This window comes from Cupressus sempervirens, chromosome 10, assembly GCF_028749045.1.
Source record: "Cupressus sempervirens isolate cs-2001-9-10 chromosome 10, ASM2874904v1, whole genome shotgun sequence".
In the NCBI taxonomy this organism is placed as follows: domain Eukaryota; kingdom Viridiplantae; phylum Streptophyta; class Pinopsida; order Cupressales; family Cupressaceae; genus Cupressus; species Cupressus sempervirens.
This window is the reverse complement of record NC_143127.1, coordinates 946,720,727-946,864,905: the sequence shown is the minus strand read 5'-3', so window position 1 is coordinate 946,864,905 and position 144,179 is coordinate 946,720,727. Positions and strand designations below refer to the sequence as shown.

General features: G+C 35.0%; 1 protein-coding gene and 2 pseudogenes across 1 annotated transcript; all 3 read right to left on the bottom strand.

Annotated features, from left to right (window-relative positions):
* Positions 1-64,794: 64,794 nt before the first annotated feature.
* Positions 64,795-65,488, bottom strand: LOC149537105 (uncharacterized; annotated as a pseudogene).
* Positions 65,489-65,496: 8 nt separating this feature from the next.
* On the bottom strand, positions 65,497-117,854 carry LOC149537104 (U-box domain-containing protein 15-like; annotated as a pseudogene).
* Positions 117,855-140,667: 22,813 nt separating this feature from the next.
* On the bottom strand, positions 140,668-141,415 carry LOC149537103 (large ribosomal subunit protein uL15x). Its single transcript, XM_089807113.1, has one exon. It carries the CDS (start codon positions 141,280-141,282, stop codon positions 140,845-140,847), a length of 438 nt encoding a protein of 145 aa, XP_089663239.1. The 5' UTR covers positions 141,283-141,415; the 3' UTR covers positions 140,668-140,844.
* Between the last annotated feature and the right edge of the window lie 2,764 nt (positions 141,416-144,179).

Genomic DNA, 144,179 nt, shown 5'->3' with positions numbered 1-144,179 from the left:
GCACATAATTTTACAATAGGAACTTTTCCAGTAATTACTACAAACTCTAGAGAGCCTTTTAAGAAGAGTCTTTTCACTTCCCGAGCTGTAGAGATATATAGGACCTTATGCTGAGTTTTTGGTGAAGATGAGCAAGAATTTATGCCCATTGGTTTCATGTATATGATGGTTTAGATTGCTTCCTTCGGTGTAGATGTTATTTTTTATTTTGCTTTCTTTTTGGCTGAAGAAATTCACATTGGTTTAGTTGGGATTGCAAAGGGCAAGGTGGAAAAAACTTTTGGTCACTACTCTCTGTTAATGCATATGTTTTTGTTCAAAGGAGTGACATATTTTGGTAATGAGATGGAACCAAACAGAGAGGAGAATGGGGAAATACTACCAGTCTAGTTGTGGAGTGCAGATATGACCTAGGATGCAAGTAATGCTAGTTTTGTCAGATTTGATAGATATTTTGTTGCTAAATTGAGATACCTCATATTGAGTGACAATCCTAGAATCCCTAGGGTACTAATGAGTCTCATCAGGCCTATGGATAACCCCCATGACTTGAAAGTTTCATGTAATTGGGGAGATATCATCCCCTACCCTGTTTCTACTATTTTTAGAAGCTATGGTTTCAAGGGCAACCCTCATGTTTTGCCTTACCAAGTTCCTTTGAAGGTGGGAATGGCTGAAGTTGTATGGCAGTTAGGGGGAGTGGAAGAAATTTTTTTGTTGAAAAGGCAATTAGGGTCAATTTTCCCTACCTGCACAGTGGAACATCAGTTTGTGATTACAAAAGGGGGATGGATCTTTTTGCATAAAATTTTGGAGCAGTATATGATGGTTGTCTCTCATCCCCATTTTTGTGATTCTGAGGGATTTTTCAATCAGATGTTGAGGTATAGAATCAAGTTGGGACTGGTCAAGCACGATTCTTATTATTCAGAGGATATTATAAGGAATGAATTCTTATTGTAGGAGCAGGAAACTAAAAAGGAAAAATGGAGAGTTTATTCCTAGGTCTTAGAATTCATTCATTGTTTTGATAATAAATATGACCCTTTGGATAATGCTATTACAGAGGCTGACAAAATAAGTAAGCTAATGAATACCTTCCCTGAAATAATGGAGGTTGTGAATGAAAAGAAACAATTTTTTATTGATTCATATCCTGATAAGGCCAGAGAGGTCATGAGGAGGTTGGCTTTCACTCCAAATGTGAGAACTGATAAAATAATTGTACAAAAGAGGCCTGGATATACTATAATTCAGAATAAAAGGGTTCCTATAGACAAGGGCAAACAAATAGTAGGATCTACCAGTATAGCCCAAGAGGAGAGACCTGAAGAGCCTATTCCTAAGAGGCAAAAGGTAATGACAGAAGAAAGGCCTCAAGATGAGGAATATTCACCCACCCAGTCCCCTTTGAGGATTGGAGAAGAGCAGCTCATTGGTGAACAGGTTGAACAAATGGGATCACAGGGAGATATTTTTATTAGTCAAGAAAAATTAGATGAGGGTAACCCTCCAGAACTTCCTCTCCCAAGTTTGGATCTAACAATAGCTGATTATAGAGGCAGGGAGTTGGACCCTGTATTAGAGTAGGCAAGTCATCAATTTTTGACTAATGACAATTTTGTGAAATCAAGGGCTTTTCAACAGTTTGCATGGAGGACAAACATGAACGTTTTCGAGGAGAAATGTAAAAAGATGAAAACAGAGCATCCAAAAATGGATGAAACTTCCATGCAAAACCAAATTAAAGAAGAAATGATGAAGGAATTTTAGAATATAAGTCCTGAGGAGGGGAGTAAAATGATAAAGGCATCTAACATTTTACTATTTCCCAATTGGGATATTGCAGATGCATTAATTTTCAATTCTGTTTGAAGTAGATTGGAGTTGCAAGACCCAAATAGAAGAGACTTCCAAGGCACTTCATTCATTGAAGATCAAGTTGCATTGGTCAATTGGTCATTGAGAAAGGGATCTAGAGCCACACCATCACAATCAGATGAGTCTGGGTTGATGGGAAATATAATTGTAAGAAGGGTTGTTGACACTTCACATGTACAGGCAGCATATTGGAATGTGGATTCTTCTAAGTTTTTGTTGGCCATTGCTAAGAAGGAGGAACAGGTTATGTCTGAGTTACAGAATAAATATGAAACACTTCTTGAGGCCTATAATAGGGAGGTAAAAAGGAGAATTGAACTTGAAAACAAGGCAATGGGAAAATCCACAAGGCCAAGAATAACATACCCCCGTCCTCAAGTGGAACCTTTTAAATCCACCCCTATTGTAGAGATACCAGACACACCTCAAAGGCTTGAATATTATACAGCCGAGGAATTTGAAGAAGAGAAGAGCAAACTATGGGCCTTACATGTAGAGTTAAATACACAGTATGAGGATAAGCTTAGAAAGGCTCTAATGTATTTAGCGGACAAAATTGAGTGGCCCTTATTCTTTGATCAGTTGGTAAAAGTAATAGATATATGGGAGGAATTGAAAACTCATGATGATACCTTGAAGCCTATTGTTAATAAATGGGGAATAAGGGAAAAGTAAATCACCCTTCTATGTTATTCAGTTATAAAGTCTTCCCATGACCATGTTGAAAAATTGTATGATATTGCTAATGACCTGTCAGATTTTGATAATAGGAGAGTTGCTCTACAACTAAAAATTGTTTCTTATTTGAATAAGTACAAGAATCAAAAATTTGATCTATTTCCTTGTGCCTTGGATAGAAAGAAGAAATTGAAAAATAAGGAAGAGTGGAGTAAAGAATTGGATGACCTTTTCTGCACAAGGATAAATAAAGTTATTAATGAAAAAGGGCATGCTTGGTGGGCCACCATGATAGAGGAATTGGTTAAAGTCCAATTATTTTTTGATTCTTTGAAGCAAGAATTTTTTGGTTTTGAAAAGGAGGCTGGTTATATTTTTAAAAAGAAAAATGATATCCTATAGTTCAGCTAGCCGGATGATATACAATTTGACACTTGGATGGCAGATCTTCTGTTGGACAAGCAGTTAGAGGAGGACAATTCAAATGATGATGAGAAACTAGAAGGCGAGGTGCAGGTTATTGACACCTCTACACCAAAACTAAAAAAAGAAGAAGGGGAAAAGGTAATAATGCATGCTCAGGGTGAAAGCAGTGAGAACCCGTGGGAGAAAACCAATTTGGAGGTATCACAAGATCATCCTTCTTTGGCCAGCTTGGTAGCCACGTATTCTAAGGAGTCAAAATAATGAGAGACAAATCAGAAGTTGATGATTCACAATAGAAACTGGAATGGGCCTACCTAAAGGAATATTTGATATTCCTAGCATTCTTTTGTGATTGTTTTTGTCTTTTGTATGATGCTTTATTCCTTGGACACTTGTTAGATCACAATTTCCCTTTGCTTGTTGCAACTCATGCTATATAAATGAGTTTTCAAGGCATTGTGATGGTCCGAGACTTGTGCAATTTTTTGTTTCTTTCAAGAAGAGTACATATTCAGTCAGTCCAATAGTATGCAGAGGTTTTGAGTTTGCTTCCATTGTACTTTCTAATAAGCAAATTGAAATGACAGAAATGGCAATCTATTCTGGGCATTCAATTGGTTTTCTATTGGTTATTGTATTAGTCATATGAAAAGGATAATACAAAGGAGTATTTACACTATATCTGTGGATCATCAATTTTTGTCTCTAGTTTATGGGTTTGTTTACTTTAAAGTCATTTAAATAAGGTTTATTTGGCTGAATGCAATCTGGATGGGTTGTATGTTGGTTTTATTATTGCTTTTAATTCAAGCAATTATATAAATGCTTCAGTAAATTAGTAGGGTTTATGAGTTCATAAAAGGGATATTGCATAAGAATGGAGATGGGTGATTGCAGTTGATTAATTCTCATACAAGTTATTTGAATTAGATCTCCCACCAATAGTCAATTTCTTGCCCAATGGATAAGGCACTGATCCTATAAATCAGAAGTAAACAAGGATGAATTATGCTACTGCATATCAAATCATCTTACAAAATCAAAATTATTTTCAATCCTATTCAAGAATTATAAATGCTGGTCTCAACTCATTTATATCTAATTCCTGAGTCTTAGGTAGCTGCTATTTCCAGGAATATTTGAAAATTTTAGGAGAATTATGACCAAATCTGCTGATAAGGGATGTGTATAAGTTTAAGAGCATTGAAGAATTGAAGTGAGTTGTGTATGTATGTGAGGGTAACAGAGGAGAATCAGAATGAAACTAAGTTAATTTCATTTTTGAATTCTAGCTTCACTTGGTTTCAAGAATACTATAATATTCTCTACTTAACAAGGCCAACCACGTGAAGGTGGAAGCTCATCTGGCCTCACCCCCCCCTCCCCCTAACATCAATCTAAAGTACCCATTATCATCTAATTACATACTTCATTCATTAATTCATCCATTTATGAACTATAACATTCAATCAATACAATCACATAACATTCATTAATATGATATAAAAATCATTAATACACAATACTAATCAAAACTTCATTAACACATAACAATATTCATTAACATAAAATAAAAATCTGTATTAATACACATCATTCATACATAATTACTTAAAACAAAGTTCTTTCATTATCCAACAAGGTTTATCAAAGAAGATTTTTAAAACATCATTTTTTTTTTTGTTTTTCTGAGCTCTCTTAAGAAAAGCGCTCATAGGGACATCCATATCTACTTCATTATCCTCCTCTTTTGGCACATGTAATGGAAAATTATGATGGCTCCTTCTCTTTGGAGGAGTAGGAGGTTGTTACACTAAAGGGGGCTCTGTTGCAAGAACAAGTGAATGCGATAAATTGGCATACTCTTTTTCTTTTTCTAACTGTTACAAGTTTGTAATTAAGTACGAGTGCAACATAAAATGCATTTTTCTTACCTGAAAATGCCACATCGTGTACATTAACATTTTGATCTTCCACCACGTCAACATGTTGAACACTTGGAACATGGTCCAGTCCTTCAGCATGTTATTCAACATGCTCTAAAATATTCAAAAAAAGGATACATGTCAAATTCCAATTGAAGATGTTAAATTGTATTCATAATTGCATAATTAATTTCCAATAGCAAATTAATACCTCCACCACTATAATGCACATCATGGCCTTCATCAGGAATAGGTTCTGTGGTAGGATATGAAGGCTGTAGTAAAATGTTATGCATATTGTTATGTAGTCAATTTACGTTTAAAACTAATACCAAAAAAGAATATTCTCAACTATTTAATTTCATTTACTTTACATCTGACCAATTTACCTATAAGATATCATTTGGTGCACTGGATTCTTGGGCAAGGCTTACAGATTCTTCACGTAGGCGTGCAACCACAACTTTATAGTCTTCCTTCAAGGCAATTTTTTTATCTTCATCTGTGACCTCCACATTGAAATCTATGCCCTATGGTTTTTGCTTGATAACATTAGTTTTTAATGTATGGTTTCATTAAACAAAACTGTTTGCAACATTATATTTTTAAAAAAAACAAAATTCATTGCTCTACTTACAAGTCGAGACTGCAGATTCATATAGCCACCAGAGCCAAGTTTGTGTTGGCCAACCTTTTCTATTCTCACTTTTGTAGCCACGGATGTTTCCTGCAATCTATGAACAATTTCAAACATCTTAGATTATATATTTACAAATATCAATAATTAATGCATGATTACAATGTACTTAATACTATAATGACATGCCTCTTTTTGCCCTGTGTTGCTTCATTATCTCTATCTTCACATAGCCTTTTGTCCTTTGCATCTTCTATTATTTCATTCCACTCCATTAGTGGAATCATAGGAGGATGGTCATACTTTGGGTTATCCTTAAGACCCCTTCTATATTGATCCCTCACAGTCTTTATATACTTTGCTGCTCTTTTTAGAAGTAGGCCAGTGTCAAAAATGTTTTTCCCAAATTTCTCCTCAATGGATGCAATCAGCTGATTTTTTAATTCCCCAACTTGTAAATTCCACCTTTTAAAAAACAAATAGATTGTTAGATCAATAACTTTAATATATTGCAATAAATAGAAGAAAATAAAAATTATGTAGCAATGATATGAAACTATGTACCTTTTGCGTATGGTGGGTCCAAACAGTCTCAATGTCATGTGAAAAAGATGTTCAAAGAAAGAATTATTACCTACAAAAACATAAAGGATTTATTAGTCCAAAATGAGTAATGTAAAAGTAAACTAAATTTACACTTTAAAAAATATCAATTTTAAAGCACCTAGAAGCTTTCGCTCTCTTAATGGAAACATAGTTTTCTTATTCAGCAACAATGTCCCTTCATACAAACTAGTACTAATCACACGAACTGCTCCAAGAAATGGATCAGCTTTAGTAGTACTGCTCTCTGTTGCTCTATCAACTGAAACATCATAACAATTAAATGACAATTTTAGTACTGCTCTCTGTTGGTCTACCTCCCTGCCTATGTCCATGTATATATATATATGTATGTATGTATGTATGTATGTATGTATGTATGTATGTATGTATGTACGTATGCGTGGTGTGTGTATGCATGTGTTTGTGTGTATGCAAGCTTCTGTAGACATCATTTAAGCACTAATGTGCTACTTTGTTGTTCATCAACTTGTAGAAAGACATTACAAAAATATAGCAAAACAAGGTTTTACCAGTTCTACTGGGCATAGACGATATGTTTGCATGGTCCTTGTTGCCGACAATGCAGCAGACAATAGTGGACCGCCAACCAAAGGAGGAGTCCGCACTTCATCATGAGCTGAAGAATAGAATATTGTTAGCAAAGACATTTGCAATGGATAAAGATCAAATGGGATACTAGCGAGAAACGTTGACAAAAAAAAAGGTAAGTGTTACAATGTTGATCAAAAAAAACAAAGTGTTACTTACATGAAGGTACTGTAAAACAACCCTGACCATGTTCAGCATGTGATGTCGCAACTGGCACATATGTCTATACAAGAACACATAAAATTAGAGATCATGATCCATAAGATACTATAAAATATTAATATCTATTGAACTTCTATTACTGGTTTAGTCAAATTACTGCTTACTTTCAAAGATTGGATTCTACGGTCCAATTCTATTCTCAGTGCCTCTTTCTCCTCACTTCTATCACCCTTGATGATAATTTGAAGAAGCTCATCAGTGTATCTTTGTGTAATTTGTTGGGTGATGAATACAGGGTCAGTACTAAGTCCAATTTCATGTACATATGACACCCATATTTTAGATTGCATTTGATCAGCAATCATTGTAACTTTTTCTTATCAGTTGTGACATCAAATATTCGTATACTTTCATCAAAATAACTCCAAATACATAAAGAAAAGAACATAATAATAGGACATTTGTTTCTATATTAACATTAAAATTTACAATAATTAATTTTTACCTCTACTGAAGGTGTCTGACATGGTGCATCCATATCGCCCTGTGAAAAAAATTAGTAAGTCTTAGAAATCAGCAAAAAAATTAAAGTAATAGACTTACCAAAAAAAATATTAATAATAAATTAGATTGTATATTTAAATCATTTGTCTTAAGTTAAAAATTTAGCGTAACTAATGTTTATATCTAAAACAATATTTGGCATGTTCTACTTAATGTTTATATGTGCACATATGGTTTGGAAAGAAATATTTGGTCATACAAGACCCCATCATAGTTGACATTGATCGTACTTGAAGATTTCATTGATCATCATGATCATCATCCATGTCATCATCATCATCATCATCATCATCACCATCATCGTACTTTTCACTTTGATCGTCGTCGTCACCACCACCATCTTCATCACCATCATCATCCTCTTCATCACTATCATCATCATGACCATCATCGCCATGATTATCACCATCTTCATCACCATGATCATGATCGTCATCAACATCATCATCATCATTATCACCATTACCATTAGCATGACCAAAATCATCACCATCTTCTTCTTCTTCATCACTGGGTAACTGTTGTTCCTGATAATCATTTACTTCCTCTTGTGCTTCTTCAATATCTTCTTCTTCGATCACATTATACTTTATCGGCCTTCCTCTTGGGTCATGTCTAACAAAAAATGACCAACTTGGTTTGTTTGGAATACCAAAGTAAAACACTTGCTTGCATTGACTTGGAAGAACATAGGGCTCATCTTCGACTGGCTCAAATAACCTTGTATTAATCATAGTAAATCCACTATCGTGTTCAATAACAATCCTATCGGGATCATTTCAATTCAGTCGTAACCTAAACCATTTGATGAAAAATAGAACTATTTTGAATGAATTAAAGTTGCACTCAAGTATATCATCCAAAATGCCATAGTATCAATTTTTAGATTGTTGAGGATGTATGTCAGTTCTAGATGAAATATTGGTGACCGCGAAGACAGCACTTATCCCGGAATCACACATTTTCTTCATTTCATCTAACTTTTTTGTACGAAATTTATAGCCATGGTAGTACATAGCTTTGTGCTATTTGACCTGAAATTATTCAAACATGTCAAGAATCTTCTCATTGATTTGTGAGTTGATATTGAACTTATGTCTCATGATTAGTAATCTTATGCATACCTTTGTATCTCTTAAGCCATATATTAGATCAAGTACAATTGGCATAACATTGGGATCTCCATTACGATGAGCTTCTTTAACCAACGATGCAACACCATCCCATGTTAATGAGCAACCATTTTCTTGAGACTGTTCAATCCACACTGTCATCCAATCAACATTGTTTGCAATATACAAGTGTAGTGCATCGCACTCACGACCAATTATAAAGAAGACAATTACACGAGTTAGAAAAAACTTATATATATTGATGATGGATAAGAATTGTTAAATTACAAAAAAAAACTTATAATTACCTCTCACCCTCCTCAATCTACCTTTCCTCGTCAGGTACTCCCCTTTGAATTTGTCATTACAGTTGGGATCCCAAATGCGAACTAGATGGACATGTGCTGCAAACTTTGGAAGATATTCACTAATATACACCATGGTCTGGTATATCATATATCCCTCTATCATAGAACCCTTAGGACGTGCTCTTTTTCGAACCAAGCCCTTCATAAATTTCAAATGCCTCTCAACCATCCACATTGATCTAGCTTATACAGGTCCACACAATTAAATCTCCTCAACGTGATGTATGAGGTAGTGTTCTTGAGCATTGAAAAATGTTGGAGGTAAACACTTTTGCATTTCACCCATAAGCTGTGGAATTTTTCTCTTCCAATATTTTATATCTTTTTTATCAATTTCTTTAGATGATAACCACCTAAATGAGATTCAACATGCAAAAACACATAGAGGAGATTTCAAATAAAATTATACAATAGATTTCAGATAAAAAGCTACAAATCTAAGAAAAAAACACTCTTCTAACCTCATGTATTTTCCAAGATCATATATAACTTATTTAATAATGTTGTCAAACTGTTGTGGAAGGGATAGAGGTAGGACAAACTGCAATCATTAAAAAATGATCATTTCAATATATTATTAAATAATGCAACCGGTACTACATTCAATCTTACAAATATATTGTAAATAGAAAACATGACTTACCTTGAGGAAGGTATGCCAATCATGTGTCTTTAACCCTGGCCCAAAATCACCTTTCTTTGATAGAAGAGTGCTTATGTTTGCAGCAAATCCTATTGGAAATTTTTTTTTTTTATGACTTCTTTTAATGCATCACTTTGTTGCTCTGTTAATAACCAAGGAAGGGCACTTGTATTTATGCAATCTCCATTCCTATTTGATTCAATGAAAACTTTTAGTGCATGATTAGATTCATGAATTTCAGTACAAATTTTAGCAATTTGTTCTCTATCATGCCTTCCATCCAACATTTTCCATAATGTCTCTATTACATTCTTTCCAATATGCATAGCATCAAACAAATGCACGATTGGAGATCCGTGTAGTATGGTAACCTACTAAATTGAGTAGGATAACTTTTCATTCCTCTAGGAAGTTGGTCATTGATGCCTTTACGACTTTCACGAGCATCAGTTACAGCATTAGTAAATATAAGACAATATCGAAATACAAAATGTAAACTTTGGATGACAAATTGGACATTACCTCGACGATTTAGTCGATCGTATTCAAACTTCCATAAATGAGGTGTCATTCTTCGTGGCCTTGATGATCTCTCTTCTTTCCCATTGAAAAGATTTTTTTCGACAATTCAACACCTATGATTATTGTGGAGAAAGTGTCTAAACTCATCAAACACCTACTTTCCTAAACTTCTCGAATGATGACATTTCATCTTCGGACCACAAACTAGACATGCAAATTTTCCCTTTGTCTGAAGACCTAAAAGATCATGTATAATTGGATCATGTACAATTATCATGTGCAACTTAAGCATTTGATAGTAATGTTTAAGCACTATAACAGACCAAAAATATGTGATCTTAACAATATAACATACCGTAAAAATGAGTTAGCCCAGGGGCATCATGTATTGTCCATACAAGCATTGCATGGAATTGAAATTGTCGATGTCCTATCGGTCTAGAGATGTCATACATAGTGATGCCATTCCATAACTTCAACAACTCATCAATTAGGGGCTCAATATACATGTTCATATCTTTGACTTGGTATTTACCTAGCAATTGAATGAACATAAACATTACGTAATTATTATAACCATTTTCATGCACTATTTATAAATTAATTTAGATAACTATTAAAAAAAAAATACATGGCACAATCATTGACAACATTATGTGCTCCCTCTTTATCGACATCCAAGGAGGAATGTTATTGTTAATAAAAAAAATAGGCCATACTGAGTAAACAGATCTCATATCTCCATATGGATTGACACCATCTGCTGCCAATGAAAGTTTCAGATTACGAGGTTCTTCTTTAAAGTGTGACCATGTTTCTTCTATCTCTTTAAATGTAGAACCATTGGTAGAAATTCGCATAATGTCATCCTGACTTCTATTGTGTGCATGGTAATCCATAAATTGTGCCAAGCTAGCGCACCTAAATAACCGTTCCAGACATGGAATAATGGGAATGTACCGAAGAACCTTGTGAGGCACTTTTTTTATTATTTGATCTGACCGATATCTACTAACATGACAATCAAGACATTATGTTGCAAATTCATGTTGTTTATGATATAGAATGTGACCATTGGGACATGCATGTATTGTCTGATACTTCATTCCAATCTGATCCATAATGTTAGATAATTTTTGGTATGAACAAGGCAAAATGTTTGATGGTGGTAACAAAAACTCACTAATCAACCTACAACAAAAAATATGCATTGTTAATATAATGAATATTAATTGTATGCTAACCTTGAAGATGACAAAAATGAGATACCTTAGCATATGTGACATTGCTACATTGGATATGCTATTCATAACCTTTAAGTTCACCAACAACACTATAGCCGATAGTAGAGTTGTTTGGGAGCCTGGGTATAAGGGCTCATGTGCCTTCTCAAGTAAAGGTATATCAAGACCCTCTTCATCATTATTATCAAATTTTCTATTACCATCATTGTGAGCCTCTTCATCACTTTCCCCAATACCATCTTCTTCAATCATGTCCTCTGGCACATTATCATCTTCTTCCATGGGAGTGTTATCCTCAACTTGGATATTCACACCTCCATGTTCCTCCAGTAGGAAATCCACATTCAGCAATGGACAAAAATCATGGCCCCCTTCAACATGACCATATTTCCTATAATGACTCTGGGCTATTGTGATTAGAATTATTCAATTCTTTAAACCCTTACACTTTTTGCAAGGACAATAACATTTATCAGGTTTTCTTCAGAATTGAGCCCAAAATGCAGCCATTGTCTCATTATTTTCTTCTAGATTCATATTGTTAGGCATGGTCTTTCTTCACAAGAAAATATACCTACAAATAAATTGGACATGTTGTGATTAATGTTTATATCTGCACATATGGTTTTTGTTAATTAATGTTTTCAAATGTAACTAAAATGATTACAAACATATCAAAAAGGACCTTCACAAGGTCTTATTGCATCATCTATTCTAACATGGTCATGTTGGTTATCTTGAGACCTTAATTTCTTCTCATGCCTTCAACCTTGACCTTGATGCTCCTGCATCATTCTCCCAAGGATCAAGGAAAGTTGGATCATCATGGAATTGAGTAGGCAAACCTTCTAGGAAGCTGCAATACTTCAACCTTGTAAGTGTCACGTCAATGTAATGGGTACTAAACAAACAATTTAAGTTTATGAGAAATGGTTGTTATGAATTCAAATCATAAGCATCACCTCAATGCATTGGATATTAAACAAACAATTCAAGCTGGTGAGTATGGGATTTTATGAACCACAACTCATGAAATATGCATTAAGTCCATACTTGTTGTTTACAATGAGTATGGGTTTTTTTTCTAAGAACATACTTGTTGTTTACAGTCAGTAAGTTTCTACATCCTCTAACAAATTTGAAGCAATGAGCCAAAGTCGCATGGTTGAAGATGATCATTGTCCCCTCAAAGCACCATCATTTGATAAATTGTTGCATTGAAATATGATCTAGAACGGACCTTTCCACATAGTATGTTGGCACTATTTGGCAATCATCAATCATGTGGTTATTGCAAAGAGGCTAAGGACAAAACATGGAATCATGGAGATAGTGCATGGATGTACAAGGAAAATTTGTTGCTCTTTAGCTACTAATCTTGCTTTGTGCTTGTCAATTAAAACATTATTTTTAAACTTGATCTTAATACTTTTTATAATCAATGGCTTTCTTTCCAATGTCTATCTCTCGGCTCAACACATTTTTTCATTTTTTTTTTCCTTCTTACTTCATCATAAATACTTGGTTTACAAGCACTTATGGTGTTCTTCTTGCTAAGATTATGAAGTGGACAATGACTTTCAATCTAGATAATCAAATATTTGGCTCAACTTTTTTGGGTAAGTGTGATGATATGTAGTGCACTATAAATTTTATCTTCAATGAAAGGATTAGCACCTCTAATTTTCAAATGGCGATCAACCAGAACTAGCTGACAATCTAACCTAAAAAATACATTTTATGCCGAATTCCAATCACAGTTAAAGACATTTAGCTATTAGAAAATGGCAAGATTATGTCTTATTTCAGATATGCAATAAAATGGGCAAGAAATATGGAAGAACGTTAAGTTTTTATCCACCAAAACATGAGTAAAATTGTATAAACTGAATGTATTTTTAAAATAATTTCAATTCCCTTCAAAAGAAATATTTTGCATGCAACTTACTTGCTGAAGATATTTCAAGTTCAGCAACTCTTTAATCACAGGATCCACAATAGTTGGAAGCTTTGACCTATCTGTCAGTTGTGGCTTGGCCTGCAACAATAAAAAATTCTTAGTATATGCATCTTAACATTTGAAAAATACATCAAGCAATTTAGGTCATTTACAGTCTGTAAATTAACTGGCATTTGTTTCTTCTTTAACATATTCGACAATCAAGTACAATTAATAGGAATATAAGAGCAAAACTTGGAATTCTACTAATGTCATCAATGTTAATCTTGGGTACTAGTACAAAGCCAGTAGGAAATCTGCAGTTGTACCAACCAAGATATTTACAAGACTTGATCACAAAAGGTTCATTTAGCACAAAACAACTTCAAAAATATTGTATATATACACTCTTTGACACTGTTAAAGGGAACAATTATTTTAATGATGTTTTATGTAAGAATTGCTAGAGGAAATGATAAGCATGAAATATATTCAAGTTTTGACACTAAGGAATTGAAACATCCGCACTCAGGAATTGCCTAGAATATTTAAAGAGTGTGTATCCCACAAATGAAATTGGTATAAATGTTACAACCACCAAATTTGGAGGGCATGGAAATTCAGTCATCACTATCCTATGTAGTACACTTAATTTCATATGTTGGAATCATTTTGTGACTTGTACACATGATAGTCCAATAGTTTTTAATGTCATCTTCATCAAAAAATTTCTATGATAGTCTAATAGTTGCAGGTGGCATCTTCGTCACAATTTTTCCATGATAGATTTGTTGGTCTGAATTTTTGCATAATTGAATTCCTTTGTCCAAGGTATAGAAGAATTCAGATTGGGATCCACCTATGGTGAATAGGGTTTCTAGCCAAGTCATATTTTGTAGGTCTTTGAAGCAAATTTTTATCGAAACCCTAGGTCTTGTTTTCTTTTAAATTTTTTGAGTGCAAAACTAAAAATATGCGAAGATTCCCATCCTTTTCAAACTTTTGGTGTTGTGAGTCACATCTTTTCTTTTGTGTTTTTTACTGCCCGATCCCTAAAAGATCTACGACAATCGCTATCTCGCTGAAAAGATACAAGTATTTTACCCTTAGCGACATAGCGACCACTGCTAAGTTGAAAAGCGGTACCATCAAGTGGAAATACGATGGCCGGAGATTGTATTGTTTTAGAGATATTTCATCACATTTACAACAGACATGTCAGAACCTGAAAAGGAATTACAACATTGAGGTACAAAAGGCGTCAATAGAAATCTTAGCTTTTCTGACTAGTCGCTTTGTCACTATCGGAGAAATTGGGCACTTTGCCATTAGCAACATGACACCTTCACCAAAAATAATGGCCGGCAATCACTTTTAAATTTTTTGATGATCGTAAGTTTTTTCAGGCTGTGTGGTGTACATGTGGTTTTATTATGTGTTAGATGCATTAACGACAGTAGTTATGAATTTACTCGCCTTTATCTTTCTGACCCTAAATTTTGATGAGTCACCAAAAATCGCTATGTCACTATCGAAGAATTGGTGTCTCTTGCCATTAGCAACATAGCACCCAGACAGAAAGTAGTACTGCTGCAACTTTTTAAAGTACGTGGGTCCTAGAAAGTACTCCATCAGATATCAATTATAAAGCTTTGGAACATGTTGGCATCTAATGGGCTACACGTATATGTCGAGAAAAGCAAAGACATTGGGATTCGCTATGTCACTATTAGGAACTTGTTCTTCTCGCAGTTAGTGACATAGCGCCCGATCGAGAAATAAACAAATATGGGCCCCAAGAAGCAGGTAATATAGCTAGGATTTCATCACGTCATCAATGATTGGACCCATGCCCTGTTCACAAAATATATGAAAGACTGATCGTCAGATCTATCTCAGATCCATGATCGTCACTATCTCGCTATGGCGAGTTGCACGAAGGTTACGAATAGCGACATGGCGATAAGGGGCCCACCATATTTCTTTTGAGCAATGCATCAAATGTCATCTCCATGATCAAATTAGGATCAATGATGGGTGCTATCTTGCTATGGCAAGGTGCTCACTCTTTATGTATAGTGAGATAGTGCCTAAGTGACACGTGTCCTCAGAGTTTTGTGGGTCCAGTTCAGAGGTGCCAATAATGAAGGAAAGGTACACATGGAAAATTTTCATTGGGTTGACTGCCAGCTTGTCAAGAGGAACATGAGTCATCTTTGCTTGCATCCCTGGATCATAGGATTTTTCATAAATCCACAGTGTAAATTTGAATATAGAAGGTGATGCCACCCTGTGCATTTATGAGAGATGAAAGCTTCGCGTGTGAAGAAAAATAGAGTATAACACAGAAGATTTTCTTAATTCCACCATACTCAAACAAAGATTCAGAGCATTTCTAAGTAGAAATAGTTGTTGAGAAGACCGTGTTGGATTTGGTAAGATTGTGAAGTAGTTTGTTCGCAGAAAGATTGCAGTAACACTGAGAAGAACTAGAGCAAAATTCAAAGTAAGTGCTTGCATTATAATCCTCCTACTGTTTCAATTCCTTTGAGATTTAATTAAAATGGCTCCAAAATAGAAAGCATTTTTTGGTCAAGAGAACTATTTGGATAGGAATGTCCATGATGATTTGCTTGAACTGCTCCCTTCTTCCACTATTGAAACTATAGAAGTTAAAAGGCTAACTTCATTAAACCCTAGGCTGAAAATAGCAGATGGGCTATATGACAAAGGAAACTGGGTTAGGGATGCAACAACTTCACAGACTGGTCTTGTTTTATTCAAAAAATGGTTTTCAGAGAGGAACCTTTTTGCCCCACATGCCAACATCTGGAATTTTGGTCTAGGGAAAATGGTGGTTCCCAGTGTTTTCATGGATTATGATCTTTTGGAAGCTGTAGCTAAGAATTACGACCAAGCCCTTAGGGTAATGAGGAGAACTGATGGTGAAATCTCGATTACAATCAGCACAGAGGAGATTAGGGAAGTTTTCAGTTTAGGGCCCGTCACTGATTATCATGTGCCCATTGATTTGAAAGGGTTAGAAAATGAGTATATGTCTAAGAGAGATATAGTTAGGCAAGGAGTGCTAAGCACACACATAGGTAGAATTGGAACACTGCCAGCAATAACAGCATCCTCTAGGGAGCCTTTCAAAAGGGCATACTTCAATTCTAGGGCTATAGAAATATATAGGTCCTTGTGTAAATTTTTTGGGAGAGATGAAGAAGAGTTCATGCCTGTGGATTTTATGTATATGATTACTCAGATTTCCTCTTTTGGTGTGGATATAATTTTTGATTTTTCTTCTTACTTAGCTGAGGAGATTCACATTAGACTGATTGGAATTGCTAAGGGTAAGGTGGAAAAAACTTTTGGCCATTATTCGTTGTTAATTCACATGTTCTTATTCAAGGGAGTAACATATTTTAGTAAAGAAATGGAATTAGATAGAGAAGAGAGTGGGGAAGCATTACTAGTTCAATTGTGGAGTGCAAATATGACTTGGGATGCAGAGAATGCTAGTTTTGTCAAGTTTGATAGGTATTTCACTTCAAAGCTGAGATGCCTCCTATTAAGGGACAATCCTAGAATCCCCAAAGCATTAATGAATCTCATTAGGCCTATAGACAACCCAAGTGGTTTGAAAGTTTCACATAATTGGGGAGATGTCATTCCATATTCTGTTTCTACTGTATTTAGAATATATGGTTTTAAAGGAAGCCCTCACATACTACCCTACCAAGTGCCTTTGAAGGTAGGAGTTGCTAAGATATTGTGGCAGTTGGGAGGAGTGGAGGAAGCCCTTCTATTGAAAAGACAAAAGGGGTCAATTTTTCCTACTTGCATAGTGGCTCATCGTTTTGTAATCACAAAACGAGGTTGGCTTTCTCTGTACAAGATTTTGAATCCTTATATGATGGCCACTTCCCATCCTCGTTTTTGTGATTCTGAAGGATTTTATCATTTGGCTTTGAGGCAGAGAATTAAGCTTGGTAAAATTGAGCATGAATTTTATTTTCCTAAAGACTTAATAAGGAATGAGTACTCCTTGCAGGAGCAAGAGACTAGGAAAGAAAAGTGGAAAGTCTTTTCTAAAATTTTGGATTTCATTCATTGTTTTTATCCAGATTATAGTCCTTTGGACGATGTAGTTACAAATGTAGATAAGATAAGAAAACTTATGAATAATTTTCCTGAAATAATAGAGGCAATGAATGAAAAGAAGCAATTCTTTATTAGGTTCTGCCCGGATAAGGCCAGGGAAGTAATGGGAAGATTGGGTTTTACTCCCAATATAAGGGCAGGTCAATTAACTGTCCAAAAAAGGTCAGGATATACTATTGTTCAAAATAAAAAGAATACAGTGGACAAAGGAAAACAAATAATTGAGTCCACTAGTAGGGTTTTGGAAGAGAGGCCTACTGAGCCCTCCCCTAAGAGGAGGAAAATAATAAGAGTGGAGGATTCTCATGTTGAGGGGTATTCACCTTCATAGACCCCTTTGAGAACCGGGGAGGAGCAGCTCACTATTAAGAAAATTAAACAAATTGGATCACAAGAGGGAGTTTTTGTCACTCCAGCAGAGATCGATGAAGGGAACCCCCAGGAACCTCCTATTCCAAGCCTCGAGCTGACTGTAGCTGATTTTAAGGGAAGGGAATAGGACCCTATTTTGGAACAAGCAAGCCAGCAATTTTTTTCAAATGACAGTTTTGTAAGGTCTAGGGCTTTCCATCAATTTGCTTGGAGGGAAAACATCCACAATTTTGAGAAAAGATGTAAGAACATGAAAACAGAGCATCCAGAAATGGATGAAGCCTCCATCCAAAACCAAATAAAGGAGCAAATGATGCAAGAATTCTAGAACATTACCCCTGAGGAGGGAAGGCAAATGGTAAAAACTTCTAACATACTATTGTTGCCTAATTGGGATATTGAAAATGCATTGATTTTCAACTCTATTTCTAATAGACTAGAGTTACAAGACCCAAATAAAAAGGAATTTGTAGGGACTACTTTTAGTGATGATCAAGCTGCTCTTGTTATGTGGTCATTAAGAAGAGGATCCAGGATTGTATCAGAACAACCTGATGGTTCAGGACTGATAGGGAATATTATTGTGAGGAGAGTTGTTGATACCTCACACGTACAGGCAGCCCACATGAATGTGGATTATTCTCAGTTTGCCTTGGCTACTGTTAAAAGGGAGGAAAAGGAAATGTTTGAATTACAAAGTAAATATGAGGCAGTTGTGGATGCCCACAATAAAGAGGTAAAAAGGAGAGTTGAGCTTGAGAACAAGCTACTAGGAAAATCCACCGGGCCTAAAATAAAATACCCTCGCCCCCCTGTTGAATCTTTCAAATCTACCCCCCTCATTGAAATACCAGACACACCCCAAGGGCCACAGTATTACACTGCTGAGGATTTTGAACAAGAAAAGAGTAAACTGTGGGCCTTACATGTAGAGCTAGAATCTAAATATGAAGATAAACTAAGAACAGCTCTTACATATCTAGGAGACAAGGTTGAATGGCCACTAATCCATGATCAATTAGATAGGGTGATTAACATCTGGGAGGAATTAAAAGTAGATGATGACGCTCTAAAGCCTATTGTGAACAAATGGGTGAGAAGGGAGAAAGCAATAACCTTATTGTGTCTATCTGTTATAAATAATTCTTGTGATCAGATTGATAAAACCTTTGACATTGTTTCTAATCTTGCTGATTTTGATAGCAAAAGGATACATTTACAGAAGATAATAATAGGCTACTTAGACAAATATAAGAGCCAAAAATTCAATTTATTTTCTGATGCCCTAGATAAGAAAAATAGTTTGAAAAGTAAAGAGGAATGGGTGAAGGAACTTGATGATTTATTCTATTTAAGAATGAATCAAGTCATAAATGAAACAGGGCATGCACGGTGGGCCACCACAAAAAAAGAAATGGTGAAAGCCAAAATATTATTTGATTCTTTAAAACATGAATTTGTTGATATTGATAATGAGGCTGATTATATAATAAAGAAATAGAAGGATATTTTGGAATTCAATTGGCCAGATGACACATTATTTGATAGGTGGGTGACAGAAATGCCTTCTAGTGAACAGTTTGATGTAGATGAAACTGACAGTGATGAGGTGCAGGGTGAGGAAGTCCAAATCATTGATACCATCACTACTCAAACCCAATCAGAAGAAGAAGACAAGAAAAACCTGTCACTTTCAATTGCAAAATCGGGACCACAAGATGCCAATACAATTAAAGAAAAGGAAAAGGTAGAAGTTGTCCTTACCATGTAGAATGAAGCTAGTGGAAGCCTAGAGGTGGAGGTTAATGTGCCCTCATCAGAACAAGCTTCATCTTTGGCTAATTTAGCAGTTACATATGAAGATGAATCAGATCAATAGCCAACTCAACAACATCAGAACATGTAATAGAAGCTGACCCACCGAAAGGAATGATTTGATTTCGATATCTTCTGTTACCCATAGTTTTGTCATTTTGTGATAGGTGTATGTAGATATTCCTTGTAAAAGACACCTGTTAGTTTCTCTTAGCCTGAAGCTTGTTGCATTTCACACTATATAAGTGAAATTCCATGGCAAGAGAAAAGGTTCGAATTCTATTTGCTAAGTGATACACTTAGTCTATTTTTGCTCCACCATTTTTGAGCAAAAATTCGTGATGTATTTTCTCTGTCAAATCTTGAGAATACATGAACATAGAATGATATGTGTTTCTTTCTGAAGGTCATTCTGATTCTATTGTAAATTGTATACATTTTTCAAGGAAAATGAATACAAATTATGAATTGTCCCCATATCAATTCTTTCTGAACTTTGTCTCCTTTTGATTACTTGGTTATCTCGATGTTGTATAAGTAAAGGCTTGTGTAATTGAATGCAGTTCAATTAGGTTGTATATCTGTTTATCATGGCTGTTAATTCAATGGATTAAGTAAAAGCTTTGATGAATTTGATAAGGTTGCTGCAGTAGTGGAAACGATTTTGAATGACAATTTCTGATAAGAATTGTTGATAAAATTTGTTTTAAGGCAACAAATTAGATCTAGAGATTTGTAGTAGACTCTGAACCCCAATGGATTAGGCACTGATCAAATTTAATCCAGCTGAAAGAGAAATGTGTCACACATGATTTTCAAAATGCAAAATTATAATCAACTTTACTTTTATTTCCCATAGATCTTCAAAGTTGGCCTCTACTTGTTTGCATGGAATGTTTTAGCTTTAGTTAGCCATTATTGCTGAGAACATTTGCAGACCTATAGAAGATTTTTGGCCATATCTGTTATATGGGATGTGTTTATTAAAGTATCAAGAATTGTACATGTATTGGAGAATTTGAGATGAGAATCAGAATGAAACTAAGATAATTCTCATATAGTTTTCCCAGTCTTGTATCATCCCAGGGTATACCCACCCTGGTTTTGCAGAGCCAAAAGAGTAGAAAACCACCCTTGGTTTTGTAGAAGTTTGGCCCAAATGGTGTGCACATACAATTGATAATAAGAATTGGCTAGTCTTTAGACTGTGTGAGTATTGTCATCTTGGTATTAAGCATTTTGTTGCTTAGTAGTTTTAAAACACCAACAAGTTTGTTATTCATCCAAATGGAAACCTTGTAGGAAGACCTAATTGCAATGAAACAATTAAATGTAATGTTGAAATATAGGAGAGAGATTCTTTTCATTGAACTAGAAGATAAACAATCTTCTAACAAAATGATAGAGACTTTCGGTAAAGGATCCAAAATACATCAATTCAATTATAGTCTAGTAAATTTAGGTGTCATCTTCATCATAAGTTTTTGAAGATAGTCCAATATTTGTAGGTGTCATCTTCATCAAAAAAATTCCATGATAGTCTATTAGTTTGAGGAGTCATCTCCATCACAAGTTTTCCATGGCATACTTGTAGTTAGAGGTGCATTGAAGACCTTTTATCACTACATGAGCTAGTAGTAGATGGTGATTATTCATTATCATCATCATCATCTAACATAGAATCACATGAATATCATGTTTTATAGCCCACATGGCCTAGGTATTGAGGGTACAACTCCAAGCACTAAACACACCAGATTTCAAATTATTATCTTGATGTGTTGATGTTTAAGTTGAATGTTCTAGAGTTGAAGAGAGAAACACGCTCAATTTTTTTTTCTTTTTGTTCTTTTTTTGAATATGAAACTGTTGTCTAAATGATACAATATAATTATGTATTATTAAAACAAAAATACAAGAAAAATATGATACCAACACAACTATATTTATAAAACAAAAAATTTGTCATTATTATTTCTTCTAAGCTTTTACAACTACAGCTTCTGTATATAGATTTCCTTTCTTTTCTTTCATTACTATAACAAAAAGTATAATAGTTGTTACAATAGACCAACATTCCAAATGATAAATCTGCATCTACACACTTTCAATAAAATCAAAAAACAAGTACATTACATTCTTTTTGCAACTAGACTCTTTTTAACACTTATCATCAAAACATCACTAAGAAAAAACACTTGAGCGGAGACTCTCCCATTTATATTACACAACAATGGCTGAACTTTGGCATAAAAAATAATAATGATAGTAATATTATTCACTTCCATCTTCAATATTATCATAAAAACCTACAACAAAAATACACATGTACCTATGGAAATATGCTCGAAGAGAAATCCCTCTCCTCGACCACCAGAGATGCAGGTGTGATTGGAGGTCGTGAATGGAACAGCTTTTGAAGTCAAGCACATCAGGAAGAATGAAAGAAAGACAATATCGAGAGTTTCAAACTACTATTCTGCCCCCCCTATATTGATGCAAATGCAGGGCCCCCTTTCATATTATTCCCAGGGCTAGCAAGCATCATTAATCAAGTGGGTGGAGAAAACTTGAAATGAAATTGGGCTCAGAGAAAACCATGTGAAAATGAAGATAACCATGCGAAAATGCTCCAAAAATGTCAAATGAAATCGGGCGCGAAAAACATAATTGGACAAATGTTTTTTGAACTTTACGGATGTATAAGCCCTGTGTTGGTCAAAATTTTGACCAACATGGGTCTTATATGTAAAAAAATGAAATTTTTGCCTTTACATTTTGACCACCCTAAATTTATTTAGTTGATGGTCGAAAAATGATGTTAAATGTAATAGTGACCTCAACTCTCGCTTTCTAGCAGAGTATAAATATCGAGAGGTGAATCAAAAGACACCTCTCTTGGAAGCATAATCTTGTCACTCTTGGCTAAGCCCCAAAGAACTTTATACCTTTGGGAAGTGAAGGTGGAGATTTGGGTTACCGTCTCCTCCTAGTTGAGTGACATTATTTTCTTTCATCTACAAATTTGGGCCTCACATATCTTGCGTATATTGAGGACACCTCTAGCTAATATTGTATATCCTAGCAAACATCTTATAGGGTTTTTGGTGTGTTTGACATGTTTGCATGTTCAAAACCCTCCCCATATTCCAAAATAAATCAAACCTTTTTGCTAAAGAGATTACTTATCTATCCTTTGAAACGGTTGTTAGCAAGTCCATTCGCAACAACCCAACCATTGGTAAATCCTTCAACCCAAATGAAAGGCATACTTAGCATAGTCACTGCCTCATCCAAGATTCATTCAAGCTTCCAAGCTTTCCTCTAGTACCATCATTCCTAAGGTCTTCCATAAAGTCTTCCTTTTCTCTCCATGTCTTTAATAGTAACATTTCATCCCCACCTAACTCATCATCACAACATGATGTCACAATCCTATTCCGATGAGTTTGGCCATCCCACCATTTCTCCTACTCCATCTTATTCCAATGATGATGAATATCTTGTTGACTATGATGGATATATTGAAAGCCTTGGAGATATTACTCCCAACATCCAACAAAATCGAATCATTCCTCCAAATTGCTCTATCATTCCTCCGTGCATACCCACTAGTACTCCTTACCATTCCTTTGACAAGGGAAATCCATTATTATCCTCATCCTTACCACCTTCCTATATTGTGCCTACATATTTCTCTTATACATTAGTCATATCTCCATCTTCCTCTACCTTCATCTCCCAGTCTCCACCATTCTAGAACAATTCTAGTAGCTACATCCCTAGTCCAAATCCACCATCCCAATCTCTTCCAAACCCCTATCCAAATCCTCCAACTAATCCTATTTATACAACACATCACCCCAATCCTCTTACTCCCAGTCCAACACACTTGTCTCCAAGGAATTTTACAAGGAAGCCCAAAGCAACTCCATTTCCCACACCCATCACTCCTCTTAGCTCATCATGTCGCTACCATCCCTATCTCATCCACCCCACTTATCAAACCCCTTCCATCCCTTACTTCCCATCCATTGAATCACTCCAAATCCCATCAACATCTTGTCCTCCTAGAATTACCAAAATCCCATGTACTAAACCTCATGAGCCCATCCCCCATCAACCCATCCCCATTGTAGAAAATCCTACCCATCCATCTACCTCACTTAAAGAAACCATCCATACTTCTCCTATCACACCATCCACTCCCATCCATTCCTATCATGATCTTGTCCAAAAGCATGTTGAAATATCCCCTTACACAAAAGAAGATCCTACCATCCCACTTATTCCCCTACATGATCCACTTTTACGATCCCCTCCATATCTTAATCCTACCACCTTACCTACTCCATCTCAAGATCCCTTTCCATCAACCCATCCCTATCAAGATCCTATCCTTCCATCTCCTCTGCTTCATGCTCATACCTACCCTATTATCCATGATGATAGATCCATCAAAGAAAAACTATCATATCTGAAGATTTGACCCCTTCAACTAGTAATGGACTCACATCTTGTGTCCCAAATAATGAACATCATATTGAAAAAATAAATAAAAGTATATCTCTCAATGTTGGTATCCCTCCTACCCCTTCAAGGTCCCAAGTCCTTCCATCTTCAACCCAAAGTTCCCATCCATCTTATTGATGAACCTATAAAATGTCATATCTATATCCATTTTTTATAACACTTTACCCCATGGTTTTAATATATTTCCAATCCATTTCCATACATTAACTTGGTTTATGAAGCATTAACTATGATTAATGATTTATTGATTAACAATTGCATGTGTAGCTAGTTGGTGCTAGATTATCACGATTTATTGTGATAAATGGTTAACATTGAATAATAATATTTTTGAGGTGGTTAAAATGTTTTTTTTGAGTTATTTGAGTTATTCATGTAGCTAGAAAGGAGGAGAAGCAAGTTGACACTTCTCAATATTCAGCAAGTGCAAGAAATGAAGATAAAGTTAAAAGTTAGTTTCAGAAAAATAATCATATCTCACTCAATTCTTAATGAAATTAAGAATGGCTTATGGTTTTAGAAAGCTTAAAAAAAGGAGCATAAAATTTTTGAGCGTTTGAGTTGGTTCAAAACAATTAATGAGCACCAAAGATCAAAAGTTGGTTGAGGAAAAACTGACACGTTTTCAGGCAGCATAAAACCACCTTCAACAAAATGACCATAACTTTCACATTTATTAATGAAATTTAGATTTTCAAAATGATATAGAAATTTGAAAAGGAGGAGCATAACATGGTAAAGTGGTTTGATCCAATTCGCAATAATGAAGGAGAGCCATGTGTTTGAGTGGACTGCTAAAAATGTGGAACTGAAATTCAGCACACTTTGTCATTACTTTTGTAATAAGATTATTCCTTGTTTAAAGGAATGATGGAAAATTTGTTACATTTTTGTTAGGGAGTCAGTAATATTATATATTTGAAATTGTAATCAAGCATTAGAGATATAGATGCAGACATATATGAAAAGTTGTAGTTTGTAGTATACAGTTCCTGCAACCATTACTGTGTAGTTTCTTGCAACCATTACTGTGTACTTAAATTTATTTTCAGCACTATTATAGTTCATGTTTTGCAATGATAGAATAACTTAGAGTGTTTCATGGTGCATATATTTTTCAGACTCATTTCAAGTATACGTCCTTGGGTTGACAATTTAAATGAACCTTCTCTATTAGAAATATAACTGCTCATTTTGGATGTCTAATCCATGAGTTGTGTTTGTAAACCAAGTTATTGATCTAATTGGGAGGCTGACATTTATTCTCCATCTGTTTTGGCCCCTTATCCTATTACTTCTTTTCAACCATCCATTTTGGGTCCATATATCTCTTATCTAAATCCCACACCCTTTCCATCCATTTTGGGTCCGTATATACCTAATATGAATCCTTTATCTCCTCCATCTATCTTGGGACCTACTCCTTCCTCGTTTCCATCTGTTTTAGGCCTATACCCTTCATTGCCTCCATCCATTTTGGGCAATTATATGCCTTTGTATCTTGTATTCCAATCCATCCTTCCATCCCCTCAAATCCATAAGCTAGATCATCAAAGGTGCTCATCCTTGAATCCCTTCCAACCTTTAGACCCTATCACTCCATCCATAATCCCTCCATATCTCCCATGCTTTTGTTCCCATACCATGGCTAATAAAAGCATATTGGATGTCAAAATTAAAAAACACAAATCCAAAAATCCACAACAATCCAAGTTTTGACATGTCCCTTCTAAAATACATGTTCCCAAAGAAAATCATTTGATCCAAATCAAAGAAAAAGTCAAGAGGCCAGAAAGGCCCAAGCTGAAAAAGTCAAAAATCATGTAGATACCCAAGATGCTCATAACAGAAATGCATCTCAAAGAAAAATCTCACTTGGCATCCATTCATGCTACTCAAAAAGCCTTATCCACTCATCCTCTATCCAAATCTCCATACATACATCCTTCATACCCCCAATCCCCTCTTAGTCCATATGCTTCTTATCCTAAATTTTCCATCCACCATCTTCCAACTTTACTTGTAGTCCTTATTTTTGTCTTCCTCCATTTTCTCCTTAACCTCATTCAATACCATCTATCCTATTGCTTTATCACCTCTCAAGGTTTGTGCCAATGATGATCTTTCTAAATTCCTCATCCATTTACCCACCTATCTTATGTCTTCCCATCCCTTATCTTCTACCTCCCACCCACCATACCACTCATTTAATCTAATATTTTTCTCCCCATCCTACCAACGTCTATGAGTAAAAATGCATCAAAAAAATCAAATAAAAATAAAAATAAAATATTGTCCAATGGTGAAAACTTGGCAATTCAGGTGCCTTGGACAAAGTACCATGATGAAAACTTGGCAAGAAAGTGTCATGCATAATCCCTCCATCCAAATGCTCTGCACACTAGGGGGCACTTTCCATCACCCACCATACCCATCTCATCCCACCTTTCCCACCACATCTTATCCCTTTCACCCACCCTCCTCCTTCGAATCTTGAGCCTAATAAAGCCCACCAATCAATCCATGATTTTGGTCATCGTTTTGACCTCCATTTCCCATCCTAGTTTGTATCCACCTATCCTTTATCCACCCTTTCTTTCATCCATATAAGCCCTCCATCATCCTCATTTGTCGAACGTAATTATCCCCTATCTTCCCTACTCATCCACCCTTCTTATATTAGCTTCCCTCTACCTCATTTTCCTATTATCCTTCAAACCTCTATCCTATCCCACCTCCTCTTGAATAATACATCACTGGAGGAACTATATTCCTTAGAGACCGTATTGTGTCCATCTTCCCCCCCTCCCCCCATCCTCGCCCTATTTTCATCTTGTCATCTCCAAACTGGTCATATCTTTTTCTCCTATCCTTTCACTTCTAACTATCTCTCCATCTTTCCATCACCTTGTACATCCCTTTTCATTGGTATCTAACACTAGGCTATCCCCATATACCCCAATGTCATCCATTCATATCCTAACACTCCTAAAAATCTACCATCCACTGCACCCTTCCATTGCACATCCAATCACCATCTTCTGACCACCCTTGTCGCAAGCTTTGGTCACACCCCCACCATCATCATTGGGATCCATCCTTCCCACCCATTATCTTTAGGTATATCATTCCCTTATCCATATCACCCTACCTACCATCAATCCATTTTCTCTTGTTGTCTCCTCATATCGAGCTTCTTACTCCCACTATCTTAAGCTTTTCACAAACCATCTTCTCCTCTTGAGCTTTTCATCCCCTTTATCTCCTCATCTTGAGGTTTTCCTCTATCTCCTTATCCCACAATTTTCCTGTATCTTCTCATCCTAACCTTTTTTATCCACTAATCTCCTTATCTCAATCCTTTTATCCATTATCTCTTTATCTTTATCTTTCCTGTCACTCTCTTATCATGCTGAGCTTTTGTATGGTAATCCCTTGTACATCCTTGGATCTTTCAGTTGTATATTCCTTGCATTTTAGTCCTTAGCTTGGTCCCATTGTATATCTCTCATCTCTTTGTTTCAGTTCATGCTTCATCATAGATTGTAATTCTCTTAGATAGGTGCTTTCATGTACTGTCATCAAAATGTTGTCGTAAAGAGTTCTAATTGCCTAGCTCATCCTAGTCCTCAATATTACTAATATATCCTTGTAGGATGCATCCTTCCTCTCATCTGATCTTGGTCCCATTGTATACCTCTCATCTCTTTACGTTAGTTCCTGCTTGATCACAAATTGTAGTTCTCTTGCTTAGGTGCTTTAGCGAATCCTCGTATGAGATCCTTTGTCATCAAAATGTTGTCCTAAATGGTTCTAATTTCCTAGCTCATCCTAGTCCTCCATATTATTGATAGATCCTTGTAGGATGCATCCTTCCTCTCATCTAATCTTGGTCTGTCAATATCCAATCCTATCGATCTCTTTGGAAAAAGGTTAACTTTTTTATCGATTTACATTTTCTTTCGATTTATTTTCCTTTCAGGATTTCAAGCTTTATTCTTAAAGGCATCTCTTCCATGTGATTTGGGTTGTTCCCTCTTCAAGTTCACCATGATCTTTTATATCATGGTGTTCTACGAATGGGGCAACTCGAGAGCAAGGTCTTGATTAGGTCTTTCATCTTTTCTTTTATTCTTGTGAGTCAGTTAGATATGACCCTTGCATAGTCCAAACATGTGATCACTTCTCGTTACATAGTGCACTTGGGAAATATCATTTTCTTGTGGGTTACCTAGTATCATTTCCACTCTAATTCTTCCAGGATTCATGTGTGATGTTGGGGCAATCCTTACATGTTTTTTTTGTATCAGTCCCATGTAATAGGTACAAAGGCCTTGATGTTCTTAGTAACCTTGGCATATCTCCAATATTCCTATATCAAAGTAACTACTCAAATACATGGTGGTGCTCCACTATGGAACACCCCCATGCTCAAGTTTCAATGGATTACTTCAAAACATCCCATCCTATCCAAGCATCTCACCTTATCCAAGCATACCATCTAATCAGCTATACAATCCTAATCCTATAGTTCTATCCATATCATCATCCTATCTCCTATCAATGCCATAGTCTCCAATCTTGAATCAATCATAATCATATCTCTTGAATCAATCAGACATCATATATCCTAAATCAATCATAATCATAGCTTCTTCATCCATCATAATATTAGTCATCACGAATCCTAATCCTATAAACATAGTTCTCCCCAACCCTATCATCTTCCCAATCACTTCCCTAGGTTCAATTTAAACAAACAATCACCCTCCCCCTCCCTCTTAACCCATGTTCTTAAACATCACTTATCCTTGTGCACAAGGTTTTCCTCTGTATCATTCTTCTCTAGTGAGAGTATGAGATTCCTCAAACCCCCTCTCTTAGCCACTCTCAGTCCTCCTTCTCACCCTAGATTCTTGTACTTTTCAAGAAGCTATCAGGCCTCACCTTCTCTCTCCACCACCTTCTTAAGGGCATCATGCAATCCATTCTCTCCTCTTCTACCTAAGATTGGGGCAAATATGTTGCTTCAAAAAGTCTTCTTTGCATCACTTATATTCAAACTTCTTTGAAATAGTGTTGTTTCAACACTATGTCAAAGAGGGGAAAAATGTAGACACCTAAATCTGATTACATTAATAAGTAATCATATTTAGTCATCTCCTAAGACATTATTGATTAAATATTTACTATTTAATTAATTAATCATCATCCCATAGTTTATTTATTTATTTAATTAACTATAGTCCAATTGATAAAATCAAATGATCACCCAAAATCAGTTTATCAATTAAATCCCAATTCCTCTATTAAATTGAATAAATCATCAAATCTATTCAATTTAATTCCATACTCTCATTTTATTGAATAAAACATTTAATAAAATATCTAAAATACTAAAAGCTTTCCTAACCACTAATCCAACCCATTCACCCATACTAACCTCACATAACCTCCTAACTAACCCACCCCATCAAAGCCAAATCACTCATCCCCTAACCCCCTTTCTAAGCTAATCCTAATCCTCCTTCTAAGCATGTGCACAACTTTAAACATGGGTTAATACTTGCTAACCCAAACCAAAGTCAACAAATATCTTCTCCCCTCACCCTCCAACATTTATTACTCTTACACCTATCTTATCCTCTCTTACATCTCTTTCATGACTCTTACATACTCAACCACCCTCATCAAGCCTTTCACCAACCCATTTCCTATCCTCTCACATGCATTCTCCTTGTGACACTTGTCACCTCCCCATTGGTGCTAAACAAGCACAATCCTTGTGCTCCCTTTTGAGTGCATCCTGACCCTCCCTCACCATCTCATCATCTTGACATCTTGACCATCCATTCCTCCAACACTTGGCCTATAAATTGAACCTCCTCCCTTCACAAAATCATCCACCTTCCATGCAAATTTTTAAATTGCTATTTTGAGAGCTCATAAACTACCAAATTAGCATTATAATATTGGAATCACTCCATGAATCCATTGTTGAAACATTGCTTCATTCACTCCACCCATCCATCTAAAGCTTGAGCATATCTTGTGAGCATACACATCTTAAATTAGGGACAAATCCATTGCATCATGATGTTACACCATTAGGATCCTACCATTCTTGGTTTGCTTCCTTTTGTAGTGATAACAATCAGTCCTATCTTAAGTGTTAACTGCTTTAGTTGTGTTAATGCTTTCTTTATTAGTTAGTATTCAATTTTCACTACTAAAACTAGGTGATACACCATGCACTTCTCCACATACTTGGTTACATCTCTTTCTATCTTTGGGCAATAATAGAATCTTTGCACTAGTTCTATGGTTTTGCTAACATCAAAAAGTCCAATTAGGATGCCATTATTCTTCTCCTAGATTAGGTTCTATCTCATGGAACCCCTTGGTATACATAAATGGTTACCCTTGAATAGCAACCCATTTTGCAAATTATATTCTAAAAATTTCTATGAAAATGATTCTTAAAATCATTGCATACCTTGTAGGTATCAGCAAATTCCTCATCTTCTTTGTAAAGATTCTAAAAACTCTCTATTCCAATGCTTTGGATATGAATCTCCTAGAATGTCATGATCCTTCTACTTAGTGCATCTTTTGAATCAAACCTTGATCCATCAATTCTTGGACTTGTGTTGCAACTTCTAAGTTCTGATCTGGAGTGAACTTATATGTTGTTTTATCAAGCAAGGAAGCATCTAGAAGAAAATCAATTTAATGACTTATAACTCTCGTAGGAGGTAGAGTAGTTGGAGTACCATTATTCACTATGTCCTTGTAATTTTCAAGAAAAGTTTGGACTTCAATTGGTAAGGGTTCCTTGGTTTTATTTTCTTTTGCTTCAGACTTTAATATTACTACAAAAATTTGACATTCCTCATCCTTAAGAACTTTGACAAATTATTTTCCACTACTAAATAGCACACTAGGTACTTTGGCTTGTGTTTCCTCCCCTTCTAACAATGACTGAATTTTAAAGGTCTTACTTCCCATTTCGAAGGTTATGGCATTATCTTTTCCATCATACACAACCTCTCTATCAAATTTCCAAGGCCTACCTAGCAAAAGATGGCAAGAATCCATAGGCAAAACATCACACAACAATCTATCTTTGTATCCTACTATGGAAAAATCCACCCAAGCTTGGTCATTCACCAAGATGCTTTGTCCTTGTTAAGCCAAGTAACCTTGTAAGGGTTGTCATGAGGAATCTTCTACAATTTCAATTTTGTAACAGCCTCCTTTGGTATCACATTATCAGTAGAACATGAATATACCATCACTTTGTACACTTTTCCTAGGATTTTGTATTTTATCCTAAACAATGCCCTTCTATGTTTAGGTTCATCAGGAGTTGGTTGTTTGTTCAGCACTCTCCTAAACATGAGATTATCACCTTTTTCAAATTCAATGTGATCCACATCTAATTCTTTTTTGCAATCCTCTTGCACATATGCCATTCTTTTGTCTTGGTTTGAGGAAGAAGGCTTGTCTCCTCTCAATCCTCTCTTAAGCTCTTTTACTGATCTATGATCCCTAACCAAACATGTATGGCTTGCCTAGGGCATCACTCTAAAACTCAATGTTGTGCATTCCAAGGGCCTTCCATTTATGTGCATAAAGTACATGGATCCTAGGTCCAAATTCCAAGAGTTCGTACAATTCATAGGGTGGGAAATGGCCCTAGCACTCCATTTTTTACTCACACCCTTGTTCAGACCAGCAGACTACTGGAACACCAAAAAAATTATTTAAACACACAAAACTCTATGAAGTGAACAAAAAACTAATTACAAAACCTTGAATCCACTAACACTAACTTTTTCGACACCAAAATATGTAGAGCTAATCCATTTACATGCCAATAACTTCGAAAACACCAAACTAGTATTTAAGCTATTGTAGCACAATTCGTACAATAGCAAATCCAAATCCTCCAATGGAGTGAAAAGGTTGGAAATGATATTATAAAGGATTTCCCCTTGTATTCATAACTATTTCAGATAGTTAGAACTTTGCCAAAGCAAAAATGCAAGAAAAAGTTGTTAATGATAACTTTTCAAATGTGAGCAATTTTTGCAAATTTGAACATTCTCTTCCCAAACTTGCTCTACTTGCTATCAAACTATGCAGAAGGCCTTAAATGGTTCCTAAGCACCTAATAAGGACCTTAAAACACTTACTTTCCCTATTTAGCCTTGAAAACCAAAAAATGCTCAATAGAGCCAAATGAACAATTTTTGAGCAATTTTAGCAACATTGCCATTTTGGACTCTTCCAACCTATCTATCCACACTCTAGGACCAATTTGGTCTCCTTATTGATCTAGTGATGTGGCTAGCATCACTACAAGCCAAAAACACCAAAGAAGCCCTAGGTATACCCTTTGCCTACCTAGGTGCTCCTACACCATTGATTTTCATTCATAGATGTTTTTGTAACAAAGAACGGTAATTACTCAAACGAGGGTTTCAAACAAAGTCATTTCTACAACAAGATTCTCACACAAGCACAAAGAAGACAAAGGAAAGATTTGAAAATAGCTATTATGATAATCTCAAGCAACATTCCTACCTCGATCTGATGCTAACCAAATGACTAGTTGGAGATTGCAAGAATTCTTGTCTTCTCGAAAACCCTTTTCTCAAAATTTGCTCCTCCAAACCTGTGTGTGTAAAAATGAGCTCTAATTTCTTAATAAAGAGCTTTCTCCTTTAGGTTTTTACTTTTAGAAACACACAAACCCTTTTTCTTTATTATTTTAATTTCATGTGCAAACTTTTTGCATTTTAATTAATATAAATTTTATTTAATTTATTCTCTCTCTTATTAAATCAAAAGATGTATTTAATAGTATATTTATTAATTCAAATAATAATATTATTTAAAATTCATTAATTAAAATGAAACTCCTAAATTAATTATTATTAAATTAAATAAATATTATTACACCAAATTTGAAACTTTAATTAAATCTTTTAAATTTAATTATTCTATTTAATTAATTTCATAATTAATTAAATATTATTAAAATTTGATTTTTGTTTATAAAATTTGTGTTAAATTAAATCATTTTAAATTCTCTTAATTTGATCTAATTATAACTGAAAATCAGAACGAATCCACTAACCTAAATAAGAAAACCTAACTAAAAGTCAAAGCACAATTTCAAACTCAACGGTCAAAATCTTGAATTCAAGTCACTTGATGAACTTGGAAGAGTAAATAACTCAGATACTTGTCCTATTTTTTAGGACAATTGGCTTAGGGTTAGAATTTGGACTCAATAACTATCTCCACTCTTTACCATTGAGATATAGGGCATGCTCATCCTGGCAATTCAAGGAAGTCAATGCCCGATACCTACAATCGACATAAAATCTGAACATGTGCACATACATATAAATATAAACTAAATAGGCAATGGTGGGAATTTGTACATCATGTAGATCTCGACTAGTAGGTGACTACGACTCCCTCCTTTAACTACATTAGAAATGTAAAACATACATGTACACCATACACATGCAAGTATTGGGTAAGTAACCACAGAAACTGAATATAAATCATCCATCTAACTATCATCATGAAATAACTAAAATCACTATATGAGCATAGGAAGCATCATCATTGAAAGAATAACATGAACACGTGAAATAACCGAGCACCACTAATCATAAAACATAATTATAAAGGTGGCCTAAAAGAATTTGACAATATAACATGAAAAGTAAACTAGGGGTAAGCACTACAAAAAAGATGAAATGCATATTGAAAATATTGGTGATGTCCTTAATATAGCTTGGGGTCAAGCTTATACTACATTTTGAGTCATGCTCCTTCTATAACTCTTGTTGCTTCCCCTAATTCTATTGGAGAGGCTCCCTTTGGCCATGAGGATATTTTTTCTCCCTTTATTTCTACTTCTTCTCTACACCAAGATTTTGTTGATGTTTCTCAACTTGTACAGCACTCTAGCCACTATGGTGACAGCTACCTTGATGAAGTCTTCCTCACTAGGGAGCCTAAGGATAGTGTCATTTGGATAGTTGTTTGACTACATAGAAAGAACTCCACCCTTCTTCTCATGTAGTGTGAGTTTATTCCTTTTTTTTGAGTTAAAAACCTTTGTGGTTTGTTTTGTCTTTGTTATTCTTGCTAGAGGACCTTTTTGCTCCCTCTATTTCTACTCTTTCATTGCACCAAGCTTATGTTGATGTTTCTCATCTTCTATAGTACTCTAGCCACTATGTTGGCAAATGGCCTAGAAAAGTCTCCTTCTTTAAGGATTCTAAGGATACTATTACCAAAATAGTTGTTCAATGTTGTAGAAAAGACTCTCATCTGTCTTCTCTTGCGGTGTGAGTTTGATCGTTTCTTTTTGGGCTAAAGCCTTTGTGCTTTATGTTATGTCTTTGTTCTTTTTGCTATGGAGTATTTGATGGTCTGAATTTCCACCTTCAGACCTCGAACTTGTAAGGGTCAACCCCTTATTAGGCTACTTAATTAATCAAAAAATAAAACAAATCAAAATATGAAAAGATGAAATAATGAACTTTTTTCGTTGGTAAAATAGTTCAAACTAACAATCAAAATAACAATCTTATATTCATTATTACTGAAATAATTCATCTATAATATTAGCATTAAAAATTAGTTAAACGTATTAATTAAATATATTTTAAAATTAAAAATTAAAAATACTCTTTAAAAAAATGATTCGTAATGATTGTAAAAAAAATGAATTATCAAAAATGAAAAAAATCCTCAACTTACAATAATTTAAAATATCATACTGAAAATATTCTGAAAACTAATATTAATTAATACAAGCAATAAAATAAATAAACAAAAATGCTTGCAACAATAAAGAAGAAAATGGTAACTTTGATAATCTCATCAACCGGCACATCTAAATAGTGAAGGTGAAAGAACGAGACGCCTAAATCAAATTAAGTACAGATTAATAGTTGATTGGGAAGAAAATAAAGTATTCATGAAATGGAATAACACAAATAATATCTACAACTCAAAGATCAAGAACTTATGGCACTATTTTTGAAACGGCTGTCAAGTATCAATTGATTTCTTAGTTTTCAAAGAATTAAGACTGCAACTCGGATGTACAAGAGTATGAGTGGACTACAGATAACCTAATTATGTATGAGTGTAGTTCAGAGATAATCATTTATGGTGACCACTTACAAAAGTAATCATTTTCATGTGGGTACCTCCAAATTAATGTTGTTTCAATACCATTCTAATAAATGGCTGTGGTTGTCATCCTTTTGCAGATGGCCTTTCTCTTTCAGACGGTAACAGGAATTATGATATGTTTTCTGTTTGAAAGGCAATGGAGTAAGAAAGCTTATGCTCAACGCCATGTGATATAGTAGAAGAAAGCAAAGATCAAGAATGTATTCAGAAGCAAACAGATCTAAGAATATTACAATAGTTGTATGACTTTTGTGAGAGATGGTTATCTTTCCTTTTCTAGTGTTTGCTATTGAATACTCCTTCAATTCATTGCCTGTCAAACTACAAACACTCTATGGAAAACTCTCATTTCATGGTAGAGGAAAAAATGAAAAGTAAATGGAGAGAACAACCATAGATTACTCTCATATGGGAGTTACTTGAATATTTTGTTCAATGTGAATTAGTTTTTTAAATATTTTAAATTATACAAGAGTTGTTTTCAATTAGATTGTATAATCACCTATCTATTATTAGAATTTTATTTCTCTACAATTTAATCTAAAAATGTCTCTTCCAAATCTTTACAAATAGTGTCTTTAATTATTTTAAATCAGTTTTTATAATATTATTAAATGTAGAAATCTAGGTTTTAAATATTTAAATTCAACTTAGTGTTTTTTTATTGAATTCAATTCTATATAGATTATGAAGGTGTGTATGGATTTGATTTCTTTATAATTAAAAAAAAAATTAAATTAAATTGGATTTGGCTCTATATGATTTGAAGATATGTCTTTTAATCAAGCATTTTTTCCTTACAAATAGTGTTTTACTATCTTAGAACAATAATAAAGTTCTAATTCATAATAATAATAAAATTATTTTTTACAATTTGACATTGGGTGCTTTATTTAATGAGACAAGATAAAAATATAATAATAGTGGATCTATGGAAGCACTTGTCCTTGTTATGAAAGACTTACATACATTTTTGAGATGTAATAGTAGTAAATCTATAGGAGCCATCATCCTTGTTATTAAAAGACTTACATGCATTTTAATTCAAACAAATTAGAGGTAGATAAAAATCAAGCTATTGTTGGTAAGGATGCAATTTCAATCAAATAAAACTAGCAATACAAAGAACCAATGTAAAAATAAAAGCCTAGAACCAATAGAATCTCAAATAAATATCAACCCAAGTTATAGATGGAGAGGATACATTTTCAATCAAACAAAATTATCTAAACAAAGGATCAAATGTAAAATAAAAGCCTAGAACTTATAGAAACTTTGAGAACCATCAAGATTCCAAATATAATATCAAGCAAACCCCCAATACTTACTAGAGATTAGTGGTACTTGTAATAAATCTACACCTTTCACCATTGAAAACACTTTAAATGCAATAACGTGTCTCTAGATTACCAACAAGAGAAAGGAATCATAGTCCAAAGAAAATTGCCATTTAGTGCCAAAGACATCTACATAGATGGACAACAAATATTAAAATTATAAAATGATCACTTAGTTCTAAATATCTAAACTACCAATACACGTGTAAACCAACACTTTTTCTACATCACCATAAAATGTTCACATAACACTTCCTTCTCTCCATAGCCTTTTTGTTCATATCAACATTCCCCATATGCAAGTTTGGTGTTGCAAAGGCTTCTTTGTTGACATCTAGTCATATCTCTTAGATCTAAACTTGGGCCAAAAAATACCTCATAATTGATCAACCAAAACATTTTTAGGAGTGGTAGTCATATACCCACATTTGAAAGAAAGAACATAATTTTAGATAAGTATGAAAAAGGGCTACATAATAAATTGTTCATAAGGTACAACACTTGTTGAAGGATTCACAAATGGGGTAGAAAGCTAAGTGGGTTTAACCTTAGAGGAACTCCATGGATAATCGTGCTTTAGTTAGAGTAGTACTAGACTGGATGACCTCCTGAAAAGGTTCAATGTTTCACCTATATGACATTCACCTAGATGAAATTGTTAGCTATATGATATGTTTTTTCATTGGTGTCAACCTTATGATTTCATTGATATCAACTAACTGTGATGGAGAAGTTTTCGAAATTTAGAATGAGTAAAGATTTCAATTGATGAAGAGTTATATTATGCAATAAAGAGTAACTAATAATTTGATTTGCATAATAAAATAGTACTTGAAAAATAATAGTTTATTGGCATATGTGCTCTGACAATAACACTAAGAAAGTTATAGGTATGTTTGGAAGATGGAAAGAATGACAAGCAAGAATTTGTAGAAGAGTATTTAACGAGCATTCATTTGTATAGGATGATGACAGCTTCTTGTTTTAGTTATAATGAAGCATATGTACTGTGAGTATTGCACTATCATGTTTTTAGGTCCCTAATTATTCTTTTGAAGAAGTTTTGATGTTTAGTTGTCTAACAATAAGGTTGGTTATCAGGAATGGATTAAAAAGGCTCAGAGAATGCTCTGCATTGGTATTTTAGGTTGTGCAATTTGGTGGACATGGTCATATGGTTTGTGCAGTTTATTTAATTTAGTTATCTTTTGGTGAACTACTCCACTAGAGAAAAAAAAAATTCACAAGTGTGATATTGCTGTTTGTGTTGGATTTTAGCTAACCCATCTATTTTTGTTGAGGAGATTGGAGACTTATTGGACTAGATATGAGATGAGCAAAGAATTAAGAGATTAAAAGTGATCATATGATAGCACATTATGCTTTGCATGGTATGTGCTCCAAGGAATGCTTTTGAGTTTAGCAGTAACATGTTTTAATGCTTTCCTACATGTTACTTTTGGGACCAACTTTGGAGGATGTTGTAATGCATGCACTTTGATCATATTATATAGTGAAGACTTATTAAGATGCATTTGGGTCCTCTTTGTCTCCTTGGGTGGACAACATTTAATATCTATGGTCATGATGGATTTTTTTGTATTAAAATTACTTACATTTTTTCATGGTCAACCTTTTTGAGGCTTTCCATGAACATGTGTGCAATTGAATGAATTTTGTGTGTGTGTGCGTGTGCGCGTGCACATGCGCATATGAGCATGTATGTAATTGCATGAATAGTGTGTGCATGAGAGAGAGATACAGAGAGATTTTGGAAGACATGTATCAAATATAAAGACAAAGTAATTTAAATAAGGAAGAGTAAAAGAATGAATTTTTTACTTAGACAGAGAGCTTAGGGTCAATTTAGTTGCAAGAACTAGTGATACCAAAATTATCCAAATCTAGAATTTGAACAATTCTAGAATTTGAAATCTAGATTGTAATTTTTAGAATATGGTTTGGGACCATTTGGTTCATCAATAATTCATAATGAGACATTTCCTTTGTTTGGTTGCACATTTTTGGAATCAAAATACAAAGCAATCCAAGGTTTTGAATCAAATTTGTGTGTAAAACATTTCTCCTAGGCCTAGTGACCATCTAATCCAAATGTAGTAAGGTGCACATCTAATCCAAAGAGCTTATAGAATGCATTCATACATGTACAATTTATCTATAAAACAAATTTTGAGCAACTTTAAGGTGTATTATAAAATAAAGGAGCATACTGATTAAATTGGGATCTTTTTAATAAAATCTCCAATGGAAAAAAAATTGCATGTACTCTCTGTTGGATACAATTAAGTAATTGTGTATTGTCTTTGATGTTACACAAATGCCATATCAGTTATCAGACAGAGTCTACCGAGTTCTGTCGGTCAGGAAAACAGTTTACAGAGTCTACTGAGCTCAGTCGGTCAGTAAAGCCTTTTGCAGTGTATACCGAGCGTTCCTGTATGTCACATGGTGAGTTAGTGTTAACTGAGTTCGCACGGTAAGCTAAGGAAAGTTTAGTTCTTACCAAGATCACTCGGGTATCAAAGGATTTTGTAGCGGACGGTTAGTGTTAACCGAGTTCGCACGGTAAGCTAAGGAAAGCTTAGTTTTCACCGAGCTCACTCGGTAGTCGAAGATAGCTTTTACCGAGTCTAGTCGGTTTCCAAAGGAAGTGGCAGGTTTACCGAATTCCCCGATAATTGTAGTTTTTACCGAGTTCTACCGGTTAACACAGGAAGCAGTTTTTTTTTGTTCTGTATTGACCGAGCAGCGTCGGCCAGTGAAGAATTTTGTTTTGATTGTTAGTTCAAGCCGACTTTGGAATATGTTTTGTCAAGTTGGTTGGGCCGACCTGGTATTATGTATAGTATATAAAGAGGTGCTCAAGATGCGGAAAAGTGTGGAATATAGAGTGTATACGAATAGTGCAAGGAAGTGCAAGGAAGAGACTTGTGTGTGCCTAAGCAGAGTTGAGCAGAGGGAAATCTTGGAGCTGCAAAGATATATTTAATCAGTAAGGATCTTGTGGAGCTAAACTGAGATCTGTATTCAGCAAGATAAGTTGCATGTATTTTCAGATCATTCATTGTTGCTTTCTAACCATTGTAACAGTGATTCCAAAATCTCCTAACAGAGTTGGTTTAACAGCCATTCCATAAATCCTTTAACAGGGTGGTAATTCAGTTGAATTGTTCTAAAGACCTCTTACAAGGCCACTCCTAACAGGGTGATTAAATCCTCTAACAGGGTCACACCTAACAGTGTGTTTTGTAACCTTTAACAGGGTTGGCTCCTAACAGGGCTCACTTCAGAAGAGTGAAAATTGGTGACTAGTTGTTGGTGGTTTCTCCCATATTGGGTTTCCACGTAAATCTGGTGTCTACTGTGTTCATGATTACTTTCTTTTGCATGGTCGCTTATTTCAGTAAATGCTTAATAAATTAACTAAACATCTATCAAGTTTTAAGCAGTAATTTATGTGTTTACCGAGTAGCAGCAGCAACTAAGTTTAAGGAATCTTTGGGACTGTTGAATTTGTTTTTGTGGTAACTGATTCACCCCTCCCCTCTCAGTTACCCCATCTTCATTTTCCAACAATTGGTATCAGAGCTTTTGGTGCTTGCAGGAGGAGATTTCAAAGATCTAAGCCAAAGATCAAGATGTCTTACAAGAGGGGAATCCCAAGGCTTAACCGAAACAACTTCTCAGCATGGCAGGGATTAATGAGACTTCATCTAGCTTCCATTGGTGACACTGGTCTGAAATATCTTGATGAGAAATATGTAGAACCATTAGGTACATTATCAGTCAATGACATTGCTATAAAGAAGACTCATAACATTATGATGATTGATATTGCATTTGCCTTGAGTTATGAAGAGTTTGATGATGTCAAGGACTGCACTACTGCCTATGAAATGTGGGAAAGACTGAAAGAGATCTATGGTGGAGATGACAATGTCAAAAGAGCCAAAGCTGAAAGTCTGAGAGGACAGTTCGATCAGATGAAAATGAAAGAAGATGAAAACATTGCCAAATATGTTGAAAGAATTAAAGCATGTGTCAGTGCTATCAAAGCTTCTGGAGGAAGTATCAGTGAAGAGACAGTCATAAGTAAAGTTCTTAGAACTCTACTTCCAGTTTATGCCATCAGGGTATCAGCCATTCAAGAAAGAAGGTGTGAGGCCAATCACAAGATAAACCTAGAGGCCATAGTTGGAAGATTGACAGCATTTGAACTAGATAATTTTGATAATTATGTTCCGGCTGCAAAGAACATTGAGTTTGCATTTGAAGCCAAGCTTTCACTCAAGGACAAAGGCAAGAAGAAGAAGGAATCTCAGTCAGAGAGTGAAGATCAATCAGATCAGAGTTCTGACAGCGACCTTGAAGTAATTGAAGCTCTACTTGCAAGGAAATATTCAAGAGGAAGAGGTAAATACAAAGGTAAAGTACCCCTAGTCTGCTTTTCATGTGAAGAAGTCGGTCATATTGCTGCAAGGTGTCCAAACAAGAAAGATAAAGATGAAAAGAAAGATAATAAATGGAACAGTAAGAAAGATCTCAAATCATTTAAGGATAAAAGTAAGAAATCATGTTTTATGGCTAAAGATTCTAATGATTCTAATGATGAAGAAGAGGATGAGATTGTTTACATTGTTGTAAAAGATGAATCTGACAATGAAGAAATGGCACTCATCTCTCACATAAGTAAGAATGATACATGGATCATTGATAGTGGCTGCTCACATCATATGACTGGAGATAAAAAAAAGTTTGATCAATTTGAAGAGTATGATGGTGGCAGTGTAAGATTTGGAAACAATGAACCTTGTTGCATCAAAGGAAAAGGAAGAATCACTCTAACCCAGGAACTTGTATGTGATAATGCTTATTGGGTAGAAGGCCTAAAGCACAATTTGTTGAGTGTGGCACAGTTACTCAACAATGGACTCAAAGTAGAATTCATCCAAGGCAAAGCAAGACTGCTGAACGGTAAAGGAAAGCTGATTGGATCTGGTACTCAAACTAAAGGTAACTTGTTCTATCTTGAACTTGATGAACATTCATGTTTTATTGCTCAAGTAGAAGAGAGTTGGTTATGGCATAAAAGGTTATGTCATGTGAATTTTGACAATTTGGTAAAGATAAGCAAATTCAAGAAAGTGAGAGGCATTCCTGATTTAAAGAAACCAGAGGTCGGTTTATGCAAGAATTGTCAAATTGGAAAGATGGGTAAGTCTAGTTTCAAAAGCAAAAATTATCAGTCTGAAGATTTATTAGAAATTGTGCATACTGACTTATGTGGACCTATTGGAACTGAAAGCTATACTGGTGAAAAATATTTTATTCTTTTTGTTGATGATTATTCAAGAATGATGACCGTCATGTACCTAAGGAACAAATCAGAAGCATTTGAAAAGTTAAAATGGTATTTGGCAAGAGTAGAAAAAGAAACAGGGAAAAGATTGAAATGCCTAAGGTCAGACAGAGGTGGTGAATTTATTTCACATGAATTCAATAACTTTTGTATTGAAAGAGGAATTAAAAGACAGGTTTCAGCACCAGGTACTCCTGAACAAAATGGCATAGCTGAAAGAAGGAACAGATCCATCATGGATTGGGCAAGAACCTTGATGATAGAAAAGAATTTTGCTATCAAATACAGGAAGGAGGCTATCAGTACAGCAGTTCATACCTTAAACCGAGTACAGTTGAAAAAAGACTCATTCAAAACTCCCTATGAATTATGGTATGGCTATAAACTCAATGTAAGTTATCTGAAAGTATTTGGAAGCAAATGTTATATCTTGAAAGAATCTAGAAAAGGTAAATTTGATGTAAAAGGTGATGAAGGTATATTTCTTGGATACTCATGCAAGAGTAAAGCATATAGATGCTTGAACTTATCTACTCACAAAGTCATAGAAAGTATACATGTGAAAGTTGATGAGTTTGCAGAAAAGACTGAAGAAGAAAGCAGAAGAGAACCAGAAGATTACAAAAGATTCATCTTCAGTGAACCGGATATAATATCAACTGCATCTGAGAATCAGAAACCTTCTTCTACCGAGTCATCACTAACCGAGTTGCAGGAAACATCTACCAAGCCAACATCTACCGAGCCAATGTCTACCGAGTCAGAGAATGCCGAGTTAGAGATTACCGAGCCAATGTCTACCGAGTCAGAGAATGCCGAGTTAGAGATTACCGAGCCAGAGGTAACCGAGCATGTGCATATCGAGCCAGTTGATACCGAGCCAGACCAAACTGAGCATGAAGGTGAAATGCAAGAAGATAACGACAAGATTCATCCAAAAGGAAAAGAACCTATTCTATCCAAGTATGTCAGGAGACATCATTCAGCAGATCAGATCATTGGAAATAAATTTGAAGGAATCATCACAAGAATTAAGTTGAAAGGTACTTGTTTACTTGCTGATTTTGAACCTAGAACTGTCAAAGATGCATTAGAAAATGATAATTGGATTGAAGCAATGAATGAAGAAATAGAGCAGATAGAGAAAAACAAGACATGGACTCTTGTACCCAGGCCTAAAGACAAAAATGTAATCGGTGCAAAGTGGGTTTTCAGAAATAAGTTGGATGAAAATGGTAAAGTATCAAGAAACAAAGCTAGATTAGTGTGCAAAGGATATTCTCAAGAGGAAGGCATAGATTATGGAGAAACTTTTGCTCCCGTTGCTAGATTGGAAGGTGTTAGAACCTTATTAGCATATGCTACTTACAAAGGATTTAAAGTTTATCAGATGGATGTCAAGTCATCATTTCTAAATGGTATACTGGATGAAGAGGTCTACATTGAACAACTTGAAGGTTTTATAGATCCAGATAAAAAGAACATGGTTTGCAAATTGCACAAGGCACTGTATGGTCTGAAACAAGCCCCCTAGAGCATGGTATGAAAGATTGCATAGCTATCTTATTCAAATTGGATTTCAAAGAAATAATGATAACAGTAGTTTGTATATCAAGGAAGGACCAGAAAATAAGATTGTCCTGGCAGAAATATTTGTAGATGATACTGTTTTCACAGGGAATGATGATCTTTGCAAAGAATTTTCAGAACAAATGAGCAAGGAATTTGAAATGTCAATGTTTAGTGAAATCAAATTCTTTGTTGGACTTCAAATTCAGCAGAACAAGAATGGCATCTACATCACTCAAGCAAAATACATCAAAGAGATATTGAAAAAGTTTGGTATGGAAGACTGTAAACCAGTTGGAACTCCCATGTGTACTGGACTAAAACTTACCAAAGAAGATGATTCAAAGGAAATAGATCAGACATTGTACAAATCTATGATTGGAAAGTTGCAATATGTAGTTCATACTAGGCCAGATATTGCTCTTGCAGTTGGAATTGTGGCAAGATTTTCAGCCAAACCAAGAGAAAATCACATGATGGCAATCAAGAGGATAATGAGATATCTAAAAGGAACTGAAGATTATGGATTATGGTATAAATTTGGAGGAAACCTAGACTTAAAAGTATTTACTGATGTTGATTGGGCAGGAAACCTTGACGACAGAAAAGGCACAAGTGGAGGTGCATTCTTTCTTGGAAAGAGGTTGGTTTCTTGGACAAGCAAAAAGAAAAATTGTACATCTCAATCAACAGCAGAGGCAGAGTATGTTGCTGCAGCAGTAAATTGTTCTAATATTGTTTGGTTCAAGCAATTGCTACAAGGCATGAAGATGGAAATCAAGGAACCAGTTGTCATGTTTTGTGATAATACAAGTGCAATCAACATATCTAAGAATTCAGTAATGCATTCTAAGACTAAGCACATTGCAATCAAGTATCACTTTGTCAGAGAATTGGTGCAGGACAAGGAAATCAGATTGGAATATGTCCATACAAAGGAACAGATTGCTGACATATTCACAAAGCCTTTACCTAAGGATGCATTTTTGTATCTTAGAGGTAAGTTAGGGTTCATTCCCCTATCTAAAGTTCACTAAAAATAAGTTTTAGTGATGCATCAGCTCTTAAAAAATTGAACAATCATCAGTTGATGCAGCAAATCAAGGAAATATTGCATATGAATCAGTACTAAAGGTACAATGAAATTCATTGAAATTGGATTGTCTTTGGCATGTGTTGTCAAAGAGGGAGAGTTTTACTGTCATATCTTTCCGAAATTTGATTATGTAATTCCTTCACAGAGGGAGATTACTGTAAGAGGGAGAGTTCTCTATCTTAGAGGGAGAATTGTTAATTGTGTTGTGTTGCTGTAGACTTGCTTTCAAATTTCATTTCTGCTATGACATGTTGTGTTGCCATCAATGCCAAAGAGGGAGATTGTTGGATACAATTAAGTAATTGTGTATTGTCTTTGATGTTACACAAATGCCATATCAGTTATTAGACAGAGTCTACCGAGTTCTGTCGGTCAGGAAAATAGTTTACAGAGTCTACCGAGCTCAGTCGGTCAGTAAAGCCTTTTGCAGTGTATACCGAGCGTTCCTATATGTCACACGGTGAGTTAGTGTTAACCGAGTTTGCACGGTAAGCTAAGGAAATTTTAGTTCTTACCGAGATCACTCGGGTATCAAAGGATTTTGTAGCAGATGGTTAGTGTTAACTGAGTTCGCACGGTAAGCTAAGGAAAGCCTAGTTTTCACCGAGCTCACTCGATAGTCGAAGACAGCTTTTACCGAGTTTAGTTGGTTTCCAAAGGAAGTGGCAGGTTTACCGAATTCCCTGGTAATTGTAGTTTTTACCGAGTTCTGCCGGTTAACACAAGAAGCAGTTTTTTTTTGTTCTGTATTGACCGAGCAGCGTCGGCCAGTGAAGAATTTTGTTTTGATTGTTAGTTCAAGCCGACTTTGGAATATGTTTTGTCAAGTTGGTTGGGCCGACCTGGTATTATGTATAGTATATAAAGAGGTGCTCAAGATGCGGAAAAGTGTGGAATATAGAGTGTATACGGATAGTGCAAGGAAGTGCAAGGAAGAGACTTGTGTGTGCCTAAGCAGAGTTGAGCAAAGGAAAATCTTGGAGCTGCAAAGATATATTTAATCAGTAAGGATCTTGTGGAGCTAAACTAAGATCTGTATTTAGCAAGATAAGTTGCATGTATTTTCAGATCATTCATTGTTGCTTTCTAACCATTGTAACAGTGATTCCAAAATCTCCTAACAGAGTTGGTTTAACAGCCATTTCATAAATCCTTTAACAGGGTGGCAATTCAGTTGAATTGTTCTAAAGACCTCTTACAAGGCCACTCCTAACAGGGTGATTAAATCCTCTAACAGGGTCACCCGTAACAGTGTGTTTTGTAACCTTTAACAGGGTTGGCTCCTAACAGGGCTCACTTCAGAAGAGTGGAAATTGGTGACTAGTTGCTGGTGGTTTTTCCCATATTGGGTTTCCACGTAAATCTGGTGTCTACTATGTTCATGATTACTTTCTTTTGCATGGTCGCTTATTTCAGTAAATGCTTAATAAATTAACTAAACATCTATCAAGTTTTAAGCAGTAATTTATGTGTTTACCGAGTAGCAGCAGCAACTAAGTTTAAGGCATCTTTGGGACTGTTGAATTTGTTTTTGTGGTAACTGATTCACCCCTCCCCTCTCAGTTACCCCATCTTCATTTTTCAACACTCTCTTCCTTTTCTTCCTCTTGATCCTCACTCCATTCTCTTATATGGCATGCATAGGAGACATGATTTTTTTTTCCTCCCCACATAGATATCAAGGTAGATCTGGATGCTTACTTTGAGGGACACAAAATACAAATCACTAGAAATGAAGTTGGTGGTGATTTGAAATAGAGTGCAAGTTGGGCCACTTATAAAAAAATGAGTTCCTCTATGGGACAACTCGATTTAGCCTCATGTATTAACAAAAAAAATGGTATCTCTTAGAAATAGGGAATACTAAGAGGTGGGATGATTCAATGTTCCACAAAATTTTGCCCAACTATGGATATCTTTAACAATCTTTAAGCATGCCTATATAATCAAACTATAAGTAAATATAACCATAATAAACTACAACTCATAACATGATTATTTTTTAACTATGGAAACCCTGGCCAAGAGAAAACTTTAGTAGGGATGGCATCCACAAAATGATCCACTAATCAAAAGTATCTTGTGAAAGATATTGACTAGATGTTAGGAATCTATTACATATATATAGTGTATATGTCCTTGTTAGAGGACTAGGCCTTGTTAGAAGCCTCAACCCTATTAGTATTTGTTATTTTGATACAAAAGTAGCAAGCTTAGCCACCACCCAAATTTGTATATACAGGTATAGATACAAAAACCTTTCTAGCAATGTTGATATAATCTTCAATATTTGATTTGTGCTTTATAGCTTTCTCCACCAAAACTAATCATGCATCCATACAATATTGTACTATCATCATGTTCACATCAATAGTGATAATAAAAGGTGCATATTTAAACCTTATAACATTACATTACAATGCCACAATTGTTACAAACAAAAAGTGTCTTCCTTTATACCAAACTACTTAACCAGTTGACCTTCAATACCTTGCATGTTTCCCAAAACTTGAGATAACTTTTTTTCTAAGTGAGGGTTAAAATCTAGGATTTCATCTCAACCTTGTTAAGTCATTTTTTTGGTAAACTAAAAGAATCCCTTAACCAAAATACCTTTACTCTGTCATCTTCTTTGTTTAGTTTGTTATGACCTTTACCTATAAAATTGTCCATAACTATGTTCGTATAGAAAATATTCTTGAGTGCTTTTACCCACATTCTCATTTAATCATGTAATTCCTTCCCTCAACTATGCATAGGCTCAATTACTTCTAGTAAATAGTGCTAAAGAAAAATGTATGATTGTTCCATTTTTTCCTAAATAATACTTAGACAATTTTTTAAGTCCAAACATCCAAAACTTAGTATCATGTTTTTCCTTCTTCATAACTTATGTATATGTTTCCATAAATTAAAACCCTGTTTCATCCTTATATATCCCCCTATTCAAATTTCCAACAATCACCCCCTTTGGAATTGATGGAAACATGTGGGAAAATTGGCTGAGTTAAAAAATTCTTCAAGTGGCCTTGTGAAAAAATTCAACATATGTGGATCATCTTCATCTTATACATAAGATGGTATATATTCATACTATATTACACTAAAATTTATCCTACTTATAACTCCTTAAAATAAAGTATACTTAATAATTTATAATTTCCCTCAATACTCTCCCCCTTTGACATCAATGGCAAAGGTAAGTCAAAACTTATATACACATCAAAATTTTGTTACCTTCCTTCCTTCAAGCTTTCTGCATGTTAATGAGTGTCATGCACTCTCCAAAGTTCTACTTCAAACTAGTGATTTCTTTCTACCAAGTGTCCTTGACTACTTTGTATGTTGATCAATGAACATAAGCCATAGGATGTTATTTCAACTGCATTAAGATCAAAATAAAAAAATCTACCAAATTATTATTTTGTATCTATGCATTCCTTAAGCTACATCTACACATGATCAATTTTAAAGGTAAGGTTTTCCCTTAATAGAGAAATTTTCTTTATAATCCTTTCCTTATACAACTCAAGTAACTTCAACTCATCATGAGCATTATTAATCGTTCTCTCCAATTCTATGATCTATGCATTTGGATAGTTCATCCACAATTCTTTTCAGTTATGTTTCCTTTTACTTGATCTCTTTCTCAATGCCTTTGGTATGCTCAAAAGATAAAGCACATTTACCATAAAAATATTTTCCATCTAGTAGGCATCTCCTTAGTTCCTTGATACAAGCATCAATTATTGATAAGTCACTGGTGATATTGTTGCAAAATGTGCTAAATAAGTTAGCATCATCTATGTTTTGTGCCCTTTCTATTACAACTTCTACCAATATGGAGGATTTCTTGTCAAATTCCTCCAATATCCTCTCTGCTCTCTTTTCTATGTCAGGGTCATCAATTTGCACTTGCATAGTATCACATGTTTTCTTTGTCATTATGTCAAGTGTTCCCAATGCACTCTTACTCATTTTTCCATATTCTTCTACTATCTTTCCAAGTATAAATGTTGTTACTTGAATATATTTATTGATTTCCATTTTACCTTCAAACATCTTAGTAAAATCTTGTGTAAGTCCAGTGATAAGTGCTTCAAGAGGTGATCTTGAAGTACTTGTCGATGGTGTGTCTACTAACTTAGGAGGTGTCTAAACAACTGTAATTTTTCTCTCCTCATCTATAGGTCTTTTCTCTTCCACTAGTTGTGATGGTTGGGCATCCATCTAATTATTCTATTCTTTCTTGTCATCTTTCCTCTCTTCTTCTTTCTTCTCTTCTTCTCTCTTCTCTTCTTCTCTTGCTACCTTCTTTAACTAGATAATCTTGGATGTGGCTTTCTCTACTATGTTTGACCAATCTAATGTAAAGCCAGACTCTATGCTCATAGGGGTAGGTATTAATAGCATCTCTTTTTGTGAATCTTGTCTACACAAGACTGTAGGGTCCTATTGAATTGCCTTATTATCTTCTTCATTAGAACTATCATAGTCAACAATATTATATGTCACCAAATTACCAACCTCATAATCCTTCTATCCTATAAAGGGGTCATCTATATTGCTAACAAAGGGATCTTCACTAGTGTCTAGTAATTATGTCTCCTCCTATCATTATGGTGTCATCTTTCACATTAGGTGCATCCTCAGTGTCCATCACTGTATCATCTTGGTGCTCATCTTCTACTACTAGAGTAGGTGTTGTTTTTGTCATTACTTTTACTATTGCCTCCTTTGTTTCCTTAATTACTTCTTCATACAAGCCTCCCATTATTTGGATTTCTCTTGTTTTCTTTCTCAATAGGGGATCCATATTCTTCTTGATATCTTCAATTTGATTATTAATGTCTAAAGTACATAGTTTCTAAAATTGTATTTTCTCTTTTATTCTTCTCTTCCTCATTATCTCTTTTCTTCTTTATTTTCATCCTTCCATATAATTCATCTGGCATGTTTCCATGTATATGTATGAAATGTTGGTTAAAGTCGATCATATACCTTATAAATGCATTTTCTAGTTGTCTCTTTTGTAATGGGTCATATAGATGATAATACTTTTTCAATTGTGTGAGGTTTCCGTCTTTTATTGTCATTTGGTTCATTATGCCAATTTTTGATATCCAAGATTTCTTCGTCTTTGCACTACTCTCTACCTATTGCAGTTGTGGTTGTGGTTGTGTTTTTTTATGATTCTATGGTGGGGTAATTTTTCCTCTCATTTTCTTAGGTGTGTTTTCTTTTTCTTTTTCTTATGTTGCAATGTTCCTTCCAACATAAGTCATCATGACTTTGGGCTTCTTTCTAGGTCCTGGAGGGGTAGTTATTTCCTTGATCCTTTTTAGTGTAACTTCCTTCTTTCCCTCCTCATCCTTTTCTCATTTAATTGGTGCTAGTGTCACAAATTTTGAATTCCTTGTAGATCTTCTTGAAGCTCCAAGGGTGCTTATCTCACTAATTATTATCACTTCTTCTTCTTTTGTTGATTTTTCTTTTGCAACAGATGGTGTGATACTAATAGGTGTTGCACGGGTAGATATTGATGGTGGCAATGAACTAGGTGCAACAAATAGAGTTTGCACTAGCAAGATATTTCTTTGATCGGTTGCCTTCATATCTATTATTGTTTGTTCAAATTTTTTCCACTCTTCTTTTGTCATCCCTACTTCATGAAACATTTTCTTCATAACACTCTCAACTTTCTTCATAGTTTCCTTAGATACCTACAATTTTTTATCTTCAATTGATCTCTCTTCAGTTGTACCCCATCTCTCACTATCGTCATGGGTGAACCCACAATAATGGGCTTACACTTTTTTTCCTAAACTAACTTTGAACTGTGAATTTTCAAGAAAACTTTCACTTTCAGATGCAAATTGTCATTTAAGGGTTAGGAATTTGAAGATGAAGTAAATTAGAGTCTTTTAGGATTTTGTGTAGAATCCAAGTAAATTTTTTTTTTTTTTAAATTGACTTGATTTTATTGAATTAGTTTTTCTCCCACAAAAATTGGTATGTTATCAAAAACCTGATTTTCAAAAAGTGACATTGTTTTTTACACACATAACTTTTTTTCTACAATAGGTATCAATGTGATTCTTTCAAATTTACTCTGTTAACATCCATACCAAAACCATGCTAGTGATATAATGTCTTTATCCTTAGTATTTCATATTTTAGTAGAGTTTAAAGTTGACCTAACATGAATTTGGACATACATGGATTTTGACACATGCAACTTATTATATATTTACCCAATTTCAAATTTTCTTTTTTTGATTGAAAGAGGACTCAAATTTGGAGATCGTAGTTATTTTTCAAAAAAATTGTTCTCTTAGTTACTTATTTTCCATGAGCATCCAATATAGAGGTTTATTTTTTTATAACGAACCTTTGTTCAATTCACGTGTAAAAATGTATACCTAAAAAATTAAAAATATAGTAAATTCATAGTCATTAGAAAGCTTGTTCAGAGTACTTCTATCATGCAAAATGACATGACTTTAATGCTCCTTCTAAACCTAATAATTGATCCTAGAAGACATGAAAATAACTAAAAATATTATAGAATTTGCAAAAGGCATCTAGTTTTCTAGTTTTGATAGAAACTAATTTTCTATCGAAAGTTTTTCTGATAGTTTTGATAGAAAATATTCTTATTTAGTTTGATAGAAACTAAATAGTTTCTATCGAAACTATTTAGGCTGAATTTTGGTCCTAAATAGTTTCTATTGAAATTTTTTAGGACCCATTTTTTTGTTTACTTTGTTTCGATCAAAACTATCGTCCATATTAGATTTTAGTAGTTCTTCTACATACCCCTAAATTTCCACTTTAGACACTTCATAACCTAAGGGATCCATAAATATCACTCATGTGTCAACTACTTCCATACATGTTCTGTCAATTTCCATCATAAAGCATATTTTTTCCTTAGACTTCTCTACAACTCTTCTAGGTATCCTTACTATTTTCTTCATCTCAGATTGGAATGTTCTTATCAAACTATTTATATTACCAGTTGCGAAGCCTTTAGAAGGTTTCCAACAATAGTAGCTTACCAATTCCATTGTAAACTTATTTGATTTCCATTCTTACTATGGCATGTTTGGGAATCTCTTCATGACATAAAAGAATAGGTATGTTATCAAAGACCCAAATCTAAAGGTTTCATACTTTTTCTTCTTGATTCTTTCCAAGTTGTCAAAAATTTGTTGCTTCAAAATCTCACAAAGGTTAACTTCCACCTTATCAATATACATCTTATAAGTTGCATTTATGAAGCCTGTAGATACTTCATCTTCTCTAGAGATAGAGCACATCTTATAAGCTAAGTTTTTGTTGACATCATCTTTTTGAATTAAAATTGACATCATGCCTCTTCCATTCCACTTTGTCTTAGTATTATCTAGAACAAATTTCTTAGCATCAAGTCTCCTTTATAGGTGTTTTGCCCTTGTTTCTTAGTCCAGTCACCTCATGAATTAGGTCACTTTTTTATTTCAACTATTTGGTCTCCTAACCAAAATTTATTGTCATGGATTCTACTCAAAATAATTTTATATCATTCTTCATTATCAAACTCATGATGAAACAAAAATTGCTCAATCTCTAAATGTCCTAAGTGGTTGAATTCATCCTAAAGCTCATATCTTGTTTATAGACCTTGTCAAATTCCTTTGAAATGTTAATTTCACCTAGGGTTTCAAATTTTTAGTGGATGTAAGATTGTACATCTTCTACAACTACCACTCCATCTAGAATTTACAAGAATGCCTTGACAGGGTCATCACCCAAATTGGAAATTGTAGTTCTCTTAAACTTATACCTTGATTTTTCTAGAATATCATCCAAAAAAGATGGTTTCATTTTAAAAATTTCAAATGAGTTCATAGTTAATTCTTAACAATGCAAATAAATAGCTTGAAATCATAGAATTAGGGCTTTGTGTAAACTATTTGTATTTTCTTCTCTAACACTTCAATTTTCTTTTGAATCACTCTCAAATCTTGTCCACAAGTTTCTCTTGGATCTTAAACATCCAAATGGAAGTTAATCACATTCATTTTTTCCTTATATTTACCACAAATATTATTTTCATTAATTGTGCTAGTATGTAAACTCAAAAGGTTGATTCTATAATGTAGATTTTGCCATCACATTAAAAGCATGTAATGATGGTGGAGAGGGACTCATTAGGGTTATAGTCTGAAAAAAACTGAACAACTAAACCCAAAATAATAGATTATCATAGATGAGAATCATCATAGATGTTTAAGGAAAATTTATAAACCCCTCAAGTCCAATGAATAAGAATCCAAGCCATGCATATAAAATCATCCAAGAGGAGAACATAGTATAGGAACTCTAGGCTTAGTGTGTAGATCAACTCCACAACCACTGCTAGCATATACATGTGAGAGAGGGAGATTGTCTAGAAGCATCCATATCATTCACTGATCAACTCCGTAACCTATCTTCACCATCCTTCAAAAATATTTGTTGTCTCCGAAAAGGTAAATTAATTGCAAGACTTTCACTCGTCAAATGATTAATTATTAGCCAATTCTTTCACAACAAATTTCTCCAAGATTTGCATGCTAATAAATCTTAATAGAAGAAATACTCAAAACTAGAAACATTGTGAATCCTTGCATGCAAGCAACATGCAAATCATAAAATTGAGCTCTGATACCATGTAGATTTTCCCATCACACCAAAAGCACATACTGATGGTGGAGAGGGATCTCATCAAGGATATAGTCACTACGCTAACACCCCCCACATGATGGAGCCAAATACAACCATTATCATGTGGGATTTTCACCCACTACATACCATCACTAATACATTATAAGTCAATTTTTGACCTTTTATTTCGACCAAGCCCTTTATTGGCTTGTTTAATACTTTTTTTTTTTTTTTTTATGCCTGAGTTGGTTGAAATTTTGACCAAATTGGAAAAATCTAATTTGGTCAAAATTTTGACCAATTTGAGTTCATAAACAAAAAAAGGCAAAAGGTGGCATTCAATTTCACATTTCGACAAAGGTTTGGATTGGGTCTACATGCGCACGGTGAGCTATTTGAGGTTAGGGTGTTTGTATGTTATTATAATCCTCTTCTTCTTTTAATTTTTAAGATCAATACATATTGATTGATTTTTGGCTCTACTATAAGAACACTAAATTTTTTAGAATGGGATATGTGTCTCTACTAATATTTATCGCATTGGACTTGGAACCAACCATGGCATTTAGGCATAGGTAGCACCCTGAAGACCGTATGTGGCTTTTAAGAGACCTTCTCTATTTCCATCACCTCTAGAGCTTTGTACCCTATAATGCAAGAGGAAGAGGAAGTGGAAGTAGATATACATCCATCCATCTCACTGCTAAGTAGAACATTTGAAGATCTTATGTTTCCACGGTGAGTTTTCCTGAGGATTCTTCATGAATATGAGCCACATCTCTTGTTGCATCCGCTGCTATCTTCACCCTTGTCACCCAATCCAATGGAACCCATGGAACCCTTCCCACACCACCTCTCCCACCTTCAATCAATTCATATGCACATTACATTGCAACCATCAATATAACTCTCTCAAACCCCCAAAAACATACACATTCCATAGCAATTCAAACTTATCTTCTATCAATTATGGAAAATAACAAGTCAGAATAGTTATGACATACATCATTCTAACAATTCAATTGTATATGTATAACTTTCAGATCAAACTCCTTGACCCATGTCTTGTAAACCCATCTCTCGTCAACAAAAGAAAACCCAAATTTTTTAACTTTAAAAATCAAAATTTTCACCATTTAAGTATCTGATGAAAGTATGCTAGGAAATCATGTATCAAAATTATAATACGCACACACATGCTTTGTATTCTAATACTCATGTTGGTGCACAAAATATAGTCACTCATTACGAAATGTATTTAAAATAAGAAACCAAGATGTTTGTCATAATAACTTATTACATCAACAAATATCTAAAATCAACTTTGCATTGTCTTGTAACTCTAGCATGGGTGTTTGATCATTGATAGCTTTCATTTCAGCATTCAAATTTTCAAGATTGGTCAACACCCTCGCTTGTGGACCTTTCATGTCAAGCACTTTCTGTACTATTTCAACACCAATGTTCTTGCTTTTGAGCTAACAGTTCTTGAGGTGCATTTTCTTGTAAAACATTAATTTTGTTGAATAATTCACTGAGAGGCATAAATGTTGTCACAAATATAATGACTTTGAATTACAGACAATGTCAGACCATGTTTGAATTTGATGGGCATCAATATGTTATTTCCAATATTATGTTAAGGTTATGATTGGCCCAGACTTTTATTTTTTGTGAAGTTTGTATCATTTTAATACTTGATCATGCTTGATTCTAAGATTTACTAATATTAAGCTCACTATGATTATATGAAGAATCTATGTCAAGTGAATAGTTATTGTTTTGTGACTCTAACTCTTATAATTCTAGTTGTGAAGCTTCTTAAATTGAATTGTGTTTGAGACTCTTTCAATTGAAGAATAGTTGAATACTTAGAATTATATCATATTCATAGTGACACTAGAAGTAGAGAGATGAATGAGAAGTATGGGAGAGTATTTGCATTATCTTCTAAGCATTTATGGATACACACAATAAATTATGTAAATATTATAATTTGTATAGTATCTTATTGCTTAGTTCTCATTTCAACAATGAAAGGATTGAGGCATACTATGCTTATTTTGTAGGGTTGTGCTTATGTTTGATATATGCTAATGGATCTAGAATTCTTAAGATCATTTTGAGCTTTACCAAAGTTCTAAGGGCATTTCCTTAGAGTTAAAGTTCAATCTAATGTCTCATTTTTCCTAAACCCAAGTTCATGAAGAGTCATCTTCTTTCAAAGGTTCTTAAATGGTTTTAAATTAGGTCCCATAGCCACTAAAATTCCCATGTGCTTTATAACTTTCTAAGCCACAAAACTTAGGATAAACATGCACCAAAATAAGAAACCCAAGTAGGACCTAGCCAAGAAAAGGTGTCACACAAGCATGCCCTCTCAAACAAGTCCACTTGCAAGGCCAATTAGCTCTTGAGTGACCAAAAGAGCTAACAGAAAATTATAATCAAGTCTGGCTAAAGAGAAGGCATGATAGGCATCCTCATTTGTTCTCACTAAATTATTTAACACTCCATTGTGATACTTCTACACCCCTAGACTTGAGCCTACAATGGTCTTTCCAACTACAAACTACTATGTACACTTCAAGATCATAGAAACTTTGGATACTTAACAAATATGTTTGGAACAAATTTAGAATCTTTATTCATTATCCTAGATTAAAACAAAATGAAGCATATTATTGATCTAACAAGACTAAAACCTCCAATTTTATTCAGTAAGTTTTAATTTAACAAAACTAAACTCAAATAAATTTAAAGGGTCATAAATGCATTAGAGGCCAACAAAATCCAGTGATCTATGCTCTTAAATAATTTGTGTTGTAGTATGAATTCATAAACAATGATGAAATTACATAAACAAACTTAGGCATCACCAATTTTTGAAGAACTAATTTAGATAATTATGTATGAATATTGGTTCTCATTCAAAGTATCTGACTTGGTATTTCTTGAAAATCAGAGCAACTACTGCTACAAATTAACAATAAAATTATGTTACATTGATTGTAATAATAATTACTTCATGAAATTATTTTTTATAGATTGCAATAAGAATGACTTGGTAATTCAAAATTAAAAGAGACTCTACAACATTGAGTGCTTTGATTTTCCAAAGTGGATTCCAATCACAAGCTCTCAAGATAAAGAAATTAGAATTACAAGAAGTAATACTTCATTACTATCGTTGGGTAAATTCCACAAGAGGCAAGATCTATTGTATTGGCATCATGGCATGCCTTTCTTAGGATAGGGAGAAGTTTGTACCAACACCAAGCTCCATGACATCCTCCATGAATTGACACAAAGTGTGTTTGCCCCTGCCACTGTCTTTGCCTCCATCACTAATTTTCTTTAATGAATTGACTCTTTCACAAGAGTTGATTATAAGAAAAGGGAGAACAAATACAATAGATATATGATATCATGCCATGTCATGTTAATAGAAGCAAAATATGAAATGCATCCAATTCACAAGTAAGTCAAAGAAAGTAGAACGTTAAGGTTATTTGCATCACAACTTGATTGAAAATAATGACCAATAACAGGTGTCATCATTTTTGAAAAGAGAGACCATTAAAGGGAAAGGGAACAAATACAATGGACAGATTACAACATTTCATATGAATTGAAGAAAAAGTCTTGAATGATGAGATATATCCAAATCACATGATCAAGTAAATCAAGAAATAAAATATCATTTGTATTAAAAATATTGACTACCAACATGAATTATTATGGATACACCACATCATCTCACATTTCTTCATGTTGAACATAGAAATTACATTCAAAACTAACAACTTCAATAACAATCTACTACCAACATATGTCTCAATAGTTGATTATAAGAAAAGATGAACACATATAATAGATATATCATATCATATTACATGAATTAAAGGGAAAAAACTTAAGAGTACATGAAATTAGCTATTTAATAGCTATGGATACCCTTTCCAAATAACATGTTCATATATTCTTTCAATATTTTTCTATTCCTTTTCACATAATTTGATATACTTTTTCATGATCTAGTGGTATAAATGTTGTTATTCCAATACATACATACATACATACATACATACATACATACATACATACATATACATACATATACATACATACATACATACATACATACATACAAACATACATACATACATACATATATATCTATTTATTGATTTATTGATTTATTTATTTATTTATTTATATATATATATATATATAAGATTAAATTTAATTTAATTAGTTATGATAAATCATTTTAACTATTTGTCATATATTATTGAGATGCTTGTCAAAGATAGGGAAGAATATAGTAGTTTAGTCTTAAATCAGCTATGATAAATCATTTTAACTCTTCCCAAATGAGTTTATAATCATCCTTGGCCACCAACTAAACTATGGGGACTCTTCCATATCTCTCATAGCTAAACACCAAGTCTTATTGGATTGGAGAAGACTTCTTCATAAGCAATTTCACTAGCTTAATATCCTATAGTTTCATTCAAATTTTCTCTTTTCCTCCTTAGAATAAGGTTCTACGTTGGGATAGCTCACTAATAACCATGGAAGAAATGGATTTTTGTTTCATTTTCACACATTCTTCACTCTATCTAATAAAATCTTATTGAATCATAAAAGCTATTGGAAGTACTAGGTAGTAAAAAATATACTTAAGAAATGTATCAAGAAACATGGTTATATAGAACAAACATTTGTGTCCTCTTGTACATACATGTTCACCACCTGCTTGAACAAAGTCCTTGAATTTCAAATGTATATTTGACCAATTCAAGGCTCAACAAACTCAGACATAAAAGTGTCTTCTTTGTTCAAATTGATTGATTGTGAGAAGTCTTGTATTCAATATAGTCTGACATAAAAATGTCTTTTCAAAATTTTTTAAAGATATTTCATCTTGTTACTTCACATGTAATTTTTTTTTGATTGAATACAGTTGTGAGAGGGTGTTCGATGTAGAGTCCTCTACTATCCCCTTAAGGAGACCAACTCAACTCAAGGATTCAACAAGAAACTTGGAATCAACTCAAGGAGTTAACATCACTCAACAAACTAGTAGAGTTATTTGAATTTTTAAATCACTCCCACGACCATACTACTCAAGTTCACTTCCTTGTTTCCTTGTTCCAATGCCTTCTAGCACCAACTCCATCCTAGGTCACCTAGTGCACCTAGTGCCTCCACCATGCCAAAACTTCAACTAGAATTCATACCTTGATCCCAACACCATATATCATCTCAACATGATTTATTTACCATGTTCCAACTTTCCATTCACTCCAATCCACTCAAGTTTCACCATTACTCCTGTTTAGCCTCTAAGCTTGTCTAATAGCCCTTTACACCCTAAAATCAACAAATCTCTCACAAGCTCTCCAAACAACCTAGCAAGGCTTTTACATTTTTCTAATACCATTTTTAGAGTTACTAAATTCATCTCAATCCTATACCTTCATCATTTTACTAGTGAAGACTTCCATCACCCTCTAGTTCTTCTCCTAGGCCTAATTAGCCCTCTCCTAACAAAGCAACCCTTATATCCACTTATCTCTAGGACTCCACGAACCTAAATAGTATTGGTAAAGGATCAAAGGACACAAATTTTCAAATTATTTTTTCCATACTCATCCTTTTACACTCATTCATAAACCCTCACTTTTTGGGCTAGAAACCAAGGGCTTTTGAGAAATCACTCTTCCCTATAACTCACAACCACACTACATGTTCTAACACCTTCCCCTACATCCATTTAGACCATTTCAACTATCATCTATTCCCCCCATTCATCGGGTCACTTCTAGCCATGATTGGTGCTTATCAAGTGCACTCTCCATTGTATGTGTTCACTAGGCATGTCATTGTTTCTTCTCACCTTCCCTGCATTCAAAACCACACATAATACATAAAATGTATCTAAGTAATCTCCCAAAAAACCATAGTTAACATAGAGGTGGGAGTGCCCTTGCATATTAAGGGGTTTCAACCTTTAATCACTAATTGTGCCTACAATGCTAGTTGTTGTTCTTGAATACCAATATGGTTCCCATATCCTAATAGCACTCTAAAAAATGAAATTATTACATAAAAAAAATTAAAAATCACAAGGGACCTTTTTTATATCATTACCCAATGACAACTTCATTTGTTCAACCATTTGAAATTACTAGTTTTTTCCAACTATACCCATGGATAGTATACTCTAGAATTGCAGAGAAATTCAATTTTATTCATCAAAACTATTACAAACTCAATCCCTTTCATCTCCCCAATACCCTCTCTCTTTATCCTCTCATAAATCCCCACTAAAAAAAACCATTCTTTTCTTAATAACCTGATACCAACCTTCAACCAACTTCTCTAATTGTCCATCCCTAAACAGCCTTAACTAACTGTTAATAACATAAACAATTAATTTGCTATCAAGTTGACAAAAAAAGTTGTCAACTTGAAAACACAACATCCAAACCCAATCTAAATAATTCTAAAAGGTTTAATGATAACATTTGAAACCAAACTTATCCTATAAGCCTTACTACTAACCCCATCCAAGCTCATGTTTGGCTTATATTGCAAATATAGGCAATTTACAAATTATTGCACTCTTAGTGCTTTTAACATAATTTAAAGGTTTTAAAGGCCTTATTACATCATTATAGACCCTTATAGCTCATCTTCCCAATCCTTTAACCTAGGATCAATCCTTAATCCATTCCTAGTGACCCCTAGGTACCTTTTAGGCTTAACAATGCCTTTAAGGCTTACAATCAAGATTGGATTACAATAGGATCAATACATGATCCAAATAACATTCCTTGACCATGCTTGGTCTTATTACAAGTTTTAATGACCTTTGAAGGTGATTTATCTTCCACTCCTCCCAAGGATCCTTTAGTGACTTGGTGCACTCCATGGCTCCTACCTTTGACCTTGGTGCTCCTGCATCAGTGTGTTTCAAGATAACAACTTTCTTGTGATTTTCCTTCTTAGGCATTTATGATGAAGAGTTACACAATAGAGCTTTTCCCCAATCCAAAGTTCAAATGTGGATTAAATTGTTGATGCACTATCAAATCAAACTTCTACTCTTCCTTCTTCAAGATTCTAATTCACTTATTAGATCCTACTTCCCTTCAAGGCACTATGAGTCTCAATATCCTTACTATACTAATTTAAAAAAAGGATTTTACATCGTTCCAATCACCCAACCTTCCATCTAAAGGTTGACTACCTACATATCAAATTTGTGGCCTTTAGCCTACTTGTAGACTAAGTCTCTCCTAGTGACTTCTCTCCAAACAAGGATGAGATTGTGGTTTCAAGGCTTCTTGGGATGGACTTGGCAAGTTTAGATACAATCCTCACTTTTCCCCACACAGAAATAATCAGTTTCACTCCAGCAATACAAGAAACTACAAAAAACACTCTAATCAGTTCAAACCAACTTTTGATGGTTATGAACATTGGGAGGCCAAAAAGACATTTTTGACGACTTTTCCAAAATTGCATTTTTGCATATTTGTAATTTCTTGTCAAATATGACAACTTTTTGCATTTTTTATCCTAATGGACACCAACTAATCCCAAACCTTTAGGAATGATAGTAAATGCATGTCTAAGGTGAAACAAACATGTTTTCCATTCTTGAACGCCAAAACACTCAAAAACCAAGAAAACTCAACCTTGTGGACTAAGGACTCTCTTGGCTTATAAAGTGACCACAGAGAACCTTGACCACACAAAATGGATGGTGTTAACACATCACATCCTTATTACATCACAAACAAAGAAAACCAAAACTCTTTAAGAAGGATAGGACTAGGTGCCCTGCACCAATTTAAGATAGTTATAGAGAGAATTGAAATTGTTCTCTTTTTTATACTTATTTACTTACATATCCATAATATGTTGAACATGTTTGAAACTATTTCTGGGGGGTATATTTGTTAAATTTGGTTTCTAATGATTATAATATTAGAACATTGTGCCTTACTTTTTTTTGGAAGAATTGGCATGATGTTTGGAAAAAAAAAATGTGGAAATTATATATATAATTATTAAAATATCATTTCAAAGTAAAGTTTAAGATAATAAACATTTTGTGTGTCATATAATTCTATATTTTGAGGACAATGAAAGATAATAAAAAATTAATTTGTGTTTATAATCTTATTAATATATACTACTTTTGGGCATGCAACGAGTTGACAATAGGGTGAGACCAAATGAGATTCCACCTTCACATGGTTGGCCTTGTTAAGTAGAGAATATTAAAGTATTCTTGAAACCAAGTGAAGCTCAAACTAATATACCTTCATTAATTAATCAATTTCATTCTTTGTAGGTCTTAGGTCTAGAATGATGGGATGATACTCTATGGTATAGGTATGAACAAAGAAGTGTTGAGTAAAATAAAGAAGCAAGAACCTAACTACTATGTGAAAAATCACATTGTAATTGTCACAATAAAATAGATAGGGTGGATTGTCTTTATTGGAATATGACTATATCCATTGTCTTCAAGATGTATGTCCAACTCTTAATAGATATGAAATATACTAAATCATGTATAACTAAGAACAACTAAGTGCAACATTTATATTTAGAAATTTGAAGGGCTAGGTGCTACATGACAATATAGAAACAATAATGACCAAAAATGTTTTTCATAGTCAACTTAAAAGGGGATTTTCTAGCCTCTTTAATTATCGAACATAAGGTTTGCACAATATTATGCTTGTCTCATACTTGTATATGTTTACCTTTCATAGTTTAAAACTTTGCAATAGCATACCCATTTATCTTAAACCTTTGCAATATACAAGTTACCTTCTAATCTCTAGATAAAAATTTCTTGAGAAGAAGAGTGCCTTGATCATGTTAAGTCCACATGCTTACTATAATTGTAGATTGAAAATGAGTATCAAATAGATGAATTCTATTATGGAGAATTTGGAAAATCATATGTCAAATAAGCAACATCTATGGTTGTTGGACAAAATACAAGTGTCCCTTAGGTAATGTGCAAACAAAAAGATTCTCCTAATCCAGTTGTGAGTTTTGTTTCACTTCTTCAAATTCATTTTCACTTTTAGAATTTCATTTATGTAAAATTATAATGTTAGGACCTTTAGATAAAGGTTTTATGAAGCCATCCACCTAAGCAATTTCACATTGAACCACATAAATCAAATCCAATTAATTTTGAACTTTAATTGTAAGATATAAAAAGTTGTATTTGGTTATAAAAGTAATACGGTGGTATATTTTGATTGAAGATAAATACTTGTAATGGTTTTTATTGTGACGGATTTACTCCCAATTCTTAAAAAAAGTCAAAAATTTGGATAGAAAATTGGATTGGCTAGTACGTATAGATTGATTTTCAACTCCAAAACATGTTTCTTTAGATAATCGGTGTATAAGTTGTTCGTTTCCATTTATGATCCATATATAGGTATATTACATCTTTAAAATATATTAGGTAGAACACTTTTTTAACATGTATTAGTGATTTAATTTACAAGTTTCAAGCATTTAGTGTTGCACACTTCTTTCAAAAGGGTGGCACTATGCAAAATTATTATATGGTATCAATTGGTTGTGCATGTCAGAGGAATTTGTGGCTATAAAAAAAAATTTGTGGAAGAAAGTCATTTTTTTATCAAAAACAATTAAAATTTGTAATAATGATGTGAGATACCTATTGGAGCATACAACATTAACAATTTAGAACTCTTTCATCAATATCATATGTAGAATTAATACTTGAGTTTCACAATTTGCAGTATCATGGAGGAACCAACTTTGGTCATATAACAGAGGCCCCTTTATTACTACAAGCTATGACTATGATGCTCTGATCAATTAATATGGTATATTATTTCTTTTGGATAAGGATAAAAGATTAAATCTGACCACTATAAAATAGTGTGAAATTGCATATACGTTCATTGTGTTAAGAGCTATAAAGGTGGTCATTCAAAAAATAAAAAATGGCACCATTAATAAACTAGATGAGCTTCCACCTTCACGTGGTTGGCCTTGTTAACTATCATCTACCATCAACCCCCCAAACTCTTCATATCAGTATTGTGATTCCCTAGCCAAGTATCTAAAATCCAACTAGTAGATTTGTCTTCTTTCAGGTCTTATAGGACCTCCTAAGGCATGCATTTAGTTAAACCAACCATATTGCCTTCCTTCAATGTCATAACTAAAATATTACATTAAAATGTTGCAGAGCAACTTTTAAAAGTTTCTTACCACATTGCAATTTTTGTGTTTTTGTCTTCTAGACCCTTAAAACCTTTTTGAATGGAACCAAACAAGTTCAATAAAAGTGTTTAGGCATATTTGGCCCCCTGGTAACCAATATGTCTCTTTTTGTCCCCTAGACCCATTTAAGCAACTTCTTGACAACTTAGCAACTTTGACATTTGGGACCCTAATCAACCAACATTACATTTCATGAGTTCCAAACACTTGAACAAGATACCTCTATTTGTTGGGTGAGATTTTGTATTCTTGAGGTTCTATATTGTTGATGGTTGTGACTCTTTTGCATAGGTTGTACTTCTCTACATAGCTTTGTTTGTTGGCATTCTTTGTCTTCCACTAAAAATTTCCCAAGTACATCTAATACAATATACTGGACAATTTTAAGGTTTGAATTTAAAGTAAACATGAAAAATGAGTTTAAGTTTGTACTTTTTTATGACAGTTTCTTGAAGTCAAGTAGAATGCATTTGGCTTTATTTGTCACGATGAGGTATGATTTATACTAATGATTCTCATTGTAACCAAAAGTAATGATGTTTTTAGTTACATAAAACTCCTCAATCTACATTTTCTTTATAAGAGTGGTTAATGTTAATTCTTTCCTACACATTTGCAATTTAGGTGTTTATTAGAGATGGTGCAAAACTTGTTCAAGATACATTTCAGCTTGCAAAAGAGAAATCTCCTTGTGCCATCTTTATAGATGAGTTTGATGTAATTGGAACCTGACATTTTGACAAGTACTAGGATTTTTAATTTCCATTCTTGTTCGTAATCTCATAATGGTAAATAGTCTAAATAGTAATATTGTAATGGGTTTGCACATTTAGTCTAAATAGTCTAAATAGTAAAATAATCTTTGCTCATTTAGTAGTAACAAATGATACCAAATTACAAATGGAGCATGAGGTTTTAACATCCAATATGATCTCATCTATTTGTGTATAATGGGAACAAAATAACACAAAGTCAAACTTATGGAACATGTTAATGTTTACTCATGAGATCTAGAAGAGTGGTTGCCTTTCATCAAGCTCTAGTAGTTCTATTTCAACAATACACCAACTTGCAATGTTATCTATAGATGTAAGGAGTCATTTATAGCCAAGGCAAGAAATATAGCAACATTTTTACAAGCCAAGGCTAAATGAATCAAATCAACAAGAATTCATACAACATTTTCCTTGTAATAGTAATCCTACCTTCTTGATGAATAGTAAGTATTGTGAGAATAGAAAGAGCCTCATCCATCATTTCAATGTTTTGGTCAACAAGAAATGTCATTAGAAAAAGGACAACTCCAATCTGAACAACCCTAGGTTTGTTTTCTTGATAAATTGAAAAGTGTAGTAGCAACATATTTTTTCCCTCTTGGTGTTCCATTACATAGTATATCAACCAAAGGAGGGATGGCTCCAGAGGCTCCAATTAAAATCTTGTTCTTGTCCATGATAGATAGGCTAAAAAGAGTAACAAAAACATTTTATCTTTCTTATGTACTACCATGTTTTAAGACTCCTATTACATAACTAATGGCTCCTTCTTGAACAATCGATCATTTGTTACTACTATGAATAGATAAATTTAGAAGGGTAGTCACTACATGCTCCTAAATCTTTGCATCACTTGATGATAACAATTTCACTACATGTTCAATAGTTTCACCCATGTTACTACATGTTCAGTAGTTTTACCCATATCACTACCTCTTTCTTTATTGATATTTTTCAGTGCTCTTGACTCTGTTGCTAAATCAAGAATCGTAGATAGCTAAAGTATGTCTTCTAGCCTTTATAGAATAGTGAAATCTGCATTTCTACTATCCTTATGTGAAAGGGAATCATAATATCCATGAAAATTTCAATATCTTGTGTATCATCTCTCCCCTAGGATCTCTTTAATTGGAGTGCATTACTTCAACCCATTCTTTAAATTCATCAAAAAAAATTAGTAAATTATTGGGCAAGGTATCTAGAGATTGATTTAGTTCCTCAGTTAATTGCTGAAACCTTCTTGTGATTACCTCGCTCTCGAAGACTAGATAGATTTTCTTGCCATTAGGAAAGAGTTGAAGTGAAGCTTTAGAAGGTTGATAGGCCTTTTCCAAGGAAGAAACATAGGGAAGAGAATCCCAAGGTAGAGATCCAGAGGGTAGAGACCTCAAATAGACTCCCAAATATAATCTAAATAAACAAATGGAAGTGTTGAGTTAAAATTGATTTTATAGAATTTAATTTATAAGCTGACTATTGCACTCAAGACCTCCACCATTGTCAAAGGCTCAATGGTGCACATAAGAAAAAATATGGTATATAGTAGGAAAACATAGTCAAGAGGAAAGAAAATGAAAAAAAGCAATCTTCATCTTCTAAAAAAACAAGAAAAACTCTACCTCAGTAATCATAATATACATTCCTCAAGCATTTAGACAATGATATTATAACACAAGTTTGAAATGCTTATAATTACTTCTTTCACAGTAATGTGTAATAGAAAAAAATCTGTCCAAAATGTGACTACAAACAATCACACATTTGGACTATAGCTAATTTCCTTGAACCTTCTCTAGTCTAATACTTCATAGTTACACATTACCATTTTAGTACTGCTAGATGCATGCTAGTCTTATAACTAAAGAAAGATAGATAAAGAAGAAGATTTAAGCCACAAACACAAGCATCCATCACAAATTTCCTGAATGTAAAGATATAGAGTACTAACTTTACAACTTCCTTCACTAGAGAAATTAATGGTACTTTGTGATTTTTTGATTTCCTATCCTTTCAAATAGATTTTCAATATCATCTATCATTCTTTGGATCAATTCTTAACAGGATTACCTAAATGCATGCATGTAGGTATCATTAATGTGTTTTCTTCTAGGGGTGCTTTGCATTGAAGTGCACAAAATCTAATAAAAATTGTTTTGAGATATTTACAGGAAGTCAAAACTGAAAAAGTATTTTTATCCTACACCAATAAGATAAAATGGATGCTTAATGATCTTTTCATATCTACTTTTGCAGAAGCCTGTATAGCATATTTCATAACAAATCTACAACTAGCCCTCTTATTGCATTCATCTTACATCCTAAAACATTTCCTTGGATATACTTAGCTTGCATCTCCATGTCTATGGATTTCTGGCCTTTTTAAGCAACTTCCTTGCATAGTTAATAGTTTCATGTATCAAAAACCTTGTCAAAGTATTCACTTCTTGTTTGTTTTTCCCATTTGAGAGAACAATGACTTATAATCATTTGAAGTTCAATCGTATCTATTTAAACAATAGAGTATTGTGCAATTGAGATGAAACTAAAGACACATATCAGATTCAAGGAGATGGCAATACTCATATGTAGGTGTTCCCAAGTTGAAAGATTATCTCATGTCCATGTTTCAACATGTCTTTGACTACCTATGTATCCAACTTTGGTTAAAACAAAGGGTTGTCAGTTGGGACTTGCTAGTAGCATTCCTTCAAATGTAGACCTTGTCATCAATGTGCCATATACCTACCATAACCAACCAAAAATAACTAAATATGATAGAACCTTCTTGAGGCCTTTCCAAAATAATATTAGAATAGTTTATACAAGAGTACTTTGTATCAACATTACACATTGCATTGTGGTAGTTAGAATTATTCTACTATCCACCCAATTCTTTATCCCCTCTGTGGATGTTACTTCCAGGCATGGTTTTTATCACAGTCTATATAGCATCACACTTTCCAAAGTAATTAACTCGAACAACAATCTCCATTATTCTCATTTTTTGTTGCCTTATAAGTTAACAACCTAAAATTGTAAAAATAATCATAGTTACTACAGTGAGAACTAAATGTACTTCATGACTCTCTCTCCAATTTACCTTAAAAATAGCATGTTCATTCATATCATTCCATATACTATCAACAACATTTGAAACAAAACTGCTAACTAATTTCAACCACCACTTTCGAGCTGTGGCTTGGGTAAAATCAGGGAAAATACATGGCCCAAGCCAGAATTCCCCTACTAATAATATCCAATGTATCAAGTTATCAACTTTTAAATATTTAAAGATACATATAAGATGTCACATTTTTAACCAATGCTTACAGAAATACCCACCTACGTATGGATTACCATCTTCCTATAGGACCCATACATCATTTAAGCATCCAATGTCATATACAAAATATCCTTTCTTATTTTTTGCAGTGCCTCTCATGTTTGCAGTTTGTACCTTGTTATATTTTGATCTGAGAGACACTTGTTACTCATGTTATTTTCACATTTGAGATCACTTAATGGTCAAATGTTATACTTTGATTTCTAGTAACATAGATGTTAGATTACTATGTTTTTTAGTTGATCATATCTACATGATGATGCCTTTTGAGATGATAGTATGTTTTATGATGATATTTGGTTATTTGGTATTTGAACATATCCTCTGATTTCATTTATATGTTGGATTTAATGCTATGGTTTTTTACTTGATTCTTTCTTTGTGATGCTTTATGTGAATGTGAGTAATGTAAATGGATTATTTTAGTATAATTAAATAAATGGTTAAATTAGGTTATTTAATGTATTTATTGCTTTAGCTATGTTATTATATGTAATTGCACTTGATCGTGTATTTTAATGTGTAGGATTTATATCCCTGGTAGTGGCACATGGAGTTAGTGATTTAATTATTCATATTTTACCAATGTCATCCATGTATGGTCGATGTATCTTATTTAATTTTTTAAATTAAACCTTTGAGTGATTAATTAAATTCAAACTCATTTGCATTATGTGATTAGACCTTTGTATGTGTCTGTGCTTTTTTCCAAATCCTCTTCTATAGGATTGTGTTTCTATTCATTGTAGGAGCTATAGACGTGGGATCTTTGTGAGATCAATCTCATTGGATCTAGCTCGGGGAGACCTTGGATTTTTGTGACTTTTGGCACCTTCTACGAGATATTTATTTTATTGTGCTTGTTCATGTTTCTGTTCTTTTGGCTATCAAGTAGGGCTATCCCATTTTTACATTTCATCTTTGTTTCTACTTATGTTTCTGGTAGTTGTATGTTGGGAGGTTGAGAACTAGTTTTCCCTTCTATTTTTTATTGTTGGTTCTGCCTAGTTGGTCGAGTATGAACATTTCCCTAATTTTCAGGATGAGGGTTTGGGTTTCACACTGTTATGCTGGTCATTTGTGCATATAGTGTCTGAACCTAATTTTTATTGGATTTTTATGGCTTATTCATTCTTGGGGTGAATGGGTTTTATTTTTGTTGATTTTCCTCAATGTTGGTTTTTGGGAGGTTTTCACCTTGATTTGTGTGCCACTCAATTTTCTCAATTTTTTTGGCATGATGTTGGTCGTAGACTTGGATTATCTGTAGGATGTCAGTCAAACCACTATTGCACTATTATTTTGCATTGGGATGTGTGTCACATTTGTACTCCTAAGCTTGTGTTCAATTGAGTGTTATTTCACTTGTGTTCTGATCCATCCTTTATTTTATGATCTTTTTGATGGTGGTGCACCCACACGTGAGCACATGTGCATGCATTTGTTAGGTGCCTTGCAAGGCCATAACTTCTAGTTATATTTAGAGTTATGTTCATTAGGGTTGGGTTGGGAATATGCATGCCTATGGGCACTCATCATGTGATGAGTATGGGTATGTAGGGTAGCATGGAGGGGCTTCTCTCACAACCTTGGTGACTATTTCCTAGAGGGTTAGCATGAATAAGTTCTAAACAAGTGATAACAAAATAAATTAACTAGGTAATAAATTTAAGATAATAAAATGTTGTGTGAGCACTCTGTTAAGTTTGAAGACACTAGATTGTGCTCCTCCCTAGGGGAATTAGAGCTTCCAACACTAGCTTGGGCTACCTAATGCCAAGCTACTTACCATCTAGCAAGCCCCTACATAGTTGACCCATAGAGTGTTTGACCAAGACCTGGTCCACTTGCATTGTATCATGATCTTGGTTGCAATCCTCTTGATTGGTTGGCGTGAGTGTTAGCCATGGATGTTTGATTTATGTGTGTTTGTGGTTGGATCATTATCTCCATTAGCACAGTAGGAGTGGACCTCATTAGAGTAATTAAATATTTCCTAATTAACTCTAGTTGCCTAAGCTAAAATTTAGGCATACAATAATTAATTATTATGATGCAACCTAAGCTAGACCTTTTTAGGGTTTTGATCTCCTTTATAAGGATGATCTCTCATTGTAGACATTAATTGAGAATTGAGAATTGAGAATTCCCTGTTGATAATAGCAATCCATCATTTTTCTCATCAAGAATGTCTCATCTATGGATTTGGCAATACCTACCGCCATAGCTTTTTGTTTCTCTCTCCTATGATAAGTGTTTGCATGCAAGTGATTCTTGGGAGCTATAAGGTTGATCTTTCATCAACTTCAACATGGTATCAGAGCTCTAGATCATCCTGCCCCTATTCTATTTCTGAGAGATTTGACATTGGTTTTCAGATCTAAGCTTTTAAAGGATTTTTTATTAGATCTGGGGGGGTCACTAATTTTTAAGGCACTTTGAGAAAAACTAGACATCATTGTTGAGCTCAGAGTGCATGAAAACCCTCATTTTAGTATAAAATACATCCCATTTAGGTGCTATTGAAATCTGAGGCAAAAAAAATTACACCCAGGTCATTTTAACCTAGGTATGCAAATCGAGGTAGTAATATTTATCAAAATATTTGTGGGTTTATTCCAAATATTTATGAAAAGGCACTCATTGATTTTGGATTAAATCTGTGCATGTGTTTGCTAATGATTTGTTTACACATGAGGGGGATCTTTTGAAATACGTGGGCCTTGCACAAGTAGACCAGTACTCTATCCCATAGTTGTTATTGTTGGGATCACCACCTAGCTCTCTTGAAATTGGTGTTGCTCAGCAACATTGGCTCCATCGGCCCTCATGCCTAGAAGTATTGGTGTATCCCTTTGATCAAACTTAGCAATCCCACATCTTCACACTTTTCCATGCATGCCTTGGAGCCAACAAAGGTCTTTCCTGGGGTCATACGATTGTTGATTGGACACATCATACAATTGCTAATTTTGATCACATGCACATTCATCCATGTCTAGCACATTTTTTTTGGTATCAAGTAAATTTTGGCAAACTTGTTGACAACGATGTCTCATCACCTTGTGCTTGGGTGTTATTTTTGGAATAAAATTAGCACATGCAAAAAAAAATTGCATTTTTTCCAAATCTAGGCACGATTTTCATTTCTGGCCTATGTGCTTTTTTGATTGGACTCCACCATTGGCTCTGGTATTTTCACTTAGATTTTTTGGGTCTCTACCCACATCAGTGATTTGTGGGTGGAAAGGGACCAAGCGAGAATGAGGGTGGTTGTTGGGCCCTAGTTTTGGCTCTTCCCATGGTGGCTCTTCCACTTCCTGCACTTTCCCATGGCTCTTTCGCTTCTTGCCCCTACAGCCTCCTGAGTAGCAACCCTCTGTCATGCTCAGCTTCTTCTCTATCAACCTTCCTTACAGCACCACCCCAACAGTGCCCTCCCCCTATGGCTCTCTATCATCGCTACCCTCCACCACTTGTTATGCGTTGCCCAATGACCTCCAATGCTAGCCCAACAAACCCTATTGGCAGCAAGAATGGTCACCAGGATTTCTCCTAGCACTAGGATATTATTATGGTCATTGGTCCTTTTTTCTGACAATAAACCTTTTTTCTAGCAAATGATTTTTTTTGGCAATGGCACTTTTTCCTTTAACCAGACTTTTTTTTCGAGGGGGATTATTTTCAATGATGGTCATATGGCCATCAAATTTTTTACCATGAAATGATGATTTTAGCATGTCATTAGCACTGCATCACCCACCTACAAGCCTTCATGTCCATTTTTGACCTATTGTTATTTTTTGGTTGTATCTTGAGCATATGGCGATCTTTTTTCAATTTGAAAGAAGTGTTAGAAAGCTAGTTCCAACATGGAGATGATTGTGTAGGAATTTTTGGGTTTTGATGTATTTTTATTGTCTATTTTGGTAGTCAAAGATCAGGATTCATTTTTCTACTACGACAAGCATAACATGAGCATCTGAACTCTAATTTTTGAAAACATTATATCGTTGGAAAGCTTGTTTTCTAAACTTTCTAGTGATGTTGATTTTCGTTTGTGATTCTTCTTTTGGTTCATCTCTCTTTGGTTTTTTTGAATTTTTGCATTTTGGTGGATAACTTGGTTGTTTCAAGTCTGGGGATCAATTTCTTTACTTCAGATGATTTTTCATGACTTGTACTATCTATTGAATCAATCTTATATCTCTTCTAGGCTATTTAGACATCATTTGTATGCATTTTTGCAAACACATTGAGATAAAGTGTCATATTACATCTATATTTTCATTTTAGTTGTTTGCCTTATTTTGCCTTCTAATTGGAGAAGTGTCATCTGAGGACGCTCATGTAGATTATTATATTCTTGGGATTCATTGTATCTTGTGCCTTATTGTACATGCACCACTCTAATAAAGTGTCATGTGGGGTTGATGTTTTTCCTTTGTTTGTCATCTTCCTTTGTCTAATGAGTGTCCCTTCCATGACATTAGCCTCATGATGTGTCTAAGATTGATCACCTTAGTACACACATATATGTACTATTTTGTGCATCATAGTCATAGTTCCTTGACATGCAATTCTTTTGGCCCACTTTTCCAATTGCCTCTCACCTCACCCTTGTCTACATTAGGGGGGTGTTCTTCTTTTATTTCTCATGCTTCATTGGTTCAATTGATCATCTCTTTAAAAAATTTTGTTTCAAGCCATCTGTATCTTCAACTTTAGTTTTTTGCCTTTGTTTGCCTCCTGATTCGATGTAGATTATAGTCTTCTCTACCTAGTCAAGTTCTACTTCAGTAGAGGTTCTTCAAGAATAGTAGTTACTTTTTGATAGAGCTTTACAGATTCTACATGCTTCAGTGATGTTCTACATGATCATCTTTTTTTCCTATCTTCTGGTACATTCCCTAGTTTGGAGGCTTCTTTAGTCCTTCACTAGTCTCTTTTTAGCATGCTTTTCCATCTCTTTTTGGAGTAGGGTTTTTCCCATGAAGTTTTCTCTATTTCTCCTCTTTTCAGAGATTTGGTTGTGCTTGGGTACCTCATCAGGCCTTGTTTTTTGGGACCCAATTCTACTTTCAGTAGTATTTTCTAGATTTTTAGCTACTCCCTAATTTTATCTTAAGGGGGGGTGTTAGAGAAAATAGATATTTCCTAATTAACTCTAGTTGCTTAAGCTAAACTTTAGGCATATAATAATTGATTTTTTTATTAATTATTATGATGCACCCTAGGTTAGACCTTTTTAGGGTTTTGATCTCCTTTATAAGGGTGATCTCTCATTGTAAATAGTAATTGAGAATTGAGAATTGAGAATTCATTGTTGATAATAGCAATCCATCTTTTTGTTCATCAAGAATGTCTCATCTATAGATATGGAAATTCCTACCTCCATAGCTTTTTGCCTTTTCTGTAATAAGTGTTTGCATGCAGGTGATTCTTGGGAACTATGAGGTTGATCTTTCATCAACTTCAACAAACCTATATCTTTTATGTGGTTGGAAAGTGTAGCTAGTTGTACCACTTCTAGGGACTAGTGTATAGAGACGGTCTATTATTCCAGTGTGACCGATGCTTAATTTCACTTAGTATTTTAGATTTCCAAAGTATGTTTCCTTGTGATTTATGCTTTAATTGGAATGCTTGGATATCATGTTTGGATGATGTCAGTTTTTTTGATGCATTCCTTTATTATTTTATTGGCATATGGTTAGATGATGTGATTTGCTTAGTTAGAATATCTATTATTTTATTGGTTTAGCATGTTATATGTTCTTGTTCTTATGATGTTATTACATTGTATTAGTGACACCCTCATAAGATAGCTCTGACTATCTAGTTGGTAGTTTGGGATGTTATGTGTGGGGATGGTTAGGGCCTTTGAGGTCTCATGATGTTATTATGTTTGGGAGGAACCGTGCAAGAGTTTTGTTATTTTTGTACAATGTGATGTTGCTTTCCTCATGTTTTCATATACTGTTATGGTTTAGATGGTTAGTTGTATTTTTGTCTTGCTACTCTTGTGTTTGAGTGTCCAAGCCTCAATTTGTGGATCTAATACTCCCTAGTGTGGAGGTTCTTACTCTTTATTCTCTCTTTCTAATTGTGTGTTGGGATGTTTCTTGCATTCCTAGGTGACAGTGTTTCGGCATTGAGCAATACTGGAAAGTATCGCACAACCAAAGAAAATATGTCATATGATACTAGAAAGTATCGCACACCCAAAGGAATTCCATCGTATGATATTGGAAAGTATCGCACACCCATTGGAGAACTATCATACAATACTAGAAGATTATCACATGACTGTAGAAACTCTATCATCCAGACCTTGAAAGTATCACAGGGAAATGTGAGAAATGTTATACGATAATAGTGAAGTATAGCCTAGGCTATTTGGAAGTATCGCCTGGGTTTGTGAGAAAACCTATTCGAGCAACCAGTGGGCGCTTTTTGAATTGATCAAAAAGTTTCAAAAGGTAATTGGGATACCCTTTATGGAGTTCTTGAACCCTAATGTTGGATCTTTTGAATTTGGGATGTTTCTAATTTGAATACATTTGTGACCTCCATAGCTTTGTCATTTTTGGTCAATAGTGGTGTTTGGAGATTCGTTGGTGTTTGGATGTTTATTTAGTCTTCTGTTGCAATCTTTGTGATCTTTATATGTTGATTATTGTGTACATCCATGCTTGTTTTTAAAAAAAAACTTGGCTTTAATTTATCCTTGTTCCAAGGATCTATGGATGGGGCATTACATTTGGTATCAAAGCCCATGTTGCAACATTGGGATCTATGTGTTATTATCCTACTATGTTATTATTTTTAGTGCATTTATTGCTATATTATATGTTCTTATTTTGATATCTTTTTGTGGTTCATACTTGTGACTCTTATGTTATTACTTAAGATTCTGACCTTATCTTGTTTCTTTTATAGTGATGCCTCCTACACGTAGACCTAGTGGTCAAGGTAGTAACCAATGGAATAACCATGAAGAAGAACGCCATGAGGAGGAATGTCAGGATGGTGAGGAAGAATAGGGTAATAATGATCACCGTAGTATTGGAACATTGATTCCTTTTCTATAGGAGATCATAGCTTGGTTGGGACCTCGTGTAGAGGAAAACCAATGCAACCATAGTCAGGAAGAGGGGATCTCATCATGGAAATTCCCACATGTATGAGCATAGAGAGGAAGGGGAGCATGAGCATGAACATTCTCACACACCACCTAGTGGAAGAGGACACCATCAAAGAGGTTGAGACTGCAATGGTGAATATTCCATCCGTTTGGACATTATGAAATCCCTTCAGCAATCTAAACTATCATTCTATGATGGTAAGGGAGGTGGCCTTAGGAATGAGACTTGGTTATTGGATATGGAACATTAATTTTCCATGTATTCATATGCAACCAGTTTGAGGGCCTGTTGTGTAGTTATGTAGCTGAGAGACTATGTATCCATTTGGTTGAACATTGAGTGGCAAAAGCTTCAGATCAGTATTGCAGATCTCACCTAGGAGATCTTTGAGGAGAGATTTAATGAGAGGTTCCTATCCCCTTAGCTCAAAAAGGCTCATGTTGATTAGTTCCATTAGATTAGACAAGGGAACATGTCAATGAATCAGTACAAGATCAAATTCTTTGAACCTAGGTAGTACTCATGTTATCATCATGATGAGATACTCCTTACTCAGCATTTTTTCTAAGGTCTAAAGGACTCCATCATTAGAGAGGTTCGGATGCATCAACCTAGGACACTTAACCTAGCTATAAAAAAGGCACAAATTGCAAAGACCAATTTGGCTAAGGGGTTCATTGGTATATCAAGATATCAAAGCCATAGTGCATGGACTTCAGGGAAGGATGCACAGGTTCCCCAATCCTCTGGAAAGGGCCAAACCCAGCACCCTCTCATGGTGGTCCTCATCGTAAAATTCAATGGGGGTATTGAACTAAGGGTGAATAGAATTTAGGTGCCTTGGGAAAGAAAGCAGAGTCATGGCCAAAAATCTCATCAGGATAGCCCTTCTTAGAGTCGTCAGTAGAATTCTAGCAAAGGAAGTGTGCCATATTCTAGTACTACTCAAGGTGGACATGGACCCAGTTCTAGTTTTGCATGAGAGTGTTACTCTTGTATCCATCTTGGCCATAAATTATTGAGATGCCCTATTAAGACATCTTCAGGACCTAGTAGAGATGCAGCTAGATTAGAGCCTACCATGGGAGATGCAAGTAGAAGTCATTGAGTCTTTGCGACAGTTGATAACTATCAAGCTGAGCACCAAGGTAGCATAGTCAAGACTACAAGTACATTTTTTGGTATTTCACCTTCAATATTATTTGACTTAGCTACTTCTGATTCTTTTATTTCACCATCTCTTTTTTAGCAATGTGGGCTAGTGGTAGCACATCAGGTCAATAGGTGGTAAGTTGAATTAGCCATAGGATCCAAAGTGACTATGGACTCCTTGGTTAGTGGATGTGTTTTGGACTTGGGTACCTTCACCACCATAGTAGATCTTCACATCCTACCTCTAGGATCATATGACATTGTGTTGGGCATGGATTGGTTAGTTTCCCATTAGGTGAATATAAATTTTTGGCATAAGCCAATGCTTTGTGTTGACAACATAGGTGGGCAGGTGGAGCTTTTAGGGGTCTAGAGACTAGTCTCACTTTCGATGATCTTAGCTAATCAGCTGGAGAGGAGTCTATGAAAGGGATGTTAGATGTTTGTAGTCTCTGTTAGTGATCTTGAGGAGGTTGAGAATCATATGGTGACACTTAGTGATCACCCACTCCTATGTGAGTATGCAAACATGCTTCCTAACAAGATATTAGGTATGCCACCATAGTGTGACATTGATTTTTAGATCGATCTCATCCTAGGAGGTGAGCCAATTTTATGAACTCCTTACTGCATCACTACTCAAGAGTTTAGTGAACTCAAATTACAGTTGGAGAAATCATTGACCAAGGGTCATATTCATCCTAGTGTATCCCCGTGGGGTGCACCAGTCATCTTTGTGAAGATAAAAGATGGATCATTACATTTATGCATTGACTACCAGTAGTTGAATAAGGTGACAATAAAGAACTGGTGTCCTTTTCCAAGGATAGGTGACTTGTTCAATCAGATGAATGGAGTGTAAGTGTTCTCAAAGATTGATCTTAAGTCAGGATACCATAAATTTTGTATCCATGAGGCTAACATCTTTGTAAGAATTTGGTATAGCTCTAATACCATGTAAGAATTTTCACCAAGACCAAGAAGCTCAACAACTAGCACAAAATAGACCAATATAGTATGATCAGAATAACAATATAAAATTCAATTGATGTACAACTACACTAGGAGTGCCTGAATATAAAGGCCTCTAGAATGCTTCTAGAATGTCTAGGAGTTAGCAATATGATAAACCTCACAACTAATGTCCACCAAGAGTGGATTATACTCCATTGAGCACAAGAGTTAGTGTGATGATGAGAGGATAAGCCTACAAAGATGTGTCACATAAAATTATGTTGTAGACACCATGTGCTTAATTAAGAGTGTGAACAACTGTGTTGTCAACATGACAACTCAATTGATTATGCAAACTCTAGTATTGTAGACACCATGTGCTAAAATAGAGTTACTTACTCTTGTGTTGTCAACAAGACAACTCATATGAGTATGCAAACTCCTAGGTGTCTAACCTAATAAATAATAAAATAATGTATTTATCCTAAGTAAACTTAAGTAAAGTGTAAATAATAATTATTTACACTAACACCCCCCTTAAGTGCAACTTAGGGGAATGCACTTAAGCTCACAAAAGCTATGATGAAATGCATAATGGGTCCTAGTTACTAGGCCATGTTAGGTACCCAAGTACAAATGCAATGCTGAAATGCAAGGAAATATCTCTGAAAATGGACAAAGAGGGAAAACCTCATGGGAAAAACCCTCCTCCAAAAAGAGAGATATGTACAATATAGAAGAGAAGGATCATGTGACCCCCTTGCTGAAAAATCCCTCACCCCAAAGAGATCTCACAAATGAATATACTTGACCTCCATGAAGGGCTTGGTGAAGATGTTGGCTACCTACTACTTAGTAGGACAATACTGCAATGCAATGACCTACTCATCAATTAGCTCTCTGATGTAGCATATGAACCTCAATATGTTTTTTTCACTAATGTTGGACTAGATGTTTTGAGATTTCAATAGCACTCTAGTTATCACAATGGATGACTGTGGGTCAGGGTAGATCAAAACCAAACTCCTTCATAATCTGCTATAGCCAAATAGCCTTTGTTACCACATTCACAACTCCTCAATACTTAGCCTCAATAGATGAGAGAGCAATGGTGTTCTACTTTTTACTCTGCCAACAAATGGGGTTGGAACCAAGATGAAACATATATCCTAAAGTAGATTTGTGAGAATCAAGATCCCTTGCATAGTTTGAGTCTATATATCCCACTAATTGAAGTCTTGTGGTATTTTCATAGTGTATCCCATGTGTATGTGTACCTTGGATATAGTGCAAGATTTTTTTGGCTTCCTTCCAATGAAGTTCATGCGGCTCTTGCATGAAGTGAGAAACCATGCCAACTACAAATGAGATGTCAGGGCATATATGTGTCAAGTAGATGAGGCTTCCAACCAACTATCTATACAAAGTCACATCAAGAAGTGGAGTGAAAAACTTTATTTCTAACTTAACACCTGAAAGAAAGGGAGTAGATGTAGCCTTGCAGTCACTCATGTAAAACCAAGCAAGTAGATCAAGAGCATACTTGGATTGTGATAAGGTGATCCATGATGAAGACTGATGTATCTCGATACCAAGGAAATAGTGTAGAAGACCCAAGTCTATCATCAAAAACTTGTCCTGCAAAGTAGCCTTGACACTTTCAATAATGGATGTTGTGCTCCCTGTAATGATCAAGTCATCAACATAAAGCACAAGAAGAAAATGTGAATCATCCCTCTAAAGAATATAGATATTTTAATTGAAATGACATCTAGTGAACCTTGTTGAGAGAAGAAAAGAATCCATCTTGGCATACCAAGCTCTTGGAGCTTGTTTAAGTCCATAGATAGATTTCTTCAATTTGTAAACCAAGGTAGCATCTTGTATGAACCCCTGTGGCTGCTCCATATAAATCTCCTCATGAAGATCCCCATTGAAGAATGTACTTTTCAAATCCATCTGATGAACAACTTATTGGCGCTCAAAATTGCATTCTCATTTTGAGCATTATTTGAAATTTTGAGTCAAATCAAGCCCCATAAATGCATGTGTACCTGGCTATACCTTTGAGGCCCCTGAGGTGTTTAATGTTTCTAACACCTTCCATTCAACCCATCTACATGTTTCATGATGATAAACTGTCATTCTGAGTCATTTGGCGAAGTCCTGTTTTGAGCAAATGTCAAATCTACATTTTTCACCAAACTGTCAAATAGCGATAGGAGGCTATGTTTGCATTTGAATATCTCATACCCACAAATGTTTTATGACCTAATACTTTGGGATTGTCTAGTGTCCATATCCAAGAACCTATGTTTTAGATTTCAAGTCATTTTGAGTCCATTTGACTAGGTCTTGAATCCCTCAAAGTTGGTCATTTACTATTTTATGCATGTGTAGTTCATAATTCTAGGAAGCCCTGTTTGACGTGCTATAACTTTGACCCAATTGACCTGAATACTAAAATTCCTTTTGCACTAAATTTTAAACATTAGAGACTTGTAATGTTTCAAGTTTCAAGTTATGAAGAATATGTTTGATCAATTTTCCAGGTCAATTCTATTTGCAAAAATTGTTATCTTGTCAATGTTTCCAGTCAGCAATTTTGAGTAGCCTACTTTGACCATCTACCATTTGCGCCCAGTTATTCATCATGAGCCCAAATCACATATCCATATTCTCCTCATGAAAAAAAACCAATGTCCTAGTTTTTGTTTCCCCATGTGCCCATTTGCCTAGTTTTCAAAGCCAAATCCAAGCCCAGTTTATTAGTTTTTTCACGTGTTTACTTGCAGGTAATTCTGAGAGGTCAACTTTGATGGCGAATATCTTTTGACCCTGAATTTTTCATGAGACAAGATTTGATATGGTGCAGGAGTATAGAACAGAGATTTAGTGGGTCAAGCTTCAGAGCTTGGTCAGAGGTTGGGGTCAGTTTTCAAAGACAGTCAAGGGACCCTTTGGCATTAAATTCACAAGTTGCAAAAAAGGATCAAATGAGTTTTAAATGTTGTTTCAGTGATGGATTTTGTTTTCAATTAGTTCAAGATGCCAATTGGATTAATCTGAAGGACCAGTGTTCTGGAAATGAAAATTTATTTTATTTTGTAGTTGGACCCACCTTGGGGCCCAACTAATCTTCATCAAATTAACTAGGAACGTATAAGTGTTATGCATGACTGAAATTGTCCATTTATCTCTCTTCCGGTTGAGTTAAAAAGTAAAGTTTATATTTTCAATGGTATGGGTGTTATTGGTAAAGCAAATGTTAAGAAGGGGCAAATCAAAGACATAAGACATCAAGAAAGGGAAAACCCCGCACATAGAATGGCTTTCATATAATGATGTTATTATTCTTATTGTCATCACCAATCAACTTAATGGAGATGGCACCCAATATATTGCACGGATTTCAATAAATCTGCTCCATGTCCAATTTATGGATTCAAAGATCATACAAATGGGGAAAATATATGAACAAGACACGTTGTTTGTGTCTTTTACTTATGGTAAAATATGCATTCATATTTGGGTCTCTAAGAAATAGGTGAGATCAAGGTAGTAATAGTAAAAACCAATGTTAAATGAGTCTTATGCAAAGCCAAAGAAGTAAATCAAAAGTCGTGGTCAGAGTTGAAAGGATCTGTGCAAAGGAAGCACCCATGCAACAATCAAAGCAAAAGAAACCCAACGCAGCCTAATAAACAAATCAACTCACTCCCCGCATCAGAGTTCTCTCATGCAAGCCATAAAGAATCTAGTGAAAAACAAGGCAGTCAAAGGAAGGATATGCCCACACGGCTAAGAAAACCCAAAGCAAGATGCCACACAATTAAAAAAGGGGAAGAGGAGCTGCTGGCTCTAAAGAACAAAGCCCATGCATTCAAATTTAAAGGGGAAACTTAGCATGTAGCAGCTCACAACAGTTAAAGGGTGTCAAAGGAATAACCCTATGGATTCAATTAGATCTACATGCATAAAACAAGTAAAGTCCGCACTCCACACAAAGAAGCCGATAGCCATAGGCAGAGAAAGGAGTTTCCCACACATTTTGAAATGCAATCCAAGCATAATAGGGAACCTCATGTTCACGCTAGGCAGAGACTCCCATGTTTAGAAAGAGCATATTGGAACATAGGATAAACACCATGCATTGTAGAGAACTTGCAAATAGAAAAGGGGAATCCTACAAATGTCTCAAATAGAAGCTCACATGAGCAACCAAACACAAAAAGGTTCAAGAGCTCTGTAGCTGAGCCAAAGAGTTCTATGAAAAGAAGAAAATAGCTCACGCAGTTAAAAGGAAGCTGGAACCATATTAAAAGGGGAAAATCCATGCCATGGTAGCACAAGAAGATCCACGTAGCAGACATAGTAGAAGGAGACTCTACATGTAGCTAAAGAAAGACACAGGTCCACAGATTTAACATAAAAAAGAAGCCCCATGATGAATTGCCACATGTAAAGAACAAATAGCTTCGCACCAACAGGGCTCGCATAAAAGAAAGAGGGTAGCCACCAAAATGAAGGCACCGACTATAAGAAGGGGATAAATGTTGTAATATGTTTTTATGTATAAAAAATGAAAACAATACAAACTGCCCAAAGGGAGTCGTTCATGTAGAGAACAAAAGGGATAACAGTGGGCCTTTGTCCCACATTCATCGTGGGCATGATTTTTAAAGTCTTTAAATACAAATCATTGTCATAACCTTGTGTATTAAAGAGAAGAGCCTTTTGGAAAGGTTGCGGCTTGTGTAAAGGCCCACTCATTTGGTCGATTGGTGGGACTGACCTGTGGTTGACGGGATGGAGGTGACGACAAGGCATAAATTTTGAAGGAACGTGCAAACAAAGATTGATGATGTCAATAGAAACTTGCCTAAAAGTTGAAGAATCTAGTAGTCCCTCCTTCGCTAGTCAAAAAATCCAAGGATTTTTGGCTAGCAACATAGCGAGTCGCAGGAAAGCCTCAAAATTTTGACGAAAGTTGAATGAGCATGTGGGTCCCGTGAGCAGATGAAGTAGATGAACCAGATGGTGACACGTGTAAGATCATGTGGATGTCGCTATCTCACCATAGGAAGATGCACGATGGTTAACTATAACGACATGGCGAGGGTTGATGTGGTGATGACATGTGGTAGCGGGTCCTGGTAGTGCTGATGAGGCAAATGCTAGTTTCAACCAATCATGGAGCAGCATGTGGCATTGGTCAAACCAGTTTGACCCCAAATTTGAAGGGTGTGGGCAGACATAAGGATGTGTTAGAAAATGTTTTTTTCAAAATCATTTTAATAGTGCATGTTCAGAATTCATTTTAAACTCAGAAAGGCCTATAATCTAAAGTTTTGACTTTAGAATTAATTTAAATTTTTGAAAATTTAAATTTCAGAGTTGCAAGCTAGAGTTTCATAATAGAAGGGAATTTTTCAAACTGAGTTTTAATAGGTCTCTGAAAGGAAAAATATGTGATATTATATATTGCCGAAATTGTGAGAAGATGAACTTTTCGATTATGGAGTTCATTTTTGCACAGGTGCTCACTGGTTTGAGTCATAGCCAGAAATGTGAAATTTGGGGCCTTCTCAGTGGAATTGGTAAAAACTGGAAATCCAATTAGAGGATCAGTAAAACATGGTAAGAATGCAGTTAGGGTCAAGATTAATCAAATTCACTCAATAAAAACTCAATTTTACTGGCATTTCATGAAGTTTTTAGATATTTTGATGAGTCAACAAGTTCTCATCATTTCAACAAAGACATTTGCAAATTAGTAACAAAAAAATGATGAAACCAAATCAGATCATAATGGGAGAAGGGAGAGAGAAGTTGTTCAGTTGCAGAAGATTGAATTCCAAGTGGACACATGTCAAGCATAGATCAGATCCGAGAATTCATCTTCTCCTATATCTTTCTATCTTTCTTTCATTGTAGGTTGTTGGCAGTTTTCTCTAGGTAATACCAGCAGGGTTCCAGTTTTTCATTGTTAGACCATTCATGGTTCTAGTCTTTTGGAGAAAATTTGCACATTACTGTGATACCAGGGTTTTGATTCCAGTCTTGATGCATTCCCAATACTGAGACACCATATTTTTTAGCATAATTTTCTCTTATATGAACAGCAGTAGGAAGATAAATATAGATAGTTCTAATATGTTAGGTTGTTTCATGTTTTGATTCCATGCATATGAATGTATCAATTTCAAGGAAATAGATACAAAGAGCAGCAGATGATTGAGTTTCATTTTAAGTTTTGTCTCCTTTATCAATACCCTTCAATTTTTTATGATCTTTGAGAGAGAGCTTAGGTTGTAGTTGCAGTCCCTTAAGGTTGTATGTTATTTCATTTTTGCCTATAACTCAAAGGGTTATGTAAATGCTTCAAGGAAATCAACAGGGTTGTAAGGTTACTGATGGGGATATCATGTAAGAATGAGGTTTATATTGAGCATAGATGTCTATTTACAAGTTAAATAGATAGATCAAATATTTTAAGATACACATATGTCTCAAATATTCATATGTATGTTTTTGATTTATGGATTTTCCCAATAGATTAGGCACTAGTCAGTTATAGAATCATTAAGTCTTACTACTACATATCTGAGGGTTTGTTGAATTCAACATTATAAATCAAATGTTCTTTCTCTTTCATGTTGAAGGACCTAAATGTGATGCCCTCACTCAACTTATTAATTTCATTATTTTGCATTTAGCTACTGTAGATCTATGTCATTTCATGAATTATTAGGAGAAATAAGGGCTTGTATCTACTAATTATAGATTCAGGTATATGTTTTGCACTGGTACCATACATCAGAATCTCAAGGTTAACTCGCCTAGGTCTCGTAGAGCCTAAAGTGAAGAAGGTTCATGCCTTATAGTTGGCCTGGTGTCTAAAGTGATGTGTTGAAGATGAGAGTTAGTTGCCCCTAGATATGTCATACTCTCATTGGGATAATTGAAAACCCTCCAGCATTTTCAAACACCAACACAACCCATTGCTAAGTAATTGTTGTAGCTAGTGTCAAATGAATGGAATTCATTTTACCCACTGGTGCAAAGGTCTTAGTGTAATCAATGCCAGGTACCTGAGAAAAGCCTTTTGTAACACGTAAAGCCTTGTGTTTATCAAAACTTCCATCCACTGGGAATTTGGTCTTATAGATCCACTTACATCAAACCAGTTTTCTTCCCTTAGGAAAAGAGACTAAGTCCCATGCATCATTTCTCATAAGAGAATTATATTCTTCCTCCATTGCTCTATCCCATTGTAGAATACCTGATGCTTCTTTAAATGATTGTGGATCTGAAGCAACTACAATATAAGCATGTGGGAGTGATTTGTGCTATGATCTTGTTCTCCTAATATTTGAAGGATTCCCTACCAATGGTCCTACCACATCTAATGTTTGCTTAGCCCATCTAGGTATATTGGAAGAAGATGTAGTAGGAGTATCCTCAACTTGTGTTGGCTGATGCCTCTGTTTAGGTTGGGGATGAACATCTTCCAAGTCACTATTATCACTATCACTCTCTTCAATGAAGGAGGAAGAAAGATGAGTTGAAGAAGTAAAGCTTGGAAAACTTTCTTCAAAATGTACACTCCTCTTATAAAATATGTCATGTGTCTTTGGATCCATTAACTTATAGGCTTTATGTGAGTCTGTATATCCAACAAAGATGCAAGGTTTGCTTTGAACTTCCAATGCCTTGCATTTATGTGGAGGTATTCTAGCCCATGTTGAACAACCAAAGAATCTAAAATGCTTAACCATAGGTTTCATGCCAATCCATGCTTCAAAAGGAGTTATACCATCCAAAGCCTTGTGAGGACTTCTATTTTGTATATAGTTAGCATAATTCATTGCTTCATCCCAATAGATTTGATCAAGAGACTTGTTTAGTAGCATGCAAGTGGTCATCTCTTTGAGAGTTCTATTTTTCCTTTTAGCAACACCATTCTACTATGGTGTATATGGTATTGAATGCTGAAGGTTGATTCCCTCTTGAGTGTAAAAGTCTATTAGTCTTGTGTTCACATACTCCCCCCCATTATCTATTCGAAGCACTTTGATGGCTTTCCTTGACTGCTTTTCCACTTGATCCTTGAAGCTGAGAAATTTTTCAAACACTTCACTCTTATGAGCCATGAATAAAACCCAAGTAAAGTTAGAGTAGTCATCTATGAAGGTGAGTTCATAGTGAAACTTACCAAATGATGGCATTGGAAATGGTCCCGCTACATCACTATGAACTAATTCAAGAACACATTGTGCTCTCCAAGACTTCCCTTTGTTGAACATTTTTTTTGGATGTTTCCCAAGTGAACAACCTAAACAAACACCTTCTAAAAATTGGACTTGAGCTAGACCATTAACCATTTTCCTATTGCTTAGTTGTTGAAGATTTTTGTAGTTGAGATGTCAAAATCTCTTATGCCATAGTTTGCTTTCTACATTTGAATGTAATAATAAGGCTTGTGCATTTGATTTTGGTACAAAGGAAGAGAAAGTGCAAAGCCTTGAATCATGATTGGATTCACCTATTGCAATCATAGAGTCATCCTTGATTCTTTTCACTACCACTAAGTTTGGAAGAAATTCAACCTTATTTCCACCTCCATAGTGAGTCATTTGGTAGACTGAAAGATGGTTGGAGGTAAGATTAGGAACCTATAGAACATCCTTGAATGCTCCATTTTTCATCTCATCTTCACCTTAACCTTCAAATTCCACTTTAGTATCATCACCTACAAAGATGTGTGGTACCTTTGAGTGTGTCATGGAAGAAAAATCTCTCTTTGAATCACCCATATGATGTGTGGCACCTGAATCAATGATCCATTAATAGTGTTTGTGATTAAAGCATGCCCTTTGCCCTTAGATCTAAAGATGAAGATCCTTTCTCTTTATAAGCATTAGGCAGTGGAACATTGTGTTTCTTCATGATGTTCTTCAACTTATCAATCTATTAATGATAACACCAATGTTCATCATGACCCATCTACTTACAATAGGCACACTTTTTTTCTCCTGATTAGTGTTCCTCTTTTTGTTTGTATTAGGGGAAGACCTGCCTTGTTTTTTATTTGACATTGGTGTTGTCTTTTTTGTATCCTCTTGTTTTTTATTCTTCCACTTCTACTTTTTGCCCTTTCCTTTGTTTGAACTTTGACCAGCTGAATTTTGAGAACCCTCATTATTAGCCACCAATGCCTTAGACTTTGAAGACTTGAGAATTCCCATTCTTTTAAACTTAGTTTGTTAATCTTCTAACAACTAAGCATAATCATCAAAAGTTATTTTCTTATAGGAAGCTCCTAAGGTAGTCTTTGTGGTGTTTAAAGAAGAGACAAATGTGGAGTGCTCAAATGGCAGCTTACTATGAATGAGATAGATCAACCTGTCATCTTTAATAGGACTACCACAATCATCAAGTTTTGTTCTTAATTCATTCACCTTAATGATAAAATCATATATTGAATCAAAGGTCTTAGGATCTAGGGAGACAAGCTCATCTTCAATTTTGTAAGCATACTCCTCAGTCACTTTACCATATAGGTTTTTGAGGGCATCCCAAGTTTCCTTGGATGTATCATACTTCATGATCTGATAGAGGATCTTGTCTTCAACCCCTAACCTAATATCACTTAGGGTTTTCCTATCTCCCTATATCCAAGCATCGATACCACTTTTGGATACTTGATCACCTGTTGGTTTAGGAAAGGAACCATCTACATATTGAGAAACTTCATCATACATCAATTCACACCATTTTTTAATAGACCATGTGGCATATTTATGTGGTGTTAATTTTGGAATCTTAAGATTTCCTATGATGCAAGAAATGAAAGATAATAGCAAGAAAAGAGGAGCACAACACCAAGAGACACCACCCCTATTCACTCAATCAAGAAACACCCACCCCACCCCCCCCCCCCCCCCAAAATGAAAGATTTTGGGACTTTATACATAGTGTGATTACAATAGCCACTTGCCAATTTTGGGCTTAGTGGACTTCTGATTTTGTTGTTTACAACCTCTTTTTGGAGTTTAAATTTGGAACTTTACAATGTAGCTCAGGTTTACAACAATTTTGAAGTTTTATCAAAGCATTACAATGCAAAAAAGGACCTATTTTTGAATGTGGTATTTTTGTCAGCACAAGCCTATAATCTAATTGTAGATCTAGAAAGTAGACAAATAATTATTTACTGTCAAAAAAATAGAACCTGATTTGGAGTCCAGATGAGCCCATACGGAGCATTTGAAGTTGCAAAATGTAGGATTGGATAGGTATAGTCACCAAAAACTACAATTTTTGACAAATCCATGCACCAAAACCAAAAAATAATAGCACCACTAAAAATTTTAGGAAATTCTAGCCAAAATCAAAAAAAATGCACCTAATTTGGAGTCTAGATGACTGAGATATGGCCTCCCAAAGTCGGACTATCAAATCAAAACTGAATCTGAAGAGGGGTTTGATTAGAAAAATTGTGAGGTTAAATTTGACATCCAAATGTCATCATGGCAATGTAATCTAGCCTGCAGGTGATGGTCAAATGACTATCAAATTTAACATTGTGACCAACTCACATCAGCAAAAAAATTGCCTAGCTAATGTGGCAGGTGACATCAGTAGTACAGAATCATATGGTCAAGATGACATGTCTAGCTGAGTTGTCCTAGCTGATGTGGCTCCTTATTGTTATGTCACTAAGCCAAATGGATAACTACGCTCAATGTGGTAGCTGAGTCAATGATCTAAGTTGTTGCTTACATGGATGGGTGACTGTAAGAGTGCCATAGGGAGGGGTCTACAAGCTAACCCCATGGTAGGATAGATGTGTTCCATGTGGCAGCTAGTGATTGAAGGATGTCAACATTTAGGAGGATCTCCAATGTCATCGATGGTGATCAAAAATGTAAAGATCGGCACCTGGGATCGCCAAAAGGTTACATTGGGAGGTGGGATTTATAATCCCACATTCATTATGGGAAAGAGTAGCGAGGAAGTTCAATGGAGAAGCCCACGTATGGTAAAATAACATGAGGCTATCAAGATATGGTAAATGTTGTGGCTGAACCATTGGGTGGTCACCATGTAATGAATTCGGCCAAAGGTTTGAGAGCTCGTCAAACTATGAATGGAATATTTTGCATGGGAAGAATATTCCACCTATGGGGTCCAAGATTTGACCACCTAGTTCTTGCAAAAAAAAATCTTTGTAGACCTGATGGCCTAAAAAAAAATTGAAAATACAAATTTGAAAATTGTAGAATAATGGCAAAGAAAATAAATTTGGATCTAAAATATGAATGTGCAGATCTAAAAAATGATCAATACCAAATTCGCAAATTGGGCCTTTGGGTGCAAATTTGCAAAAATAATTTGCCTCAAATTTGACTATGGCCCAAAATAGGTAAATTTATAGTCAAATTTCATTGAATCAATGCTTTGGATGCAATGGTGAGGTTTGCTTTGGCTCTAGACACTCCCAATAGCTGCGGATACTCTGGATCTGAATCGACATGTCCTTAGAGAGGTGAAGAAAGAATGGTCTCCAATGGCTATGAAATGAAACTCCTATGGCTCTGATACCATGTAAGAATTTGGTATAGCTTTGATACCATGTAAGAATTTTCCTTATGGAAAAATACCCAAGACTAAGAAGCTCAACAACTAGCACAAACTAGACCAATAGAGTATCAATCAAACATCAATTAAATTTCATATTGTTATTTTGATCATACTCTATTGGTCTATTTTGTGCTATTTGTTGAGTTTCTTGGTCTTAGGTGATTTTTCTCTAAGGCAAATTCTTACAATCTTTTCATATATTGTATGGGCATTATGAGTTCACGATTATACCCTTTAGGTTAACCAATGCATCATCAATGTTTATGAGTTTGATGAATGGAGTATTTCACATGTACCTCAATTGATGTTTTATTGTATTCTTGGATGACATATTGATCCATTCTAGGACTATAGAGGAACATGAGGTCCATTTACATCAAGTGTTGCAATGCTTGCAAGATCATTAGTTGTATGGAAACTTGGGTAAATATGGATTCTTCTAGTCAGAGGTGAAGTATTTGGTACATATCATCACTAGTAATGGTATTGTGGTGGATCCAGATAAAATATGAGCTATCATCGATTGATCAGTACCCACTAATGTTTCTAAGGTGTATAGTTTCATGGGATTGGCAGGCTATTACCATTGCTTCATGGAGGATTTTTCACATGTAACTCATCCCATCACTTCTCTTCAATGGAAGGGGAAGAAGCATGTTTGGTCAAACCTGTGTAAGGTAGCATTTAATTCTATTAAGGAGTGTTTAACCAATACACTAGTCCTTGTAGTGCCTAATCCTGTAGGCAATTTTATGGTTTGCACAAATGCTTCATTGGAAGGCATGGGTGCGATGTTGATGCAGGATGGTCATGTGATTGCATATGAGTCTAGAAAACTCAAGGACCATGAGCTTAACTACCCCACTCATGATTTGAAACTTGTGTTCATGGTGCATGTTCTTGTTCATTGGAGATATTTCCTTTTGGGACACAAGTTTGAGTTGCATAGCGATCATAGGAGGTTGTAGTATATCTTTACTCAGCTAAACTTGAATACACGACAACCTCTCTACATGGAGTTCTTGTGTGAGTATGACTTTGATGTTCACTACATTAAAGGGAAAGAAAATGTTGTCGCAGATGCCTTGAGTAGGAGGCAACATGAGATATCAATTTTTTCATTGGGAGTGGATTTTTGAGGCCGTATCTTGGAGGCCTTGCCTGGTGACACTTGGTATCAAGAGTTGAGGGTGGAGATTGAGTCTAGATGTACCCTTGAGGGGAGGCTTTCAAGTAATTTTCTCAAGTCTAATGGACTATTGTGACACTTGGGGTGTATCTATGTACCAGTGTTTGGTGATCTTTGTACCTTAATTTTGTCAGAAGCACATCATGCACTATATTTTACACATCTCGGTGTCAAGAAGATGCCTGTCAATCTTCAATAGTTGTACTTTTGGGTAGGGATGAGGCATGATGTTGCTGATTTTTTTGCTCAATGTCTCAAGTGCTAGAGACTAAAGGAAGAGCATCAGCATCTAGCGGGTCTTTTGTAGCTGCATACCATTCCAGAATGGAAGTGGGATACCATATCTATTGATTTTATCACAAGGTTTCCTATTTCATCATGAAGACATTATTGTATCATGGTGATAGTGGACAAGTTGTCCAAGGTAACACATTTTTCACTCATGAGGATATCCTACATGGCTTCTTCTATAGCACATGTTTTCTTGGAAGACATTGTTCAATTGCATGGGATTCCTCATTAGATTATTTCAGATAGAGATCAAGTGTTTACCTCAACACTAGAGATGTCTCTCTAGCATGCTTTGGGTGCATAGCTCAATTTTAGTTTGGCTTATCACCCAGAGACTAATGGTTAGATAGAGAAAGTGAACTAGGTTCTAGAGGATATGCTTCACATGCATGTGATGGACAGGAAGGTGAAGTGGGAGGACTATTTATACCTTGTTGAATTTGCTTATAACAATGGGTATCATAGTTCTCTTGGCATGTCACCTTTTTAGGCCTTGTACGATAAATTGTGCCATACCCCCTTTGAGTTGGGATTTTTTGGAGGACCAACTACTTCTAGGTCTAGATATGCTTCAAGATATGGAGCAACAAGTTGATCACATTAGAGAGCATTTGTTTACCACTCAGGATAGGCAGAAGAAGTATTCAGATGCTCATAGGTTGGATCGTCACTTTTTTGTTGGTGATAGGGTATTTTTAAGACTACATATGAGAAAGAGCCCTATCTATTATGAGAAAGGCTCTAATTTGGTGTCACAATTTGTCAGGTTGTTTGAGATCCTTGAGAGAATCATTCTTGTTACTTATCGACTAGCATTGCCACCTAGCCTATCACACATCCATGATGTTTTCCATGTTTCTATTTTGAGACAATATATTCCCAATGTGACCCATGTTCTTGATTGGGATGCTTTACAAGTGGAGGATAGGTAGCTTGCTTTAGAGCCCATTTGTATCCTTCAGCATTAGAGATTAACTTTGAGGGGTCGTGACATAGAGCAAGTAAGGGTCCAGTGGGACCCAAGCAATGAGACATCTATTACTTGGGAAGATGCTACGCGATTGAGAGATTTGTACCCCTATCTTTCTGTAGGCTTCTAGGAGTAAGCTTATGCCTAGTGGGGGAGGATGTAGTGCCTCTCATGTTTGAAGTTTGTACCTTGTTATATTTTGATCTAAAAGATACTTGTTACTCATGTTATTTTTATATTTGAGATGCTTGATGGTCAAATGTTATACTTTGATTTCTAGTATTATAGATGTTAGATTATTATGTTGTTCAATTGATCATATCTACATAATGATGCCTTTTAAGATGACAGTATGATTTATGATGATATTTGGTTATATAATATTTGGACATATCATTTTATTTCATTTATATATTGGATTTAATGCTATGATTATTTACTTCACTCTTTCTTTGTCATGCTTTATGCGAACATGAGTAATGTAAATGGATTATTTAAGTATAATTAAATAAATGGTTAAATTAAGTTATTTAATGCATTTATTGCTTTGGCTATGTTATTATATGCAATTGTACTTGATCATGTGTTTTAGTGTGTAGGATTTATATCCTTGGAAGTGGCACATGAAGTTAGTGATTCAGTTGTTCATATTTTACCAATGTCATCCATGTATGGTCAATGTATCTTATTTAATTGATTAAATTAAACCTTCTAGTGATTTATTAAATTGAAAATCATTTGCATTATGTGATTAGACCTATGAGTGTTTCTATGCATTTAGAGGTTCGCATTTGTCATGAAATTTTTTAAGTTATTCTATGATTTTGGTTTAAGGGTTTTAGGGCTTTATTTTAATTAATTTTTATTCTTGATAGCTTTGCCATAGATGAATTCCAATTACTTGGAATAGCCTATTTTCATTTGGGTTGATTTAGGTTTTAACTAGGTTACCTAGTTATTTACCCTAATCAATTATTCACTCAAAAAGTGAAAAAGTAGCCAAAAATGAAATTTAATCCTCCCTTCTCACTTTTGGAAAATAGAAAATTGAGATATTTTTTCCAAATCATCTTCTGTAGAATTGTGTTTCTATTTGTTGTGAGAGTTGCAGGAGTGGGATCTTTGTGAGATCAGTCTCGTTGGATCCATCTTGGGGAGACCTTGGATTTTTGTGACTTTCAATAGCTTCCATGGGATATTTATTTTATTGTGTTGATTCCTATTTCTATCCTTTTGGCTATCAGCTAGGCCTCTCCCATTTTTATGTTTGAGCTTTGTTTCTAGTGTTGTGATATAGAGCCTAAAAGACTCAGAGGTTTATTTAGCATTATTTTTCCCTAAATTATTTCTATAGGAGTTTGGAGGTAGTACCCCCAAGATGGGATCAAGGGGCAATGCCCCTACCACTGCCCTAGGTATGTTCCTTGTCACAATATAGGGTGGGGTCAGGAGGCAACATATTTAGAGATTTTATAATGTAATGGTGATATTGTAGCCTCTTTTGGTATTGAGCTGTAAGGGATTGTAGATTTTAATCACTGGATAATAATAATATTGGACTTGTTGTTGGTGGATGTAGCCCAAGGATTGGGTGAACCACATTAAATCTTTGTGTCTTGTGTTCTCTTCTGTGTGATCTATTATTGTCTTGATATTGGTTATATTTGTATGTAACTATTATTTATATCTGAAGTTAATCCTAACAACTGGTATCAGAGCCAAATGGTCATCATTTTTTTTTTGTCTTTTTTAGCGAAATCGTCAATTTTTTTTATTGATCCTCTTTAGGAAGGTCTCATGGTTGAGTGGGAATCTCATGGTTGAGTGGGAATCTCATGGTTGAGTGGGAGTGATGGAAAATGAGGATAAGCTAAAAGTGGAGAATTTTAATGGGTAGAATTTTTAGTCATGGAAAATGAAAATGGAGGACTATCTTTATCAGAAGGACTTATGGAAGTCATTGGAAGGAAAATTAAAGAAATAGAGAACTATGTGTTGGACTAACTGCCAATGATCCTCTTTGACATTTGTGACATGATTTAACCACCTCCTGTGTTCTATAAGTCTAGTGGTTGTATCGAACATTAATAGGTTGATCTTTTGGTGGAACAACAACCCTAGCTTGTAACAAGTGGTATCAGAGCTTTGTCACAAGTTTGAATCTCCTCAAGTAATGCTGACAAGGGGATTGTTGGATTAACCACCAATGTTTGCCTTCGATATTTGTGACATGGCTTAACCACCTCCTGTGTTCTATAAGTCTAGTGGTTGTATCATGCATTAATAGGTCAATATTTTGGTGCAACAGAAACCCTAGCTTGTAACACTATGACAGATGACAACTAGGAGATTTTGCATAGAAATGAAAGAGTTGATGCAAACCCTAGCGAAACTATATGAAAAACCTTCCACTTCAAACAAGGTATTTCTCATGAACCATTTATTTAATATGAAGATAGTAGAAGGTGGGTCTATTGTAGATCATTTAAATGAGTTTAATATTGTTACTACTTGGTTATCTTTTGTGGGTATTAATTTTGATGAAGAAATTAGGGCTCTCTTGATTTTGTGTTCTGTGCCTGAAAGTTGGAATGGCTTGGTAATGGTTATGAGTAATTTTGTTTCTGGATCTAATAACCTCAAATTTGAAGATGTGATTGGTGTTATTCTAAGTGAGGAAACTCATAGGAAAACCTTAGGTGGATCTACATTAGGAAGTGTTTTAAATGCACAAAGCAGAGGCGAATGACTGAGAGAGAAAATAATTCTAGAAATCATGGAAAATCATATTGTATAGATCATATTGTTCCTTCTATCTTTGTATAGATCATATTGTTCCTTCTACTTTGATTGTTTCAGAGAAAAATGAATATCAAGAAATAGTTGATGTAGTTGAGCAAGGAGAACAAGCAGTTGTTGTAGATTGGGATATAGCACTATGTCACAACAGACTTGGGAACATGAGTAAGAAAGGTATGAAAGTACTTCATTCAAAGAAAGTTTTACTAGGTTTGAAATGTGTTAATATGGATTTTTTGAAAAGTTGTGTGTATGGAAAACAAAAAAGAGTGAGTTTAGTGAAGAGTGGGAAGGAAAAGTAAAGTGAGAGATTAGAGCTTGTGCATATAGATGTATGGGGACTAGCTTAAGTATCTTCCCTTGGTGGCTCTCATTATTATGTTATATTCATTGATGATGCAACTAGAAAAGTATGGGTTTATTTTCTTAGACAGAAATCTAATATATTTCAAACTTTTAAGAAATGGGAATGCTTGGTTGATAATGAGACTGGTAAGAAATTAAAATGTCTCAGATCTAATAATGGTGGTGAGTATTGCAGTCATGAATTTGAAGATTATTTATCCACTAATGGTATTCATAGATAGAAAATTGTTCCAAGGACTCCACAAGAAAATGGAGTGGCTAAACGAATGAACGTGACTATAATGGAGAATGCAAGCAGCATTAGGTTGCATGCAGGATTTCCCTTAAAAATCTAGGCAAAGGGTGTCAATATTGTTGTATATTTGATTAATAGAGGTCCCTCTACTCCTTTGGGCTATGGTATTCTAGAGGAATCATGGACTGCTAAGAAGGTGAGTTATTCTTTTCTCAAAACCTTCGGTTGTGAAGCATTTTCTCATATAGATTCTGAAAATAGAATCAAGTTGGAAGCTAAGTCAAAAAATGTGTATTTGTTGGATATGACATTAATGAATTTGGTTATAGGCTTTGAGATTTTGAAAATCATAAAATTGTAAGTAGGGATGTCATATTCAATGAGCAAGTGTTGTACAAAGATTTTTTGCAACAACATGAGAAGAAATAAAATGACTATGTAGTGATCAATGATACTCCAAAAGCTTATGTTCCAATAGTTCCTCATGATCTACAACAACTGCAACAATGAGTACCACACACCCTAGTGAATATTAGATGGTCAACAAGGCTAAGTAGACCTCCAAAAATATTTTCTCTTTCTTTGTATTCTATTTTACTTATTGATGCTAGTGAACTTGAATGTTATGATGAAGTTGTGCAGGTGGATCCAAAAATTCAGTGGGAGTCTACAATGAAAGAAGAAATGGACTCCTTGTTGAAAAATAAGACTTGGGATTTATGCAAGTTGCCTCCAGCTAAACAAGCTCTATAGAATAAATGGGTTTACAGGTTGAAAGAAGAGGATGGAGGTAAGAAAATGTTTAAATTCAGGTTAGTTGTAAGAGGATTTGCACAGAAAAAGGGCATTGATTTTGATGAGATATTTTCTCCTGTTGTTAAAATTGCTTCTATGCGTACTATTTTAAATATTGTGACTACTGAAGATTTGCATTTGGAGTAGCTTGATGTTAAAATAGCCTTTCTTCATGATGATTTGGATGAAAAGATATATATGGCACAACCACAAGGATTTGAGGTCAAAGCTAAGGAGACTTAGTGTACAGATTATAGAAAAGTTTATATGGCTTCAAGTAAGCACCTCAAAAATGGTATCTGAAATTCGATAGGTTTAAGCAAGAGAATGGATATAGTATGTATCATTTAGATCATTGTGTTTATTTTAAGAGGTTGGATGATGATAGCTACATTATTTTATGTTTATATGTTGATGATATGCTTGTAGATGGGTCTAACATGGATCACATTATGGGGTTGAAATGTATGTTAACACATTCATTTGCTATGAAGGATTTGGTGGTAGAAAAACAAATCCTTGTATGAAAATTTGCAGAGATAGGAAGAACAAAAAATTGAATTTATCTCAAGCTAATTATATTGTGAAGGTGTTGTAATGTTTCTCTATGGAGAATGTTAAAGTTGTCAGAACACCTTTACCTGGTCATTTGAAGTTGACTACGGAGATGTGTCCAAAGACATGAGAAGAGGAGGCTAAGATTTCCAAGGTACCTTATGCTTTAGTTGTAGGAAGCTTGATGTATGTTATGGTAAGTGCAAGGCCATATATTGCACATGTAGTGGGAGTCGTTAGCAAGTATAAGAGTCTTCTAGGGCTTGAGCATAGGAATGTAGTTAAATTGATTGCTAGATATTTGAGAGAAACATCCAGTAAGTGTTTTCATTTTGGGGGCTCTACTAATAACTTACAGGGCTATGTTGACTCAGATTTGATAGGGGATATTGATACTAGGTGGAGTACTACAAGTTATGTATTAACTGTTGGTAGGGCAGCAATGAGCTAGGTTTCTAGGTTATAGAAGATGAACACTTTATCCACTATAGAGGCAGAGTATGTTGTTGTTATAGAGGCAGCCAAGGAGATGATATGGTTTCAGTTCTTCTTGGAAGAATTGGGACACCCTCAGAAGGATAATTATTTATTTATAGATAGCTAGAGTGCTATTCATCTTGCAAATAATTTAGCTCTACATTCAAAGACAAAACACATAAAAAGTTGCGATACCATTTCATTCAGTCAGTTTTGGATGATGAACAGTTAAATCTAGAGAAGATACATACAGATGACAATCCAATGGATATGTTTACAAAGGTAGTGACAAGGGAGAAGCTGAACACCTCTTTAGCTTCGATTGGTCTTCTAGACTGAATAGAATAAAAAGACAGCAGAGTCCAAGGTGGTTTTATAGTCCAGTGGGAGCTACAAGTTTCGTAATGCTATGATCAGTCTCCAAGTGGGAGGTTATTGTTGTGGAGTCTAATTAATCTCCAAGTTAGAGATTTTTGTGATGTGGAGCCTAATCAGACTTGAATCAATGTGACTTTTCCCCAAATTATTTCTATGGGGGTTTGGGCACAATGCCCCCAAGATAGAGGCAAGGAGTAGGGCCCCAAGTGCACTTCCTATCACAATACAAGGTGGGTTTGAGGGAAAATGCCCCCAAAGCCAAAAATGACCTTAAATTGTAAAAGGTGTTAGTTGCTACTTTCCTATTAGAGGAATTATTCTAGCCCTAATTGTGTACGCAAAAAAAGCTTGTATAAAAAGGCTTAGGGTTAAGGATTTCATAATGTAATGGTGATATTGTAGCTTCTTATAGAGGTATTGAGCTATAAGGGATTGTGGATTGTAATCACTGGATAATAATAATATTGGACTTGTCATTGGTGGATATAGCCCAAGGATTGGGTGAACCATGTTAAATCTTTGTGTCTTGTGTTCTCCTTTGTGCGATCTATTATTTTTTGATATTGGTTATATTTGCATGTAATTGTTATTTCTCTCTGGAGTTAATCCTAACATCTGGTAGTTGTATGTTAGGAGGCTGAGAACTAGTGTTTCCCTCTATTTTTTATTGTTGGTTCTGCTCGGTTGATCGAGTATAAATGTTTCCCTAATTTTTGAGATGAGGGTTTGGGATTTTGCACTATTATGCTGGTCATTTGTGCATATGGTGTTTGAACCTAATTTTTATTAGATTTTTGTGACTTATTCATCCTTGAGGTGAATGGGTTTTATTTTCGTTGATTTTCATCAACGTTGGCTTTTGGGAGGTTTTCACCTCAATTTGTGTGCTACCCAATTTTCTCAAGTTTTCTTTGCATGATGTTGGTCATGGACTTGGATTATTTTTAGGATTTCAATCAGACCACTATTGCACTTTTATGTTACATTGAGATGTGTGTCACATCCGTACTTCCAAGCTTGTATTCGATTGAGTGTTATTTTGTTTGTGTTCTAATCCATCCCTTGTTTTATGATCTTCATGATGGTGGTGCACCCACACACGAGCATGTGAATGTGCATTTGTCAGGTGACTTGCAAGGCTCAAACTCCTAGTTATATTCAAAGGAGTTATGTTCATTGGGGTTGGGTTGGGAATATGCATGTCTATGGGCACTCATCATGTGATGAGTATAGGTATGTAGGGTAGCATGGAGGGGCTTCTACCACAACCTTGGTGACTATTTCCCAAAAGGTTGGCATGAAGAATTTTTAAACAAGTGATAACTAAATAAATCAATTGGGTAATAAATTTAAGACAATAAAATATTGTGTGAGCACTCGGTTAAGTATGAAGACACTGGATTGTGCTCCTCCCTAAGGGAGTTAGAGTTGGCAACACTAGCTTGGGCTATGCAATGCCAAGATACTTACCCTCCAGTGGGACCCTACATAGTTGACCCATAGAGTGTCTGACCAAGACCTGATCCACTTTCATTGTCTCATGATCTTGGTTGCAGTCCTCTTTACTATCTGGCATGAGTGTTAGCCATGGACATTTTCTTTATGTATGTTTGTGTTTGGGTCATTATATCCATCAATACAACAAGAGTGGACCTAAAGGTTTCGCATGGTTGGGAGGCGTAGCTACCTATACCACTTCTGGGGACCGATGTATAGAGATGGTCTATTATTCTAGTGCAACCGGTGCTTGATTTCACTTGGTATTTCAAGTTTTTGAAGTATGTTTCCTTATGATTTATGCTTTAATTGAAATGCTTGGATATCATGTTTGCATGAAGTTAGTTTATTTGATGCATTCCTTTATTATGATGTTAGCATATGGTTAGATGATGTGATTTACTTAGTTAGAATATCTATTGCTTTATTGGTTTTGCATGTTAGATGTTCTTGTTCTTATGATGTTATTACATTGTAGTTACATGTGGGGGATGGCTAGGGCTTTCAAGGTCTCATGATGCTATTATGCTTGGAAGGAACCGCACAAGAGTTTTGTTATTTTTATACATTGCGATGTTGCTTTCCCAATATTTTCATTTACTGATATGGTTTAGATGGTTACTTGTATTTTTGTCTTGCTACTCTTGTGTTCAAGTGTCCAAGCCTTGATTCATGGATTTGGTACTCCCCAGTGTGGAGGTTCTTACTCTTTATTTTATCTTTCTATTTGTGCGTCAGGATGTTTCTTGCATTCCTCGACGACACTGTTCTAGCATTGAGTGATACTAGAAAGTATCACATGCCCAAAGTAATTCCATCATACGATACTGGAAAGTACTGCACACTCACTAGATAATTATCATATGATACTAGAAGAGTATCACATGACCATAGAAACTCTATCGCCCAGACCCTGAAAGTATCGCACGACAACATGAGAAATTTCATATGATACTAGTGAAGTATCACCTAAGCTATTTGGAAGTATTGCCTGGGTTTGTGAGAAAACCTATTCGAGTGACCAGCAAGCACTTTTTGACTTAGCCGAAAGGTTTTGAGAGGTTATTGGGATACCCCTTATGGAGTTCTTGAACCCTAGTGTTGGACCTTTCAAATCTAGGATATTGTTTCACATTTGAATGTGTTTGTGACCTCTATAGCTTTGTCATTTTTTGTTAGTAGTGGTGCTTGGAGATTCATTGGTGTTTGGATATTTGTTTAGTCTTCCATTGTGATCTTTGTGATCCTTGTATGTTGATTTTCATGTGCATCCATAAATTTTATTTTTTTTAAATCTTTGCTTTTATTTATCCTTGTTCTAAGGATCTTCGAGCAAGGCATTACATTTTTTATAGTAGGATCAATCATCCAAACACCTTTAAAACCTTCCGCATGCAGGTTGCTTGCCAAAGTTTGGGGATCAAGATATTGCTCCTAGAAATTAAAAGCAAAGTACATTTTTTAATTATAAATGCCTAATTACTTTTAAGGAAAATAGTTGACCAAAATCTTACAACCATAAATGTGTAACTTAATCATACATTAGCTAGAAATGATTTGTTGACAAAAATTCAATTAAACAGTAAAATTTTATTGTAACGATATATATGAAAGTTGTAAGATATACTATACCTTCTTATAAAACCTATTATTAGATTAAAGATGACATTCAATTGCCAATATTATTTTGGTATAACATCTAGCAAAGATTCAGAAGCTTCTCTTGCATGGACTTGGAACTATCGGCATGAGCATGTAGGGGTAAAGCATGAAATTGGGAACATGGGCAGTACCATGGAACATGTGTAGGTGTTGTGCTCAAGTATGTTTCATTTTTTTGAGGATGTACAATAATATGAATTATTCTTGGATGGTGTAGGCATGCATATTTTTAGGACAATGGGCTTCTAAGAAGATTGACAAATTAGGTAATATGGACAATACTATGACAGTATTGTGGATATTGTTAAAATAAAAAATTGGAATCAAGCATGCCTGGTAGTATGAAGCATTTGCGTGTTTTAGGCATGTATTTTCCAATAATTACATAGAAAATAGAGCACTATGATAGTTCTAATGGGTGTTGCAAACATATATGTTCCTTGGGTTGAGCATGGATAGCACCATGAAGCATTTTTGGATGTTGCAAGTGTTTTTTATTATATTCATTAAGAAAGGTCATCACTGTAAACATATTCTTTGGAGTTGTAAACATCCATGTTTTTATTCTATGGCAATGTAGACATTGTATAATGTATCATATCTCCCTAGTTGTAACTATGAGGAGAGAAAATAATATGACCACTTGTATGGGCAAGGAAGGATTTGTGTATCATAAATGAGCATAAGAACAACCCAGTGCATAAGAATGATATACTTCATTATTGTATTGTGCACAATATTTTGTCAAAACTATATTATGTCCATACTTGTAGGATGAGGAGTCACTTTTAAAATTATTTTAATCATTTTAAAAGTCTATGGCCTTCATTATACGCAGATACAAAAAGAAGGGCTAATTTATAATAGCTTTCACAAGCATTGTAAACCTTCATTGATAAGAAAGATAATCCATGCAACAAAGAGTGTTGTAACATGGAAATCATTATAGAAGTACTATATGTGGAACAAGGGATTGAAGAAGTAGCCACCATAATGTTTCATCATAGTGATAGAAAATTGGGTTTAAATACTTAAGTCAAAGAATCAATACCATCTACCTCAAGTTGGCACTACTTGTGTTAAGCATCATTTTGGATGTAAGGGAATTCAGTTTCAATCAACAAGTAGGACGGGGCATCACCAGCATCTACATTAGGATAGTATTTGTGTTGAGTGTCACTTTGTAGATATAAAGGGATTTTGTCAAACATTACACATATAGTATTATTTATTTCAACGGATGAAGGTGTCAAATTAGTTTTGAAGCAAGTGTTATCTCAATCTAACGTAAAAGAAAACTAGTTCCTTGTTCCTTTTGTCTTGATTTTTATGAAAATGTGTGGGTGTTGTACACTCAAAAAGTGCACTTCTCTAAACCCTTCTATCCAAGGTATTCCATAGATTGGAAAGCTTGAATGGAAGCTTAGAGCTCCCCAGTCATGGAGTGCAAGAGGCATACAAATAAACATAAAGAGAGCTCACAGCTAAGCCTTAGGAATGCAGCCCTTGCTAGTAAACCATGAGATGGGAGATTCTTTAAAAAATAGAAAGAATTCTAGTGTCAACGAACTCTTGAGCATGCAATGCAAGAATGAAAGTAAGCTAAGATGAAATGCACAATGTAACTAAGCTAAACAAATGAAAGTGTTACAACCTAACTATTAGACTATGTGATTTAAACTATTTGCAAAGAAGCTACACTAACATGCAACATGATTCTAAAATTAGCATGAAATGGATGAGAGAATGAGATGAGAAGTAGAAGTTCTCCACAAAGCTCAAAGGAAAACTGTTAGAAAACCTGCAGGATAACAATATTCAAATGAGGATGGATCCTTTGAGGGGAAAATCTCTCTCCCTTTTAAAGTCATATGGATAGTAGAGATCAAGATGAAGATGGTGGATGATCAATGGTGGAATTTGAAAAAAAGGAGTGATCCATGCACACATACAAGTCAACCAATAGAATATAAGTTGACTTTTCATATAAAACAAAAATCACAAAGCCTTTTTCTTTTGATTTGAAAATTATAAAAGGGCTTTATGTGTGCACTTTAAGTGGGTTACAAGAATAGGGTCTTTTATTTAATTAAAAGGGGACATGTTCTTTTAATCAAATAATGAACTTAGGATAGCATAGTCAAACTCTAGATTAATCAAATTAATTAATTATTTAGCAATTTGGTCTAGGTAAATGATTAATTAATTTAGCCAAAATGTTAAGAAGGGGGCTAATAGTCTAGATGACCATTTTTGGGTGATTATATTTGTCCTTGTTTGACTAATGTGTGATCAATCTGGGAACACATTACATCAAAGAAAATAGAAGCGAAGTAGGCAGCAAAAGGTATAGATATCTGATTCTGAAGAACGAAATGCAGAAAGAGAGCAAATCTTGAATGTATAGCCTGATAGTAGTAGTATTGAAACACTAGAAAAAATGATGATATCAGAATTCAAAAAGATTGCTAACACCTAGTAAATAAGATATATCAAGAGCAAGTGCAAAAGATCAAACAAATACTCCTAAGAAATAGATAGTTGTAGCAAGTGATGATAGAGTATTTTGCCCCCTCGGGATCGAAATCAAAATGAGGTAAGGGGATGTAGAAATAAGCATGATATGATAAAATCAAGATATAGCAGTGACCAAGATGACAGATAGATGATTAGAACCAAAGAATGACTATTGAGGAATGACAAAATGCCCCAAGTTGACTAGATTTGACCATGAAGGATACAACATAAAAATTAGGCCAAAGAAAGAAGAAAGATTAAATGAGATGAAATAGAAATGAAACCAAAGAGTGGAAGAGAGTAGAAATGATGAAGAAATGAAGAAATTATGATTTTCCCAACAAGATTCAAAGATTAAGCCTCAATAGGTCAGCCAACTACATAGAAGAAGGAAGAAATTTTTGACTAGCAAGATGAAACCAAATTTGGATTTCGATCCCAAAAATGGATCCAGGATGTCGAGATTAGCAAAGATAGGTCAAAAGCATAGATGAGATGGTAAGATAGAAAAGAAATGAGAAATAGGAAAGAAGAAATAAGATAATATCGAGAAGACACAAGAAAAGGATGAACGCAGTTAGCTGACAAGTCCATGAAAGATAAAGAAGAGATCTCTCTCAACATGCAAAATGCAAAGCTAACTAGAATGAACCCTAGAATGCAAGCTAGTATGAAAAGGTGCAATTGCAAGGGTTACATAAGTAAGTCCTAGGTTTTATCATCAAGCCTTATTAGGGACATCATAAAATCATACGATCATCACTAGTATAACTATGAGGATATGAATATGATTGATATCATATAGGTATGTGGAAACCCAATCTAAGCATCAAAGAAATATAATTCAAGATGACTACATAATTAAATTCCCTAAGTTTAGTATAGAAAGATTACACTTGTATCGAGGCATAAGCACCAAGATAACCCATGAGTGCAGTCTTGCAAAAAATAGTCAAGGATGATATGTTTATAAGTAAAAGTGTCAAATAGGACAAGCATGAATGCTTTAAACAATATAGACAAATAAAGTATACCCACAAGCAAAAATCAAGAAAACATGCCCCATGCCCCCAGTCTTCTAGTCCATGACATCCTTGAAAGACTATTAGGGAGGGAACATATAGCAAAGAAATCATCATAGAAAACACACAAAGTAGATAAAGATCAGTATAACTCAATCATTTAAGTGCATGTGTGTAAGTCACTTGGCCATTTCTTCAAGACTTGATTCTGATAATAAGAAATATCACGACATCGGAGACCATAGGTAAACTATCTAAGAAGTGTTGAGAAACACTAGATGTCAAGTTGGGGGAGTAGTGTTGAGAAACATTGTTTTCTGTGTTGCCAAAGAAACCCTAATGTACAAGGAGACCTCAAATAGGCTAAGCAACTATGCCCCCAAGACAAGGACAAGAAACAATCCCAAACTAGGAAATGCATTGCAAAGTGGGTGATTGAGAATGATAGATATAGGTGCAAGGGTCTCAAGCAGCACCTATTTCCAAGTTTTCACCACTTGGTAGATTTTTTTCAAGACTTTTTTTCATTTTTTTTGTTTTTTTGAATTATTTGATTTTTTTGGTGATACATCAAAGCACCTATTGCTAGGTTTTCACTAAGATGATCATTTTTTTAATTTTTAGGATTTTTTCAAGATCAGTAAGATATTTTTGTATTTTTGAGATATTTGAATTTTTTTTGGTGATACATCAAAGTGCCTATTAATAGGTTTTCATTAAGATGATCATTTTTTTAGGGTATTTTATGCTTTTTAGGAATTTTTTTCAGCATCATATATGTTTTTTTTTAGGATTTTTAGAATGATTTAGAAATCACTAGCTCTCAAGCAAGATCAGATCATTTTGTCCCAATGTCTAGCAAGGTATAGGACATGATGGAGCAACAAGCTGATGGATAAGCAAAGATGGATAAGAAAGGAGTATGAAGCAAGTGAAAGTGATCCTCAAGGACTGATTCCTCAAGAGTACCCAAGCTAGGGAAAGAGGTGAAATAGTCAGATGAAGCATGTTCTGGATAAGCAATGGAATAATGAGCAAGATAGCATGTAGGATAAGCAATGAAACCAATGAGTGAGATAGCATGAAGAGTGTAGTCCAAAAGAGTAGCCATGTCAAGAGACCTATGAGAACCATATTTTATTTATTGTGATCAAGACCAAGGGGTCAAATAAATAGGATAGGGATGGGATAGAGAAATAAGAATAAAGCTCAAGATGGATATGAAGGATATGAACGAATGAGCAAGCACAATAGAGAATCTCATGGATGAGATAGGCAATACGCAAGGATAGCTCAACAATGTCAAGATCAAAGAGTAAGAGGGAAAAGGGAATAGATGGATGATGAAAGAATTACACATGATGACTTTTTACCAGGTTTTCATCATGGTACTTATCCAAGGTGCCACAAGAAGTGGTTTTCAACAAAGACACTTTTTAATTTTTTCTTTTTTTTTCCCTTTTTTTTTAGATTTTTAGAAAGAGCTCAAGCTTTGTTAATTTAGATAGTGCTCCTATAGGAAGAATTAGTCATGATAAGCCAAGACCATGGATAAAATATGCTCAAAGATGCTGATAGGATGAAGGAAGAGAGATGGTAGTAGGAAGAGTATACGGAGGATAAGAGTTTATGTATAGAAAGTAAGTGTAAGCTTTAGAGGATTTCATGAGGGTAGCTAAAATATTGGGCAAGATCAACATCGACAAAAACTTTGAAGGGTGTTGGAATGATGTAGGAATCATGGAGGAAATATTTTTAGGTTTAGATGTATGATGTAGCAAAGAAATTTTTGAAGAATATGGAGTGGAAGGCTTTGAAATCTTTTTATGAAGATATTTGGAAGAAGATGGAGTGGAGGCCTTTATAAGCTTGAATGTAAACTTTGATATATTCAAGTCTTTTAAGAGAGACTTGGGAATCCATATAGCTTTAGATTTTTCTTTTTCTTTGAATTCTTGAAAGCACATTTCTTCAATGATGGATTTAGGAACCCATATTTTCTTTGATTTAGGTCTTTGGATAGTAGACCTTTGCGGTCTCTTGAATGTTTTTTCTTTCTTATCATTCATAGGTCGATTAGATGGGACATAGTGATCTTCATTTCTCAATGGATTCTTATGTTTATTCCCACTTCCAAAAGACTTGGGATTTGTGGATGAATAAGGCTCATATGACTGGTTTAGATGGATCGATGGGTAGAAATTCATCAAGGATGAGTGTCTGTGTCCCAATATAGATGGAAGGTTTGAAGGCTTAAGCTTAGATGGATAAGGACCAAGGATAGACTTAGGAGATGCAAATGGATAGTGAAAAGGGATATCAACATCTTTAGAGTGAGCAACATAGTCAAAGCCATCAATGGACTCATGAGTAGCTTTGATAGGAACAACATTTTTAATAGGAGCACTTGAAGCTTGAGCACAATTTTGAAGTGGATATGGAGAAGTAGAACATGAGGGGATGCTTTGATCTTGACAAGTAGCTTTGGATAGCATAGGAAGAGAACTTTTCTCATAATTTTCAGTAAGCTCAAGGGAAATAATGGAAGTGGTATCTTCATCATACTTGGGGGATGGAAAATAAATAGCATATGGAGGGGTGAAATTTTGAAGGAGATGAAAGGGTGCTTGATCTTGATCTTTCTTGACATTTACAGCTTTTTTTCTTTTTTAGAGTCCTCTTGACATGGAGCCACTTCTAGGGACAAGGGAGAATTAAGAGTGAATGGAGTAGTGCTTGGATCTTTAGGCTTAGTAGCATGGAAAATATTTGCAGCCAAGTGAAGGTTAGCTTGAGTTTCCTTTAGAGGTAGCCCTTTAGGATAGGCATAGTGTATGTGAAAAGCATTAGGTTCTTTATTTGATAGAGGCATGTTGAAAAGATTTGAAGTGTTGGGAGGTACATAAGTGTTGGAATAAGTGGAGGTATCATGGAAACCATCATTAGACATAGGTTCATTAATATGATCTTTCTTAAGAAAAGTATCCTCATTACATGAGTCATTAGAGGTATCAATAAAATCTTGGATTTTATGTTTTAGCTCAATGCAATCTAAAGTACTATGCTCATTATGTCGATGATAAGCACAATAGATATCCAAGAATGGGTTTCCATATGAGCTAGACTTAGGTAACATGATGAGCTTGGTGCCAAGAAATGTTTGCAAAGTGTCATCATAAGAATCTTCCAAGGGAGAAAAAGTTCTATCAAAAACATGTCTAGAGTCCTTTTATTGTTTCTCAAGTGAATGGTATGCATTCATGTCTTTATCATTGTTTTGGTCAAAGATATGTCCATCATGATAGATTGGAATAGGCTCAAAAGAGGTACCACTTTCTTTCTCTTTAAGGAGGTCTTTAGATCTAGAAGATGAAGACATTCGATGTCTTGAAGTAGAATATGTAGACCTTGAAGAAGATGAACCATGTGTATGTAAAGGTCTTAAGGGAGATTCATTTAAGAATGAGATCTTCTCCTCTAATCTTTTCTCAAGTTTAGACTTCATTTCTATCATACACTTAGAGAAATGAAGGTAAGAAAGATCATTTGTCTCTTCTAGTTCTTTGTATTGAGTGTATAGATCTTGAAACTCCTTAGTGGCATGGAGGATATCATGATCATATAGCTTTGGTTGAGGTTTGGTAGCACAAGGTTTGAATGCCATAGTGGTAGATAGATAATCAAGCATGAAGGAGACTAGAGGAAGCTAAGAAGGTGACACAAGATAACTTGATGTCCAAACTAGAGAGGTAGAGTGTTCACTTGCCAAAATAGTAAAGATAGAGTAAAGTGACTTTTCAAGAAAGTGTCCAAGAAACTTACAACACTAGTGACTCAAGTCAAGATCTAGGCAAGAAGCCAAATAGCCAAGTAGATAGAGCAACTGGGGTGAGAAGTGAACAAATTTCCCAACCCAAGAGTGTAGTCAAGAAATCAAGGTAACCATTTCAAAAAAAGATAACTAGCAAGTAGACATAGACCATGAAGATAGAAACACTAAGAGCACTAAGACCAAAGAGTCACTTTAAGCATGTTCAAGCACTAGAGACATAGAAAAGAAAAATTAAATGATGAGACTCTCCTTAGCAAGCAACACAAGAAGAATGTTAAGACTTGATGCTTTGACTTGGTTGACAAAGTTTTACAATAGTTGATAGCATAGCAAGTTTGATGTTCAAAAGCAATTTCTTTCCAAGCAATATAGTGACACATGGAGTAGTCTTCAAACAATCAAGTAAGGGAAAAAGCAACTTTTCAGGATACAAGCATATGTGAGGCCTTAAAAGAAAGCCCTAGAACTATCATCATGTGTATGTTCAAAATATTTCCACAGCCCTAGCACATTTGAGAACACATCAAGCAATATCTACCTAAAAGTCATGGTTCATTACTCAACAACTTGGCCCAAGCTTGATGTTCCTGTGCCTCACACCAAGTGGTTTCCCACAAGAGATATTGGCTTTATCATGGAAGTGTCATAAGCACAACCAAGAAAACATAGATGGTGAGTGTAAAATCTTGGGGTGATCTAGGTAGTCCACTAGGATCGATCCTTGTACCAAGAAGTTGAGTAGAAAAATAGGGTAGCTACTAACCTAGGGTGTTTAGAAAGGGCTTCCATTCATAATGTTCCTCTTGTACCCAATTAAGAGACACCCCACCTTGTGATGGGTAACAGACCTCACGGTCACAAGAGAACCTTAAGCATTCTTGCCTAGTGATCTCCTTATGGTCGAAATCCCATAAGCAATCACACTAAGCAAAGACAAACACTACATCTACCAAGGTTTTGTGTCCTTGATAGCCTTGAGTTTATAGTGGGTTGGAAGAGCTAGATAATTTTCTTGTCCCCACTTGGGTTGTTCCTCTTAGGTTCTCTGAGAGCAAGCCCTCTAAAGGATCCTAACTACCACAAAATGGATCCACTTACAAGGGTCAAGATTTCTAATTCACCTCAAGGATGAAGAGCATACTCTCCTACCTTGATTGCTTCCCCCAAACATGCCAAGAAGATTCAATTATCCACTTACTTTCAAAATCCAAAGGTGGGGCAAGATTTCTGATTCACCGCAAGGGTGAAGAGCATACTCTCCGATCACCAAAGAACCTCATGTTAGAGTAAGTTATTTATTACTCTAGTTGTTTTAGCTCTCTTAGGTGCATATAATTAATATTTTATATTAATTATAATGCACAAACCTAGTTTTCTTTTCTTTAAATTTTCATTCACCTTAAAAGGTTGAACTTTTTTATTTTTGTTTTCATAACTTAGAATTCATTTTCACTCTCACATTCTTGAGAACTTCTAAGCTCTGCTTTTTCCATTTTTTGGCTTCTCTTAATTGCAGGATATTTGCATGTAGGTGTTCTTGAGGATCTGTGAAGTTGGTTTTCTCAACTTCTACATGGTATCAAGTGAACTCAACTGTCTTCCCTGATCCACTTTGTGTAATCTGATACATCAAGAGAAGGTTTGTAGAGAGAGATGGAATGTACAATACATCATTTATAAGGCTTTAGGTTACCCTTTTTGGGTTTTGATCTCCTTTTATAAGAATTTATCTCTTTGTAATTTATTCATTCACTTTTGATAACAACAATCTTTCTTTTTGCTCATCAAGAATGTCTCATCTATGGATCTTGCAATTCCTGCCTCCATAGTTTTTTTCTTCTCTCTTTCTGTGACAGGTGTTTGCATGCAGGTGATTATTGGGAGCTATAGGGTTGAGCTTTCATCAATTTTAACATGAAAATTTCATTTTTGTGCTCTTTTCAATGATGTTGGTTATTGTTCCAAATTCTACTCCAAGCACATTCTATTTAGTCTTCTACATTTTTGCATTCTAGTGGATATCTTGGTTGTTTCAGGTCCGGGGATCAATTTTGTTGCTCCAGATGCTTTGTTTTGGGCTGTATTATTTTTTGTATCAATCTTATATTATTTTTATTATTTTTGATATCATTTGTAAGAATATTTATGCAAACACACTAAGATAAAGTGCCACTCCATGCATTTTGGGATCCTTTTTATCATTGTGATTCGTTGTACTCGCACTATTTTATAAAGTTTCATAGGGGGGATAGTTGATTTTCATTTAGGCCCTCTTCCTTTGTCAAGTGAGTGTCCCTTCCATGACATTAGCCCCATGATGTTTCAGTGACACTTTACTTTATAGGTGTATGTACCTCACTCTTGATGTGTCTGGTTCCTGTGTTGTAGGAGTTTTTTGGCCCACTTTTTCAGTTGCTTGTCACTTCACCCCGTCTGCATTAAGGGGGGGTTATTCTATTGTTCTAATGCTTCCTTGATTCGATGGTTTGTTAGTGTGAGTTATGTATTTAGTACCTGATCATATATACTAGGCGATTGTAGTGGCTAGCTACCTATGCATTTTGGTGAGATGGATCATCTACGATATAGATATTCTTGGTTCGTAGACTTCTATTTCCATGGAGGTTCTTTAGATCAGCAAAAAAAAATTTACAGAGTTTGTGACTTCTTCATGCTTCATTGGTTCTCTTCATGATCACTCTTTGTTCCTATCTTCTAGAACATTCTTTGCTATCTCTTTTTGGAGTAGGGTTTTCCCCATGTGTTTTTCTCTATTTCTCCATTTCATAAAAATTTTTTTTTGATTGGGTACCTCATCAAGCCTTGTTGTCAGGACCCATTTTTCTGCTTTCATAGTTGTGCTAGGTTAGCTTACCTCCTAAGCTTCACTTAAGGGGGGGTGTTAGAGTAATTATTTATTTTCACTTATTAATTAAATCACTTTGATTTAATTATATAATTTTCCTATTACTCTAGTTTTCTTAAGCTATCTCTTAGGTGTGTATAATTAATATTTTATATTAATTATAATGTGCAACCTAGCTTTTTTAGGCTTTAGGTTACTCTTTTTGGGTTTCAATATCCTTTTATAAGGATTGATCTCTTTGTAATTTATTCATTCACTTTTGATGAAAGCTCAACCCCACAGCTCCCAAGAATCACCTGCATGCAAACACCTATCACAGAAAGAGAGAAGAAGAAAACTAGGGAGGTAGGAATTGCAAGATCCATAGATGAGACATTCTTGATGAGCAAAAAGAGAGATTGATGTTATCAAAAGTGAATGAATAAATTACAAAGAGATCAATCCTTATAAAAGGAGATCGAAACCCAAAAAGGGTAGCTTAAAGCCTTAAAAAGCTAGGTTGCACATTATAATTAATATAAAATATTAATTATATGCACCTAAGAGATAGCTTAAGAAAACTAGAGTAATAGGAAACTTATTTAATTAAATCAAAGATACACTCATACACTTAGGTCTTTGATGTCTCATCTCTCTCTCATGGGGGGGGTTGTTTATGGTTTTGAGAGAGTCTCTTGAGCCATTTTATTTCTATTGTTTTTTCATCTCTTTTTGGAGAGGGGTTTTTCCCACTAGGTTTTCTCCTTTATCTTCGGTTCACAGAGATTTCCTTGTATTGGGTACATGATCAGGCCTTGTTGCCAAGACCCATTTTCCTGCTTTCATAGCTTTGCTAGGTCAGCTTCCTCCTAAGCTTCACTTAAGGGGGGTTGTTAGAGTAAGTTATTTATTACTCTAGTTGCTTTAGCTCTCTTAGGTGCATATAATTAATATTTTATATTAATTATAATGCGCAAACCTAGTTTTCTTTTCTTTAGGGTTCCGTTCACCTTAAAAGGTTAAACTTTTGTATTTTTGTTTTCATAACTTAGAATTCATTTTCTCTCTCACATTCTTGAGAACTTCTAAGATTTGCTTTTTCCATTTTTTGGCTTCTCTTCATTTCAGGATATTTGCATGCAGGTGTTCTTAAGGATCTATGAAGTTAGTTTTCTCAACTTCTACACCTCAATCACAAGTTTAATGTGCCTATGAAATGACAAAAATTAGTAGAGTGCCACGCATGGAATAAAAGAAATGCAAGAAAGTTTTGTTTTTATGCTTTGGGCAGCTCTGCAAACAATCGTTAGTAGCCCTTGCGCATTTGAAGCTTTGACATGCATTCTTTTTAGCAATGAAAATAAGAAACTCCCTACAAAGAAACCAAGGTTAGGGAATAACAACCAAGTAATACCTGCAATAAAAAGTGGTTAGTTTCCTCAAAGATCCAAGTTATCTTCCAACCAAGTTATGCAAAGAAAGTGCAAGCTAATCACAAATGCTCTTATTTTTACTCTTTTCTTTTGACCTAGTCAACAAGATTGGACTTTTTTTCTATGATTTCAGATCCAAAAATAGAAATGAAAATAAGAGACCCCTACTAAAAACTAGATAGCTTTTCAAAAATGCAAGAAATTCAAAAAAATCTCTTCATTTGTGCCCTAGGGACCCATTTTGTCAAAACAGACCAGATTTATCAAATAGAGTTTTTGATCTTTAATATGACCTCAAAATTCAAAACACAAAGAAAGTACCCCCTATAGAATTTTTTTAAAAAAAAATTAATGTAATATTTTCCAAAAAAAGTAGCTGATTTGTGATCATAAACAACTTTTTATGAAAAATAAAGAAAAATTCATAACTAATGCAAATTAAGTCAAAATGATCTAAAAATTGGACTAAGACATGTCGGACACATGGTCAACCTGCAAAAAAGAATTTGAAACCAAAATCTAAATTTTTTAAGAGATATGATCAAATCTTCAAAAACTTAGGGATTTGGCCTTCAAACCAATTTGCATATGGGTTAGCCTTAAAACCAAAGTAAGAAACCTTCAAAACCACTTGATTAGATCCAAGAAGTTGTTGTAAAAAAATTAGAAATGATAACATGACCAAAATGCAAGCAAGAAAATGGAGCTAGAAACTTGGTTCTAGCCCCACAGTGGGTGCCAAAAATGTGTGCATAAAAGTGTCACACTTCTATAAACCATTATTCTTGAGAGAACCCATGGAACAGGGAGTCTCAAGATGTGGCTTATAGCTCTCTATCTATGACGTGCAAAGGCTATGAGATGATGGCTCTCAAATGAACCAAACTATGCAACCCTTGCAAGGTGCGCCATAGAATGAGAGATTCAAAGAGTAGAGGCAAGAGTGCCAATATCCAAGAATCTAGAATAAAATACAATGCAAGTGCAAGTTATTCTAAATGAAATGCAAGCTAACAAAGAGGACTAAGCTAAAGCATAAATGAAACTAAGCTAAAAAGTATGCCATAATGTAAGCAGAATGAGAGCTAAACTAAAATGCAAAAATGCAAGAATGCTCCAAGTCTCCAAAATCACCAAGAAAACCTGCAGCATAACAATAGCATGAGAGACTAAGATTTTTTTGAATGAGGAGAGAGCCCTCCTTTTTAAATAAAAATAGATGGTAGAGATTAAGAGGCAAGATGAATGTAATCAAGGGTGAAGTTTGAAAGTGGGAGTGATCTATGTGCACACACAGGTCAACCAATAGAATATAAGTTGACTTCTCATATAAGAAAAAAGTCACAAAGATTTTTCTTTTAATTTTGAAAATTAGAAAAGGACTTTATGTGTGCACTTTAAGCGGGCTAGAAGAATGGGGTCTTTTATTTAATTAAAAGGGGACATGTTCTTTTAATCAAATATTGAACTTAGGATAGCATAGTCAAACTATAGGTTATAATCAAATTAATTGATTATTAGCAATTTGGTCTAGGTAAATGATTAATTAATTTAGCCAAAATGCTGAGAAGGGAGCTAATAGTCTAGATGACCATTTTTGGGTGATTACAGGTGTGAGGGAGCTAAGCATCAATAGGATAACGTTAACTCACATTCCTAATGCACATGATGTGCTCCAACATCCATGCCTAATATATTTGGTAAGTTTTGATTTGCGGTACTCATGGTGTATGTAGCAATTGAGATTGTGGTATAGGTGGGCCAACATGTTATGATCCCAACATATATTTTTTCCCTCTCCATGGTCTAGATGTAGGGAATGAGACACCTTGATAGATGGGAAGCTCATCCATTTGTAGCCACTTATAGTGCCATTGTGGTCATCAAAATTTACCACATCAATAGAATTTAGTGTCATCCTTACTCAAGAAACCACAAGTAGAGATGTCCTTTATCATCCACTAACCTACCATAACCTTATAGATGCATGACTCATAGAATACATGTCAGCTATCAAGGGTTTATCTATCATAACTTGTTCCGCACGTATGATAATAAATAGGATTTGATAGATGTTTGCTAATTTAATGGCCAACTCCCAACATCTCCCAATTAGGAGATGGAATGATGTCATACTAGAATCTCATCCCTCTATAAGTGCCATCAATATAGGTCTATAAAATCTCATCTCAAGGTGGTGGTAGACCCACCAAAGACCTGAAGATAAATATCCAAACTAATCACGAACTAGGTTGTCGTCAGAGATTACTTTGGATATTTATCTTCAAGTAAATTTTTGTAAACAAATTATGTTGGTCGAAAGTTTGACCAATGTTGATAAGCATTGGTCAAACTTTTAACCAAAGCATCTACTAGGATGTTTTCATGGGTTTGGCATCCTAATTGATCGAGGGATCAGCATTGGTCAAACTTTTGACCAAAGCATCGACCAAGATGTCATCATGGGTTTGGCATCCTGGTCGATCGAGGGAGCCATTTCGACCAAGTTTGGTCAAAAGTTTGATGGATGTTATTGCAAACAAGGGAGGCCATTTTTGACCAAATTGTACATCAAAATTCTAACATTGACAAGGATTGGTCAAAGTTTTCATGAGAAAAATAGTGACAAAATAATTTGTAGATCATTCGACAAACATGAGTAGAAAATTCAACCAATTTTCATCAAAAAATTAGGCCAATTCTACTAGTGTGTGTTGATAATCCAAGCACACATGGACAAAGGATCAAAGGGCTTGAGGGACTCGAACCAATGACCTACACTCTAATACCTATTGAATGGAAATAGAACATCTCATAAAATCATCTAAGATCAGTATACACATCTTACATCCAATGATTTCTTAAATAACTTCTAATAAGAAAATACACATACATACTACTATGTCATAAAAGCAAAAACAGACATAGTTGATTTCCCACAATTAAAACCTTAAAGGAAAGTGATTGCAATTTACAAGATCTAACAAATTTCAGCAGCATTACAAAATAATGATTTAATACTCTAGAATCATGAAACTAGAAGAATGGGATAGAATAGAACACACATATATATGTGGGGAAACCTTTCCAGATAAAAATCCCACCCTCCAAAACATCGATACAAAGTATTATTCAGCAACAAGTTACAATACATTTTCAGGCTGTAAGCCTTCACATGGAGATTTACATCTTGTTCCATCCTAGAGAATATCTGGCAACACAACCCTAGTGAAATAAACTCGTTCACTCTCTCTCGCTCATTGTAAATCAGCAAAGGCACCAATATATATAGAGCTCAACACAAGAGGTAGGTTCGTGTGGTTTCCAAAACCATTTTCAATGCATAAGAGGCAAGTTGTGTCACAACACAAGAAACTTGCTAATTCCATGACATGTTGCTCATAGCAAATTCCAAGGCAACAACACCTATATCATCCATAATGGTCATCTTTCCAAATACAATGCAAGTACAACATGGAAATTACCATGACCAAGATTAGGCACCTTCCTTACCTCGCACCTTTTTTCAAAAGTGAACTCCATCATAAATGTCTATTGTTAATGTTGTGATGTGGATCCTAATTAGACTCGAAGGTTTATTCGGTGTGGTTTCCCCTAGATTATTTCTATGAGGTCAAGGCACAGCGCCCCTACGGGGTCCTAGGGAAGTACCCTAGGTGCGCTCCCTGTCATAGTAAAGGGTGTGGTCAAGGGGCATCGTAAAAGGTGTTGGTTGTTATTTTCCTATCGGATGACTTATTTTAGCCCTAATTTGTAAGCAAAAAAAGCTTGTGTAAAATGGCTTAGGGTTAGAGATTTCATAATGTATGGTGATATTGTAACTTCTGGTGGCGGTATTGAGCTGTAAGGGATTGCGGATTATAATCACTGGTTAATAATAATATTGGACTTTTTGTTAGTGGATGTAGCCCAGAGATTGGGTGAACCATGTTAAATCTTTGTCTTGTGTTCTTAGTCCCATAGACCCATTTGTGTCTTTTGTTGGACATTAATATTTATCTTATCTTTTCTGTGCGATCTATTTTTTATGATATTGATTATATTTGCATGCAACTGTTATTTCTATCTGTGGTTAATCGTAATTGCTAAAATACAACTCGAAAGAATAAAATAAATTTTCAACCAAGACTCCTTAGTCTACATAGGAAATTGCCAAAATAATTTCCACGCCAAATGGAAATATATGACAATATCTTCCCATAACTCAAAAGCTTCCAAGTGAGTACTAACTTCCTAAAAATATGGAATATGCCATCTCATCACCTACCATGTAAGATTCCACCTCACCAAGAGGTCCCACAAAGTGAATGGAAACATAAGAAATTAATAAATTAAGATAAATCAATAAATTAGCATGTTAGGACTCTACAGTTGAGACACCTTAATCCCAACATATAAGCAGTAGGCTAAATTCCTTTCTCAGGCTCACATATAACCTTAGATCCTTATGCGCTCTTAACTTTAGCTTCTAAACATAATTTGCATGCTTCTCTTAAGTGCTCAAACCTTTATGTCACCATGTTAGGGTCTAATGAGTTTCTGGTGTGTTATCCAGTATTTTCTCTAATGAATTTATTGCTTAAATTGATAAGGGTTTATCAACTACTACAACTAATTTCAACTTCTTCAAATGAGTCATTTGTCTTCTCAACATGTACTTGTGTACTTGTAGGTGTCTTTTCTTTAACAAATGTTTCATTGAAGTTTTCTACTTGCTCTTTCACTTTTTCTTTTTTCCTTTCATTACTATTTTCATTCCTTATTACATTGTTGTTTGCATTCCTTCTATAGTTCATGTTTTATGATCTCATAGTGTTGTGTACTTCTCAAGTTTTTTATATTGTAACTTTGTAGTCTCAAGATTAGATTTCATCCAGGTAAGTTTGAATTTCAGATTTGCATTCTCAAATCTCAAATCTTATCTGAAATCTTTAAAAAATTATTTTCACCTTCCATCATACTCATTTTAAGATTGGTGATTTCAAGTTCATGCTTTAGAATCTTGTTCTCCTTCTTAAGCTTAGAAACTATATCACTATCCATGATCTAATCATTTTACTATTTCTTGGATTTAGTTGATTCAGTCTTCTCTTTCAACTTTTGAATGAAATCTTGTGCATCTCTAAGTTTGATCTTCATTTTGTTTCTTTCTTCTATCACTACATCAAGTTCTTTAAGAGCTTCCTCCAGGTTCTTCTATAACTAATCCATATCCATAGAGATCTTATTCAAGTTGGTAGGCTTCCTCTAAGTAACTGCACTCTGGTACCAATTGTTATAAATAAGGAATACTAAGAGGGGGTGTGAATCAGTGTTCCACAAACTTTTTCCCAATTATGGATATCTTTAACAATCTTTAAGCATGCATATATGATCAAACTAAAAAGTGAATATAACCATAACACAATGCAACTCATAATACCAATACTTTTTAACTAGGGAAACCTTGGTGAGGATGGTACCCACAAAATGATCCATTAATCAAAAGTATCTTGTGAAAGATATTGACCCTATTAGGGATCTATTACATATGTATAGTGTATCTATCCTTGTTAGAAAATTCAACCCTACTAGGAGTTGTTATTACAATACAAAAGTAGCAAGCTAATCCCACTGCCCAAACATGCATATATAATAGTACAATTTATATACAAAAGGTATAGATACAAAAACCTTTCTGACAGTGTTTAATCTTCAATATCTAATTTATCCTTTGTAGCTTTCTTCACCAAAACTAATCATACATCTATAAAATATCATACTATCATTAGGTTTGCAACAATACTAATCATACAACGTGCACATTTAAATGTTATAACATTACATTATATTTTTGCACTTGTTAGAAACAAAAAGTGTCTTCCTCTATATCAAACTGCATAACCAATCAGCCTTCAATTCCTTGCATGTTTCCCAAAACTTTAAATGACTTTTTGCTAAGTGAGGATTAACATCTGGGATGTCATTCCAACCTTGTTAAGTCATTTTTTTGATAAAGCAAAACAATCCCTTACGAAAATACCTTTTCTCTACTCTATCATCTACTTTGTTCAGCTTGTTATGACCTTTACCTGTAAAATTGTCCATAACTATGTCTATACGGCGAATCTTCTTGAGCGCTTTTACCCACATGTTCATTTCATCATGTACTTCCTTCTCTCAACCGCACATAGTCTCAATTGCTTCTAGTAAACAACACTAAAGAAAAATGTATGACTATTCCTTATTTTCCTAAATAATACTAAGACAATTTTCTAAGTCCAAGCATCCAAAACTTAGTATCATGTTTTTCCTTCTCCATAGTAGATGTATGTTGCCATAAATGACAACCCTGTATCATCCTTACATATCCTCCTAGCCAAATTGCCAACAACAGCAAGTAGAGAAAATGTTCAATTGGGTAGTAAAAATCTTAACTAGGCAAGGTGAGTAGAACAATAGGGCAAAGGCGACAATCTTAATTTTTTCCTAAAAATGAAAATACATAAAATAGTTAGTGAAACTTGAAAGAACTTACATTTCATTTTATTCTCCAATGCTCACTTTCATGGAATTGGAATTGGAATGGGTATTTGTCCCATTCCACCTATTTAGAGGGAAGATTAATTCCAATATTTGGGGGTAAATGGGGATACCAAATTCCAATTATAGTTTGGCACGTCCAAATTGTGGATTGATTTTCCAGAATGAGTGATCTCAATTCCTGTCCAAATTCAACAACTAAACGGACCCTTATAGAAGATGATCATGAGATCCTACATCATTTCTTATTTTTTATTTGTTGAAAGGTTGTACACTCTTTTAGCAATTGTGTATTGTTGTGCAAGTTCTCTTGGGATTGGTTAGATCCTTAGTAGAGTGTTGAAAGATTAAATCTAATTATTTCATATAGTTAGTGAGGTTCCCACCATGATTTTTCTTATATTGGATTTTCCATGTAAATTTTGCATTCTTGTGTGTGCGCATTCATTGCTATATCTCTTGCAATTGATTGGTTGGACTAATAACAAGTAGCTAAGAGTTGTAGTTGAGGTGTTAAAATTTTAGTTTATGTTGATTCAACCCCACCCCACCCAACCCCTCCCCCCCCACCCCCTCCTTGCCCCCCAGTCGCCCTAGCAACCAAAGATGTTAAAGATCAATAACTACTAGATGTACCATTCATTATCATGAGAGATGGGTTCTTGTGAACTTATGAAACATGTGTCAATGAGTTTGACTTGAAAATTACATGGATAAATTTTGATAGTGATATCATAACATAATTCTTGTAATAAAATCTTCATGAATGATAGCTTTAGATTAGTTGCATGCTACAAATACTTACTCTCTTATCATAACTTTGAAAAATCATAAAGAAACCAATTGCTTAGAAATTAGGAGGCACTAAAGATGCATTTGTGATGCTCTCATTTATCTCACAAATACTATCACATAACTCCTCCCTCTCATCTACCATTGCTCAAAAATTCCTCTACATCACTAGTGGACTATTTTATTACTACAAATTACTAACTTCCATTGCATAAGGATTACCACATTGCCTTTGTCAATGGTTCTTACTAGAGTCAACAAAAAAAATCATAACATGTAAAGTTATTCTAGAAATTGTTTAAAGGGTCATGTAGGCAAAATATAGAATCTATCATTTTTGCAAGTGCTTGACATATAGAGATATAGCTATAATCAACTCTTGATTTATATATTATTAGCCAACAAATCTTCTACTGAATTGAAATTTATTTTATAACGAGGAAATTGCTCCTTTAGGGTGGGCTCGCACAAACTCTAGATTCAGGTCGATCACCATATTGCTAGAGAGGATCGGGTGTGTACACTTTGTACCTTAGCAGAGGCAGAATCTAAGATTCATTTTCTTTTTAGATGCCCCATATACTACGAGATTAGAGGGAGATTTTATTGTCTATTTAGAGATTACAGATCCCTCTCAAATTTTTTCAAGTACACCGATCAGCGTTGCATTGCACTCTATCTCCGTGAGTCCTTACAGCTTCGTGACCATACTTTACAGCTTTCATTTCCCAGGAGTCAAACCCAAGCACAGCTTATTACGACCTTCTTCTCGCCCTTAACTCTAGCTCGAGGTGTGAAGCAACCGTACAGTTTCCCTAACACGAGTTATTCTAGATCGGTGAGACCCTGTAGGGGACCTTTTTGCCAGCGACACTCCTCTCGTAGCACTTAGCTTCATCACAAGGCTTATGGTAGCCGCACAAATCAGTCACTGTTGGACTTTTTCCCTGTGAAGACAGATGCCTAATCTTTTTCGTGATGTTTCCTGCTTTCTTCTTCTTTTGTTGTGCTTGTTCTTTTTTGGACACCATTTGGTGCTCTGTTTGTCTGCTTTTTCCTTGTTGTAAGCTTCCAATCCCATAGACCCACGTTGTGGTCTTTTGTTGGACATTAATAAATTTATCTTATCTTATCTTATCTATTCCAATTTTTAATTTCAACTCTAGGATAAAAGTTTGAAATGTCATACTTGTATAGAAATGCCATAAAAGTTTGAAATGTCATACTTTTATAGAAGAAATAGCGAACATAAATATAGTTTTCCAACTAGAAGCATCTAAAACTAAAATTTGATTTTTGAAATTTGATTTTTGAAAATATAAAAATATTATTTAAGGAATAGTATATATTATCATTTATAAAATAGCTTTACAAATTCACAGAAAAAGTTGATGAAAACAAATTTATACAAAATCCAAATAAGGTGATAACCTTAACTAAATATCATTAAAACAACAAAAAATCAATTTTTAAATAGTTTTACCAAATGAAATTGCACCTTGCAAAACTAGGTCCAACATTCCAATGACATAGTGAAAACATTATTAAAGTTTGGTTTCTTCTTCAATCCAAATGCAACAATATTGGTTCAACCCAACACCACATTAACCTATAAACTAACATGTTCTATTGATTATGTAGAAAGGAAGGGAAAAAACACATAGAAGAAAAGGGATGATGGTGCACCTAATTAGAATGTGGCTCTTCTTCCCAAATATTGCATAGAATATCCATGTGCCATTAAGATACATACACTACTTTTTGATTCCATATATTAATATATCAATATTTCATGCAGAGGTTTTGAATCTTCACACTTTTTAAAGGTGGAAGGTTTTTTCACATCCTAAAAGTTGTTGCTCAAAACAAAAATACAATATGTAACTTCCACTAAATATGTCTATTTCCTATTTGAAGGTGTTGAGGTATGAGACAAAATAAAAGGATCTATGTGTTAGTTTGTGGTGACTAATCAAGGAAGTATTATACATACTTCATAAATTCTTTGGGCTACTATTCGCCAATGGTCGGCTACTATTCGCCAATAGCTAATATTCGCCAATTGGCTATTGTTTATATTCGCCAATTTATGGCTGACATGTTGTAATTAATTTTAACCCTAAAATGGGAAAAAATACTTGTATAAAAAGGCTTAGGGTTAGGGACTATTTCATAAGGTGTGATGTAAAAATTGCTTCTTGCGTCGGTATTGAGCTGTAAGGGATTATGGATTGTAATCAGGTTGTAATCACTAGATCGTAATAATATTGGACTTGTTGTTTGGTGGACGTAGCCCAGGGATTGGGTGAACCATGTTAAATCTTGGTGCCTTGTGTTCTTTTCTGTGTGGTCTATTATTTTCTAATATTCTCTATATTTGCATGTAATTGTTATTTATGTTTGAAGTTTAATACTAACACTATGCTCAAATCACAAGATAATACATCAACCCCTAATTATGCACAAAGATGAACAAAAAATAGAGAGAGATGGTAATAAACAAAAATATATATTGATTGTTGTGTTGTAAAATGTATCCTCATCTTATTACAAGCACTCCTAGCACTCACTTTAGTAATCATAATTGTGTGCCCTCTAATTTGATTGGGCTTGCTCATTCCAGGGCCTGATTTTGTGCACACAATATTGTGTTGGCTCCTCTAGCCTCTATTCCAACCCTCTAAGACTAGATCAAGATGCTTGGGCCCACTGAACTATGGTGCTAAGGGCCATAGTCCCCCTAAAATGTGGCATCAAGTGTTGGTGTTCAACCAAAAATGGCCTAATATTTCGACAACTAAATTTTGGTGAGTCAAAAAATATTGTCAATATCGTACTCCTTCAAGTTTTCCATGCACTTCTTTGAGGCCCACTACAAAAGGAAGCCTCCCCCTCATTTTCATATCACACATTCACAATTCATCTTCTCTTGAGCAATAGTTCCAATCATCTCTAAGAAAGCAAAGAAGGGGAATCAAGCATTAAATGTGTTTGTTGACAATTGGCTAATAGTGATATGTAATTGTTGTCATTTATGGCAACACATGATGTGCATGTTCACAAGAAGCCTCAGAAATAAAGATACTTAGTGTTTGGTAATCAGAAAATTGTCTAAGTATAGAATTTGGTTTACAGTAGTGTACTGCTTTGTTTATAACTTGTTGCTAACGTCATATTATGACTAGCGAAGTTACATGGAGATAGTATACATGTTGGTGATGACGTGTATAACCTTGAAAGTTTGTACGAATTGTACAGAACAAAGATATCATGTTTTAGCGAAACAAGACAGCAGAATTGAAGGAAATTTTTAACAAAATAATTACATGTCCAATTAGGGCCGACATCCTAGATGTTTACCCTAAGTTGGAAAAGTGAATTGTAGTCCTAGCCGACCCAGCAGCAATTTGTGTAAAGGCATGGTGTTTATACAAAGGACACTTTACAGTGAGAAGTGTAATTGTGAAGTGTGTAGTTGAATTGCAAATGTTATCTTGTAATTGTGATTATATGTGAACTTCTGTGAAAGCGATAAATGCAAAGTTTTATATGAGCTATTTGGTGATATGAGATCGAGATGAAGATCAGAGATTAATCGAGGAAGAAGATACAATACTTATATCCAGTATGATTACTTATTTGAGCAGTGAGCTCTTCTTGTGATTGGAAGTGCATGTTTGGGCAGTTGGCTCATCTTGCATCTACTGTACCACAACTCCTAATGGGGTTGGAATCTCCTAATAGGGATTTAAAGTCTCCTAACAGGGACTCTTTATACTAAATTTTCTCATTGACTCCTAACAGGGTCCATCCTCTAACAAGAAACTTATATATTGGTATATTATCTAGTGGGTATCATCCCAACCGAGGTTTTCCCTTGGCCAGGATTTTCCTAGTTAACAAAATATGGTGTTATGAGTTATCTTTGTGCATTGTTACTGTTATTGTTCAGCATTACTTCATTGCTTTGTTATGCATGGTTTAAAGTAAGTAGTAATATCTAGTTGGCGACTAACAACGCCCCCCCCCCCCCCCAAATAATCCTTATTTATAACAGTATTAACATAGGAGGCAACCATGATCAAGCTCTTATGTTTCCCCCATGAGTGAAGACATGCAAAAGATCCCTTTCTAGCATCCATTACCTTTTATGAAAGCTTGAAGACAATGAGAATTCATTAGAGAATGTGTAGCATTGTAATTCAACATTCTTTACTTCAAATTCGAGAATTATTTCATGCATTATTTTTGTAGGTACAGTAGAATCCGCATAGGGTTTGACTAAGGCAAGCTCCTATATAACACGAACACCTTTTTTTTCCTCTCTCGTGTGCAGATTTACAAATCCAAAGACAAAGTAATAGATAGATCTAGAGGTGGACTAACACAAGAAGATTTAAAATCTAAAATAAAGATTGAAACAGTTTCGTATTCCACAAATAGTCCATGCTTGTAGATTTGGTCTCACTTTTTGTAGATTTCTCAAAAGACAGTGTTTTGGTTCCAGAGCCGCATATTTTGAGCCCAAATTTCAGTTTCAAGTTCCTCTTTAACTCTTATTTCAAGATTTGGTCCATATTTTTATGTCAGACCTTAGCTTTCTATTTATGTTGATTAATGTTTTGATTATGTGTCTTTTAACTATTCTTATTATCATTTTGAAATAAATAAAAGGGTATTGCATCATTCCAAACCACTTTGCATTCATCTCTTGCCTACATGCATTGGCATTGAAGATGAATCAAGTGTCAAATTTTCCAACACATCTTATTGTGGTGAACCCAGCCTATCATGATCTTGATTCTAATTTGAATGTTTAAATCTAAGTTATACTGCATTGTTTATGTGCTTTGAGTGCTTAAATAGATGGTTAAGTAATCATTTAATTGTTTTTTATTAAGTAAAATAGATTTTGAAGGGTGCCTGAAACCTTTTACACATCAAAATATTTTCAATGGAGCCCAAACAAAAGATACAATAGACCAAAGGTGAAACAAGTTACCAACCCAAATAAAGTGACCAGGGTGGCCTCACAGATAACACAACTACCACCAAATTACAACTCAATAAAACCATTTAGGACCCTTTAGTCCCAAAAGAGTGAGATCTAAGAAAGTGATTAGAGGATTATTGGGATCATTTGTATTTTTTTTCTTTAACCTTTGTCCAACGTTCCTCCACCAAAGAAGCCTCCTTCTCTCAAACCAAAGCATCAACATCAAACCCAACCGAAGAAATAGGCGAATCCATACCAGAAAGATTGCCCACAAGATCCTAACCCACAGAGGGAGGGGCAACCACGATGTCCACATTCAACAACGGACCAAAAGCCTAGTCAGATGGGGAAGAGCTAGAAACATCTGACGCAACCATAGGAGTGGGGGAAACCAAAGGAGTCAAGTCTTTAAGGACAGAGTAATGCTAAACCAAAGCCCAATCCCACCAAGAAGGTCTTTTCTTTGATTTCCTCAACTCCATAGGGCAGCACATTGCAACATGTCCAATTCCAAAGCAGACCCTACAGCGGAATGAAATTCCTTCATAGTCTAGAGTTTGAATCCAGGAACCATTAGGGACCTCTAGCTTGATCTTCTTTGGGAGGCCCTTTCAAATATCAACCACCACAAGAATGTGAACGTAAGTAGTATGAAGAATATCTAAAGATTTAGAATCCACCATTTGGAAGTCTCCAATGGCATCTCCCATAGCTTCAAGAACTAAATCCATCCACATGTGAAGGGGAAGATTCGGGAGCCTGACCCAAAGAGGCATATGAGAAAAAGATTCAAATGTAGGGTTGAGACTCTTGTGCTAGGGTTTGGCCAACAAAGGGTAATGACCTTCCTAGCTAAAGCAACTACACAAAATAGTTGTCCTATCTTCAGCAGCATCAAATTTTACTATGAAAAAACCCCTAGCCACAAGGTAAATTTGGACAGATTCAGAAATCAACGAGTCCCAATGCTTAGAAATCCAAGCATGAAAAGCCTAAAGGGAAGGCCAAAAACCTCAAAATCTGAAAACAACTACCCTCTCAGAGAAGTCCTCTATCTTATGAGCAATTTCTTTAGCAACATCATCCTCCAACTCCAACCGGATTGGATTGTAAACCGTGACAGGAGTCACAACTGAGGAGAATACTGGACAATCCACAGCCAAAACCCCCAATCCATGGACTTCAACTTCGAAGGCGACCACATCCGCAAAGGAAGCAATGCAACCACCAGCAGCCAAAGCAGGAAACCTAACCCTCAAACAATTGTCGAAGGCAAACCGAGAAGACATGACCCCAACAGCCATTCACGGACCAGACATAGGAGCGAGAGTAGCGAGCGAGAGATATCTATTATAATTATTTAATTGTTATCTTGCATTATTTCATTATAACTGTTTGCAATAGTGTTTCCCTACCTTCCTTATGCATGAGCTTCATTTCTTTTTGCCCTAAATCCAATATTCTAGTGAGGAGTCAAATAAATTATGACTTCCCAAGTTTGCACAGCATTGAGCTTGAGTTCACTAATTTATTCCTTAGGAGTTTGGGAAACTCATCTTCCCTTAGTTTGGAACCTACCATGCCTACCACTGTTGAGAAATCATCTCTTTGCACTTTGTAGAACATCTTTTCTCATAACCAGTCAATCAACTTTAAGTTCTTGATATTGTCTTTGAGAACATTGAGACCCTCAACGATATTCTAAATTGATGACCACAATGTCCAGTATTGGGTGCACGTTGAAGATAGTATCCTCTAATTTTGTAATTTTGGCTTCATGGTCATTCCTCGTAACCTTGATGTTTGTGACCACCTTAGACAAGATGGACAAAATATCAGAGTTATTTGCATCACTCGTCTCAACCTAGCCCCTAATTCAACCTTTTATATGTTGCCTTGAAAGTCCTTGTGATAACTTCAAAATCCTTCAACCAAAATGGTTTGATGCCATGACAATTATTTCCATAATAGGTCCTTTCAAGTTTTGTACATGCACCTCCTCCACTTGCAAATCATTAACTTGCACCATTTAGAATTGTATTTTTAGACATCCTCTTATTCTTTTTTTTCAAAGAATTATCAATCAACTCTTACCATCATTTACAATAATTAAAATAGTATTTTATGCACCATTTATTATTCATTTTCTTGTTTGCATCAACATCTAGGGCACTTTATATAACTACCTATCATCTTCACTACTTTTCCAAGTCGTTCAATTAATATCCAAAATACTACTCACATAATTCACATAACAACTTCAAGGCACAACTATCAAAGTTAAATGGCAACTAGATCTTCAAATCAGAAGCGGTCAAATCCTCAATTTGTTGACCTTGAATAAGGAATCTAAATACCAAAGCATTAATCTCATCATCTCTAACAACATTTGTTTAGTTTACATATCCACATGTTGTTAACCCACTCTTTTTTAATTATGGAAAAAAATTGGTTCTTTATTATCAAACCAAGTTTTTACCTTGTGAATATGGTTACAAACAAGGAACCACCTCCCTAAAGAAACAAGGCAGCAACAAACCTATTTTTATTTGGTCCTCCCTATTCTATGACTAGAGGATCATATCAAAGGATTCCTTCTTTGCTTTCTTTCTCTCCTTCCCTTCACTACTTGCCACCTTCTTCCAACCTTGTTTCCTCCTCTAGCCACTCTTTCGTTATGCCATGATGAGCCTTCCCCTCTCAACCAATGTTATGCAATATTGCTGAAACTCAACCATCTAGATACAATTTCACCTCAGCCTTCTCTTGTGACCTCGAAGTCCTTTACTTTCAAAACACTTTAAATTTTTGCACCATTCTTGTGCATCATCTCTATTTCTCTGCCATAATTAACAATAACATCATTGTTCAAAGCAAGCCTCACAGCCAAATATGTGGTATCCAAGTCCCCAAATGGTTATCGTGACGCTTGCTCATAACTTATGAGTGGCTATTATTAATTATTTCCTTTTCTCATTCTTCTCCTCTAAATAACGAAGGGATTCTTCCCCTTCCACCAAGTCACAAGTTTGTACACTCTTCTTTGTTTGTAACATTGAGCACTAGTTTGCCCTATCTAGAAACATCTTCTACATCTAAAGAATAGCCTCTCAAAGTCCAACAGCTCTACCCAACATTTTTTTTTAACTATTAATCAAAATCTCTACGAGGAGATCATTGGTCACATCCTTCTCCACAAAAATCCAAGCAAAGGTTGAGTGCACAAGATTTAAAGAGCGCTCATCCACCATTAGAAAGCTACCTAATGAATTTCCTATAGCCTCAAAATAAGATTCAAACCAAAAATGTAAAGGAAGGTTTAAAAGCCTCAATCTCACTCACAAAGATATCACGTGAGATAGTATCCTCTAATTTTGTAATTTTAGCTTCACGGTCGCTCCTTGTAACCTTGATGTTTGTGACCACCTTAAATGAGATGGACAAAATATCTTAAAGAGTTATTTGCATCACTCGTCTCAAACTAGCCCCTAATTCAACCTTTTATATGCTGCCTTGAAAGTCCTTGTGATAACTTCAAAATCCTTCAACCAAAATGGTTTGATGCCATGACAATCATTTCCATAATAGGTCCTTTCAAGTTTGTACATGCACCTCCTCCATTTGCAAATCATTAACTTGCACCATTTAGAATTGTATTTTTAGACATCCTCTTATTCTTTTTTTTTTCAAAGAATTATCAATCAACTCTTACCATCATTTACAATAATTAAAATAGTAATTTATGCACCATTTATTATTCATTTCTTGTTTGCCTCAACATCTAGGGCACTTTATATGACTACATGTCATCTTCACTTCATTTCCAAGTCATTCAATTAATATCCAAAATACTACTCACATAATTCACATAACAACTTCAAGCCACAACTATCAAAGTTAAACGACAACTAGATCTTCAAATTTGAAGAGGTCAAATCCTCAATTTGTGGACCTTGAATAAGAAATCTAAATACCAAAGCATTAATCTCATCATCTCTAGCAACATTTGTTTAGTTTATGTATCCATGTGTTGTTCAACCCACTTTTTTTAAATTATGGACAAAATTTGATTCTTTATTATCAAACCAAGTTTTTGCCTTGTGCATATGGTTACACAAGGAACAACCTCCCTACAGAAACAAGGCAGCAACAAACCTATTTTTATTTTGTCTTCCCTAGTCCATGACTAGAGGATCATATCAAAGGATTCCTTCTTTGCTTTCTTTCTCTCCTTCCCTTCACTACTTGCCACCTTCTTCCAACCTTGTTTCCTCCTCTAGCCACTCTTTCGTTATGCCATGATGAGCCTTCCCCTCTCAACCAACGTTATGCAATATTGGTGAAGCTCAACCATCTAGATACAATTTCACCTCAACCTTCTCTTGTGACCTCGAAGTCCTTTCCTTTCAAAACACTTTAAATTGTTGCACCATTCTTGTGCATCATCTCTATTTCTATGCCATAATTAACAATAACATCATTGCTCAAAGCAAGCCTCACAACCAAATATGTGGTATCCAAGTCCCCAAATGGTTATCGTGACGCTTGCTCATAACTTATGAGTGGCTATTATTAATAACTTCCTTTTCTCATTCTTCTCCCCTAAATAATGAAGGGATTCTTCCCCTTCCACCAAGTCACAAGTTTGTGCACTCTTCTTTGTTTGTAACATTGAGCACAAGTTTGCCCTATCTAGAAACATCTTCTACATCTAAAGAATAGCCTCTCAAAGTCCAATGGCTCCGCCCAACATCTTTTTTAACTATTAATCAAAATCTCTACAAGAAGATCATTGGTCACATACTTATCCACAAAAATCCAAGCAAAGGTTGAGTGCACAAGATTTAAAGAGCGCTCATCCACCATTAGAAAGCTACTTAATGAATTTCCTATAGCCTCAAAATAAGATTCATACCAAAAATGTAAAGTAAGGTTTAAAAGCCTCAATCACACTCACAAACATATCATGTGAGATAGTATCCTCTAATTTTGTAATTTTGGCTTCATGGTTGTTCCTCGTAACCTTGATGTTTGTGATCACCTTAGACAAGATGGACAAAATATCTTAAGAGTTATTTGCATCACTCGTCTCAAACTAGCCCCTAATTCAACCTTTTATATGTTGCCTTGAAAGTCCTCGTGACAACTTCAAAATCCTTAAACCAAAACGATTTGATGCCATGACAATCATTTCCATACTAGGTCCTTTCAAGTTTTGTACATGCACCTCCTCCACTTGCAAATCATTAACTTGCACCATTTAGAATTGTATTTTTAGCAATCCTCTTATTCTTTTTTTTCAAAGAATTATCAATCAACTCTTACCATCATTTACAATAATTAAAATAGTAATTTATGCACCATTTATTATTCATTTTCTTGTTTGCATCAACATCTAGGGCACTTTATATGACTACATGTCATCTTCGCTTCTTTTCCAAGTCCTTCAATTAATATCCAAAATACTACTCACATAATTCACATAACAACTTCAAGGCACAACTATCAAAGTTAAACGGCAACTAGATCTTCAAATCTGAAGAGGTCAAATCCTCAATTTGTTGACCTTGAATAAGAAATCTAAATACCAAAGCATTAATCTCATCAGCTCTAACAACATTTGTTTAGTTTACATATCTGTGTGTTCTTCAACCCACTCTTTTTTAATTATGGACAAAATTTGATTCTTTATTATCAATCCAAGTTTTTGCCTTGTGCATATGGTTACAAACAAGGAACCGCCTCCCTAAAGAAACAAGGCAGCAACAAACCTATTTTTATTTTGTCCTCCCTAGTCCATGACTAGAGTATCCTATCAAAGGATTCCTTCTTTGCTTTCTTTCTCTCCTTCCCTTCACTACTTGCCACCTTCCAACCTCGTTTCCTCCTCTAGCCACTCTTTCGTTATGCCATGATGAGCCTTCCCCTCTCAACTAATGTTATGCAATATTGGTGAATCTCAACCATCTAGATACAATTTCACCTCAACCTTCTCTTGTGACCTCAAAGTCCTTTCCTTTCAAAACACTTTAAATTGTTGCAACATTCTTGTGCATCATCTCTATTTCTCTGCCATAATTAACAATAACATCATTGTTCAAAGCAAGCCTCACAACCAAATATGTGGTATCTAAGTTCCCAAATGGTTATTGTGATGCTTGCTCATATCTTATGAGTGGCATTATTAATTGATTCCTTTTCTCATTCTTCTCCTCTAAATAACAAAGGGATTCTTCCCCTTCAACCAAGTTGCAAGTTTGTACACTGTTCTTTGTTTGTAACATTGAGCACTAATTTGCCCTATCTAGAAACATCTACAACTAGGGGAAAGTAACTAGTAGTTGTGAGGGCTAACTTCATCAACATGTAGCCACTACATGGGATGTTGTAAGACCTTCGTTTTTTTTTTTTAAATGTAAAATGGACATTGAACTACCTACAACTAAGGTTTGAAAGTGTGACTCATCACACAACTCATTAAAATAGTGCACCTAATTAAATGTGTCTAAAAAATGACTTTTTGAACATTTGACCAAAACTTAATCTAAAAATCTCTACTAATTGAATTTAAAATTATTATTTGTTGTTAATAGAATATTGTTTAACTATATGAAATGTAACATATATGCAACTTAAATGGACCAAACAGTTATTATTAATCATAAATATTTGTTATATATAACTTTTATAAATAACACAAAAAAAAACATACTTCAACACAAAAAAATTATTTGTTGTTATAAAAATAACACATTATTATATAAAATACAACATATATCCAACACAAAGGGACCATTAGTTAAACAATAATTTATTTATTTTACAATCTCACACATTTCATAAAAAAATACAAAGCATTTATTGGTATTCACCTTTTATATTTGTGATAATACATATTATTGATATGGTTTACTTTATGCATATAAATTGCTACCCCAATAGTTGTACACATAAAAATAGTAATGTGTACACTAAGATATCAATGTTCATTTAAGTGTGCATATTATGTTTTGAGTGACACATATAAGATAGCTATGATATTTTGTTTGAGACAAAAAGTTATTTATTTCACTCATTAATGAATTCATTTATTTATTTATTTTATAACATTTATAAATTTTCGTGTGTTCAAGTATTGGTATATTTTTTATCAACATTTGGATTTTTTTATGTTTACAAATAGATCAATTAATTACAATATATAGTAAAGATGTGTTGGAAGATTGGACTCTATGTGATCGACTATTGGACCCTACTTGACTATTGGGTCCTAAAGGATGACCTCTCAAAGTACAAAGGCTCCACCCAACATCTTTTTTAACTATTAATCAAAATCTCTATAAGGAGATCCTTGGTCACATCCTCCTCCACAAAAATCCAAGCAAAGGTTGAGTGCACAAGATATAAAGAGCATTCATCCACCATTAGAAAGCTACCTAATGAATTTCCCATAGCCTCAAAATAAGATTCAAACCAAAAATGTAAAGGAAGGTTTAAAAGCCTCAATCTTGCTCACAAAGATATCCTTTCAAAAAATTATGTGATTGAGTTGAACATAAGATGCCACAGCTTAAATATCAAAGCATGTTTATCCTACCATGTCCAATTATAATCAAAAAGGATCACATTTTTATCTTCACAATTTCAAAAACAACAATAAAAACCCCTGTGGTGTAATCCCACAAATATAGCATTAAAATCTACCATACTCTCATCAAGAACCTTACTAAATCATATTCAAAATCAACCATACAATTGTTTAATAGATAAACATTCGCCAAAAACCTGATACCAATAAGCCCAAACTATTGACAACATAAGACACTTTGTTCTTTATCTCATAAGCTAAAGCCATTGAGCTAGATCTAGACAAATGAGCCTATCCAAAATCCTCTTTCCTTGTTTGCCTAAACTAGATGCCCTGAGTTTGTGGCTCTAATCCATGAAGACCATTAAAGCCACTCTTTTTTATCTTGTTCTCAAGGTTATTTCTAACCCACACATAACAACCTTATGAGACATTCGCATAAAGGGTATCCAGACTCTTTGGACATTATTAGAAAAGCAGCTGCCATTCAAACTCCAACATCCTCAAACTATGTCCAGGAACTTTACCTCTAGGCATGGGCAAAATGGCAGCTCCTTGTGGCCAAGAGTCATATTGCTCACTACCACCCCCTTACCACTAAGTTGGCTCTGAAAAGCTCCAGAAATGGATCACAACAGCCCAGCCCTAGACACAACTAACCAAAATCACCTAATCATAGCTTAGTCTCCTAGGTTATCTTGACCCTGGGTACCAATCTCCCATTGTTCTGTCAAGTCTTAATCCTACTGAAATTATCTCATTATTATGGTTGTAAACATTTTATCATATTATGTACAAGGTGCTGTATGTTTACATTAAAATCTAAATAATGTGCACCTCGAAAGAGTTTTGATGTCAAATAACACCGCAAAGCTTCCAGTCACAACACAACCACTAAACAACCCACGACTTTTCAGATTAGCAGGTGACCCCTCAAGAGTATACTTGATCATTTTAAATTTGTAAATTTCATCAGTAGTTAATCATCCTCCAAAAAAATAGCAAACCATAATTCATCACCAGATTTGCTTAGTCCACGAGATAACTCTGAACAGCACATGGAACACCCTTAACAAGGTGATATTATTTCATGAAATATTTCTGAACAATTTCTAGAAAATCCTGACAAAGTCTGTTCAGAAAAACAAACACTCAACGAGACAGACACTAGTATCAGTCAGCATAGTTCTAATTAACATTCAAATCCTTTCTTCACCTGACATTTTCATCAATTCTGTGTGTTCTCTAATAGCATGGCCTTGATGCTAAGAGCAAGTGCTTCTGTTTTCACGTTAAAAGTGGTCACATCCAATGGTTTCACTAACTCAACGAATAATTTGATTCTTCTGTAGGGACCGCAAACAATTAGGATAAACAAGTTTCATCACTGACGAGCTGAAATCATGCAGCCATTATAACTAAAGCATCTTTGCTCCATTCATTTCTTCTCTTCACATTTTATAATTTAAATTTCACTTCCAGGTTTTCCTTCCAAACCATATGTTGACTTAAATATAAACAGCAATAAAAGTTGATTAAACCGCAGAAGAGTAAAATTTGCTTTTCTATTTTTTAATAATGGAATCCTCATCATTTTGTTGAAAATGGTTGATAGTCAATGTTGTATGGGTTACACAATTTGGTGTTTTCAACTATTAACTTGTATAAATTAGTAGGCATACCAAGATATTTTCAAGGTGTTACATGACAGTATGTCCCAATCTGGAGTTTTCAACTATTACCCTGAATAAATTAGTAGCATACCATGATATTTTCAGTATATGACGAAGTATGTCCCCGGAGCCATCACATTAGCCTATCCACCTCCTGCTATCCTTTCCATTAGCCCCCACAAGTTTTACAAAAAAAATCTGTCTTCTCAAAAAGGGTTTCAACAGCTGGGCTGTTGAATGACTGATACTTTCCAAGGTAACAACAGTGACAATAGATCACATTTGACCTCTTATCAGATTTTGCAATAACCTTCACTGGACCCAAACCACATACCGATCCTGGTCCAGGTCCAGCTCTGCAAGAACCCTGGGTGGACCCAGCCTGAACTCTGCCAGGATCCAGCACGGGCCTATGGATTCAGTTTCAGCATGTCCAGCTGTTGCAAGAAGCATGGCGAGACCTAGCCTATGGTAATTCCCAGCTCCAAATCAACTTATGGGCACGTTGTCTGCCTCAGACTCTTGCTTGGAAGAAAACATCAGAACAGCATGATGAAGTTATTTTGTGAAGTAAAAGACTTTTTTGAGAAATTTATCATAGACTCGAGCCAAACTTGGCTTTCCAGTACCATGTGCATTAATTGAACGCAAACTTGGCAACAGTAATCATACCATGCCTAATTCACACATAACCAATCTACCAGAATATGCACAAATTAATCAATTACCAAGTGACCACACATAACCAATCTACCAGAATATGCAGAAGTTAATCAATTACCAAGTGATTAATCAATTACCAAGTGACCACACCACCATAACACAATTAATTCTTTAAGCTAAATTACCAATCCAAATCAAATTCGGGTGAAGATACATAGGTGCAGCATACCAGTACAATATCTAATTTGGTGTTTTTGTTTTGAGTGCATCTGATGACAAATATTGGTGTAATTGTTTCCTTCAATTCAGATATGCTATTGAGAGGATGGAAGGAGTGGCATTCAATCAAATATTATGGTCAGCGCCAGAAAAATATTAAAAAAATTTATCAAATATGGGTGTTGTTCTGCTGTTTGTCACTATCGCCTGTTCATGCAACTCACCAAAGTGGCATTTGTACAATATTGTTTTTAATCTTGTATCAATGTTCAAGTAGCCAGGGATTTATGACGCATAAAACTCACACAAACAAATGAAACATTGTCGTCTAGGGCTTTTAAGGTGTCAAGTCCAAAAAAAACATCAAATCAACTCATGCCTTAGATTCATGACAGGAATACATAGAAATCACAATATCTTTTATGTAATCTCCCAAGTTTGCTAGCGGGATTCCAGATGATACCAAAACAAAACAAAATGGTAAACCCTGCCGAAACCCATAGGCACCTCCTTCCAGATTCTTATTGTGAAACATATTGTACCTAGAAAAAATCTAGTTTGCTACCAAGCTGGTGACACAGGTTTAAAGATCAAGCTCATCAAACAAGGTGAATGTCATATCACCAATATCTGACATTTGCTCACAATTGCCTCTAGAATCTCTAGAATCTCCAAATTATAATTGTTTCAGCATCAGAACCACAAATATGGACCAATAACAGAGAAAAAGAGGAAGTCTAATTTTCTATGACTTTCTACAATGATGTTCAGCAGAAACTGGACTGTAATTTTTTCACTAATTTTGTAATTCAAACCGCATCAAACTGGCTAGGTAGCACTACTCTAAACATTCCTGTGCAATTGACTTAGGACAACCTATGTTAATTGTTCAGTCCCTACAGAGCCCAGGCCCAATCCGGCCCTGCCTCTGGGGGTCCAAATCTGTTTCTCTGTGGGTTTGGGGAGGATCCAGTAAACTCCCTGTGGGTCCATCTAGGGTAAACCTGGGGCAAATTTGGCGGGTACCCCACCAAACAGGTAAATTTTGCCTCCTTTGATCATTGTTAAAATAGTTAAAATTTGCCCACAAAACCCTAACTAAAACTACTGTTACCAATTCTCCTCAAGACCCTGTGAGGCACATACCTTAGAGGAGAAAGAAATCTGAAACTTGGATCACCACTACTAACATCTATACTCCAAAGCTATAATAATCACATTTAAATCCTTAAACTGAGAACTCAAAATTGAGAGGCAGCTAAAAGGATGCAGAATCTACAACTTGGAACGAGAGAAAAAAAGCCTCACATAGGCTGTTAACTATAGATGATTTGACTTGGCGAGGTCCAGGTGCCAAAAACTAATCCATGCTTTTAGTACATCAGAGTTAATTGCTTCGCTGCATGCTTTTAGAAGAGGACAACTGTTACTTACTAGAGGCCAGCTAGGCTACATGACCCAATGATTGCACCTAATTGTAGAGAAAGTAGTGAATTTCCAACTGTATCACCTCTACATACCTTGTAAATGGTATGCCCTTTCTGATTGAGTTGGCTCATATAAAAAAATTGAGATGCAGTTGAAAGATGCAAAATTAAAAACTTGTAATGAAAGATAAAGTGCCTGACCCTTGTGATTTGAGTTGGCAGGGTGCAGGTGCCAAACACTGAGCGATGCTTATTTTGCCCTAGAGGTTGAAACTTAGCTGCAGAAGGAGTTTACAACAGAGGATACATGCTACTTGCTAGATGCCAAGTGTACTAGGTGACCCAATGAATGCACCTTATTCTAGGAGGGAATTGAAGACCATATAGGAAATACTGACGGGGGTGAATCAGTATTTCAGATATCTTAACTTCTAAATGCTTGAAACCACATAAACATAAACAAAGCAACCATCAGTATGCAAACACCAAATTTCTTGTGGTAAACGCATTTCCATGACCAAGGCACACATAGTTTTATTGACAAAATGGGCACCAACCCAGATCACATAAGTGAGCACCAACTCTGATCAGCTGAGGCATCCACCTCAATTTGAGCACCAACTCACAAAGCACACCAACTCTGATTGGCTGAGACATCAACTCCAAATCACCAAAACTAATACATCACCTTTCACCATATACTTTATCATACAATCTAAATTACATCCCATCTGACTGAGAAATTACAAATATGGCTTACTCTTCAGAAATCACATCTTCAATCTGCTGGCTCCCAACAACAGACTCCAAAATTCAAATATATGCACAACTCAAACAGTATATCCCAAACCAATATGCTACACTGCAATAATATACTCAACTTAGTAACTAGAACACTTTTCTCAACAGACTGCTGGACTCAAATAGTTACACCGCCCACCTCCTTAAAAAAGCACATCTCCTTCTCAACATACAGCTGGTATAAATTGATGCACCCATATCCTTGTTCACTTTCAGTGAAAATATATTGTATGCAAATAATACTCAAGTCTTTTTGGTTCTGGGAAAGCTCCACAAGAGAGAACTGTGACTCACATTATCACACAGAAAATATTATCAATAAACTTAGTCGCATATACCTTTTTGCAATTCAGAAAAAGAAACACTGCATTCAAAAACACAAACACAAAACACTTTGTACAAGAGAACATTTCCAGCAACCTTAAAAAAAAGATAATCCACGATGTTTTTAGCATCTCCTTTTTAAAATCAGCAGCCACGTTAATCTCAAACATTTTTCTTCCTACATTAATTCACATTTGTATATAATGTTGTCTAGCCTCCAACAATGTGACCCACATAGTTGGAAAACTCACCAAAGCTTGAAAATGAAATTCAGGAAAAACTCGACTAGTTTTCAGGAAAATCTCAGTAACTTAAAAATTGCTTTAATTTTATTAGAAATGCATTTTTTTTTGGCAAAATTCAATTAGAAGATACATCCAATGAGTCAATAAATGAGAACACAAAAGAAACAAGCTTAGTCTAGATATATTTAAACACAAAGTGGGTACAAAATTGCATTCTCTTGGGGAATGCTGATGGCTGGAATCAAACTAGTAAATAGCTTATGTAAAACTAAAAGTAAATACATCATTAAAATTACATCTTCCCCTTCTCAGCTCTAGTAAAAACTAAGGGAGAGGTAGAGAACTAGAGGGTCTAATACTAGAAGTCTGCACTACCACGACTGTGACTCAGTCTGTGGCTTGTCCTCCATCTTGGATGTAGCTCTGCCTCTAGCTTCCCCTGGCACTAGCAACAACTACTCATTCAACTCGATGTCATCTAGTGTGAAACCAATTCCACCCCCTCCTCCCATAACCCCCGCCTCCCCCCCTCTCCAAATCATTGATGTCATCCTCTACAAAAACCACCTCAAATCCACCTCAAAAACTGATAGAAATCAATTTGCAACTGCTGGAAAGACTTTTTCCCTCTCAGCAAAATACAAGTTGAGAAATGAGAAATGAAATTAATTTGGGCTGTTTTTTGCCTTTCAGTGATTTATACTACAACTTTACCAAGTGCCGGAAAAAGTCATAAAAACTCGCCGGGCCAGAAAACACAGCTAATTTTTGCAACTCAAAGAATAAAAATGATTCCCATAATCAACGCACTATAATGAATAATGATTCTCTTTTCTAAGGTGTTACATCAAAAATCTGCCATTGGCCCAAGGAAAGAAAGTAACACTAGGCAAAATCGATAAAGTCAACCTTTGAATACTCAAATGATGGCATGGCATATTAATCTGACTAAAAGCATAAGCAAGCAGCTGAAGTCGACAAGCAGACAGCTTAAACAGACAACCAAGTAGCTCAACCAGACAATAAGACAGCTCAAGCATGCAACCAAGTAGGCTCAAGCAAGTGACCTAGGTAGCTCAACCACACACCAAACTGTTAAAGCAAACAACCAGGCAGCTCATTTCAATTCTCTATTACTTTGAATAACCCTCCAAAATTTATACAACTTTGATCATTAACCATTGACATCAATGACAGAAAACTCAACAGAAATTCAAACAACACAAGCAATGAAACTAATTGCAGGACAAAGTGATACAAGTCCAACCATATCACACCTCCAAACCTTGAAATGTTATTACCTATCCTGATTCATTATTAATATAGTGGTTTATGGCATGCCATACGTGATATGTGGTGTATTTTGAACTTAATTTATGCTGTAAATATGTATATATTTCTAATATTTATATGTTTTTGTATGTAAGAGTCCAACACTAATAAAACTTTGACTGAACCCACAAACCAAACCCTCAAACACAAAACCGAAGCAGTGCCAGGACCAGAGACTTGGAGGAAGAGATGTCTTAACATAGCAAAATATAACAAACATGACCAATGTGACGAGCAGCTATGCAAAATAGTCCACATCTTTGGGTCACTGCAGTGGGAGCCTACATCCTAGGGGTAATGATTTTACATCAGCTGTCCTATTATACTAGACTGGAACATTAGTTGCATCCCTTCTCAATGAAAGCAGAAACACTAATTCTGCAAGTAAGTGGTAATAAAACCAATAATTCCATGAAGTCAAGAGAATTTGATCTACATATGTTTTTCTGGGCTACAGATGAAATGGAGAAAGATTAATAGGCAGATGTGGAAACAAAAAGAAACAGAAACAGGCATCCATGGAAAATGGAGAGTGAAATGGTTTTGGCCAGAACTGTCTAAGACTCTAAAGCCATACAGAAAGGGAAATGCAAAAATTAGGTCTTTTATTCTGGAACAAAAAAAAAATTACTGTTAATTGTTTAAGAACCTAATTAAATTGAGTGGTTAAGTTGGGGCCTCCCATCAGAAAAACAGTTCTGTTAAATAAATGATTGTTAGATTTTTATGATACCAGGATGGCAGAGAAGGTTCTCAGCAAGTAACTTTTTCCATGGGAACAACTTACGTAAAGTGATTCAATGGGATATAATTATAGCCCTAAAACACATATGTGCTACATCAGGTGAAATTTCCTAACCTTCCACACTAAAGTCTAACATTGAAATTCCGATAAAAATTATGTTAAATTCTTTCAAAAATATCAAAAAGGAGTTACAAGTAAAATATCTCCAGTAATGGAAGACAGAATTCTATCTGTTGTTCGTCGTTTTAGGCATAAGCCCAAATATTGTATTTGTGAGTAGAAAGTTGATGAAAAATAGAAATATACCCACACAACCATGTCACAATCAATATGTATATACTCTTGAGTATCTGTTGGAGGTGAAAATGCAAGGACACGTATCCTTCTCATTCTGACACAGCAAGTAAACAACTAGCTAGTTACAAGCATTATGTTCAACAATTGAAGCTATTTCAACAAAAAGTGAAATGAGAGAAATAATTCTTTTTGCATGTGAATTTGCATATAAGAAATTAAAAAACAAAGGCATTGGAGGCCCTACACTACAATTGCCACACTTTTGCTAATGGAATAGCTTAGCCATGGTAGTGCTGGTATGAATGACCTCACATTAAGTTCAGGCGCTTCCCTCATCAACATCAACTCTATGCACTGAGTGCTAAGAGATGCATTTTGTGAGACACCATTAAAATATGAGCTAATGAATATTAACTCTAAACCAGGCAATTGAATCCCAATGGATCATCACATGAAGAGATACATTATCAGTCTGCCCTACTACAAAGGTGTATCAATTTTTATCAACATGACAAAAAAAGCCGCTTGTCCAATCAATTTACTCAGATCAGTAAGCTATTTAATCATCCGTCTACCTCTGCCGCAGCAATCTCCTATAAAACATGTACCCCTGAATCTCTTTTAACCTAGAAATGCCCGCTAGTTTTCAGCTCATGCTCTAAGTCACACAGTCTAAAAAATCAAAGAGAAGTTGGCAATCAGGGAAACACGAATCAATTCGGTGAGAAAACATGCCTTCCTAGAATCTTAATAGGAAATGCGAAGATTTAATAAAATTGTGATATATTAAATTCATTAATTACCCGTTTCTTTGGACTAGCTTTCTACAGCATTCAGCGTGAAAAATAGCATATACTGAATGCGTAAATAGGAACTAGCAATTGAAAAAAGTGAAGAAAATGCAAAATTTCCTAAAAACTTAGGATAGAATGAAATAATACAATAGTTGCAAACGTACTTTTTACCTTACAAGCATAAGTAATGCTAATATTTATAATCTCAGGCAAACTTCCGCTTTCCGAACAAAAAGTAATTGTTTCTCTCAATTCAGTTGCAAAAGAAAATAATTTCATTCCCTCTAAATTTCAGATTTAGAAGATATTCCTCTGCAGAAAAAGTTGATCCCAAAGTTCAAATTTAGCTTTCCAATTTGTAAAAAGAAGCACATCAAATATACCTTCCTAAGATACCATCTCATTGATCTTACTGCATAATCAAATATGCTCCTTCGAGCAATTAAAATCAATTCTTTTTTTATCTAAATCAAGTCAAAGCATCGTTTAACAAGACAATCCAATCCATAGAAAGGTCTGGCATCCAGTTAACTTCATCAAAACCGCTATTAAAATATGAATTAAAGCTAAATTCAACCGTAATAAAGTTTCTCAAATGGTAGCTTGCCACATTTAACACAATGCTAAAATGTAATATTTAGCGTAAGCTTATAGGACCGGCCCAAATAAAAAACAGTAAAACCCTACATCTTCAAAAACCCTAACTAAGACGTCAAGAGAACAGCCCCACCTGCCTCCTTGATCTTCTTCTCAGCTAGCTTAGAAATAAGCTTGGCCTTGACAACGAGCGGCTGAGAAGGCAGCTCACCCTTGCCCAGAACCTTAAAATAGCCGTGCTGAGTAACGTCTAGGAGGGGAACATTATCAGGGGTAGCCTTCGCCTTGATGTGTTCAGGGACGAGGGACCAAAGCTTGTCGATATTGACGATGGGGCAAAAGTAGTGATTCTTGAGCTTGTGGAAGTGGCGCATACCAACCTTGCCGAAATAACCAGGATGATACTTGTCGAAGAGGATGCGGTGGTGGTGCATGCCACCAGCGTTTCCCCTGCCTCCTGGATGCTTCCTGTGCTTGCCAATACGCCCGTGCCCTGCACTCACATGTCCTCTCTTCTTCCTGTGCTTCTTCAATCGAGTCGTCATCTTCGCTCCTCCTCCTGTTCCTCCTCGCTCAAAATCAGAGTTTGTAAATATAAAGCCCTAATTTGTTATATCCCGGAAGCAGTCTCATTTTACAACAAAACCCTAATTCTCCCTTTCATCTATAAACACTCTATTTGTAATATTTTCACAATTCAAAATTCATATATCACTAAACTATGAAAATGCATGTACAACTTTTTTTTTTAAATATTAATAGTAAATTAAATATCTTTTATATCTTTATATATAAAATATTTTCTTTAAGCAGACTTTATTCTATATATAACATCTCCATACTGATGTTAATTTTTAATCATTAAAAAGAACAGTTTCATGCTAAATGTAATGCCTTCATATAATATGTTCCTTAAATGCTTATGTGGACTTCCTCTAAAACAACCCAATTTTTGTCTACTCTTCAAAAGAAGTGTCATGGAACAATTATAGATATCATCAATAATCTCTCTTAAAAGAATTGTACATTTCGTTCACTTTATAATATGTAGCTTGTATTTTGTCAACAAGTCAAAGAGCAGGTGGGTCATATGGAGGAAAATAGGAATGGAACGGATTCTGATAATAGAAATGGCCACGGTGAGAGGCTCAGTCTGGCAGAGAGAAGGATTAACAACCTCGAGAGCTACAACCACAATCTCTCGAACCAAATGATTTCGCTGCTAAGCTCCATTAACAACAACATCATATCTTTAACTGGTTGGATCAAAGACAGAGTTATGCAGGAAGATGAGGAAGGAAAAGACAAGGAAAAAGCTAGACTGGAGGTCGACCCTGCAAAGGACAACATCAACAATGGTCAGGACTAGGAGGATCAAAGGGCGCACCAGCAGGAGGCTAAGGAGAACCAGATGACCTATGAGGCTGCTTAGGTCATGCAAGAGCTAGAGAGAAAGAATGATGACTAATCCACTGCCTGTTCTTTTGTTTCTATATGTGCCTTTTTTTGGCTTTTTTATCAGGGCTTTTGCCTTTGTCGGTTCATGTTGTTTCTGTTCCTGGTCTTTTCTAAGATCTTTGTTTTTTGGCTGGGCCTTGTGCTTATTTTTAGCCTTTGAACTTAAACTCTTTTGGTTGGGCTTTGACACTTATTTTCAGCCTCATTAATGTTTTAACTCTTGGGTTTCAGGGTCCCTGTAAAACCTGTTTATCTAATCAAAAATAAGTCCTAGTTATTAGCATCATTAATTCTAAAATATGTATTTTGACGTCGTTATTGTTGTACTAAATGTTGAGATAATGGGTGTTGCACACATTGCATAATATTGTTATTTTATTATTTTATTTTTATTATGTAATGTTGTACCTAGATGGACGTGCAACATGTAAAGATTCCCATGGGATATACTTGATGAGTTGTATTGTAACATTGTGAAAATATTTTATGTAATTATTTAATATTGGGGAAAAGAATTAAATGCCCAATAGTAAATGTGGGGTCAGTTGGTTAGGTAGCACATGGTTTATGTAATACCACTTAGCGGTTTTGTGGGACTTGCTACTATATAAGCAGCCACAAGGGTAGTTATTGTAGAGAGAGAGAGAGAGAGAGAGAAAGAGTGACAAGGAGAAGACAAAAGGCAAGAGTCGAGCAGGACAAGGCTTGACAGGTTAGCCAAGGGAGCATTTGTGAAGGTTGAAAGCATGGCATGGGATGTGTGGATTCATGCTTGTTCACATAGTTTGCTCGGTTGTGGCTATGGCCATGAAGGCTTCCATGGTTGTATGGCAATGGTATTTTTGCTGAATAATACATGATGATGGATGCTTTTGGAGGCTGGATTTTTTCCCTCAATGAGGGTTTCCCAGGGTATATCTTGTGTCACATTTTGTGGGTATGTTGTCTATTCTCTTGCATGTGGATTTTTAATTCCGTGTTTATTTTAGATCTATTATGGGTTATGTGGAAATGGTTATATTCTTTATTGCCAAGTTTCCTTACAAGTGGTATCAGAGCTATGGTTTTATTACTGTAACCCTAGATTGAATCCATAGGAATGCATGAGAGGATAAAAGAAAAGGGCAAGATATATGAATGATTTATTGCAGATCTGAGGGTTTTGGATTTTCTGTTATGATGGGATGTTAAAAGATTTGGGCACGTGAAATTGTTGGACAAAATAATTTTTCAGATGTTTCATTTAAAATGAGGGTTTTGGGGGGTAGCATGCAAAAATGACCTCCTGGGTAAAAACAGACCTCACCATTGGATCCGGGTCAACATTTCCATAAATTTTGATATATAATATACCCTAGTTTGGCCATGTTCAGAGGAAATGAAAGAGTTTTTTGGTTTCAGCCCATGATGGCCGTCAAATTTAATCCCATCGGAATTTTCGTCACTGAAAAAATTAAAAATGAAAAATCGTACTGAAAATGGTAAAAAGACTGTCTTAGTAAAACGGCCATAACTTTCTCTCAGAATATCAGATTTCAGAGTTCTTATAGGCGTTGGAAAGCTAATTCAGAGCACTACAACATGATATAGGTTTGATTCTATGATTTTGAGATTTTTTCAGGTTTTAAGAGCCCTAAAGTCAGATGTTGTTTATTTTGAGCACGAATTAGGGCATAACTTGGGCATACGGAGTCAGATTTTGGACTTCGAGTAGTCAACGGAAAGCTCTTGGAGAGCTCTACAAATTGGTTCAGATTTGGTGTAGGTTTGGCATGATTTATTTGTTGATATATTGATCTAAACTGTTTATAGGTATATTTTGACTATGGTAACATTGTGAGTCTATGGCATTGGAGATTTAAGATTTGATGTCATTGTATATTCAGTTCATATTTCAAGTTTGGTCTCATGATGATATGGTTATCAGTGTTTGGTTTGGATATGCATGATGACTTGTTGGGTCTACAAGTTGTGCAGTGTTGTA

Excerpts from the sequence above, each read along its gene's own strand:
- LOC149537103 (XM_089807113.1), bottom strand. The coding sequence starts at position 141,282 with ATGACGACTCGATTGAAGAAGCACAGGAAGAAGAGAGGACATGTGAGT.